The following is a 144179-nucleotide window of genomic DNA, read 5'->3' on the forward strand; positions in this document are numbered from 1 at the left end:
TTGAGACTTACTAAGTGAATCTACCTGATTAATAAATAAATGGAGTAAAGAATAAATGCCCACATTGTTTTTGGTTTTTTCCTCCCATTTTCCCCCTATGTAAAGTGGGAACTGGCAGATGAAGGTGTTTGCTCTGAAAGCCTAGAGTTTGGTCTCCAGAACCCACATCGAGGTGAATAGGGGAGAGAAAATGAATACCTACCCACCACCCACGCACATACACAGAGACACACATACATGCTCACCTCCACCCCCCACATGCACACACACACAGAGACACACATGCTCACCTCCCACTACACACACACACACACATGCTCACCCCCACACACAGACACACACACATGCTCACCCCCACACACAGACACATACACATGCTCACCCCCCACATGCACACACACATGCTTACACACACACAGACACACATGCTCACCCCTCCATAGACACATATGCTCACCATACACACACATGCTTACACACACACACACAGACACACATGCTTACCCACACACAGAGACACACATGCTCACCCACACACACATATGCTTACACACAGACACACACACATGCTCACCCCAGACACATACTTACACACATACATGCTCACCCCACCCACATGCACACACATGCACATACACACAGACACATGCTCACCCATTCCACAGACACATATGCTCACCCACACACACATGCTTACACACAGACACACACACATGCTCACCCCCACACACATACTTACACACATACATGCTCACCCCCACCCCCCACATGCACACACACATGCTTACATACACACAGACACACATGCTCACCCCTCCCACAGACACATATGATCACCACACACACACATGCTCACCCACACACACATGCACACACACATACATGCTTACACACAGACACATGTTCACCCCATACATGCTCACCCCATACACACATGCACATACATACTTGCACACACACGCTCACCCCCCACATACATGTTCACCACACACACACACATACATGCTCACCCACACACATGCTTACACATACACAGACACACATGCTCACCCCCCACATGCTCACACACATGCACACACACATGCTTACACACACATCTTACACATACACACAGACATACATGCTCACCCCCCACAGACCCACATGCTCACACACATGCACACACACAGACATACATGCTCACTCCCCCCACACATATGCTCACCCACACACACTTGCTTACACACACACACACACATGCTCACCCACATACACAGACATACAGGCAGAGACACACACACACACACACACACACCACCCCTGTTTTAGGGATGGAGACAGGGATGAACAGCACAGCTCAGTAAACTCACAGTCTTGATGCCAGGACCCAGGGCTACGGCACAGGCCATATTCCTTCATTTTTAGGGTTGCCCTTCTCCTCTCTGCCTTAACGGCCACCTGTGTGTGTCTGGTAGTCTCTCAAACCACTATGAGAAAGGTTTTGTAATTCTATTCTATTCAAATATGAGACAGCTAAATGAAGTGATTTGTAACTAATATTTGTTTAGTTGTTTACAGCTACACATCCTAGACCATTAAATTCTGGCCACACATTATTAGGGCTGTTATTTCCATGTCACACCTGAGGCACAGAGATGTTCAGAAATTTTCCCAAGGTCACACAGCTATCCAGTGGCAGAGACCAGAGTTCATGCTCTTAACAAACATGCCAGATTAATACAGATGTTTCTTGGTTAGGTTGTGGTTATGTCTCAATAAGCTGAAATTATAATCAATAGACAATGATGTCACAACTGCTGTGCCTTCTCTGCCAGCTTAGATCTTACATGTCCTCCAAAAGCTTCTATAGTGAAGGATTGGGCCCTGTTAGGATACAGACTTGCCCCTAAAAGACAGTGGTCCTTTTTAAAGGGCTGGAGTCCCAGATCCCATTGCATTAAGAGATCAGGGTGTGAGTTCCTACATCTCTCTTTGGAACAGAGACCTGAGAAGCAGGCTGTGACTGGAAGCTCTCAGTGGCAGTTCCTGGCTTCCTGGCTCCTCTGTTCCCTGTGCTACAAACACTAAGTTGAACTAACTCAGAAGATGTAGAACTTCCCGCTCCCCTCCCCCACTATTTATCAAAGTCACACTTTTCCTTTGTCCTGGGGATCAGCCTGGAGACTCCTGGCTGGAGGAGCCTGGTGTTCTGAAGGCTTCCTTCTGAAGAGGATGCTCTGGTCTCCAGCCACCCCTCTCCCTCTTGTGGTGGCTATTCTCTCCCCCCTCCCCATTTTGTTTTGGTTTGGTTTTGGTTTTCTTTTTCTTTTTTTGGGGGGGGGGTTTCGAGACAGGGTTTCTCTGTATTGTTTTGGACCATGTCCTGGAGGTTTTGGTTTTCGAGACAGGGTTTCTCTGTGTAGTCCTGGCTATCCTGGAACACCTCTGGAGACAAGGTTGGCCTCGAACTCACAAAGATCCACATGCCTCTGCCTCCTGAGTGCTGGGATTAAAGGTGTGTGACACCTTGCCCGGCTACTCTTTCCTCATTCTTAATAAAGTGCCTCTCCAGGCCTTTCCTTCCTTTAAGGCCCTATCATAGTTAAGTCACCAAATACTGTATTATTTCTGTCTAAAGTTGTTTTCCCCACTTTGAGGTCTGACTGTGGAGGGAGGGATGTTGGGACTGTGGGAGGAAGAACACAGTCTAACAGACAGCATTGCCACCATGCTGTGACTGGGCTCTGACACCAGGAAACTAATCTAGTCCTACAGTTTCTAGCTAAGTGTAGTGGCAGTGGCTCACCCCAGTGATCTCAGCATTCAGGAGGCCAAGAAAGGAAGATGGTGAGTTCAAGGCTAACCTGAACTAATTAGTGAGTCCCTGTCTCAACCATTCTACCTGCTCTGTGCAATGACGCACACCTTTGATCCTAGCACTTGGGAGGCAGAGGCGGATGGGTCTCTGAGCTCGAGCTCATCCTAGTCTACAGAGTGAGTTCCAGGACAGCCAGAGCTACATACACAGAGAAACCCTTTCTCAAAAATAAAATGAAATAAAATCCAACTCTCCAATGAAGACAGATTGGGTTTTAATGTCACCTCTACCACTCATTACCTCTTTATCATATGTCAAGACCTATGCTGATGAGTTTTTATATTATTTTTTAAAGATTTATTTATTTAGTACATATACAATGTTCTGCCTACATATCAGAAGAGGACACCAGATTGAATTGTAGATGGTTGTGAGCCACCATATGGTTGCTGGGAATTGAACTCAGGACCTCTGGAAGAGCAGTCAGTGCTCTTAACCTCTGAGCCATCTCTCCAGCCCCCGAGTTTTTATATTATTGTCTACTTGACATATCTACAGTTACCTGGGAAGAGGGAACCTCAACTGAGACATTCCCCAAGTCAGATTAGCTTGTGGACATACATGTCTGTGACAGATTGCCTTCACTGGTGATTGACGTGGGAGGGCCCACTGTGGGTGGCCCCATCCCTACACAGGTGGTCTAGGCTGTATAAGAAAGCTAACTGAGCATGAGACAGAGAGCAAGCCAGCGAGCAGCATTCCTCCACGGGTTATGCTTCAAAGTCCTGCTTTAGTTTCTACCCTGACTTCCCTCAGTGATGGAGCATGACTGGAAGTGTAAGGCATATAAACCTTTCCTCCACTGTGTTGCTTTCGGTCTGAGTGTTTATCATAGCAACAGAAGGACAACTAGAACAAGGCATTCCTTGTGTGTTGGTAAACTAGGAATCATGGGGTGTGGTGAGACACACTGGTAGGTAATCGTAGCACTTCAGAGGTACAGGCAAGAGGATCAAGAGTTCAGGGTCATCCTCAGATACACAGTGAGTTTAAGGCTCCCCGAGGCTATGTGGTTTCCTGCCTTAAAAGCAAAGCAAAACTGACAGACTGAACAAGAATTCAGCTAGTGAAGTGACCAGCCCCACCTCCTCTACTGTTTTAGCAGCCATGACAGGCTAGCATGTGCTCTCATGACCTTGCTGCTCCTGTCCTGGTCACTAGGAGGTCAGATGCCCTCCTCGTGGCAGGGAACCAATCAGAAGTTAGCTGAAGGCTGTGCGTTATGGCTCTGGGTGTGCTTTGCGGACAGTGTACATCAGTGACATGCAGAGCATAGCAACCACACTGGGAGGGCCTCTGGGCCATAACAACCAGTTGACCAATCAACACAGGACAGGTTGTCCAAGCCTGGAAATCGCACTGTTTCATACCTCTAGACACTCCCCTTACGCTGCCCTTTAAGATCCCTGTCTCGTGGTTTCTCGGGGTCTTTCTCCAGCCATTCATCCTGGTGAATGGATGAAAGGTCCAAGATAATGGGGTTAGCTCATTAAACAGCTACAATAAAAGACTCTGCTTTTGCATTGAAATGGTGATTTGGGGGTTCAGAATTTGGGCAAAACAGTAGATGTCATGATATTGGAGGCTTTGTGAGTTCGAGGCCAGCCTGATCTACAGAGTGAGTTCTAAGACAACTAGGACAGTTACACAGAGAAACCCTGTCTCAAACAAGCAAAAAAAAAAAAAAAAAGACTTTTTTTTTATTTAAACAAGTAAAAAGTGATCTCAGATGTAGTTCTGTGGTAGAGTACTGGTCTGGGCTGTTGGATGTCCTTGGTTCAATGCTCAGTACTGAAAAACAAATAGGCTCCTAGTTTTGGAGGTTTCAGTTTTCAGTTAGTCACCCTCATGTTTCCTGGGCTGTTGGCCAGGCAGACATCATGTGGGAACATGTCAGAGAGAAGCCAGTTCTATCTTGAAGCCAGCATCAAGGCCAGATGCAAAGCAGAAAGTCTGAGGTACAACAGACACCTTCTCAAAAACACAAAGATAAGCAAACTATCAGGGATCCAGACACCAAATGGGGCCCAGATATTATACTAAAATCCATACTATTTCCCTCCAGATACTATACTAAAATCCATACTATTTCCCTCAGATACTATACTAAAATCCATACTATTTCCCTCCAGATAAAAATACTAAAATCCATACTATTTCCCTCCAGGTCTGGATCACTTCCCATCCCGATCCCAAACCTTAGGAATCCAAATGCAGCTACATCTGAGTAGGAATGAAGGTCTTTGACCCTGAAAGTGATGGTGTTGTCATGACAGTCCCTGTAAAACTGTCACAGGACATCTCCTTGCTCTCAGGAAGTAGGATGGGTACGACACCCAGCATCACAGGAGGCACCCCATGAGAGATGGATGGTTCTCAGAGGTGCAGCAGGGGTTTCCCTGAAGCCGTTGTGTTGGCTGCTGCTGGAGTCTGGACTGTCCCCAAAGGCCCAACTTCCCAAGCTCAGCCCCCACTTGGCTCTAGTGAGGGGTAGTGGAAATCTTAAGAGATGGGGGTCTAGTGGGATTATTAGGTCTTTGGGATGTGTCAAATGTGAGACACTGGTCTCTTCATTTGCATCTGCTCTGAGATGTTTGCACTTCTCCCCACAAGTGTGCTACCTGGCCAACAGGCCTATTGACTTGAGTACGGATACCTTCAAAACTGTGAGCCTTTTGTGGTTTCTTTTGTTTTGTTTCGTTTCAGTACTGAGGACTGAGTCCAAGGCTTCCCACATACAAGGCAAATTCTTAGTCAAGGTGTTTGCTTCTTTGTTTTAAATAAAATGCTTTCACATTTATTCTTGTAAGTATGTGGAGCTCAGAGGACAGCTTGCTGGGGTCTGTTCTCTCCTCCCAAACGTGCTGGTCCTAGGCATCAAATCCAGGTGGTGAGGCCTTTTGACAAGCATCACCAAGCCTGTTTTTGAATTTTGTTTGTTTGTTTGTTTTGAGACAAGCAGTCCATAATCTAGACAAGCTTCAAATGTATTGTGTAGCAGAAGATGACCTGGAACTCCCGACCCTCCTGCCTCCACCTCTCAAGGGTCGGCAAGTGCCACCAAGCCTGTCTTCCAGCTGAACACTTGATGTATCCTATGATCTTTTCCTGATTCTCTCTACAGGTGGACAGTTACAATCATGGAGGTGCTGAACACCCCAGCCCATGCACATCTACGCTTTACCCTTCATTAGTGGTCTCCTGCGTCACTTTCTGTCCACCCCAGTGGCAAGCCCGGGCTGCGAAGAGTTCCAGAAGATGCAGCTCCAGGCCAAGAGCTCTGCCTCCACCTCCTTTCTCCCCTGTCTTGTTCCCTCTTAGCGGTCAAGTGAATGGAGCATCTCATGTTCAGTTTGGCTGACTTTTCAAATGTGTGTCATCTCCAGGCTCTGTTTGTAGGGGATACTACGCCACTGGGCCAGGCTGGCTTTAGTGGTGTCTTAGCATGTGGGGTGAAAAAATAAATAGCTCTCAGCCATCTCGAGTCAAAGTTAGACAATTTTTTGGATTCATTTAGACGTTCTTCAAGACTAAGCCCTCATTTGTTTATTTTGGGTTAAGGGTCACAGTAAAATTTGTTTAAGTAGAGTGTCAGGACTCTTTTCTTCGGCAAGAAAGCAACTGAGCAAATACACTGAGTATTTTGATAAGACATGCTCACAGCTCTCAGAATTCAAAGAACCCTTGGTGACTCAAGCTCTTGGCATTAAGCAGACGGCATCGCACCCTTCACCTTCACCTCTGTGGACTTAGACTCAGTGAAAGTCGGTTTGCACAGTCGATGCTGGAGTCTAATGTTCCCTCCCTTTCCTGTCAGGAGTTTGTAGATGACTTGGAGGCTTGTGATGTTTTTTCCTAGAGAGAACTTGAGAATGAGCAAATAGAGTCATGGGACTTGAGGGGAACCCCCAGAAGAACAGTGGGTCTGAAATCTCCATCCTCTACCACCTGCGATGCCGTCTTCTGGGGTGGTCAACCGTCACCTCTTGCTGAGCTTCCTCCCTGTAGTTGCTGCCTGCTCGCTCCACCTGCATTGGTTAGGACTGGCCTTTCTCCTGTGCCCATTCTGTACACACAGCAGCCAGGATGATTCCCAAAATGTATAGATTCCATCATGCCTCCCTTGAGTAATATGCATCGGCAACTTCCTCTATGCCTGGGGAATAGCCCCCATCCTTACCACAAAGTCCCTACTTGTCCCGTCAGCCTCAGTCCATTGTCCCAGAATTATATACAGGCTTTGTCCCACAGCTCCACAAGGTTTCCAAACTGTAAGAAAACTATGAAAATCTTATCATACTCTGATCTACTTAGAAATGTTCTCCATGCCCATCTCTTTTTACAGTGTCTCTCCTCTCTCAGCTTAAACATGGCTTCCTCGTGGAACACGTCCTGGTCGTCATACCTAACAAAACTGGTTTTGAAACAGAGTCTGCTATGTAGCTCAGGGTGGCCTTAGACAGACACTTCTTGTTATTCGTCTCCATTTTAGTCTTTTTTTGTTCTTCTTGTTTCATTGACAGAAGGTCTCTGATGACCTCAAACTACCTATGTAGCCAAAGATGAGCCTGAACTCCAGAACTGCCTGCCTACAGTGACCTTGAGTTCCTGATCCTCCTGCCTCCACTTCCCAAGTGATGGGATCACAGCATGCTGACTGGCTTTTACATTTTAATTATTTTAAAATGTTTATTCTCCCCCTGTGTGTGTGTGTGTGTGTGTGTGTGTGTGTGTGTGTGTGTTGTGGTACATGAACAGAGATCAGAGGACAACTTATTGGGAGTCAGTTATCTTCTTCCACCATATGGGTTGTGAAGCTCAAATTCAGGTCATTGGGTTTGGTGACAAGCACCTTTACCTACTGAGCAATCTTGGTTGTTCTCAAACTTTAATTTTATTAAGCTGTGTATGACATGCTGAAGTGTAAAAATCATCTAGATTGAGATTTATTTGCTTTTTTTCCCACCTCATTCTATTCCTTGTATCCATTTGGGATGGGGAATCAATTCTTCCTCATCTTTGTTGTCTCATGCATTATGAATTCCATGAACACAAATGCAAGCTTCATCTTATCTGTTCTGACACCGTGGACCACTGCTTGGCACATGGCAAATGTCACCTATGTATTAGATGCCATAGCAAATCTTCCCAGGTAGAAACTTCTAAACTGGATGAGTGCTATGGCTACAAAGCTACAGTGTAGTAGTTCTTACAGGGTCTGCAAAGTCTCAGGTTGTCAGTTCCAAGTGTCTCACATAATAACCTGGGTATGATTTGTCTTAAACCAATTTCTAGGATTTGAAGCTTAAAGACTTTGTATTAAAAAATTCCAGTGTCCACTTTTCTTGAGAAGTCGGAATCTAGCTGTGTCAAGGGCATGCTGCTGGTGGGCTGGGGCTCCAAGCAAGTCCTCCGTGTCCTCCCTGTTGGTTTTTGCTTTTGCTTTCCTTCTTCCTTCCCTCTCCCTCTCCCTGTCTGTTTCCCCCTTCCCTCTTTCTCTTCTTTTCTTCCTCTTTATTTCTTTTACTTTATTTTGATGCTGGAGATCAAATTCAGGACCTTGCATATCCTAAACAAGTGCTCCACCACTAAGCTACATCCCCAACTTCCACTTACTTCTAACACGTACTGCTGTGGGGTAACACCAGTCTACTAGAGTCATCATAAAAATTTTAGTGGGAAATATTGTTTGGAGAATGGGTCTTACTATGTATCCCTGACTGTCCTGGAACTCACTCTGTAGATCAGGATGACCTCGAATTCACAGAGACCCACCTGCCTCTGTCTCCCAAGTGCTGGGGTTAAAGGTTTGTTCCACCATACTCTTCAAGTGAGGGATTTTTAAAAGCTAGACAAGTAAAGAATTCTATTTAAAAGGATTTCATAAATGAAGAATGAACTTGAAAAATATTTGTACAAGACCGAGCTGGCTCCAGGCTGGAGAAATCCTTCAAAGGCTTGTTAAAAAGCTCTTTGTAAGTAAGTGGTGCCCTCAAGTAGTGGCAGCAATGAAATGACTAGCCCTTGATGTCTTCTATGTTGAAGTCTGGACATAGACTGAGACACTAAGTTGATTTCTTCCTCCCAGGACCAAGCTGATTCAGTTCATAGTTATTCAACAACATCACACTGTTATTTCCAAAGAAAAGTGTGAACAGTACAAAGGCAATGTTTAAATCTTACCCCAGACTGTATCCTTCAAAATTAGCAAGCAACTGGTGTCCGATGAAACACAGCTAACAACCGAGGAATGTTGGGGTATCGCCACAGCCTATGTGTCATCCCCATCATCATCTCAATCAAGTCCATCATCCACACTGTCATCTGCATCATCCCCCCACTATCATCTGATTGATCCCCACTATCATCATTATCCCTGCCACACCCATTCATCATCCCAACCATATCCATCATTCTCCTTCATCACCTATATCATTCCCATTATCGTCCTTACTGTCATCCCCATCACCACACATTCATCCCGTCTTCATCCTCATTCTCCCCATCATCATCACCCCTAATCCTTCCCAGCATATCTATAACCAGAACTTCATCACCCATCATTATCCCAATCAAGCCATCATCTGCATCACCCCCACCATCATCATCATGCCTGCCACACCCCCTCCATCATCTCCACCATCAGTCACATCATTCTTACTATCATCCTCCTCAACCCCCCAATATAAAAGCAAATTGTTTATGATTTCTAGAGAAGGGTTAGAGTTGTATTTCAACAGAACATGCTCTAGCTATGTGGATAACAGGGTGAAAAATCAGAAGAAATGAGTTTGCTCCCAAGCAAATCTGTATCCATTTCAAAATGATAATTAAGTTTATGATCAGCCTTTTGCCTTTTGCCTCTATTCATTTGTTTTGGTCACTGTGGGGGGAAAATAGACCTGACGAGGATAAAAGCATTCAGTGCTACTGAGTTTGATTTAGCTTAGCAATTAGATACATTTCTATAAGTACTAATTGTCCCTTAAAATAAACTGGAATGCTGTGGAAGTGGATGTCAGAGGCTAAAATTGCTCATCTATTTTGAAATCTAATTCATAGCTTCCACTTAAATGTTTACAAATTATAGTAAAAAAATGAGAACTATCAAAATTACAAAATGTTTAAGTATAATTTATGAGGAATTTGTCATTCATGATTTAATTAAGTAGTTCTTCACAGCTGTTCAGGTTCATGCCTGAATAAAAATATCTCATCCCCAGTTCTACTGAAAACCAGAAGTTTTACCTCAATAGAGTTTCACTATTTTTAATCTTCTATTTTTAAACTACATCTGTGTGTGTGTGCATGCGTGCGTGTGGTGTGTGTGTGTGTGTGTGTGTGTGTGTGTGTGTGTGACACATGCATGCATGCATGGGAGAGTGTGAAAGGGGAGCATATGTAGCATGGCATGCACATAGGGTCAGAGGACAACTTGCAGGAGTCAGTGCTCTTCTTTCACCCTGTCGGTCCCAGGGCTTGAACTCGGGTCAGTCATCAGGCTTGGCAGCAAGCACCTTTACCTATGCAGCCATCTCACTGACCCATATTTTTTTTCCTTTAAAAGTGTGAGAAACAAGGATATGGGAAATTTGAAATTTCTTCTTTTCTTGTTTTTTATTGTTGTTGTTGTTGTTTGTCTTAAAGACAGGGTCTCACTATAGAACTCTGGCAGGCAGGTCTAGAACTCAGTACATGGACCAGACTGGTTTCAAATTCATGGAGATCCAACTGCCTTTGACTTCCAAGTGCTGAGATTAAGGGTGTGTGCCTCCACCTGTGGATGTATGTATACCACGTTAGCCTTAAGTTTGTTATGTAGCCTAGGATGACTTTGAACTATTAATTTTCCTGCTTTCCCCTCTCAAGTGCTAGCATTACAGGCATACATCACTACCAGGCTCATATGGCATTAGGGATGAAATACAGGGCTTCCTGCGTGCTAAGAAAGCCCTCGACCAACTGAACTACATCCCCAGCCTATGGAAAATAATCACTTTTTGTTCTTCTGGAAACAGGGTCTCCCTAGGACAGCTCTGGCTGTCCTGGAACTCATTATGTAGACCAGATCGACCTCAAACACAGAGATCTGCCTGCCTCTGCCTCCCCAGTGTTGGGGTTAAAAGCATGTGCCACTGCTGCCCGGCTTAAGAATCACTTTTAAAAGACAGAAAACTTAACAAGTGGTTTCTTACTGGGACAGGAGCACAACTTGGATGAGGATTAATCTGGGATTTCCACATTTTCTTTCCAGCCTGGAGTGGTTAAGCTTCAATGTGACTTATAGGAATTTGTCAATTAGTTAATTAATTAATTTAGAAATGGGATCTTGCTGTGTTTCCTAAACTGGCCCTGACTGAACTGCTGTAAGCCTCTCAGGGAGCTGGAGCTACAGGTATCACCACCAAGCTATGCTGGCAAGAGGCCACTGAAACTATTGATGTCCTTGGTGCTTCTGGTTATTTGGTTCTCATTTGGATTCTAGACATCCAAATATTGTAAGACTCATTGGGTATATCTGATCAGTAAAATTAGGGAACTAATTGTCTAATTCTTGAACATTTTAGACACATGATATCTGCCTATAATGTATCTGTCATCTTGTTCTCACACTCAAGTGAGACTAGAATCCATGAATACCCTGAAAAGAGCCTCCCATCCCCAGGTTATTTGGTCCTTCTATTCCAATCATCTCAGACTTGGCACCTAATCTAAGGTGTGTGATCTTAAGAAGGAGAGGCAATCAGAAGACTTGGACTCCAAGTACCTTCTTGTAACTGGCTGAGTGAAATCAATTTCATCATTGTGCTGCGTCCGTAAAGTGGTAATGGTGAGACAAATAAAACAGCCCATACAAGAATTGCAAACTGCTGGCCCCAGGTCCCATCCAACATGCCAATTGATTTTACATGGTGTTTGAATGTGAATTATAATTAGGTTCAAAATAGGGTTATTTTCACTTTTGAAAATCCAGTTGTCTCATCTTCTCTCGGAAAGCTGTAAAGTCTTGCCAATACTTGGCCTCCCGTTCTTGCCTTGGGGAAAGCAGCATTCACTCCTTTAAAGAGGATCATGAGTGGGGTTCTTATATTGCAATGCCCACAAAGCCTGCTCAACCATCTATGTTTCGTGCTTGGTGTCTGAAGTTGTTGGAGCTGTTGACTCTTGTTCTAGGGTCATTTGCAGGACTACCATGTCTTGGTTCTCTGGGTTGTGTAGCGGGCTGAGATCTTTTTAAACAAGCTGGTACAAGGTGAGCATCCTCTGTGTGGCTTCAGTCCCTGCTTAATCTTTGATCAGAAAAACCAGTTCTGCTGGAGTAGACAGAAGGGGTACAGTGTCTGCTTCTTCAGAAAGGACCCAAAGCCCCGAAATCTCAATGTTTACAAATCCCTAATACAATAGTGGGTCATCGTGCATCTTTGTACAACTGGTTACATGCAGTTCCAGCAAGAGTAACAACATGACTAAATTGCCATGTTTGTGTAGATTATAATAAAAATTATATAGCACCAAGTCCAATATCTTTGTACTAATATAATAACTACTGTGTGGCTAGGGTTATGGAAATAAGTGACTTTTCAGGTAAAACAAAAAATAGGAAAATTTTCAAGAGCATCATAAACCTTGGGGGTGGGATGATTAGGGATGAGGGATTTGAGTTCCGGATGCCTCTGAACTGAGAGAGCTGTTTGTGAATGAACCCAGCCTCATGGCTATCAGAGGGATAGTTCCAGTTCCATTCTGTGATAAAACACTGTGTGAACTAAAGCAACTTGGGGAGGAAAGGGTTTATTTGGCTTACACTTCCAGGTCACAATTCATCATTGAAGAAGCAAGGGTAGGAAATCAAGGCAGGAACTTGGAGACAGGAAATGCAGAGAGATGTTGCTCAATGGCTTGCTCTCTGGCTCATCCTCGGGCTCATGCTTAGTGAGCTTTCTTATATGAATCAGAACTGCCTGCCATAGGAAGGTGGTGCGGACAATGGAATGGACCATCTTATATTAAATAATAGTCAAGATAATCTCTCTTAGATATGTCTACAGACTAACCTGATCTACACAGTTCCTCAACTGAAGCTTCTACTCTCAAATGGCTCTTGGCTGTACCTAGTTAACAATTAAGACTAACCAGAACACTGACCAGGTCAGAATGGATTTATCATACCACTTCAGTCTGAATTCCTTCAACGTATGCAACATACCAAGAGTGGCCAGTACAGAGTATTCTGAGCTTCCCAAGGTTAGTGTGTCAAACGCATATTCCCAGTGATCACTAAGTCAAACCAAAATGTTTGTGGATCTACAATTATGGGTATGATGTTGTTTTGGTTTGGCTTGGCTTTTTGAGACAGGGTTTCTCTGTGTAGTCCTTGCTGTCCTGGAAGTCACTTTGTAGAGAAGTCTGGCCTTGAACTTAGAGTTCTGCTTGCCTCTGCCTCCCAAGTGCTGGGATTAAAGGTATGTATCACTGATATGCTGATGTTATGTTTTTAAATCTTTATTTTATTTTATATGTCTGTGTACCACTGTGTGTCTAATGCTCATGGAGGCCAGAAGAAGGCATTGGATTCCCTGGAACTGGAGTTACAGATGCCATGTGGGTGCTGGGAATTGAATCCAGGTCCCCTGGAAGAGCAGTTCATATTTTTAACCACCAAGCCATCTCTCCAGCTTCTATTCTTTTAAAGATTCATTTATATTTATGTGAATATGTGTGTTTGTATGTATGTGTATGACATGCATGTGTAAGTGCCCATGGAGGCCTGAAAAGGTCATTGGATCACCTGGAACTGGAGTCACAGGAAGTTAGGAGCTGCCTGGTGTGGGAGCTGGGATCCCAACTCTGTCTTCTAGGAGAACAAGTATTCTTAATTGTTGATCTGTTTCTCCCACCCCATGATTATGTGTTTGAAAAGAGCCTATAAAATAGCAAAGGATATTTAAACATGTATGTGTGAGGAAAACATTCACTGTAATTTTGAAATGTATTTGTGTGTGTGCTGTGAATTGAACAAGTCACCATGCAAGTATGGTGACTTGAAAGAAAATCACCTCCAAAGGGAGTGGCACTACTAGGAGGTGTGGCCTTGTTAGGGTAGGTGTGGTCTTGTTGGAGGAAGTGTGCCATTGTGGAGGCAGGCTCTGAGGTCTCATGTGTGCTTAAGCCACACCCACTGAGACAGACCACTTCTTGCCTATGCAAGATGTAGAACTCTCAGCTAGCTCTCCAGCACCATGTCTGCCAGCGCACTGCCGTGTTCCACCATGATGATAATGGACTGAACCTCTGAACTGTAAACCACTCAATTAAATGTTTTCTTTTATAAGTGTTGCTGTGGTCATAGTGTCTCTTCCCAGCAATAGAAGCCCTAAGACGGTGTGTGTGTGTGTGTGTGTGTGTGTGTGTGTGTGTGTGTGTGTGTGTGTGTGTGTGTAAGCATACCACACGTGTGTGAAATCAGAAGACAGCTTTCTGGATGGGATGGTTCTCACTTCCATGCTGAGGCATGGTATCTCTTGTCTCTGCTGCTATGCTATGTACTCCTGTCTAAGTCTGATTATCCCTCCACTTCGAATCTCTCTGTAGATGAACTGGGATTACAGATGTGCATCATTGTGTCCAGCTGTTTATTTAGGTTCGAGGAGTCAAAGTCAGGTAGTCAGGCTAGAGGTATTAGCATGTTTACCCACTGAGTCATCTCCTGGACCACATCTGGATGTTTTCAAGTAAACTATTGTTGAAAGATAAGCAATGTCCTGTGGAACATTCTGTGTGGTATCATTGCGATTGGGGCTGGGACGTTGATTTAGTTAAGGGTGAAATAGTAAATTAAGAATATTTACGCAAAAGAGTTTGGCAATCAGCAACACATGATACAGGTCTGCTGGGATTGGAGTTAAAGCTTCATGGGAAAAGAGACAAAACAAAAGAAGCAAGAACTGGTAAGAAATGAGGCTAGAAAGCTGTGCCACAGCCAAATCAGAGTGATCCCAAGTGCCAAGGGCCCCAAGGCAGTCAGACATTATCTTTAGATAAGAGTAAACTGTTCAAGGCTTTTGATTGAGTCAGACATTATCTTTAGATAAGAGTAAACTGTTCAAGGCTTTTGATTGAGGCACAGAATTACCATATTTTTATTTCAGTCAGACAACTGTCACCACAGTGTCCAGAATTCACCATAGAGGTGAGAAAGATTAGGACAAGGAGAGAGGGAAGAATTGCTTATTTTGAGGTTTCTAACCTGGAGTTGTCCTTGTCTTTGATCTAACAAAATGCAAAATAGTAATTAATTTAAATTTTGTTTGACAGGCCGGGCGGTGGTGGCGCACGCCTTTAATCCCAGCACTCGGGAGGCAGAGGCAGGCAGATCTCTGTGAGTTCGAGGCCAGGCTGGACCGACAGCCTCCAAAACAATACAGAGAAACCCTGTCTCGTAAAACCAAAAAAAATTTTTTGTTTGATGGTAATCTTGAATGCTAGTTTCTGGTTAGGCTTGGACAATATACCTCCCAGTAAACTGATTTTTCTTTCTTCTTTAATTGAAGGGGTAGATAGTCTGTGTGGGGGAGATGTAAACTGATTTTTCTTTCTTCTTTAATGGAAGGGGTAGATAGTCTATGTGCACATCGATTGAACTTGGGGCCTGGGTCATGCTAGGTAGTACTTAGCCTCTCCGCTCTAATCCTAATCCTCAAATTATTATTATTTTCCAGTAGAATTTATAAAGTTGGGGCATGGCTCAGTTGGAGTAGACTTGCCTCTCTTCCATGCATAGGAGGTAAATGGAGGTAGATAAAAAGTCTAAAATAAATAAATAAATAAATAGATAAATAAATAGATAAATAAATAAATAAATAAATAAATAAATAAATAAATAAATAAATAAAAAGCCAGGCAATGGTAAAGCCTTTAATCCCAGCTCTCTGGAGGCAGGTGGATCTCTGTGAGTTCAAGGCCAGCCTGGTCTACAGAGTAAGTTCCAGGACAGCCAAGTCTACAGAGAGAAATCCTGTCTCAAAAAACAAAAAACAAACAACAAAATGTCTTAAGTATGCTGGGGCATTATGACTCAAGTCTTTAATTGCATCTGGAAGGCAGAGACAGATGAATGGCTGTGAGTTAGAGGCCAGCCAGGGCTACATAATGAGACCTTGTCTCAAAAAACAAAAACAAGAAAAGAAAAAGGTGTTCAAGGTCATTCTCAGCTACAAAAAAAGTTCAAGGACCCCTGGGTTGCACTGACCCTGTCTCAAAGAGAGATGGACCAGGCAGTGGTGGTGTGCCTTTGATCCTAGAGCTTGGGAGGCAGAGGCAGGTGAATCTCTTTGAGTTTGAGGCCAGGTTGGTCTACAGAGTGAGTTTCAGGACAGCCAGAGCAGAGAAACCCTGTCTTGAAAAACAAAAATGAAATGAAATGAGAGAAGAAAAAGAAATGTATTCTTTTACTTTAATATACTTCATTGTTAAACCACAAATCAAAACTAACCACATTTGTTTAAGTGGCTTGAGACAAGTAGGATAGAAAGTACTTTTTCTTTCTGTAGGATAGAAAGTACTCTTTCTTTCTTTCTTTCTTTCTTCCTTCCTTCCTTCCTTCCTTTTTTTTTTAAATTTAAATTTGAAACAAGGTCTCACTACATTGCTCTGACTGTCCTAGAAACTGCTGTGTGGACCAGGCTGGCTTCAAACTCACATAGATACATCTGCCTCTGTCTCTCCAATGCAGAATGGAAACTATTAAGGAAAATGTAGTACTAAGTAAGAAATTCGATTATGACAGGCCATGGGGAAGTAAATGAAGGATAACTCACCGAGATAATGACAGAGTGTGTTCACATCCTTATATATAGTCTCCATATTGCTCACGTTGATTGATTATATACGGAATCTGTTTTAGCCTAATGGAAAACAGGTGATTTTTGCGTAATGTCTACCAATGACTGTCCCTTGGGGCCTTTGAAGGGAAAAGAGAGCTCTTAAGTAGAAAATAAAATCACAATGGTGTGAAGTATCTTTTTGCTGGGTCTGGGGCTAGTACACTGATCAAGCAAAGACATCCCTTGGATGTCCAATTCCTGTGACAGCTGACCAGGGATATAGGATGCATTCTGCTACTAGTATGCACAGCTGGAGAAAAAGCAATGGAGTCTGGCAATGCTCAGGGACATTTTGAATTGTGATGTCTTGGAGAGAAGGGGGAATGGGGAAGAGATACACATATGAAGTGAGTGGGTTGGACCCATGGGCACTGCTCAACTTTCCACAAAACACAGGACAGCTACAAAACACCCACAGCAAAGGAAAGCCTGACTTGACACTTCATCATCTCGCTAATGCTTTTATTATTTTGGAAAACTACTCACAAACTCCTTTATGAATATTTTTATTAAATATTACTATTCCTAATTATAGATCAGTGTTACCTTAATAAAAATAATCCAGTGTCAGGATGCTTTCGTTGGGAAAGGTGACACAGAGTTGACATTTTCATTTTAAAGTCTAATTTCTAATTATTTGTTTTTCACAGGGGTGGAAAAACTGTATTTTGATCAAAAGAAGGTAGAGTTGCAATCATCTGCTTCCAGGTCCCTAAAAAGCAACTTTGGAGGACACGAAGAATGCTTGTGAACAGGTCTGTTGTTTAATGTGAAAAGCAGATGCTTGGTCAGAGGCTAGCCACTCGAGACCACTCATAGTCCATCCCGAAGATAAGGGCCCTGGAGCCAGACAGCTTTGGACTGGAAACTACTCTGCTGCTATGAGGTTCAGAGCAAGTTACTGGCCTCATGCCTCAGTTTCTATGCCTGCAAATGAAAACAATAGTCTTCAAGGCCTTTGTACATGTGCAGTGTGCGAGAGAGAGAGAGAGAGAGAGAGAGAGAGAGAGAGAGAGAGAGAGAGAGAGAGAGAGAGAGATGAGACAATTCGCCAACAGCAGGCTTCATCACCTTTGAAACTGATGGTGTTTGGTGGGCCCAGGCAATTCTTTGCATAGGTGGCTGTCCTATGCTTTGGGGAAAGTTGAGCACTGTCCCTGACTCACCCACTCAATGCCTGTGTCAGTTTTCAGTCCCCCTCTCTTAGTCCTGACAGTTTAAAGTGCCCCAGACGTATTTGCCAAAAGTCCAATCGTCACCCGATGGACAAAACCACCCCACTACCAAACCTCTGACTTTAAGAATTGATCCTGCGAGCCAGGCTGTGGTGGTACATGCCTTTAAATTCCAGCACTCAGGAAGCAGAGGCAGGCAATCTCTGTGAGTTCAAGGCTACAGACTGAGTTCCAGGACAGCCAAGGCTACAAAGAGAAACACTGCCTCAAAAAACCAACCCAAACAAACAAACAAAAGGGAATTGATCCAGTGCATAATAAGTGCTCAAAAAAGATTAGCCATTACTATCACCATCACCATCAACACTGGGACTACTTTCAGGCACAGCAATTTTGTACTCACAAAAACCTTTGTTCCTTTTGTTGGACCTCATAAGAATGTGCAAAAAAAAAAAATGGTCTAATACAAGAGGGAGAGAAAGAATGGCCTGAAAAGTGTAATCAGCTCCCGAACACTTTCTCTAAACACAGTGATTTTCTCTCCTTCTTTTGTGAGAAGTCAGTGATCCCATCAGCAACCTTTTGGATGCTGCTCAATATTTCCCAAATTTTACCGGTCCTGTTGCTGCCTGAGTAAGGGGAATGCTGTCCCCGTATCGAGCTTGCCATGTGAGGAAGAGGGAAAGACGGCAGACAGCCTGGTTAAATCACTGGCATGCTATTATCCAAGTTTCGCTCTGGTGAGCCAAGCCGTCGTCGAATGTAATTTCCGTGTATTTCTTCACCCCTCACCTTCCTCCACAGTTATTACTTAACCCACTGACCCAGATAGCTGCTTATTAACATTTAATACATGCCCAAGTGTTAGTGGGCTTTGAACAAAACACGAAGAAGTTTCTGGTTTGCTTTCAGCTCACTGCCCTTGAACCGTTACACGAGTACATCTGTAAAACTCTGCCAGGTCATGGCTCTAACCAGAGCGTGTATTATGAAGAAGAGCCAGGCCCTCCCCCACTCATGCAAGCTTTTGTTCATTTAACAGATAGTGATGAGCTTCTATTGTAATGGCCATGTGACAGAAAGGAGGTCACAGGGCAGAATCACAAGGCAGAACAGAGCTGATTCTCCTGTTGCTAGTAGTGGGGGAAGACAGGAGATTAGGAGACCAAATGAGCCAAAGATATATCCATCCAAACAGATCCTAGGAGCCCCTAATCCTGTCTTCAGGGCTCAGCAATATTTTTGTGATGGTTGGCTTTTGTGTTAACTTGACACAAACCTAGATATGTCTGGGAAGCAGGAATGTCAGCTGAGGAGCTGCCTCCATCGGATTGGCCTGTGGCCAAGTCCGTGGGGGCATTTTCTTGATTAATGGCTAATGTGGGAGGGGCCAGCTCACTGTGGGTGGTGCCACCATTAGACTTGTAGCTCAGGGTGGTATTAGAAAGCAGGTTGAGCCAGGTGGTGGTGGCGCACGCCTTTAATTCCAGCTCTCGGGAGGTAGAGGCAGGGGGATCTATGTGAATTTGAGGCCAGCCTGGTCTACAAAGTGAGTTCCAGGACAGCCTCCAAAGCTACACAGAGAAACCTTGTCTAAAAAGAAAAAGAAAAAAAGAAGAAGAATAGAGAAGAAAAGAAAAGAAAGCAGGTTGAGCTGGCCGCAGTAAGCAGTGATCTTTATGACCTCTGCTTCAGGTCTGCCTCCTGGTTCTGCCTTGAGTTCCTGCCCTGACTTTGCTCAAAGATAGACTATAATCTTGTATAATCTTTGAGGTAAAACAAACTCTTTCCTTCCCAAGTAGTTTATGACTATGGTGTTTATCATAGCAACAGAAACCCCAGCTAAGACCATTGCCTGCATTTAGAAATCAAATGAGAGGTGACCTTGGGGACGAACACCTGTAAACCCAGTAGCATTTGGGAGGCTGAGGCTGGAGGCTGGAGTACTGAGTCTAACCTGGTGATTTACATAGGAAGTTCAAGGCGAGGTACACATTAGAAATGAACTTCCCTAAGGGCTCTCCATTCCCCGGTTTCACCCTCTCAACCGAAAAGGAGCAATGACGGTTTGGTGCATGTCCTTTCAGTGACCACGGGATTCTTCCCATCTCTAGTCAAAGCCTGCTGACTCATCTACAGCTCCAGAGCACCCTGCTTAACTTCTGAGCCCATTTAAAACCCCCTCCACATACTCATGTGAACTCCTTTTTGCTTTTCACAACTCATGCTTAGTCTTCATAAACACAAACCTATCATCCCTATTCACCAGGCACAAACAATCTCTAAACATACTAATAAAATGAACCTTGAGAGGATGGATGAAAGCTACAGAGAAGAGATAGGGACAAAATTGCTCACCTTGAGATATGTTAAAAAAAAAAAAAGCAAACAAACAAAAAAACAGTGCCTGATCTCCTGATCTCCTGAGATCAGTACATTCAGAAGGTGCTCAGTTACAAAGCTTCTTGGAGGCATGCAAACAAAAGAACACCCTAGTCCCCTAGGCTGGGCGGGCTCTTGCTGGCTGGTGTAATTTACCTCCCAGTCACCCAGTGCTCTCTAACAGCTCTGGGTAGGGCTCCAGGCTGTCTGGGAGAGAGGGTGGCTGGCTCCACGAACCCTGGGACTGCAGTCTGCAATGCAGACTACGTTTTGTGTTAATAACAAACATTGACTTATTTTTTGGTGTTGTTGGACTCTTCGGGTGCTACCAGATCCTCCTAGGTCACTGCCTAGCTTAATCTGTCACCTTTTACTGCTTTCCATAACAATGCCCTCAGACAACAATTGGAGTGGATTTATGGTCAGAAACTTGTCTGCATAGCTGTTTATTAAAACAGATAGACTTTGGCCAAACCACTTATCTTTACTGAGCCACAATTAGTTTTCATAGCTATTAAATGGAGCTAGGAAAAGATGTCTGCCGTGGACCAGGTGGTTAGTGTAGGCTGGACACAGCTAGCTCTCTGCACTTTGTATGAATTATTTTACTCATGTGATTGCCATCATAGCCTTAGGAGGTGGTTAATGCCCTATTCTCACCCCATTTTACAGGGGAGAAAACTGAATGGTAGTAGGGGGGCTAAATAAGGGCCCAAAGTTATGTTGCTGTCAGAGCAAAGAAATGAAAGGCAGAGGTCTTAGTATGATAGACAGAGGCAGGTGCGGTTTCCACAGCTCTCCTTTCTAAAAATCACTTTGCTTCCTTCCTTTCTTTTTTCTTTTTCCTTCTTCTTTTGTCTTTTCTTTTTGGAAACAGGGTTTCTCTGTGTGACTGTCCTGGGACTATCTCTGACCAGGTTGGCCTCAAACTCAGGCTATCCCCCTGCCTCTGCCTCCTGAGTGCTGGGATTAAATGTGTGCACCATCGACGCCCAGTTAAAAAAAAATCTCTTTCTTAAGATGAACTCACAAGTAAAAACACCACACAGCGAACACACACTTGCCCAGCCCCAAGCTCTATGCATCTCAGTGAACTTCTGTGCACTTAGAACGACCACTCTGAAGCCATGGAGCTTTCCTAGGGTTTACGTGTTCACTATCAATTACATTTTTATAGAGTTATCCAACATACACAGCGGGAAAGGAAGGAAGGAGAGAAGGAAGGAAGAAAGGAAAGAAAGAAGGAAGGAAGGAAGGAAGAAAGGAAGGAAAAGAAAAAACCCACTAATGAACCACCTATTTTACTCCTGGGTATATATCCAGAGAACTCTATATCTGACCATAGAGATACTTGCACATCCCGGTTTATTGATGCTCTATTTATGACAGTAAGGAAATGCAATCAGCCTGGGTGTCTATCAACAGATGAATGGATCATGAAAACATGGTACATATAAAAATGGGGTATTATTCAGCTGTATAGAAAGATGAAGTCTGCAGGAAAATGGGTAGATTTAAAATGTGAGATTACCCAGAAATTCAGAAGAAGACAAAACATATTCTCTTCATATGAGGGTCCTCCACTATGACATATACATGTGTATATATAAATAATATGAAAGCATGGGTATATTCTAGCATTTAGGAAAGAGGCCAAAAAAAGGGTAATATTAGACAATGAGAAAGCACACAGCGTAGGTAGATAGGTGAATCATGAAGGAGGATATAACATTAATTGTTTTTCTAGTTTCAATTCTGTCATAATTTTTTCCTTTTTCTTTGCAGATAAAGGCTTATTTTATTTTAATGACTAGTTCATATGATCTGTTACAGAGGCCACTAAGTACAGACATGAGAGAGATACTTGGAACACTGCCAGGCGATGGTGGCACACGCCTTTAGTCCCAGCACTCAGGAGGCAGAGGCAGGCAGATCTCTGTGAGTTCGAGGCCAGCCTGGTCTACAGGTGTAGTGACCAGTCCCCCATTTCAGCAGCCTCTCCTTACCTGGTCACTAGGAGATTATATGCCCTCCTCATGGCAAGGAGCCAATCAGAAGTTAGCTGGTGGGGCTGTGCTTTGTGGCTCTGGGTGTGCTTTACAGACAAGTGCACAACAGTGACAGGCAGAGCATAGCAACCGCCCTGGGAGGGCCCATGGGCCATAACAACCAGTTGACCAATCAACACAGGGCAGGTCCCCAAACCTGGAAGTGCACCAATCCTGAGACTGTTGCTTACCCCTAGACACTCCCCTTACGCTGCCCTTTAAGATCCCTGCCTTGAGGTTGCTCCAGGTCTTTCTCCAGCCATCCACCATGGTGGCAGGGTGAAGGGCCCGAGCTAATGGATTTAGCTTGTTAAATAACCTCAATAAAAGACTCTTTGCTTTTGCATCAAAATGGGCCTCTTGGTGATTTTGGGGTGCAGAATTTGGGCACAACAGAGTGAGTTTCAGGACAACCTCCAAAGCAATACAGAGAAACCCTGTCTCGAAAAAAAAATTCGGAGCAATACATTTTCCTGCCATGCTTGCTCAGAGACCATGCTAACTTTCTCTATATTGTTCCAGTTGTAGTATATATGCTTTTGATGCCTCCCTCCCTCCCTCCCTCCCTCCCTCCCTCTTTTCCTTCCCTTCTCTCTTTCCTGTATGGGTAAACCCACCCTTCTCTCTTTCCTGTATGGATAAACTCACCCTTCTCTCTTTCCTGTATGGGTAAACCCACAATTCCTCTTAAGACAGAGCTGGCCAGTGAAGCGTTGGTTGATCAACACTTCTTCCCTTTATTTTCCCCTAGATGAAGACCACTAAAATTTTAGAGCTGGATGGAACCTCAGAGAGTGCCAAGGGCAAACTTCCCATTGTTAGGCAGGATGATTCTGGACCCAGAGCATCCAGGGGGGGGTTGAGTGCCAAGCATAGATTTAGCTGCCCACATCTGGTTGTTCCCATGATTTTCTCCATTTGGTCCAAAACCCACAATTTAAAGAGATCCCAAACCCATTTATTTTGGATAAAGGTAAACATCACAGTAATATAATGCCCCCAAGGCCTCCCACACAGCTTTGACAGCCACTCAGCTAATCTTGCTTCAGCCACAGTCCTCCCTTTCTGCATCTCCTTCTCCTGTCTTCCTCCCACTCCAGAATTAAGTGATTCTCAGGCATCAAAACGCTTTGTCATTAACACAGTATACGTCTTTAAACTGGAAGGTCTCTGGTTTTAATGTTAGTACCATACTATTATCGCACCAGGACAGCTAATCTTGACTTTAATCTCACAGGCTTTAAAATAACCTAGGAGACAAATCCCTGGGCAGGTATTTGAGAGTGTTTCCAGGGAGATTTAACGGATGTGGTCTGGGGTCCAGGAGCCAAAAAAAAAAAAAAAAAAAGGAGAAAGCACCAGCCTGCATCTCTCTGTGTTTCTTGACTGATGATGCAGCATGGCTAATATCCTGGAGTCCCTCTGCCCTGACATCCCATCTACGATGGACTGCACCTTCAAACTGTGAGCCAGCGTCAACCCTTTCTCCTTTATGATGATTTTTATCCATGATGCAACATCTTAAAAACAACAACAAAAGTTTTGGAGGCAGGAGATATGGTTCAAGGGTTGTTAAGAACACTTGTTGCTTTTGGAGAGGACCTGGGTTCCATTCCCAGGACACACATGGGAGGTGGGGGGGTCATAGCCATCTGTAATTTCAATTCCAGGAGCTCTGACACCTTCTTCTGACCTCCTGGGGCATCTGGCACACCACATGTGGTATTCAGACATACATTTAAGCAAAACATTCACATACATAAAATTATAATCTAAAACAGAAACTAAATATAAGGAACTGGGGTGGCCTATGCCTTTTTAACCTCAGCAGTAGGAGGCAAAGGCCTATGGATCTCTGTGAGTTTGAGGCCAGACTGTTCTAGATAGTGAGTTTCAGGATAGCCTTAGCTACATAGTCAGACCATGTTTTGAAACAAACAGATCATTTACAACTTTGTTCAAAATCATCAAACATGATTTCAAGGTTCAAATTGTTTCATTTGTCACAGATTTATAAAAATAGTTTTGGAGTAAGCTAAGCTTCTCCTCCAGTGTTTGATACTGTGGGAGATGGGGGGGGGATGCTTCCAAGTGGTCCTGCCCTCTGGTTCTAAGCAGTTACATGTGCAGCTGGAAACAAAACCATAGTGCAACATGGTACAGAGCCAGGCAGCCCATCTAGAGGCTGTTTAGGCTGTCAGGGTCCCAAGACTGCTCTGAATGAGTGTCCTCCTTCCCTTGTTGACTACAGGTCAACTCACACACCTGCCTGAGAGGGCTATTTGAAGGAGAACTCTTGTAGTACCGGTGGTCGATCCACAGATGGAACTTCATAATTACTCAGCAAACATCAGCAGGGTTATATGCATAACAGGTCCTGTGGGTAGTTGTAATAGGTGAGCCTCTCTGGTGATTATGTCAGAAAGAATAACCATTACTATAAGGTATTATTATAATGATGATGATTTGGATTAGGAATTGATTGTTTTTTGTAAATTTTCTTTCTTTCTTTTCTTTCTTTCTTTCTTTCTTTCTTTCTTTCTTTCTTTCTTTCTTTCTTTCTTTCTTTCTTTCTTTTTTTGGAAACAGTTTTCCTATGAAATCCAGCCTGGTATTTCCTATGTATACCAGGCTGGCTTTGAACATCCAGCAATTCTCCCGCTGACAATAGTGATAAGGGCCCATTAAGGGAAAACTGCTTCCTTCTGGTCTGGAGAATGAACTCTGGCCTAGGTGGTGACCCTGTATTCTAGTTGGGTAGGTCAATGATCTGCCTAAAGGAAGACCTTCCCTCAGGGAAGCAGGGGCATCCCTAGGAAGGTGTATTCATCTCAGGTCAATCTGAAGAGATGGGAGGAATGTTGAATTAGCCTGTTAAATGAGACAGTGTTCTTTTCCTTCCCAGAATTCCCTTAGGGCCACAGTAACACCGCTTTGTAAGTGGGCTGTAACCTTTTCTTCCCTTCCTTCTCCTTCCTTGTACATTGGTGTTTCCTGCAGGTATGTCTGTATGAGGGCATCAGATCACCTGGAACAAAGTTACAGCTTGCTTTCTCTGAGGTGTTTCTTGTTTCTAAGCTAGAATAAGATTGTCCTCGACTTTCCACTGGAATTTGTCCTGCAATTCTTTTATTAATGAGTCTAAGAACCCAAGAGGGAACCCTGATTTCCCCAGTGACACTGTCTCAGCCACCCTAGTGCTGGGATTACAGACCTCTTTCACTGTGCTTTGCTGGGGATCCTCCTCCCCACTTTTCTTTTCCCTTTTTTTTCTTTTGGACATGGTTTCATGTTTTCCCAGATGGCCTTGAACTTGCTAGCAAAGAATGACCTTGAGCTTCTTATTCTCCTTTTCTTTCAGAAGACAATTTTGTGGAGTTGGTTCTCTCCTCTCACCTTTAAACAAGTCCCAAAGATCAAACCCAGGTTGCCAGGTTTTGGGGCCAAATGTCTCTGGCCGCTGAGCCATCTTTCAGGTTCTGAAATTGCTTTTCTTGCACAAGCCAATGCTATTGGTGTCTCTGGAGAGGCAGGTGGAGCTTTTGGGGGTACTCTCCCTCCTCACAGCCTCCTCCAGGCAGAGGTCAGAAGCAGTCAGCCTGTTCATCCACAATTTCGAGGTATTTGTTCCCACAGAGGCTCAAATTTCAGAAGAGAGCTCACCATTGACCTGGGAACTCCAGGGGGTTGTATCTGCCTGCAATGCCAATACTCAGGAGGCTGAGGCAGGGGGATCTTGAGGTATAAAGCAACCTGGACTGGAAAGTGAGTTCAAGACTACTTAGTAAGATCCTGTCTCAAGATAAAAGAGAATAGATAAACAGTTCCAGTAATGGAAAGCATTACTTTAAGAGGTTGCTTTACTCAGGACAGGGGGAACACCCCCAGAAATGTCCCAGGATGGATGATAAATTATGCAACCACCCCACCCACAGCCAATGCAAATCAGACTTGCTTTGAAAGAGAAAGAAGTTTATTCATCTTTCCCCCATTTATCGCTACTCTCTTGCCTCTCTTCCCTGGGGCCATAAATAACCCCACTCCCCAGTCACTTTAGCCTCCAAAGCCTGGGGACAAGCCATGAGCAGAGTGGCTGCATCTGGGAATGGTCTATGCTATGCTACAGTAGCCAGTCTTTTCCTTGGTAGAAATGGTGTCTACTGATTAAGAATTAGAGGTAGACCCTAGTGCGAGTTGTTCAATTGCAAGTTTTAGGAACTGCTCCAAGTTTGCAGACATCTGTGCCTCTCTGTCTCCCACCAATAAGGAAGCCTGGTTGATCTGTACTCTTTCTTAGTTAAATATATATTTACATCTTGTATTTACTCCGCCATTCAAGATTTTCAGACTTAAAGTGTTTCTAACTCCTGTAGCAGCAGTGTGACTTCTTTATTGGATGAGGAAAATACAAAATGATGAAAAGGTTATGATATTTATTGTGCAATTAACATAGATTTAGATTGCAACATTTATCAAAATAATGATGGTGATGACACCGGACCTTTTGGATACAAAGAAAACCTTAATGAAATGTTTGAAACTAATAGAAAATGCACTAAGATGCATTGTCAGTAATTCAGTTTTGCAAACACGCAGTGTCTATTAGGTACATAGACTTTGAGTAAGCCTTCTTGTGAGACCCACAGTTGAATTACAGTGCAGTTTCCTCAAAGACCTGTTATTTAGTGGAGAGACTATGACAAGGTTACAGATAATTCTCATACAAGTCAAAGAAAAATGTATGACTTCAGCAGTGTCCCAACCATGAGAGGATTTATGAAATCTGAATGTGTCTCTCTGCAGGAGACAACAGGATTTAGATAAGAGGCCCTGCTGTTGTTTATTTACTTTTCTCCAGTGCTCTGGATCAAATCCAGGCCATATACACAGCAGACAAGAGCTCTATCACTAAATAAGTCCCCAGCCTCATTATTACTTTTAAAAAATATGTAAGACAGCATTTCACTAAATTGTTCAGGCTGTAACACAAACCAGCCTTTGTGGTCTTCCTGACTCAGTTTCCTAAGGAGCTAGGATCATAAGCTTACACTACAAGGTCTAGCTTTTTAAAGAAAAAAGACAAAAACAAACAAATCTGTTTGAGTAGTAAGTGGGATTTGATGGTGTGCACCTTTAATCCCAACACTAGGGGAGCAGAGGCAGGCAGATCTCTGTTGAGTTTGAGCTAGTATAGTCTACATAGGGAGGTCCAGTTCCAGGCCAGCCAGGGTTGTGGGTTTTTTTTGTTGTTGTTGTTGTTTTTTTCTTTGAGACAGGGTTGGTTTCTCTGTAGCTGTGGATGTCCTGGAACTCACTCTGTAGACCAGGCTGGCCTCAAACTCAGAGATTTGCCTGCCTCTGTCTCAAAAGTTGTGGGATTAAAGGTGTGCTCGACCATTGCCGCCTGGCTTAAAAGTTATTTTTATTTTAGAATGCTTGGATGTATGAGAGTGTATGATTTGTGTGTGTGTGTGTGTGTGTGTGTGAGAGAGAGAGAGAGAGAGAGAGAGAGAGAGAGAGAGAGAGAGAGAGAGAGAGAGAGAGAGAGAGAGAGAGATGTTGATTATACACAGGCACAGTGCACATACAGAAGTCAGAGGACAACTTTGGGGAGTTCTCTCTTTCCTCATTTTTGAGGCAAGGTCTCTTTGTTTCCACTGTGGCTCCTTTTCCAGGCCAGCTGACCCATGAGCTTTGGAGGATTCTCTGTCTCCCCCTTTTGTCTCACTTTTAGGAGTCCTGGGAGGCCAGCTTTCTTCTGTGGTTTCTGTCAGGCTCTGTGGAAATGCTTTGCCTGCTCAGGCATCTTGCTGGCCCTATTTTTATTTTTATTTTTGGCTGGGGATTGAATGTGAGAGTATAGAGGTTTTCACTGACTTCACTTTCGATGCTAGAATGGGGGGGGGCAACATAGAGGTCCATAAAAATCAAATAAGTATTCCGAAGAGTTAAACCAAGCTTTTGTTTTCTAGACAGAAAAGGACTGAAGAAAGTAAGAAATAAAAATCAGGTTTGTCATTCCAGTGTTACTGTTCTTGCAAGGAAAGGACAGGAAGTCAGAATGGTAGAAAACATGGAGAATGGTAGGTTGTTTAAGCTTATCTTTGTATGAGAGGAGTAGAGGGTATTTTGCTATCATGGCTGAAGTGACCCATGTGGAACTTAGACAGTCACCTATGTTTTTCCTAAGGGTCACCCCAACAGCTAGTTTCAGTCTGGTAGTACTGGATTTTAGCATGAGTGACTCCATTTTGATTTTTTAGTCTTGCCTTTCCTTGGAGTCTGGTCCAAAACATTGGCTTCCTGTAGTTTTCATTTAATATGCCTGTCCTTTCCATGTGGGTAACTCCCTAAGGAGACAACATCTGCCCTCTGCTTTCCTTGTCATGCTCTCCCAGTGGAGTGAGCTCAGCCAGATCCAGGCTGCAGCTGTTTCTCTCTGTCTGTTCCCGTGCTGAGCCCCAGGCCTGCATGTCTGGCTGGCTGCACTACACTTCTCACTGCGTTCTTCCCACTGAGTTTGACATCTTTTGACTCATCCTTCCCTGAGCTTCCTCACTCCCTTTCCAAAATCTTAGCCCATCTGGCCACTTTAGAGTCCTTTAGTGACTGTTTGACCTCTGCAGGAGGAGGGTCCTATCTCTTGCCTTCTGAAGACTCTTGAGTACGTGTGGCCCAGAGTTTCACCTGCAGGCTCCATTTCCCCTTGTGCCTCTTGTTCTTCACATCCCACAGGCTGTTTCTTGTGTCGAGCCCTTTGCTGAGGTGCTTCCCTCTGTTGGTCTAGTCGGTCTCTGTCCTCTCTTCCCCCCCTTGTCGCCCTCCCGGTCTGCAGAATCGCGTGGCCACCTCTTCGAGGAAGTCTCTTGAGACCACTGCATGTTTGATGTAGGTGCTCCTTTGTCTTCAAAGAGCATCCAGCGAGTCACTATTAGAAGACGTGGTTGGTTCTTGCCACTCCCATGTGGCTCTCCCCTCCCACTGGTGGTTTCATGAGGTGGACATTTATGTTTCCTCTAACTTCGTTTTCCATATACCTAACACAGTATATCTGGCACGTCAAAGTTGTCCTACAGAGTGGAAGCTGTAGCAGAGACCATCTCACTAACCATGAGGTGTCTTGTTAACAGGGTGTCTCACAGCGAGGGTCATAGATGCATGTCCTTATTGTCAAGGACAGAAGACTTTCAGATGATGAGCGACAAAGCAAGGACTATTAAGTAACGAGATTGAAAAGGCTTATACTGTCAGTGTAAATGGCACAACAGTGTTCAAGGTCCCTTGGGGGAAAAGTTCCGGTCTTGAAGATGACATCTCTGGCCTGGGTAGAGAGACCTGACATCTAGTTGGGCATGGTCAATGACCTGGCTAAGGAGCCACCACACAGAAAGATGAAATTGTCCTTAGGAGGGCAGGGCCATCTCCAGGAAGTCGGGACCATCTTCAAGAAGGTAGGATCATCCCCAGGAAGGAAGGATCGCCCCTAGGAAGGTGGGTTCTCCTCGAGCCATGCTAAAGAAATGGGGGGTGGGGGAGATAACTATCCCTTTAGTGAGATAATGCACATTTTCTTCCCAGAATTCTCAACCCTAGCTCAGTCCGTATAAGGGTCACAGGCATGGAGCTTCAGAAGTCTGCCAGAAAAGCACTGTTTTTTGTTTCTCTTCTTAGTTCTACCTCTGTTCTGTAAGTGTTTTCCCCAATACTTCAGACTTCACTCCTTTTCTCTATCCCCACTCCCTACCTTGCTGCCACATGCCTGGTCCCAAGCTGACTTAACTCTTTCTGGTCCTTGTCCCTTTGACAGATGCCAAGATTTACAGCTTGCTTCCCCCAGGGTGTAGGGGTGGGAGGGATTCTTTTAAATCCTAATAAAAGTATCCCCAAACTCCCCTCTGAGTCTTTTCTTAAATTATTTTCTAATTTTAATTAATTAATTAATTAATTACTTTGGTTTTTCAGGACAGGGTTTCTCTGTGTGGTTTTGGAGCCTATCCTGGCACTCGCTCTGTAGACCAGGTTGACCTCGAACTCACAGAAATTCACCTGCCTCTGCCTCCCAAGTGCTGGAATTAAAGGCTTGAGCCACCAGTGCCCGGCCTTTTCTTAAATTCTTTTACCAACGAAACTAAGCACTCCTAGAAGGTATCACAATTTCCCTGGTATCAGCTGGTGGATTCCCCAAAACTTTCTGGTAGCATAACCCTTCACTTTGAGGACTCATTCTATGAAAATACTCAGAGGCAGGCAAACTTTACCAGAATGTTCATCAGTGAGTAATTCATGGCAGTTAAAAACGCCAGCAAGCTCAGTGATTAGAAGCACTGGCTGTCCTTCTAGAGGACTGACGGTTCTTCCCTGCACACATAGCAGTTCACAAAGGTCTATAACTTCACTTCCAGGCGATCCTCCTCTGGCCTCCACATGCTCTTGGCACACAAGCAATACATAGACATAGAAATAGGCAAAACATCCATATGCACACAATGAAATTTATTTTAAAAAATATAATTGAGTATCCAGAATTGCAGTATAGCCATATATATAATTGTACATTGTACTGCCATTGTGGGTTATGTTTCATAGAGTCCTACGTGATATGGAATAACATTCATATCACTTATGAGAAACATGGATTGAAAAATTAACAAATACAGTAAGATCTTAAATTATGCAGAGGAAAAAACACACATGTTCAGGGAAAATGTTAGGGGGAAACATTAAATGAACTGTTTGATGTTGACACCTTGATTGATTTTCAGTTTGTTCTTCCTGATTGTTGGTATTTCCTGAATCAACTACACTAAATGTGTACTTTTAGAAGCAGAACTATTAAAAGCAGAAAGCTGGGCATGGCACATGCCTGTAATCCCAGCACTTGTAAGGCAGCTGCAGAGGGATCAAAGCCATCCTGAACTACATTGTGAAGTTAATTTAGAAATTTTGGTTGTGAGTTCTATAGAAAACTTTTTTTCCGAGACAGGGTTTCTCTGTGGCTTTGGAGGCTGTCCTGGAACTCACTCTGTAGACCAGGCTGGCCTCGAACTCACAGAGATCTGCCTGCCTCTGCCTCCTGAGTGCTGGGATTAAAGATGTGTACCACCACCTCCCAGCCAAACATTTTTTTTAAAGATAGCTTCTCACTGTGTAGCCCAGACTGGCCTATAACTGCAATATAGACCAGACTGACCTCGAACTGGCAGATTGGCCTGCCTCTGCCTTCAGTGTTCTGGGATTAAAGGCGTGTGCTACCATGCTGGGCTATAATACCTTTTGATCTATCTGTGTAGCATTTGTCCTTCCAGTGAAATGCCTGCATTTTTCTTTGGAATCATATCCTTCACTATTTTAGTTTATAGGATATGGGTTAAGTAGACCACTGACCCCAGCTCCACTGGGGGGTGGGCATATGAAACAGACCTAGCCAATCATTGTCTCCTTTTTTCTTTCTGACTTCCTTCCTTCCTTCCTTCCTTCCTTCCTTCCTTCCTTCCTTCCTTCCTTCCTCCCTTTTTGAGACACGGTTTTCCTACATAGCTCTGTCTGTCTATCCTGAAACTCACTATGTAGACCAGCCTGGCCTTGAATTTACAAAAATCTGCCTTCCTCTGCCTCCTGAGTGCTGCCACCACACCCAGTCTCAATTGTTGTCTTCTATCTCCCTGGCTTCAGGGATGAGCAAGAGGCTTAAGACTGGACAGTGAGATGCTGTGCAATATTAGTTAAAGATGTGTTACATTCTTTTATGCTGTGGAATATAAATATTGATGCAAAGATGTGTTGTATTCTTTTATGTTGCCTTTCCTTACCCCTGTGAAGTTGTGTTACTTTGTCTGCCTAAAACACCTGATTGGTCTAATAAATAGCTGAATGGCCAATAGCTGGGCAGGAGAGGGATAGGTGGGGCTGCCAGACAGAGAGAATAGATAGGAGGAGAAGAACAAAGAGCAAGAAAAGGAGAGGAGGATCCAAGCACAGCCAGACATGGAATAAGAAGGAAAGAAAAGATATACAGAAATAGAAAAAGGTAAAATCCCAGAGGCAAAAGGTAGACAGGATAATTTAAGAAAAGCTGCTAAAACCAAGCCAAGCTAAGGTCGGGCAATTACAAGTAAGAATAAGTCTCAGTGTGATTATTTGGGAGCCGGGTAGAGGGACCCGAAGAGCAAAGAGTAAAAACCACCTGCTAAAGTGAGACTCAGTCACTATTTTTATTTTTATTACTTATTTATGGTTTTTGTTTTGTTTTGTTTCAAGACAGGGTCTCACTAGGTAGCTCTGGCTGTTCAGGAACTCACTCTGTAGACCAAGCTGGCCTCAAACTCACAGATCCAGTTGCCTCTATCTCTCTAGTACTGGGATTAAAGGCATTTGCCACCCCCTCCCCACCCCAGTCATTACTTTTATAGAAGAGGCTGATGGGGCAGAAAAACTGTGCCTCCATTGAAGTAGGAAACTGTAAACCTAGCTGCCTCTGTACACAGGACACCAATAGAACAACACAGCAAAGTATGTGTGAAGGATGTGGGTGGAGGGGGAAAACCATCTTCATCAACACCACACACACACACACACACAGACACACACACAGACACACACACAGACACACACACAGACACACACACAGACACACACACACAGACACACACAGACACACACACAGACACACACACACAAACACACACCACTATCAATACCACCTTTCAAATTCTGACAACTTTGAGTCCTTGGATGATGCAAGGAAGTCTAAATTGCCAGCACCCCCGAGCCTTTTATGTCTAAGCACCAATACTCTGTTTCTTTGTTGGCTTGTTTAAGTCAGTTTGAAATGAATTCCCTCAAGCTGCAGTCAATAGCCCCTCACTAAAATAATGACAAAGACAGTAAAATACATAAAACACAATCATGATAGCATCTAGGGCTATCACAAAATACAGTGTAGAACTGACCTATCTATTCTGCCTGAGCAATAAAACAGTTCCACCTTTGAAAATGTTCAGTTGGACAGTGCTCATCTATAACACGGTTCATTCCCATAGCTCTGCACTAATAGCACCTTATACATGTCTTCTTGCAGTCCAAAGCAGGCAGGGGGTACTATTGAAAATAGCTAACAACCCTAAAAGCACAGGAACTGTAGGCTCTCCCCTGTGCTCAGCATTCAACCTGTAATTGCTGGATCTAAGGAGATGTGAGGTGTCTCAGGAGTGGGTTGGAATGGGGGGGCACTTAGAATGTGTTTGGGGGATGGCTTTAAAAAAACAAAACAGTAGAGTAAGATCTCAATATTCTACCGCCAGTCAGCATGGTCTTGTTGGAGTGTACTGGCTCAACACGAGTGCTGTTTTCAGGTATTATTGTTTCTTATTTGAGAGGCTGTTTTCCACTGTGCACTGAATTCCTGTAGGCAGGGATTTTGTCTTATTAATTCGTGTATAGGTCTTAGTGCCTACAGGCAAGTCCTGGACATCCAATAATGCCTGCTGAGTGATAAATTTGAACGTCAATTCAGAATTGTATAATTCTCCATTCTGCTTTTATTTTTTTCCTGATAGAAATTTCTTGTCTAGAATTAAATTGCAATATGTTTTCTTTTCACCACACTTCTGAAGATGTTATCCTCTCTAATGTCAGTTGATTGAAGAAGAAAATTCTAATTTTTCTCTGTCAGGCATAATGTTGATATTTTAACTCATAGTGGCTTAACACAAGATGGATTTTAGAAATAAATCAAGATCCCAGAAATTTAGGATTTTTTGAGCGGTATCACTTACCGCTGCCATCCTAAAAATAAAGTGTAGCTTGATACCTCTCTGCAAATGTATGGCCTGAAGTATCCACTAGGACACTGGGCATAGGCTTCCACCTTGGACCTAAGGATTGTGAGAATGAGGCCACCATCTGCTAACAGTGCCTAGTTCTTCCTTGCTGCCCAGCAGGCACTCCAGAAATGGCTTTGAATGAAGGGACAAATATGTAGTTTCAGGAGAGACAGATATACCTGGATCATTTGATCATCCTCTAGTACTGATAAGTTTTAAGTGAACAGCTTTAAAATATATTTTCTTAAGTCGGCATAGGTCCTGTCAATATCCAAAAGGACAGTTTCAATATTAAATGCAGTCAGAGAGCTAGGAAGGGATACATCACTCTTGATAATACACAAATAGGCCATGTGTGCATTTAAATTGTTATTTTTCCTGATGTTATCTCTCTTTTATTTTCCATTCTTTTTATGTTTTGTTTTTCAAGACAGGGTTTTATCGGTAGCTTTGAAGGCTGTCTTGGAACTTGCTCTGAAGACCAGGCTGGTCTCAGACTCACAGAGATCTGCCTCCATCTTCCAAGTGCTGGGACTAAAAGCATGTGCCATCACCACCCAGCTTATTTTCCATTCTTAAAATAATATGTTTATATAATCTATCTATCTATCATCTATCTACCTATCTATCAATCAATTACATGTTTGTGGGTGTGTGTCTGTCCTATTTTACCTTCTTAAGTGCTCTGTAGGGGTGTTTTATCCATTAATCAGAATGGCAATAAGAACACTCAGAGCACTTGCCATCAAGCTAGATCACTTGAGTTTAACTCCCAGGATCTACAACAGTGAAAAGAGAGAACACACTCTCAAAAGCTGTTCTCTGACATACACATAAAATTATAAAAGTAAACGAATATAAAGGGAAAAACACAATACCATGAGGCTTCAAACTCTGTCTCCCCACTATTAGGTGTGTAGTCTTGGGTCACTTTAAGAGCTAAAATAATAAACGTTTATTCTTCACAAAGTAAGCCTGAATAATGGGATACAGAACTATAAAAACCCTATACAGGGGGATTGTTACAGTCCACCCACGGAGAGCCACAGAGACCATAAAATGCTGCTAAGTAGATGTCTTAACAATTACTTTTGGAGCTAAGAACAAGAAGAGTTCAGAGCAGCTGGGCTCCCAGCATCCACAAGGTGATTCACAACCATCGGAACTCTAGTTTCAGGCATCTGCAGCCTTCTTCTGGGACTTCTGACCTCCCTGGGCACTAGTCACACACGCGGTGTGCAGACATACAAGTTGCCAAGACACACACATTAAAAAAAAGTCTTTAAAAGATAATTGTTTTAATTTTATCTTTCTCCTAAGGCTGCCCAGAGCAGGAGGAAGGTAGGGGGAGCGTGTGAGTGTGTTGGGGGGGCGGGAAGGCGGGGGTTAGATAAAAAAAAACCCACAAGAGAAAAGACACCCAAATGAGAGTGTTTCCAAACCAACTACCTCACAAAGAGTCTCTCCACACTCCACTGGCCCAGTTTCCACAAGTCTCAGCAGGAGCTGGGTTGGGCGGAGGTCCACACTGGCCAATAGAAATCAGCTGTGGTCTTACAGGTTTCGCAGCAGGTGGAGAAACTGAGCAAGAAAAATTACTTTAACGTGTGCTCAGCCTTGCGCCGTGGTGTGAGGCGCTACAATTGGTCCCTCTCTACTAGCAGGAACCAGAACAACGTTGGGGACCCAATTTCCTAATCCTTTCGCCCAGCAATCCCGACTCGTAGCACTTCCTCTGCCCGCCGAGTATAGCCTCCCCCCGCCGGCGTGTGCTGCAGGGTGGGGTGGGGGAACCCCCGCGGTTGTCCTTTATTGTCTAGGGAGCACCTGTCAGGTGGCTGGCCGGTGCCTAAAGCGCGCGTGGCTCCAGGCTTCACAAAGCGCGGGCAGCACCTGCGTGGCCAGCAAGTCGCCTGGGGCAGGAGGACCACCGATGGAGGGAGAGTGACGGGAGGAAGAGGATCCGGGATGGATGGCCTATGGGTGCTCGAGGTGTCAGAGGGCACGGCGCCCCCGGGATCAGCAAATCCCGAGAGTCCCGGGCACCAGGCAGCGGGAGGGAGCGCGACCCGGGAGGGAGGAGGGAGGGGCGTGGCCGCGCGCTGGGGGAGGGCTGGAGGAGGGGCTGTCGCGCGCCGCTAGTGGCTCTGGGGGCTCGGCTTTGCCGCGCTCCGTGCACTTGGGCGAGAGCTGTAGCCGAAAGAGGAGCTCAGAGTCTAGCGCAGCCACCGCGATGAGAGGCGCTCGCGGCGCCTGGGATCTGCTCTGCGTCCTGTTTGTCCTGCTCCGTGGCCAGACAGGTGGGAGAGCGCGGCCGACAAGAGGATTGCACCCTCCACCCGGTGGGCGCAATCCTGGGTCCGGGAGGGGTGTCACCAGCCGGGGTGCCTCCAGAGTGGTGGCTGTTGGCTTTTCCTCTGGCTGTGTGCTACAGCCAGTGCGAAGGTGGCGGGCGGCCGCGGGACTCTGTTGGCCCGCCTCGCTCACCTGCGCCAGGAGCGGGCAGCGGCGGGCGGTGGAGACCCTGAGCCGAGAGTCTTCCGGGAGCCGGGACCTCGGGACTGCTGGCTGCGGGCGAGTTTGACGATGCTTTTGTGCCGACTGAGCCCGGGTGGCAGTAGCTAGCGGCCTGGGGCTTCTCACCGAGAGCGTCCTCTGCCCGTGCGAGGCGCGGCCGCGGCTTCCTTTTGTTAAAAGTTGCGTGTGGGTGACCGGCGCCCCCCGAGGATGAGCCCGCGGGTCCCCGGAGGCGCGCGGGGCAAAGTTGAGAGCCTTTTTAATTTTTTTTTGCTCTGCAGCCGCTGCTTCCCCACCGCGGGCAGTCTTTGTGTACAGGGCTGGGAACCCAGCCGCAGTCGCTCTGGTCGTCACCCGCGGAGACGAATCTCGGTCTTGCTTGTCTCCCCCTTTTTTTTTGCACGGAGAACACGCGGCGAGCGGCTCTGGGGCGGGACCCCGCGAGCCTGTAGGTGGCGGTTACGGGGACAACTTGAGCCAGGCGTGTGGCGAGCAGCCGCTAGGTTGCAGACTTTTTCCTTTTGTAAATCTCGTGCTAAAGGCTCGCCCCTCTCTGCAGCCGCACGGTGTACATTGCTGCCACGCGCCGGGGAGCTGCTGCAGCCTACGTTGGCCGCCAGCTCCTGGGAGGCAGGGACCTCGTGCGGGGACGCAGCTGTTCCATGCCACCTCGTGCGCACAGTATGAGGGACGAGCCAGCTCGCCCTAGCTTTGGAAACCCCTGGTCTCAGCGTATGAGACTTGTAGTCGCAGGTGGCCGTTTTCTTTTGGAATCCCGAAATCTAGACTCCCCGTCTCACATGATAGCCATCCTCTGGCCTCATGGGGTGGGATGGGAGACAAGGGGTGAACTTCATGCAAATTCCATTTGTTTCTTCAAGCTATTAGGAAAACCAAGGTACCTCTGCAAGGGGACGTGGGTCTCTAGGTGATGTGTAGGCTCCTGGAGCTCCTTAGCCCTGCCCCTTTTTGCCAGGTGTCGCTGGTGCGCTGCCTGTGCGGGTTGCCTGGCTCTAGTCATGAATCTCTGGTCTCTCCCAGGTCGTTTTCAAAACAAAACCCAGAAACCCTTTAAGGTTACCTTGACGCTATAGGCTAGAGAGAATCTGCGCTCTGGAACGAAGCGCCCAAAGGCCAGCGACGCTGTGTGACCTGTTTGGAGCCCACCGCTGGCTGCATTTCTCAGATCACACTCTCCCGATGCGTTTGAAAGGCGGCTTTCGTGTGTGTGTGTGTGTGTGTGTGTGTGTGTGTGTGTGTGTGTGTGTGTGTACGTACATTTAGATCCCTGTGCCAGAGGAGGGGTCACCAGGGAACCAGCTTCCTAGGCGTATTTGACTGCTTGGCTGAAAATGATCCCAGCGATCTTTGTGTTTTCCACCTTGTCCTACTTTAGACCAAGGTGGAACACCGGGAAGATCATAGTTCCCACTTAAAAACTGAAATGTAACAATGGTTTGCATCTTCCTCCTGATTACTGTATTCTGACCAATAACTTTGGCAAAGAGAATTTGAAGGTCTGTTGCCTAATGACAAACCCTTGCTCTGCCCCTCTAGTTTCAGGACCTCCTTTTAAACCTACAACCTCCTTGGTAATGTACCCTTGGGAGGGTCAATTAAATTCGGAGGGGGTGGTGTCTTCAGTTTTCCTCTTGGGGTGTGTGTGTGTGTGTGTGTGTGTGTGTGTGTGTGTGTTGTGTTACTGTTCTGCTCCTGGCTTAGCAGGAAGCAGTTTTGTGTTTTTGTTTACATTGTGATCTCTTTGGAGGCTAGCAAGTGCCTGCTCTGTAGTAACCCCTCCTCCTTCCTGGGCATTTGCAGCTTTTACAGCTCAACAGGATGGTCCTGAAACAGTGAATCAGATCTTACCCCTTCCTGCAGGTGCAAGACACTATTCACTCATGCACCTGGCATCCTGGCTTATGATCCTACTGGAAATAATCTGATAGTTCTGTAATAAAGAGATCCCGATAATTTCACTTCCCCCACCCATCCACGGATTTCTTTTTTCTTATGACGTTTTAAATCATGCATGCCACGCTTTCGCAACACACTTTCTAATGTGCCTTAAATATCGTATCATGGGCGTGCTTTGTGCATACGTGGGGCTTTATAATCAGCAAATGTCTGCCAGGCCCCGTGCTGAGGGCTTTCCCTGCTGTTTCTCTACTCAGGGAACCTGGGAGGTCGGACCACTACAGCCTATACTATTTTCCTATTGGAGAACAAGTCACTTGCCCAAAATAATCAGTGAAGGAGCCTGAGCTCAGCTCCATATGCCTACTGTGTATCCATTTATACAACTTGCCAGAGTCTGATGTAAAGTAAGATGCATACAAAAATATTTAATGAGTGCTTACTATAAGCCCAGTCCTGTTCTGAGCCCCCGAGGCTACAGAACTGCTGATTTTGGTACAAGGGCTTCAGGCTACCTGTCTTGGAATGTTTGGGTTAGTCTTTTCAATTTAAGTGGGTTAATTTTCCAGGAGGAGTCACTGTATAGCTTGGACAGGGGCATGTGAGAGGGTTTTGAGGGGTTAGCTGGTTCCATCTAGTTAGAGTTCCTCAGAAGGGAAGATAAGATATCTTTAAAATGATTTTGAAAGCCATTCCCAGCCCCCTCAAATAAAAATGATTACAGCATTATAAATTTGTCCCTGATAACTGGTAGATCCCAGCAGTTGTTTACTCTGGCCGAGCATGGTGAAATACAGTGACCATTTACCTCACTCCCAGAAGACATTCTCATCAGAAATGTGTCAGGTATTCTGTGGGCTTCCCTGTAGTGCCCCGAGGTTGCAGATGTTGTTTTGGTGATGGATTTTACCACTGTTGTTGACAGACCTTAGAAGTAGCTCCTAGGATTTTGACTCACTTCCTCCAGCTGATTGAAGGACATTAAAGGAAATGAGGCAAACCAGCTGCGGTGTCCAGAACACAAGTCTTAGCTGGATCTAGGTGTAGGGTTACCCCTTAGGAGCAGCGGGGCATAGTCTCATTTCTCCAGAATGAATTAGGTTCAAGTGTTGGCAGACGGGGGTGTGGGAAGTGCTGTAGTCATGTGTGATAACTTTTCCAAAAGTGGGATTAAAAGACATTTGTAGGGATCCAAATATGCAAAATTTCATATGCAGCTTCAGCAGCATCAGTCGATATTTTCACGGCTGCAACTCTGGGGCGAGCATAGCTTGGAAGGGAGTCAGTGGTAGGGAAACAGTTTGAATCAAGGACAAATCCAGTATGGCTTTTGTTGAAAGTAGGAGGGACCTGGGGACAAGCCTGGCCTCCTGGCTCAGATTGCTGCCTTTATGGGGGCATGCATGGTTGTGTGGTTTATCCTCGGACTTCAGTCTCCGATAAACGAAGAGTAGCTTTAAGCCAGTAGCTAGTTTGTAGGCATGCTTGTTTGGCTGACTGCTTCTAAAAATGCGGAAGATGTTTCCAACCAAATGCACCAGCCTGATCATCTCCCATCCGTCTTCTGCTTTGGCTTCCATCCAGTCAAGGTGTGTTCCCAGTCAAGGTGTGTTCCCATGCACTCCTTGACAGAATGTAACATTAAAGTTTAGTTATTACTATTATTTTAAGTTTTTTTCTTTTTTGACACAGGGTTTCTCTGGTAGCCCTGGAACTTGCTCTGTAGACTGGGCTGGTCTCGAACTCACAGAGATCCACCTGCCTCTGCCTCCCAAGTGCTGGGATTAAAGGTGTGTGCCATCACTGCCTGGCTAAGTTCAGTTATTATTGAGGGTAGATGGCATGGCAGGCCATTCTGCCACTTACCTGCTGTGTGATCGGGTACCAGATGCTTACCCTCTCTGTATGCTGGGAGGGGTCACGGGTCAAGGTGCAAAAGCCTTGCAGGAGGTTCCGTATGAGGTGTGCTAGTCCATAGCCCCTCTCAAGAAGTGGGTGGTTTCCACTGTGCTGGGATTTTATAGCCCCCTTTCAGTTTAGTCTCTTAGGCGAAAATGCAACTATGCACCTTGTGTAAAACCAGATTGTACTTGTTGCTGATGCATGCTGCTTTTCCTGGCTCTGTAGTTGTCCTCACCTCCTTTGACTTGCTACCAAAGGGCATACACGGTTTGGGATAAAACTTTAAGGAATGAGAATCCAGGTGAATAAGTCCCTCCTCTGGTCCCAGGAGCCCTTTTCTCTACATGAAGTGGCTGTGCAAATACAGAACCATAGGAGCTTTCTGAAGGGACTTTCCTGGACTACTTCCCCAGGAGTACAGGGATCTTGTGAACTTACCCTTGGCTGGGTTTTGACCCACAGCAGGCTGGAAACCACGGCTTTAACGGCTCTGCCATTCACCAGACCGTGCTTTGAACACAGGCAAGGCTAGTGAACACTAGACCAGTTTAACAAAGTTTATCAATCCCCCGCTGCGTCCTCACAGAGAGAGAAGATAGGAGCTCTGGTGGGAGGGACATGCTCAGAGAAAAACTGGGGGTGCAGATGACGGTGGGCAGGCGGGCAGTGTTTTCAAAGAGAGGCCCCTCAAGTCTAGTTAGGCCAGTGTTAGCAGAGACTAGGGGACTGTGGACCTCCACATTGGAGATCTTACTTTGAGATAAGGCTGAATCCTGCAGAAGGGGGCAGAGTATTCGCAGTTGTGTTAGTTAGAAGAGTCAAGAGAAACATGGAGCAAGACTTTCAGATCCTACTGGAGGATCATCCATGAGGGTAGAAAGGTGTGCCCCACTAGATTATCCTCAAGGAACCAGGGGAGGGGGAAAGGAGGGAATGCATTTAGTGTTGAGCTTGGTGCAGATTTCGAAGAAGGCCTTGAAAGCCAGGCCAAGGTGGACTTCACTGGGAACAAGGTCACCAGTCCAGGGCCACCTGCTTTGCCTTCTGTCCAATTAAGCAAAGCATGGAAAACAGTGCCCCATCCTGCCCGCAAACTTGGGACCTTACTATATAGGTGGTGAAGAAGGAAGAACTTTCATCCATCCATCCATCTATTTATCTATCTATCATCTTTTATTACCTTTAAAGTAAAATTGTATATCCTAAAATTGACCACTTCAACACTTTGGAATGTACAGTCCAGGGGTATTAAGTACATTTACATGGTTATGAAAACAGTCTTCTCTCTTCATCTTGCAAAACTGAAACCCTGTACCCATTAGAGAACTCCTCCCCACCCATCCCCTGGCTATTACTGTCTCTGGACCGTTCCCTGAGTCTGGTATGGGTAGACCGCACAGTATTTGCCTTCTTTTGTCGCCTTCTGTTGGCTTATTTTAGTTACCATAATGTCCCCAGGGGTCTTCTGTGTTGTGTTGTGTAAGGCCAGAATTCCATGCTTGTTTGTATTTTTAAGACAGGTCTTGCCATGGTGACCAAACTGGCCTCTTAACTCCTGGTCACCTTGCCTCTGTCTCTCTGGTGTCGGGAGCACGTGTGCTGTCACCATACCTGTCAGAGTGTCCTTCTCCTAAGGCTGACTAATATTTCTCCTATTGCATGCATACATACTCCGTGTGTTGTTTCTCCATTCACAGCTGATGGGAACTTGGATTGCTTCTTCCTTCTGGAAATTGTGGATGATCCTTTGGGGTGGCTCTGGAGGAAGGAGATTCTCTTTTCTTTTTTCTTTCCTTTTCCTTTCTTTTCTTAAGGGTATCTCATCTCAGAATGAGAGCCCTGTACCAGTGGAGAGCTATAGAGAAGGACATCTAAGCTCTTCAGTGGTACTGGACACAGGGGGTTAGGTATGCTCTAGTAGAAACAAGGGAGGGTCCCCAAGAGAAGGAGGTGGATAAAGATGGCATCCAGTTGGCACCACTGCCAGGCACCAAGCCTTGGGAAGGGGAGCTGGCGTTCTGCTGGTGTCAGTGCCTGGGAGTAATGGTGAATGTGGGGCTCACAGGACGGTCAGAGAGCGGGCTCACTGGGAAAGAGCATGGCGTCAGGCTTGTTCATTCGTCACCTCTGGGTTGCATTTACGGAAACTCAATTTCACAGACTCAAAGCTAGATATCAATGAAATTCTTTTTTTTGGGTCAGGTCCCTGTAAGAAGTAAAATGAAACCCTAAAGTCTCAAACTCTGGCTCAACACTATTATGAAAGGATTTGGGGGATTATAAAGAATTCTGTGTTAAGTGCACACCAGTCATATGATGAAAAAAAAGATGCTATGACAGGAACTTCCCAGTAGGAATGTGAATAAAATGGATGTATTGGGTGAAGATGTAGACACAGAGCTGATGAACACTTGGGGAAACAAGGACTTTGAAGGCAACTTAAAGAAATTGGATTTATTAAACCTGGAGGACATAAGGTGAGGGAGGTTTGGTAAATGGCTTGCATTGCCCCGGAAGGAAACTGGGATTTTTTTTTTTTGGAAAAAATTCTTTAATTGTGGGCTGAAAAAGATGACCACAGCTGGTTATGGATCTCTGCAGGAGATAGGAGGAAAAGCCAAATGTCACTGTGATACGGTCCCATCCCACCCAGCTCAGTTGGCTTGATGTCTTTTATGGTCTGCAACCCTTGTTATGTAATTTGGAAATGAGAAAATAACTGGCCATGTTTGTTTCCTAACTCCATTGGTGTGGGTGGACTATTTCTCATATGAACTGTGTGGACTCATAGGTTCGGCGCTATGGAATACAGCCAGGGAGGAAGCCACAGCCTAAAAATAGGTTATTGATCTGTTGGGGTAGGTCATCTAACCACAGAGCAAATTGTGCTGTGCAGTGAGTGACTGGAGTGCCAAGATAAGAGAACTAAGGAAGTCTGAGGTCCATCCTCACCTAAGGGTAGTGTGCTGTGGGGTCGCATGTGCTGTGGGGTCACCCTGCACCGTGGGTAGCAGCTTCTTTGGGTCAGTAACATTGCGTAAGAATGAATGATGAGTAAAGGGGGGAATTCCTGGCTCCAGGGAGCTGCAATCTATAGGGAGATCAGTGCTTGGCAGACCCCCTGGGATGCCATGTGTCATAAGCTTTAGTTGACAGTCTGGCCTTGTGCCTTACAATTGGGTTGGAAGACTCAAGGCATCACTCCTTAAGTAGAATGGTGCCTTCAAAGGCATCTCAGGGACCTGAAATAAATCTTGAAGAATGGGCTGTGATGCAGTCAAGGTTTGAACAGCAAAAGTAAAATGTTGAGTGAGCCAAAAGGCCCCCATACAGAGGCTCTGAGAGTGATTTACAGGGTGATGTGGGCTAATCTTTGGGGCACCTGGATTCTTCAGAATGCTTGGGAAATGGAAGCATTTCCCACAATGCCACATGTGATGAGATTTTTGTAAATAAAATTTGGCCAAGTAATCGCCTATTCAGAGAAGCTTTAAAAATGGGGAAGTGCGCATCTCACTTTTGCATGTGATTATGTCGGCATGTGTATCATACAAGTCCGGTTCAGGTATGGACTGTTTGGAAGTCCAGGGTTAGTTACACTACTCCTCTTCCCTCCCTGCCATCCTCTGCAAGCCACTCCCAGCCATGATTCCAAATAACTGAGCATCTGACAGTGACAAGAGCTGACTTCCCGCTCTTCGCTCATTGACAGCCTAAATCTTGAGTGAAATGTGAAACGGGGCACTCGACAGGCTTCAAAAGCCTTTTTTGTTTGCTTTTAATGTGAATTCTTGTGATCTACAAAACTAGGGATGAGCAAGACCTTGGTATTCTGCTTGGGCTGGGACACACAGGTTCTTTCTAGATTCCACGGCCACTGCTGCACTAGAAGGCTCTTAGATCTACTGATGGGCCCCATCCCAAACAATATTGGAAGGGAGTGTTCGGCCTCCAGCAGTCTGTATACCCAGGAATAAGCTCATCTCTGGATATGCTCACTATGCTTTGGAGCTCGGGAAATTAGGGTTTTCTTTGGACCTACCTGACAAAGATCAGGTGGCTGTTTGTGTGGGCAGAGTACTGTCACCTAAGGAAGGCATAGTGTATGTCCTTGACACTTGCCTGGTGTCCTTGACCTAGTGAGGAAAAGATAAGTAGAAAAAACGAACAGAGGAGAGACTGGCCTCCTTTGTCTGAGTCTTTAAATTGTGAGGCGAAATTTCCAGCCTGCCTCAAGTGACTTGGGGTGTTTCAAAGGATTAGGAAGGGGGGACTCCCAAACGTTCTGAAACTACCAGTAATTTGAAAATAACAGTCTACACACTTAAGCCGGGAGGTTTCTCTCTGTGCTGAGAACAAAGGAACGGTGGTCACAATGGATTTGGCCGTGACTATGTTTCTACTGGGAGGAGGTACTCACAGAATGGGGTCCAATTCGTGTATGATTCAGGGGAAAAACTGTACTGGGGATATTAGAAGTATTCAGGGTTGGTGGCATTGACTGTCGTTCTACAAGGCCAGTGTATGCTTAGAAAGGGAACAGAACTGCATTTTAAAAGCAGAGAAATCAGACAGGTGTTTTAAAGGTGATCATTAGGCCACTGAATATTTTAAATGCATTTCCATTTCCAATCTAATTGTCACAGTGTAGAGCTCCTTCATTGTTTGAATCCACAATTTCTCATTATGTAGCCCAGGCTAGCCTGATCTTTACTATGCCACCCAGGTGGACCTCAAACTATTGATCTTCCTGCCTCACCCTCCCAAGTGCTGGGGTTACAGGGATGTATGTGCACATAGCCACCTTTGGTTTTCTTAATTATGAAGGCATTAGAATAGCTAGGAACAAATTTGTCCTTGAATGTTCTTGGATATAATATGTCTCTTTAATGCAGGGAAATAGGTTCATTTTCAGCTGCGCCAGAACCAGAAAGCACCCTTTTGATAGAAAAGGGGACCCCCCCATTCCCCCATCCCTGCCCCAGTTTTAAAATAAGCTAGCATATGTAGAAGGGGTTGTGAGTTTTTTCTTCAGATCTGAATGTGTTGCCTAATTTACATTTCGGCATTTCCAAGGGACATTACTTAAAATGATCATCCAGTTTAGAACCACTGTCTTCTAAAGGGGCTGGGCGAGTGAGGTGAGAGGCATCTCCTGACGCAGGGAGTGCATGACAGCAGCTGTGTCATCCGCTGACCAGCACGGCTTCATTCTGTTGTATTCTTTTGTTCGGTTTTCTGAGACAAGGTTTCTCTATATAACAAACAGTTCTGGCTGTCCAAGAACTCACTCCATAGACCTGGCTGGCCTTGAATGAACTCACAAAGATCCGCCTGCCTCTGCTTCCCAGGAGGCATGTGTCACTCCTCCTCCCGTTGTTTTGTTCTTTTTGTTGTTGTTTGTTTTCCCGAGAGAGGGTTTTTCTGCATATCTTTGGCTGTCCTGAAACTAGTTTTGTAGACCAGCCTGGCCTTGAAAGGATTCACCGAGGTCTGGGATTAAAGGTGACCACCTCCTGGCCACCTGTTGTATTGTTCTTAAATTGAGCCTCTGTGAGTAGCTGTTAAAGTGTTGGGTGGGAGGTTAGCAGTGAACATCCTTGGCCTGGGGCTCATGTGCGAGTGGATCCTTTTCCTCTCAAGAGCCCAGAAAAGCAGGGAGGGAAAAAGTAGAGAGGAAGAAATTTGAAGGCCTGATTTACAAAAGTCTATGGAATTTATACTTCATGATCAGTGGCTTCTTGCCAATGAAGAGACAGAGAAAAAAGGTCAGAGAAGGTAACCGGGAGGCAAGAAAAGGAAATGGAGTGGAGGGGACAGAGCAGGGACCAGGTCAGTGGGACTTGTTGGGTAACTGGGGGCCATTGCTTTCTGGGAAGGGCTGACCATTGGCTGCTGTCCCGGTGGTTTGCTGTTCTTGATTCAGCCGGTGCTCATTTGACAGGGACCGAGTTAGAACCGAAATGCTGGGTCAGCCCCCACCTTCAGGATTTTGGGGCATCATTAGTGTGGCAGGGTGAAGATTTGGAGCCCTTTGTTCTGGAACATTTCAGCATGTTCTTCCATTGCAGAGGGAGGTGTTTCAGGGATCTGAACACTAGAGCTCTCAGGATCGGGGGGTGTGTGACTGGTTCTGTCCCACAGTTAAAAAATGTTCTGTCATCTTTTTCTCATTAAGAGCTTGGGCATGACCATATTAAAACCTACAAGCTTAGCCATTGACAGCCCAGTCCACCCCTGTGGCTGTGTTCGGTCTCGATGAAGTTACCTGCAGACAAGTGACTCATTTATTTATTTTGCATCTTAGCCTTTAGAGTGTCCTTTCAGATATCCAGAAAGCAATAATTTCTGAGCTCTTCAGCTTTAAAAATGGGATTCAATGACTGGGTGGTGGTGGCACACGCCTTTAATCCCAGCACTTGGGAGGCAGAGGCAGGCGGATCTCTACAGAGTGAGTTCCAGAGCAGGCTTCAAAGCTACACAGAGAAACCCTGTCTCGGAAAACCAGAAACAACAACAACAAAAAGCCTACAGACAATATCCACAGACCAATCTGATCAAGACAATTCCTCTGTCTAGCCTTGCTCGCCCCAGGTGACCCTAGGTTGTGTCAAGTTGATAATAAAAACTAGCCAGCATCACCATGTTTATGTTTATTGTCACTTGGCTGGGAAAGGGCAAACACATTTAAAAGAGCAGCGGGGGAGCCTCTGATTTGTCTTATTCCCTGGCCTGTTTGAAAAACCTTTTGGCAGCCATTTTTGTTTCAACACGGAGGAGCAGACGCTACCTTTATGGGAGGAGCAGACGCCACCTTTATGGGAGGAGCAGACGCTACCTTTATGGTTGCCTTTTTGCTTTAAGGCATTGTTTTGTGTAACCCAGGCTGGTTTCAAACATAGTGTGTGGCTAAGGATACCTCAAACTGGTGAGCTTCCTGCCCCGACCTCTCAAGCGACCTCTCAGCGACCTCTCAAGCGCTGGGGTTACAGGTGTGTGTCACACCTGGCTAACATTTTTTTTAAAGTGACGTTTCAGGGACAACATAGAACGGTGAGCTCTCAGATCCACAAGACCAGTCTTTCGCCTTTGTCCCTTCCCGGTTCATCCACTCATTCCTATGGAACTTGATTTCATCTATGAATATTTTCAGTATGCAGCTCTAAAATACTGATTCCCTTTTCTGAACAGTAATAGTGCTGTTTCTGAGCGGCCCTGCCCCCCCCCAGCCTTCCACACGTGGGGGAAGGGACACTTTATTCAAACTGGAACACGAATCGTATTCTACCCTGCCATGGAGTATTCAGTTCTCACCTTTCGCCTGTTGAAAATAAGTAATATAGAAGTAGGAACAAGTTTGTAAATGTTTGACCAACCTGAAGAGCGAGCCTGGGTTGGGAGGTTCACCCTGCCATTGCTTCTTGGGTGACTTCAGCTTTGTGCTCCTGTGGAAGGGGTCGTGTGTTTGCCCAGTCGTGGGTGTGTGAGAATTTTGCTGATTGCGTTCCCGAAACAATTAGCTTGTTTCAGTGCCCGAGTTTCCTGTAAATTGTTGATTGAGCGGTTCAAGCATGGTCAAATTTTGTTTTTAAAGAGAATGCTGGATAGACAGTGTGTTAGTATTTTCCAGGACAATGATGTTCTTCTAATAGGCACCTTTAGACGGATACCTTTGGTAGCGCTCTTGTCTGCTTCTTCTGAGGGCTGTTTTCTATTCGTTTCCTACCATGAGTGACATTTAAATTAGCAGCTAGTCTGCTCTCTGTCCCTTTTGAGCCAGAGCTGGGGATTTTGAAGGAGTAAGTACCCGTTTGGCCCGCCGCTAATATCTGTTTGCAGAACTTGCTCTCTCCCGTTTTCCAGTCAACTCTGTCAGTGAGAAGGACTCACCTCTCCTCCGCCATCACTTCCTTTGGTTCTGCTGCACAGTGTGGACCTAGTGGAGATGTTGCCGAGCTCCTCTTTCTGAAGGGCTGCCCTGGCAGCCATCCCAGTGATGTGTTCATGGCAGTTTGTCGTAGTCTTTATTCTCAAGGTTAGATGTCTGACAGGAAGCCTCGGCCATCCCGTCTTTGCTCAGGTATCTTTAGTACTTTTGCTGTGTTGTCTGTTTTGGCCATGAAGTGCTGTGAAAGTCAGCCACGCTAATCTGATTTGCATTGCCTGTGCTTTGGCCCTCCTTTGCCTGGACACCCACAGGAATGTTTCACCCCTTGCAGCATAGCAGCTTCAGGTGTTGGCTGCTCAGATTGGCCTTTCCCAAGATGTGATTGCTGCCCTGATGCATAATCCTGAGCAAGGCTTTTGTTTTTTTCTCTCACTGAGGAGTTGTTGAAGATCACAAGTTTTTATTAGTTCTATTCTCCATTGGCTTGCGAGCCACTAGCAAGTACATGTTGGATCTTCTTTGTCTTCTAGACCTACCATTTTCTTGGAAATCCATTTAGTTCCTTTTCGTTTGTTTCGATCTAAGTCATCTAGTTTGTCTGAGGTACCCTACCATCTCTCCCCACTTCCTCAATCTGTCTCTGTCTGTCTGTCTCTCTGTGTCCCCCACCCCAACATTGCCCTCTGTCACTACTATTGCTGCCTGCATCACCAACAACAAACAAAAGAAAACCCCAGAGTTTTTCTCTATAGTCTAGGATAGCCTTAAATTCTGGATCTTTTGCCTTAGCCTCCCAAATTCTGTGGTTACAAGAAGGGCTACACTGTACTCCATGACACATTCACTTTTTTGTTCTTTTTTTGGTTTTTCGAGACAGGGTCTCTCTATGGCTTTGGAGGCTGTCCTAGAACTAGCTCTTGTAGACCAGGCTGGTCTAGAACTCACAGAGATCTGCCTGCCTCTGCCTCTCGAGTGCTGGGATTAAAGGCGTGCGCCACCAACGCCCGGCGTCACTTTTTTTGTTCTTGTGCTCTGTATTTTGATTGTTTTTAGTCCTTTCATGACCACTTTTTAAATCTTCATTTTTCTCAACACACTTCCAAGTCTCAAAATTATTTGCTTGTGGGTATCTGTGAGTATACGCACACCTACATGTGTACACATGCACATGTATGCTTTTGCATTCAAGTGTATATGAGATCAGAAGAGGGCACTGGTGTTCTCTATTGTTCTCCACCTACTTTTTCCTGTGAGGCAGGGTCTCTCCCTACATCTGTAGCTTGGGTTTTCTCAGCTAGACTGCAGTAAGCATCAGCGATCCCCCTATCTTCTCCCATCCCCAGGGGTTGGGACTACTGGTGTGTGCTGGGTGTCAACTGTTACCTCTCTAGAGGGGGTGGGGCCTGAGAAAATGGAGCTGATAAATGAGGAAGGCTATAGTCTCTTGCAATAGCCAACTTGATTCAGAGCCTCAGGCAGTTCGTACTCTGAGGACTAAGAAGGTCACATGGGTAGTGTTCTCATGAGTTTGAGCTGTATCAATCACAAGGACAGGAGCTGGCTGTCTTCACCTCCTGAGTGCTAGGATTAAAACTGAGTATTGGATTCTGCTCTCTTATTTGCCCAGTTTTGTGACTGAGATTCGGCCGCTCTAATTACCACCCCTGAAGCCAAAGCAGCCCTCAGACTCTAGAGCCCCCCTCCCCACCCCTTACCACACACTTTGTTAATTTATGGATTTACCAAGCCTGGACCAGAAATGAAATATTAAAAGACTGGCTGCTGCCTTTGAAAATACAATCTTCTTTTAAAGAAACAATTTAAAAACATTTGTCGTGGAGACAAGTTGTGTTTGTAAACTATCTGAAAACAGATTAGTGTGGAAACAAATACTTCCTGGCCTCCCGACATCAGCTGTCTAAGCTTATTGTTCACAACAAAGCGTAATGGTGGAAACCATCAAGGAGCGAGCAGGAAGCTCGTTACTGAGCTGTTGTCTTTGAGGAACGTTTGTAAGAACCGGGCACTCTGTACCTGCCCTGGGTCTGTCTGGGAGTCCTGCAGGAGAGGGAGTACAGTTTCCAGAGCATTAAAGTTACACCTGTACTGTTTGTTTGTTAGTTTGTTGTTACTGCTGTTTTTGTGACAGGGTTTCTCTGTGTAGCCCTGGCTGGCCTGGAACTCGCTCTGTAGACCAGGCTGGTCTCGAACTCACAGAGAGCTGCCTGCCTCTGCTTCCTGAGTGCTGGGATTAAACGTGTGCACCAACACTGCCCAACTACACATCTATACTTTTAATGCCATCTAATAAAGGTATCATTGCTACCTAACTGGGTGCATTTCCCTCTGTTTGTATATTTCTAATTATAGTCATTTGAAAAAAAATTGTTGCCAGGGCTTGAAATATTAGATTTCCAAAAATTACCAGTTTTTCTTCCTCCAATTTGAGTTTCTTCCAATTGGTGATGGATTTCAGTCACCATTTTAAACAAGTTACTAGCCAGGCATGGGGTACCCAAGCATGGGGATGCACACACCCCTTGTACACCTTTAACCCCAGCACTTAGGAGGCAGAACCAGGAGCATCGCTGTGAGTTGGCCAAGCCTGGTCATAGGAAGCAGCAGGACTAAAGAGAGAGACTCTGTCTCAAACAAACAAATGAGAGCTTAGAATTTTAGACTTGGCCTCCCTTCTCCACACTCAGGGATGGCCACATTCTAAAGCTGTTTAGGAAGTGAAACTTTCTCAATGGACATACTGGAAGGTTTTGTTGTTGTTTATTGCTGTTTTTCTCAATTCTGGAAAGCAGTAAGATCAGTTTCAGGCATTTTCTCTTGTTTTCTACAGGCACTGAGATCATTTTACACAAGGGGCCACTCATTAAAAATGGGAAGCTGGCTTAATGTGTTGCTCCGAGTGAATGTAACCCCAGAAAATTTAAGAGAAAAGTGAATGCTCATTAAGCAAATTGACCAGCAAGCATCCTGATGAATGTTGAATCGAATTTGAATACACCAATTTTGTCCATTAGTGTGCTTTTAAACCTATGCGATTGTTTGGGCCTAATTATTTTCTATTTTGTGTATTTGAATGTGGAATGACTGTAGGATTAACTGTTGCAGGGCAATTATCTGATTAGCAATTGAGGAAAATGGTGACTGGTATCTGATTAACCCAGAAATGCTTGGTAGGTGATGAAAGGTTTTGGGAGTGGAGCTCTAAATGGACACTGAGACAGATTGTTGCGGGCAAGAAGTTCATTAGAAGGGTTAGTGGTGCTATGGACTGACAGACAACAGCTTGGCAAGGGCTCTGAGGAACGTTCAGGCCCCTGTGTTACAGACCAGCATGATGGGGCTCTGAAAGAAAGTTCCACAGGGCAGCTGGGGTCCCTTAGAGTTCTCTGCCTGCAGCTTAGGTCCTGCTTCTCCAACAGGGACCTGTTTGCAAGAGCTAATAGTCCCGTCCAGAGGCATGGCTCCTTCATGCACCAGAATGGGCTCTGAGGCCCCCAGAGTGTGTGGGAGGGGCATGGGAGGGTTGAGTGCCAAGCCCTCTGACTCACTGAGCCAGATTGAGGTCTGATACGTTTGCAGAAGTTGTCTTCATCACCAGTGTCACTGTTCTGGAGTCCTGTAACTGTGACTGGTGCATTCTGCAACATTTCCCACTTGAAAGCTTGGGGATTTGAGAAATCTGTGCACGACTGGCTGCCAAGGCTTGTCAGGGGGACCCAGTGCGAGGCCGATTTCTAGGTGTAAAAGCCAGGCAGATTCGCTCACTCAAGAAAATCTGTTTCTGCAGGTTCGACTTGAGTTCCAAGATAGAGAGATCCTGGTACAGTTTCTTGCTACGCTAATGTCCCGAGTCTGGGTTTCTTCTGCTAACTGTCTGACTACCTTGTAGGGCAGGGGGCTACCAGTTCTCCAGTTGTGGACAGGACAAGCCACATCAGCAGTCCCTGGCTGGCACCAGGGAAAGATGCCAGCACTGCTCCCCCCAACCAAACCTGCTGTGTTGGAAATGGTGGGAGCATGGCTCACCAGTCCCTTTAGTAGGGCCATCAGGGGAAGCTGTTGCGGGCTTGAAGGCTGAGGACCACTGACTAAGGGTGTCAGAATGGCTGGACTTCATCCCAGCACAAAGCTCATGGCCTCTTGAGTCCCTTCGAGTTCAGACAGGGTGCAACTCTCAGTTCTCCTTCTGTCAGCCTAAGAAAGATAGATAGGGGTTTCAGTTAGTCCAGACAGGAAAGCAGAAAACCGTAGCCCTGAGGGACTGTGCAGAGGTCTCCAGAAGCATGCATGTGTGCTGCAGGAGGAGAAGCAAACACCTTTCTAGAGGCGATATTTTCAAAGGATAAATAAGATTGACACCTGCCTCGATTCCAAGATTTCAGAGGCTACCCACCCAGAATTGCTCACCTACATGGGGGACTACAGATACCCTCTGGGGGGATTGGTACTATACTGCCCCCACCTCCCAGTTTTGCACTAAGCGTTCTCTTGGCTCGAGTAAAGGTATGTGGCTTGCTGCCGTCTGCTCACTGCCTGGGGCACAGAGGGGACAGTGCTTCTCCCTGGCCTCCTGGTGTACCCCACTTTCTATCTCCTGCATCTTCCCTTCTTCCTGGGTCAGGTCAGCTTGCTTGTGCTGCCTGATCCTTCCCACTTATCACAGGGTAATTATATAAACGTATAATTATTGGTCTGTTATTACTCGACCAGGAGCTAAGTATAAACCACATGTGTAGGAGCAGGGGGAGGTCTTGTGCACTGTTGCTCCAAGGATCCTCCTAGCACATAGTAAGACTTCATTGTGGTAGTTTTGGGTGAATGAATGATGAGGGTGGTGCAGGCTTCACCCTTATTTCAAGGACATCTGAGTTTAAGGCTACATGATAACGATTTGATTTTGCTGAGTTTTAGGAAGGCTGGTCTAGCTTAGCAGGCAGCTGGCCCTGTTGCAGTAGCATCTACTTGCTTGGTTTTAGTCTCATTCTGGCTGTAGGGTACCCAAGAAAACAGGTCTTTGAGTGTCAGTCTTCCAGGGAGGTGGCAGAAGGAGAAGCTACCCTTGGGGACTTCATGATACAGGGTCAGAGGTCAACAGTCTGCACCGGAAAGGTGCTGAGAAGGTTTTCATGGAAATAAGTGTTGTCTCGTGTCTCAGGGCGTCTGAGCACCACTTCCTCCTTTGTGCTCAGAAGTGGGGTGTTGGAGTGTCCTGTTCATCCCACACAGTAATAGAAGAGACGTGCAGGGGCTGGAGAGATGACTCAACAGTTACAAGTGCGTTCTGCTTTTCCAGAGGCATCACTTGGGTCCCAGCAACCAGCTCCCTTGCTCACAACCACCCTAACTTCGGGGATCCACTGCCCTCTTCTGGCTTTGGAGGGTGCCTGCACACAGACTGACACACGTGCGCACTCACACACAGACACCACAGAGACACACACATCAAAGACACACACACACACCCTGGAGACAGACAGACACACAAGCACACACCAGAGACACACACATCAAAGACACACACACACACCCTGGAGACAGACAGACACACACACAAGCACACACCAGAGACACACACAGACACACACACTGGAGACACACACAGACACACACACACACACCCTGGAGACAGACACACACACAAGCACACACCAGAGACACACACAGACACACACACTGGAGACACACACACCGGAGACACACACACACAGACAGACACACAAATACATAGATGCACAGACAGACACACATAAACAAGCAAAAATGAAAAGAAGAAAGAGACACTTCCTGACCTTTGTTTTGCCCTGGCTAAAGCTTTGTATTTCCTTCCTAGACGTGTGAGCTACAGCCCAGCAACAGCAGCAGCTTGAGATGAGCATTTGTCTAAAAGAAGAGACTCAGCCTCATTGGTCTTTATGCAAAGAATTGTAGTAACATTCACACAAAACCGGCAGAGCCCTAAGCCTGGTTTTTGATGATGGTATTTCAAGACCTACAGAGTAAAAATGCTCATGTGCTTATGGCAGTCTTGCTTTTGGGTAGAGAAACTGTTTACTATTTGAAAATTATCAGGGTGTGCGTGTTCATGTGCATTTTACACGGAATGTTCTACATACTCTACTTACTCTGTTTTTACAATGCCAAGGATTGAACCAAGGGCCATTTGAGTGGTCGTCAAGCATTCTGCCACTGAGCTACATATCATAGGCCCCTCAGCATACTTTCTTATACCTGTTGTAAACTTCTGCTTGATTGAGTTTTTAAGAATTGTGTGAGAATAACTTTAGTGTACCTAGCTGACTAGGAGGGGACATTGTTGCCCCAGAGGCATATGATTTGGGTTCCCGTGTCCTTTGTTTTAGTGACTTTATCAGGTACCGTTTCCTCCCTAACCTCAGTGCACTCTGTACCCCCCCTTCTTCCTGCTTGTCCTGGGCTCAGAGAGTGGTTTTCTTGGTGCTTTTTCTGGTACTTCAAGTGCTCTTAGGTCCTTATTCTCCTGTTGTCACACCAGTGGGTGATCACAACAGCATCACAGTGGGGGAGCTTTATCAAGCATAGGTTCTTAAAGGAATAAGAGATGATGTGAGGATCCTGAACAACTCCATGCATGACTTCCAGACATTGCCACTGAGGCCTGGAGAGGCCAGTGGACTTCCCCAAAGTTTCCTTGCCTTGGTTTGGAATCCCTGTGCCTGGCTCTAAAACTCTATATTCCTGTGGTGTCACCTGCTATCCCAAGCTTAGGGCAGCACCGTCACTTATACTGGTACGGCCTCTGGTCTAGACTTTAAAAAGTGCAGAATAAAGTTACATAGTTGGACCTCCCCAACCCCTAGTTCTGTATTTGGGTAGGGTGAGGTGGATAATTGCAAATGTACAGAAAAGCTGAAAGACCAGTGCAGAGAACTCCAGACCAGAGCAGAGAATTCCAGACCAGTGCAGAGAACTCCAGACCAGTGCAGAGAACTCCAGGCTACAACTGCTTACGTTTGCTTTTTTTCCGGGGAAGAATCTCTGAAAAACCTCTCACCTATTGCCTTTGAGCACATGCAGGCCACCCACGCTGGTCCTCAGCCCCCCGACTAGAGGGTTGTTTTTGTTCCTTCCAGGAAGCTTAGGGAGCCTCTTCATTTCTGTAAGTTCTGCTCGGGTTCACTGTCTTCCTAGAAATCTCTCCAGCACCAACAAAACAGATTCTCTTCTTTGGCAAGATAACAGGAAGGCGAGTAGAGACGCGCTACCCAATTGGTTCCCGGGGGATTCGCCCCAGCCTCTGAGCCAGCCCTGCTGTGCACCGTTGCCCCTCGAGGAATTGAAGTCTGGTGGCAGAACAGTTGCCTCTGCCCTTTTCTCCAGCAACCGCCTCAGATAAAATTTCTTGTCGAAAACATTACTGCTTTAGTCCCTACTTCTGTAAGATGACATCCTGACAGTAGAAATAGAAGGAAAATTTCCTGTTTGCTCTCGTGTGTGGGAAAAGGGAAGGTACAATTTTCTTTTTCTGACAGGTCCCTTAAAAGTAGATTTTAAGAGTATATTTATGAGTAAAATGTATTGACTTACCCATTATGAAGGAAATTAGCATATTCATCTAGTTAAGTCAAGTATAATTAATTCCTAGTATCTTTCAAAGCTAGAAAATCAGAGAGGCGCCTCCAAAGTGTTGATCATAGTTGAAAATGCCTCAGGGAAACCATCCAAATGTCAGGATGAGTAGGAAAAAAAAAAGGTGTGACACGTATGTGGAATGGAACATTATTCAGCCTCGAACAGGGATAGAGTTCTGACATGCTGCGGTGTCACTGGGTCTCGGTGACACCACAAGGACAGATAGTGTATGAGTACTCTTATTCAAGGAACCTGGAGTGCCAGATTCATGGAGATGGGAAGGGGGCTCTTGAGACTGGGGGAGGAAGGAGTGGAGAGTTACTAGCTAGTGTTTCTGTTTGAGAAGATGAAAATTCATAAAAATGCATGATGCTGATAACTGCCCAATAATATGAATGTTCTTAATGCCACTCAACCTCACACTTACAAATAGTTAAAATGTAATTAAATATTATGCATATTTTATCTAATAAATTTCTGAAATGCCCCAGTTGCCATATGCATGTACATATGTATATGTGTGCACACACATACACACGGATGTGTGAGAATGTTAATCATTTCTTATCTAGCATCTCATTTGATACCATTAGAACTTGATGGTGTAGGATTGGAACTACAGACTAGCCTAGGGTCTCCAGCGCTTTAGTTGCGGAAGTTTTTGTCACCGATGCCCCCTTACTGTCCCTCCTGGGCCTGCAGAGTTGGCGTTTAGCAGAATTCTAGACTCGCAACAGAGCACAGCATGCAGGGAGCATCCGAGCTCTTCTGTCTCCTTGTACACAGGCCTCTCCTGCCACAGTGAAGACCCAGCACTCCTGACCCGGATCTCTGGCAGCGCCTACATAGACCCCTGCAGGCATGGCTGTGCTGAGCTGTTGGTGGCTTGGAGTCCCACTGTCCCTCTCTGACCCTTGCCTCTCTTCTTGACCTGTCTCCTGCATTGTTCTTTAAGTTAAGGAAGTTAATGTTGAAAGAAGTGCGTGGCCCCCGGACGCCATCCCCAGCTCTGGCTGAACAGATGGCTGGGTCCCCTTTTCTGGTGTTTATTTGAGACCACACCTAGCGCTTCTTATCTGGTTCATATTTCAATAAGTGCTTTCCAGAAATCAAAACATGGAAAGCTACATATTTACAACACGAGCTGTGCTGGCTGATGGGGAAAACCCAGTGGAAATGAGAAAGTTCCTCCCTCCCTTAGCTCTGCGATATAGCCACATATGCCGCCCTTGTCAGACCCAGGGCTTATCTAACTCCCCAAAGGCCATGTTCATAATGACTAAGGAGAGCTTCCTCTCTCTGAGTCCTTGAGTGTCTTTGAGATGGAGGTGGGGGCTGCGATGGAAGTGGGGGGGGGACTGCAGGGGGTGGGGGTGGGGAGTCCTGCTTCCTCAGACATTCAGTTGATTTGTCTTGGGATGAGTGAGCAGGGACTATTTTAAAGGAAAATATTTTCCTAGGAAAAGCCTGTGCTTCTGGTAACTGTATATCTGGGAGAAGTTCTGGAAAACAATTAAGAATCTTTGTTGGAGTGTGGGTGTGGACCAGGAGTTACTGACCTGTGACCTTTAGCTGAGCCACAGGCATCTGAGGACCTTTGTGTCCAGCCCCTAAGACTTTAAGGAATATTCTTTATCTTTAGCTCATAGGTTCTAAGTGTTTGATTATGGGTCCTGGGTGGTCCAAAAAGTTACATTTATCTTTAATTTTTATTTATTTATTTACTTGGCGTGTGCCTGTAAGGCACGTGTGTGCCACAGCACAGATGTCTGGAGGTCAGAAGAAAACTCCAGACTCCATTCCTTCCTTCTATTGTGTGCATCCTAGGGTTGAGTTCAGCAGGCTTCCCGAAAAGTTCTTTACCTGCTGAGCTGTCTGGCTAGACCCTGGAAATTTAGGTAGGCGCCTTAAGAGCAACGATGATCTGAGTTTCCTGTCGTGGTGGGAGTTTTGGGACAAAGCCCAGGGTGGACTAGGAGCTGGTTGAGGTCAGGGATGACCTTGAACTCCTGACTATCTTGCTCAGCCTCTTGGAGGGGCTGGGATTGCAGACCTGTATGCCCCACTCCAGTATAATTGGTAGTTAGGAGTTGAACCCAGAACCTCTGGTGTAGTAGGCAGGCTTTGCCCACTGAGCCGCATCCCCAGCAGGCCCTGGACTCTTCGTGCTCTTGGGACTTTCGAATGAGTAGAGTTCAGAATGCCTGTGCTTCTCCACCTGGTCTCTTCCCCTTTACCCTTCTCTAGTTGCTTGAAAACGAACAGAGGCAGTTAGGTGTTTTATTTAAAATGTACAAATATTAAATCACGGAGGAACCGAACACTGCACAGTTTTGCCCATGTCCTTCAGTCAGTGCAAAGCTGTGCTGAATGCCACGATTGTAAAAACCTCATCGTCCTTGTCAGTCCCTCAGTAGCAGCAGAACATGTGACATCTCTTTGATCTCCGGTTTTGCTTTTCACAAGGCACAGGCAGCCTGAGGGCATCTTCTTTGCCACCGATAGCTTGCTTAGGATTTTGGGGTGGGGCACGTCCCACTAAGACAAGCGGCCCAGCAGAGGGATCTGAGTGGAGAAATACTTAACAGCAGAGTAGGAGGTCTGCCTGGGGATCAGGAATGTAATAGCCTAGCCGGGAGCTGGGCACAGGGGTGTCCGCCTGTGAGTCCCTATTGCTCAAGAGACAGAGATGGGGGGTTGGGGGAGCAGTCACCTCAGCTCTGGCATTGGAGATCAGCCTGAGCAATATAGTGAGATTTCATCTCAAAAGATTAAAACAACAACAAAAGCAAAGCCCCAAACCCCAAAAGAAGGGTGCAAGGATACATGAACATTACAGCAAAGGTGATTTGTTAGCCCTGGCTTGTCTGTGTGGCTAAGGCAGAAACTTGGAGCTGCTGAAATGAGTTTCTGCTCTCAGCAGCAGAGGCAGGAGGGCCCAAGCTGCAAGTGAACCCACCTGACTCAAGTCCCCATGCAGCAGGGCAGGTTGGAGGGAGGGTGGAGGGGGCAACCTGGCCCTGCCTCCCTAGAGCAAGGGTGCTCCTGTTTGTCGGGGTTTCCTTCTCTAGTGTTGGGGAACTGTGCTTCTTCCAAGGTCCATGGGATCCCCCCATCTAGCCTCTTGAGCAATGGGACCACAGGCTGAACCCTCTGTGCCCAGCTCCACTGTTTTATGAAATCTGGGCACATTGGCCAGGCCTCATTCTCCACTGCTATTTCTCTGCTTAGACACCTCTGTAGGATGCAGCAGAGAGCCTCATCTCCCTTGTACCACAGATGTTCTCCTGAAAAGAATGGGTCCCAAATATGAGAGGCTTAATGTAGTGTCTTACCCTGACTTTGGTGCCCTTGATCCACATGGGCCTCGTGCGGCAGCCCAGGAACCACTTTTCCCAGCTGCCCCTAGTGTGTCTCTTCCATTTGCACTGTCTACAGGAAATGCCCGATTGACAGTCTCCCCGCTCCTTGGTAATCCACTCCCCACCGCAGTGATTTCCCAGATGTCGCTATTTGGGCCAGTAAGAATGAGTGTGTCTCTGACTCTCACCTCTCCTGTCTCCCAGTCTCTGGGGCCTACACACACTGGTTCAAATGTTCCTAAGTCTGCCTTCTGTTTCTCTCCCAATCACTTGGCATCACCATCATCCCATCTCAGAGACCTAAAACATGAGTGTTGCCATCTCAACTGGCTGTCCTCCTACAGATTGCTCATTTGTCACCAGATGCTGGCTAAGCTGACTTTGTTCTAGTCCTGTTCCTCAAATGGCCTCCAGGGTAGGCTTCCCACCCTCCTATGGAGAAGCATATCTGGGTTGGTCCTCTCCACCTTAACCTCTAGCTGAAGCTCTGTTCTTCTAGAGGCTTGCACTGGAGCCCAATTGTTGCCTCTCTCTAGGAACCCCGTTCATTTCTCAGATTAATTCACTTTAATGTAGAGATTCCTCAAATTACAATAGTGTCATCACTGAACAAAAACCATTAGAAGTTATAAATGTGTTTAATGTGCTCAACCTATCGGACATCTAGCCTAACCTATCTGAGACTAAAGAATGCTGTGAGTCCACAGTCGGGCAAAATAATCTAATACAAAGCCTGCTTGATTGTAAACAATAACAAAATATGGTTGTCTGTCTCAGGTGACTGAGTACCCTGCTTAGAATCCAAAGCCCAGTCTCCACTGAGGATTGCTTCTGAGCCCTTGCAAGGTGAAAAGCCAACCACGCACGGATAGCCCTTTTGCCAATACTAGCTTCAGAGTATGGAAGTGATCTCTGGCTCTGAGTCTTCCTCCTGCTGCATGGGGTGTGGGCGGTGTGTTCTCGGCTCTCAGCATACCCTAGTTAAATAGAGGGGCTGAGTTACTGTTCGTCCGCGGAGACACAGCTCACACCTGTTGCGTTAATTACTGACATGCCCACTTTATTATGTTTGGTTTCTCCCTCCTCCTCCAGCGCTCTTCTACAGACAGGCTCATCTTTAGGCCAACCCTGACGTGCACTGCCGAAGGAGCTGCTTTGAAAAGCCTCCTGCCAAGATGCCTTGTTGTTTCGTGGGTTTTAAACCGACTTGTGAGTGGCTGCATTTCTATTACTTGAAACATCAACTTGGCTCATATATCCGACAGACTTTGTACAAGCTCTAAATATCCCACCTCTAAAAGCTAAACAGAAGTTTTTCTTAAACAAAGGGGCTGTCTTCAAAGCCTGGGCCTGAAGAGATGTCTAAGTGTATTTATAGTATTGTCCAAACCTATGCGACCTTAATGACGAATTCCACCAGTACTGTTGTCTTTGTATTGTTGGATTAAATATTGCCCAGGAAGTCCTTTAGAGATCTTGCAGTGGTGTGTCCGTGCATACTGCGTGCATGAGTGTGCTCAAACTTGACCTGGAAGATAACTTTGAAAGGTGGCTAGTCCTAGTAATTTGGGCATAAAGTAGTTTGATTTCTTTCAAAGTGCATGCTCTCCCACAAGTACATTTGATGTTATCTTTTATTGCACACTATGTAAAACAATACAAAAGGATAAAGTTATTTGCCACCAAGTGGAGCTGACCTTCAATAAAACCCATGAGCAAACAGGCTCACTGTGACGTGGTACTGGATGGTGCTCCCAGTTAATGGCCCCTCCTCTCCATGCCCCTCCTTACTCCCTTCCCCTCCTTGCATTTATTGAGCACCTGCTGTGTCCCTGGTCTCCAAGAAACTGAGGCCACAGAGACATGCAGGCAGCATTGGAGGCTGAGCTCACTGCTGAGGGGCACTGCTTGTTCAGCCCCTCATAGGCGGAGCTAACCTCGAATTCCTGATAACATCTGCTTGGAGAAGCTGCTCTCTTCCTCAAACACACATGCTGGTTCCCCAGACTCAGGTATCCTGGCTCTTTCTCCCGGAGCCTTTCTTGGTCTGTCTGGGTGGGGGAGGGGCAGCATAATAGTCTTCATTCAGTCTGTAACATGTTGCTCCCTCTCCTGATACTGCCTTTATTTGGTTCATATTGTCTGTCTCCTGTACAAGGCTCTGGGGTCCCCATCAACACACGGTTTTAGTTATGCAACAGATTTGTGCTGCAGGAGTTGGCCTCTGCAGATAGTTCTAGGCTCTGCTTGGCCTGGGTTCCCCTAGTGTGTGGGTGACCCAGAGTCCCCCACCCATGGGAGTGGTTTGAGGGCCCATATGGCATTTACCGAGCCCTTCTCACTGCCCCCAGTAACATCTTTGTAAGGTCTCCAGGGTATTGTGGGCAATTACTGAGATCCTTCCTTCTTGGTTCTTACCCATTATATTCCTGTGGGGCTGCAAAAGTATGTCAGAAACGATACGACACACATCATTAGTGTTTCTTTTTATTATAAATCGTAACTAAACAGTACAGAAACTGAGGACAGCTGAACTACAAGGTAGAGGCTCTGCCTTCTCCTGGCCTACTTCCCCAAAACCAGCCAAGGCCCCTCTGTGTGGGTTTCCTTCCCAGCCATCTTTTTACCTGGTTCCTTATATTCACCGCCAAAGGTGGCAAGGCTTTGAGATGACTTCCCCACTTTTAACCCTGGCTAGAAATCCAGGCTTTGCAGGAATGATCCTTTGTTCAAGAATAAGACCCTAGAAGTCAAGATTAATAGGAGTCAACCACTACTGCAGGGGCCGGGCACCAGCAGGCTCAGCCAGTCTGCGGGGACAATCTGACACATTGTAAGAAATACAGGTATGCCTTAGACATTTTATTTTTCTTTAAAAAAAAAAGAAAGTTGGTATACAACATATTTTCAATAGAGGATCAAAGTCTTTGAAGTTTGGTTACTTTTGAGTTTCCAAGGCGTTCTCAGCATTCTGAGTGACCATCCCCAAATGCAAGCTCTGTGGGTTTCATTTCATTCCCTCCCAAGTCCTCCTCAGACATACCAGAGTGCAGGCTGCAAACTGGAGGCCCCCTCTAATCTTAATCTAATCTAAACGTTTCACCCACATTAAATCCAACAGTAGATCTCACACTAGAGGCCTTCTTACAGTTTCTGTTAATCATGGGCCTTCAGCTGTTTCCCTTTACACTCATACATACGTGTGTGTGTGTGTGTGTGTGTGTGTGTGTGTGTGTGTGTGTGTGTGGTGTGTATGTGGTGTGTGTGTGTTCGCTCTCATAGCATGTTCTTCATATATGTAATTGATACATTATCAATGCACATCCTAAGCAGGTTTGGGGATAAAGGCGGGCGACTCAGGCAGTGGGAGTAGCAGCAGTTGGCTACCCTGGGGCACAAAAGTCTTGGGCTCCTGTCTGTTATGGGGTCAGCGTGAGCTTCTGGGTCCTCAGCTCAGAGTGAAAAGAACTCTGTTCAACACTTGCCGCTTCCTGGAAGGAGCAGCATGGACATGACCGGGTGGAACAGCAGACAATGGGGAATTCAGTCACACTGGGATCCTTGACAGACTCCACCAGAGGTGGGAGTATTATCTAGGAAGGAGCCAGGGCCAATGGAGAAGGCTTAAGCAGTCCTTGTTGAAGGTGTTTGCTTGTTTTATTTTAATTTTACACTTTTGCTTGTTTTTTTCAAGACAGGGTTTCTCTGTGTCCTGGAATTCATTCTGTAGACCAGGCTGGCCTCAGACTCAGAGATCCACCTGCCTCTGCCTCCCGTGTGCTGGGATTATAGATGTGCACCACCACTGCCTGGCCTAATTTTAGGGTTTTAAAAACATCAGAACAATGTACGCGACAACAGAGGGTGCTGCTTTAAATTATCTAGTTGAGCAGTGATGAGAGCAAGCACAGTGTGGGCCAGCCAACTTTCTTCTCTCAGCTCTGATGAGAGCCAGTACACAGTGGGGGACGCTCACCATTCCTTCTCATTTCCAGGGCCTTGCCATCCTCCCAGGCACAGCTGCATCTGTTCAATGGTCTCTTCCTTCCTCCCCCAGCTCCAGCCCTCATAACCTCTATACTGCTTGTCTCTGAATTGCCCAGCTCCACATTCTTCATGCGAGGAAGGCCAGGCATCCGTGTCCTCCCATATTGTAGCATGTGTTAGGGCTCTACTCATTTTTACAGCTTGCTAATATTTCGCTGTACTAACACCCAACATTTTAGCTGTTGGGAGACAACTAAGTTCTTTCTGCCATTTGGCTCCACTGAATGATGGTAAGAATGTTGCCGTCAGGTATGCTTGAGCCCCTGCCTTCAGCTGTCTTGATTTTGGGCAAATTTTACACAGATGCTAGGGAAGACACTGCAAGTACTTGAAGAGGCTACGAGTGTAGGATGTGTCGACATTTCTTTTGCACCGGTGTCTTTTCATTCTTCTCTGTCAGTCCCCAGGGTGGTGAGTGTCATCATATGTCACTTTCTTTTGGGTCATTAACATGTTCAGGGACAAGAAAACAACTCTTAGTACTACCCACAGCAACATATAATTAAGGAAGTATCACATTTGGTGATATAACAATCTGGTGTAAATAAAAGATTTATTTTATTAAATCTGATAATAAAAAATCAGCATTGTTGGAAGCTTGCTGAATTTCAGGTATACAGTTCAAAATATCTATCTGAGTTGTTTCACAGCTCAGTTGAAATATGGTGTGCATATGTGTGTGTGTGTGTGGTATGTGTGTATGCATGTATATGTATGTTTGTGGGGTATGTGTGTGTATGCATGTTTGTGGCGTGTGTGTATGAGTTTGTGTGTGGTATGTATGTATGCATGTGTATGTATGTTTGTAGTGTGTGTGTGTGGTGTGTACAGGCACTTGCACCCCTTTGCACAGAGGTCACAGGAGAACCTTGTGTTAATTAATCAACCTTGCTGTTAACCACCCACTCCCCTGAGACAGGCACTCTCACTGACTTGGAGCCTGCTGTGTGGGCTAGGCCAGCCAGAGAGTGAGCTCCTGGGCTCTGCCTGCCAGGCTGGAGCTGTGGGCACTATTTTATACCTGGCTTTTTATGTTGTGTTGAGTACCCAGACCCAGTTTCTGAGGCCTGTTCCACAAGCCACCTTACCCCCGAGTGTCCCTCTAGCCCTGGAGTGTCTGATTGAAGATGCTACTTCAATGTGAATCTCTATTTTTCTAAACCTGAATCGCTGTTACTGTTGTTGTTATTATTTTTAGAGAGGCCATGATAGCAGCATTGAAGACAGTTAGGAAACAAGGCAATAAAGTTTACTTTCACTCGCACCCAATAAAACTGTTTTTATTTTATATTGTTTATGAAGGTTGTATTTACAAGTCATTTTTGAAAATAAAACCCTGAATACTTCTAGTGGCAATTATTTTAAAATTTCACAAAATGATGTAAGATGTCAACTAAATTTTTGGATTAAATTTGCTGTCAGTGTCCAAAGTGTACATATCCCATTCCCTGGAACCAGCCTCCCCCCTCCCCTCCCCTCCCCTCCCCTCCCCTCCCTCCCTCCCTCCCACCCTCCCTCCCTCCCACAAGAGGCTACATAATTGGAATATAAGTAACTGAAGCATTAGCACCTCCATTTGTTGCTACCTCCACTTTTGTTTCTGAATGCTCTGTAGGCCTCTGAAAACAGCCCCCCCCCCTTAAGCTGAGTGCACCATTGAGACCTGAAACCTGGTGGCCCAGGTAGGCCCTATAACATCTCTTTGGCCGCTGGTGCATAGTGACATTGGATGGCTATAATCCCTGTCATTGTTATCCTGGGCAGTGTCTTTGGCTCTGGGGTGACACTTTGAGGACACAATGGAACCACAGTTGCGCTTCCGGTGAACCATTGACCTGGATTGAAACAGGGACTGGAACTGATCATGCACACATAAGCCTGTCGAGGACAATTTGGGCCTTTCTCCACAGTGCCTCCTCCTGTCTCGTTCTCCAGACTCTACACCTCCTGTCTGCACATGTGCGCAGCTCTCCTGCGTGCCGTACTTCGCAGACTTCTTTGCCTGTGCATTTATTTTTTCTCCATCTCTTGCCATAAGGAGAGCCCTACACTTGAAGCTGCCTTCCCTGGAATAGGCAGAAATTCCCACTCCACTGAAATTGTGTCCTTGAATTCCAGGGGTCTCTTAGGTTGTGTGTGGGTGTGGTGTTGTTTTGTTGTGTGAGGCAGGGCCCTACTTGGTAGATCAGGCAGGCCTTGGTTTACAAACATCTGATTGTTCTTGCCCCTTATTTGCTGGCCACCTCAGAGGACTGGTTTCTTGTATGGGATCTCACCATATGGCATTTCCTCAGCCCCACCATTTTTTCTGGCACTTTCTAAAGCAGGGCCTTGCCTTGGCTTCCTTCCCTCCTCAACCTCCCTCCTTTCACCTCTCCCCATCCTTGGTGATTTAAAAACAACTACAACACAACCAGCCCTTCATGACTTTCCCACCTGTTTTTGTCTGGTAGAACCCTTGTTTTTACGGGTTCCATCCTGAAGTCATTCCTGTCCAGTGCTCGTCCTGCAGATTGGACCAGGCTTACGCCAAAGGTATGGGGGCTCCTGGTGGCCTGCCAAGCCTTCAGCTTTACTTACCACGGCCCCACGATGACTGTTTCTCAGCTGGTGCCTCATATGTGGTAACTGTCTCAGGGTATAATTTGGAAGGTGCGGTCATTTTTACCTTGACATTTGGAGATATGTAGATATCTGTTTTTGTGAGCCTTGTCATGATAGAAACAGGTGAATTTCAACACTTGAAGAAAAACAGAGGTCCTCCTGTCATGCATGCTCTTACTTTTAATGTACCTTTTCTCTCTCACACACACACACACACACAATGGATGTGTTTATCATACCTGCCTACTGCTATATATATAAACATACGTACACACACACATATTTCTCTTACCTGCCTGTTGCTCCTCTCTCCCAGTTCATCAACTTCCTCGTTCCTAGCCCCCTCCTACTTACACAAAGTCTTATTTGTTTTGTCCTTGGTGACCACTGGCTGGAATGAGGACTGCCTGCATGAGTAGGGCTCATGGCTCATTTCCTTGACCAGAGGCAACTTACCAGTGGCTACACCACTGAGGAATAAGTCATGTCCATGCTGCCCTAAAGGTGGACAGCAGGTCATCTTTTGGTTTCTGGTTTCCATTGTGTAAGATGCCACTGTGGTTTTTAAAGTGCACATTAGTGTAGCAGCACTGTGAGGACAGACTAGCATCAGCGTAAGCCCTGCGCATGATTGAGCCAAAGAAAGCCGCACGTCCATCTCGGCAGCCTGTACGCCAGATATGACCCATAGGACTAATTGACGGTTGCAGAAAATAACTTTACAGATGAATTTAAACTTTAGACAGAATTCCCTTTTCAGTTGCAAATAGCAGGGCTATTTTTACTGTAAGAGTACACAGAAGATGGAACTCAATATTAGAAGAAATGCTTTATTTTGCCAAGACAGCTCACACTCAACACAGTCCTTGTTTTTCTTGGCAGGAATTTCCCAGCCATCTGTGAGTCCAGGGGAGCTGTCTCCACCATCCATTGAGCCAGCGCAATCGGAGTTAATAGTTGAAGCTGGCGACACAGTCAGGCTGATGTGTGTTGATCCTGCCTTCGTCAAATGGACTTTCGAGAACGTCAATGCAAATTATGAGAATAAGCACCGCGAATGGATTCAGGAACAAGTCAAGGCCACCAACACGGGCAAATACACGTGTATCAACAGGGCTGGCCTCAGGAGCTCTATTTATGTGTTTGTTAGAGGTAAATGCTGGGCCTTCTGTGTTGCTCTGTCGTACATTATCCAGTACCTTGTTTTAACTTTTAGGTGACAGGCAGAGTTTTGCTGGCTGGTTCTAGAATGCCTAACACAAACGTTTCCTTTGCTGGCTTCCCCTATCTATCTTTTGATTCACAGTGACTTTGAGTGTGACCCCAGCTGGGGGTTTGAAAGGCCATAACTGGATTACAATCTGGTTAGCCCATTTGTCCTGGTGCTTGGAGTCAACCCTAAGAATAAATTAGGCCCTTTGGGAAAACTGCATTTTAATACTTTGAGATACTAAATATTCCCACTTAGTAGAAACACTTCAGGGAACCAAAGGCCTCCAAAGGCCTAAGCAGACTAGCACTTCAAAAGACTTGGCCCACTCTTAAGGGAGTAAATTCCAGAGAAACAGCTCAGATAACTAAGCATCCCTTACCAGGCATACATTATTTTGGAGTTGTTCTCTTCAACACTTACAACCTCTTGCAAACAAAAGACAACAGAGATGTGGCAGTTATATTCCTATACCTTGTTTCCTCAACAAATTCAGCAGTTTGTGTGTGTGTGTGTGTGTGTGTGTGTGTGTGTGTGTGTGTGTGTGTGCGTGCACTTTTGCTATGATGTCAAGAGCCCACAGGGCAATATCTTTTGCGTGATGTAGAAAACAAAACTAATGACAGTTTTAAGAGACAAATGAGAGGCCAGGAAATGAAAGTCCTGGTCCTAGCACTGGTTGTATTGGGACCAGGCCTGCCATTTATAAGGTGTTCGCGGTTCTGCGAGTATGTAGTAGATATATTTCTTGTGCTGGGGAGATGTGCTGCCTAGCGCCTCCGTTTCTCACTGTGGTCTCTAGATAAGATGAGCAGTCTCCCTTAGGGGACTGTTAAGGAGACACAATTATACAAATCTTAGTGTGCTCAAACAGGGGTTAATGAAAGCTGCCTCGCAAGACTGCTGTGGAATTGGCTGTGCCTCTGCCTGCTTTATCGGTTGTCCTTCTTAAGTGTGCAGCGGAGGGGACATGCTCCACTGATAAGCCACAGTTTAGCTTCAGGGTTCCGCTCGGAATCGTTAAGCCCATCCCCAACCTGCCCGTGACATTGGAGAAGGTGGTCTCTAATTTCCAGGTGGTAATGAAAGTGCCATTAGGCTTAATGATGGGCCGCTTAGACACCAAGTTAGCCAGAGCAGTCCAAGTTCACACCCTTAACTGGTCTATGCCTTGGCAAGGAAAGAAATTGGTACCTTGTTGGAGGCTCTCCACTCTGGTGACAGAGAAAGTATAGGCAGAAAACCAGCTGTGGCTTCTGATCATAATCTAATCATGAAGGTCTGATTTCCCCCCTTAATTAAATTAAACACGTATATTTCAGTGGCAACAGATTCTGTGTGTGTGTTGGTAACATTTGATTTCCAGGTGGAGAGGATCATTTTAAAACAGAACCTCAGGGGGCTGGGAGGATAGCTTGCTTAGTCTAATGAGTGCTTGCCATACAAGCTTGAGGACCTGCGTTTGACTCATAGGACCCACATAAAGGCCAATGTGTTGGAGGCTGGAGAGGGAGCTCCATCTTTAAGAGTAGACGCTGGTTTTGCTGGGGACCCATTTTGGTTCCCAGTACCCACACACAGCTCACAACTACCTACAACCCCAGCTCTAGGAGATCTGACACCCCCAGTCTTCAGTATGTATGTACATGGTCCACATACAGACAAGGTGCTACATATTCATACATGTAAATTAAATGAAAACACTGAAAGCCGTCATGCTATGCATGCTTGTAATGGTTTAAGTCTTTTAAAAATGTTCTCATATGATGGTGCACATCTTTAATCCCAGCTGAGGCAGATGGATCTCTGTGAGCTCAAAGCCACCCAGGCTGGGTCTACATACAAGTTCCAGGCTGGCATGGTAAGACCCTATCTAAACAAATAGTGTCCACACCCATCCATGCGACACGCTGACTTTTTGTTCTGTTTCATAGATCCTGGCATGCTTTTCCTGGTTAACCTTCCTTTGTATGGGAAAGAAGACAATGACACGCTGGTCCGCTGCCCTCTGACAGACCCGCAGGTTTCCGATTATTCCCTCAGGGAGTGTGATGGGAAATCTCTCCCCAAGGACCTGACATTTGTCCCAAACCCCAAGGCTGGCATTACCATCAAAAACGTGAAGCGCGCCTACCACCGGCTCTGTCTCCGCTGTGCTGCCAAGCGAGAAGGCAAATGGGTGGTGTCAGACAAATTCACCCTGAAAGTGAGGGCAGGTATGACACCCTGTCGGGGATGGAGACCCTGTTCACCGGGCCAACTTTTCTCTTCCCGCTTAGCCTAGGGCTTCAGGACACAAGCTGCTAGTAAGAGCACCAGCTTCCAAAGCAATGCCACACATTGAATTCCTCCAGAGTGACAGGTTCATGACTGTTGCTGGCTAAAATGGTCATTAAAGTAGCTGGCTGAGGGCATCCCAAAGTGACATCCTTGCCACAAGTGTTCCTACTCAACGGGAAGATTTAATTTGAGAAGATTAGTCTATAAGGGGTTTATTCTTTAATTTGTTGTGGACAAGTGACTTGATTTTTTTTCTTTCTTTCTTTAGCTGAGTGTAATGCATTCCCAAGCTATTCTAGCTCTGGGAAAGAAAGTACCCACAACCTGTTGTACTTAACTACTGTGGTGCCACATCGAACCTCTCAGTAACTGGAAGATAAACTAGGCTTTAGATTTGAGGTTATCTAACTCGGTATCACTTTGGGATTCAACTGATGAGGAGAATTTTTAAGCCGGAGTTTTTCAGAAATAAGCAAGGTGTGAATTGTTAGGTGGGAAAGATACCCATTGGCTAAGAGAATATTTTTAGTCGTAGGCTAGGTCCTCAAGAAATCATCAAGTGTGCCCCAGGTAAAGATGAAATCTGCTTCACTATGCTAACTTCTTCCACCTGGTTGAAAAAAAAAAGCCAGAAGCATTTATGATCTCCCAGTGGACAGACATTGCTGTCTTTTTCACTCAACATGAATGAATATACTTGTGGGATGAATGACTCAATTGGTGGAATATTTAGATATGCAAGCAATACAGCTAGGTTCGAATGTATTAATGATAGAATGCAAGCTGTGCAGTCAAGAAAAAGCAAGTTTGGGCCTAGAGAGGTGGCCCAGAAATTACAAGTGCTTGCTGCTCCTCGGAAAGATCAGTCCAGATCCCCACCTTGACCTTGAGGACTTCAAGTGGCTTACACCTTTATATCTGCCTATAACTCCAGCTCCAGGGATTCAACACCTTTGGCTTTCTCAGACACCCACACATGACATACACTCACACAGACACATGCATACACACATAAATGAAACTAAGAATAATTAAAAAGAAAAAAAGTACGTTAAACCAAGAGAAGTTAAAAATCACGCTGTAATGGAGCAGCTGACTTCAGGTACATATCTCTTTTAATTCTAGCCATCAAAGCTATCCCTGTTGTGTCTGTGCCCAAAGCAAGTCATCTTCTTAGGGAAGGAGACACGTTTACAGTGACATGCACCATAAAAGATGTGTCTAGTTCCGTGGGCTCGATGTGGATAAAGGGGAACACTCAGGTAAGGAATTCTGTCCATTCTGTTGGTTTGTGGCTGTCCCTGTGTGGGAGATTGTACAGGTTGTCTACAGAACTGGCCTGTGGGTGACTCTGCTGGTAGACATGGCTATTAGTAACTGACGGGGAATGTGTGTTCACATGCTGTTTGCCTGTATGTATTACAACATGCATTTACTGGTAGTGGCAAGTAACTGCCACACTCTCACTATATTTTGAGAGAAGAGTAGGCACTAGCCTCAGGTTATTACTTAACACTTTCTTTTTTTAAATTTAGCTTTAATAAAGAAAATTTAAAAACAACAAAACAAATGAATAACTATATGGCCTTCAGGTAAATATCTGCTTAGGCCAGATGATAGCAAGAGTTGTCAGCAGCCCTCTTCTTGCAAAGAATAAATGGTATCATTTGTGACCCACAAAGCTCTTCCGGTCCCCGAAGAATGGCTGGGGATGGGGTTCTCTCTGTGCAGCTGGGATCTCCCCTTTTGAGGCAGGTGATCTGAGATTAGTTTACTAATGGTTTTCTGTTTGTTTCAGTTGCTATTAATAAGATGGTTATCTTTAATGTGAAATATTTAGACACGTTTATGTTCTCATTCATTTGACAAATACATATTGAATGCCTACTATATGTCAGATGCTGAGTTGGGCATATCTTAAATAAATTTTAGCCAGATACTCCACTTCCCCCATCTTTTTCTTTTGGTGCTAAGGCTTGATCCCAGAGGCATTATGCCAAGGGTACTACTATCTAACCAATTTTTGAGTTTTATTTGATCTTCCTTCCTTCCTTCCTTCCTTCCTTCCTTCCTTCCTTCCTTCCTTCCTTCCTTTCTGGTCTCAAGTAACTTAACAACAATGCTTAATTTTCCTAATAGTGTACATTAAAATTCCCATTAACTGAGTTTCCTTTTTATTTTTAAGTAATTTTAGTGACATGATTACTTAGCCACCAGTAATTCCTCTTCATTGCACATGTGGGAATGTGAAACGGAAAAAAAGAAATACATTTTTTCCACTTCCTCCTCCTCTTTGCCAATGTTCAACATGGGCAATTCATGCCTGCATGAAGAGTTCTGTGCTAAATGCATAACCATGGTGATCCGCATAAGGATGGGATTTGTTCAGACCTTGATGGATGATATCTTGCTTCAGCCATGAAGCCTGCCACTGGCCTGTAGAATAGATTGTACTGGAGATGGATTCTTTTAAACCATGACTCAGAGAAACAACTTGTAGTTTTTAGACCTTCTAATATAATAAAAATAATAGCTTCTGTATGGATTTTGGTCTAACCTTACAGAGCATAATCCCATATTAATTGGCTTTCTATAATCCTTGATTTCAGATGGGAGAACAATTTAGACTGTGTGTGTATGTGTATGTGTATTTGAGCCTGTGTGTACTTGAAAATTAGCCCTTTTAAGATGAGAAATTCAATTGCCCCAGGTGGTTTTGTTCTGAACCATGGTTCCCAGGAGCCCTGCATGCCATTCCCAATTAACCCACTGGCGATGGTAGCTAAGTCTTTAGTGTTAGGAACTCTTCGGGGAGATCCCAGTGTGTGCCTCCAAGGGTTAAAGAAAACCAAATCATGTGCAGACAGCATGTAATGTGTGACTTGCAGATGGGACTCTTGGCTCTACGCCAGGGTTCACCATGAATCTTTTATTGATCCTTTGGCATAATTTGGAATGCTGTTAGCACTATCAGATTATTTAAAAAATCCACAATGTTTGATCCTGACCATTTTGAGGAAGTTTCATTCATGAGGAATTGAGACTACAATGAGATCTTAAGATAGTGTGATTATTTGTTCAAGCATATGTCTTGGGGTTTCGATGATGGTTGCTCATCCCAGCTAGCTTTCCCAGTGCTTCCAAATTTTGCCAACGTTTCTATCGACTTTCACTTCTTAGTCTGGTGGTGGTATGTTAAATTATGATCTTTGACTTGAGAGGGTTGCTAGAACATCATCTTTGACCAAGCTGTTTTGTTCTGCACTGAGCATCTCAGAGTTTGTGCTGAGTGGCCTTTGGGGGACTCTCTAGCCCTAGTAGGACGTGGTGTTCCATCTGTTGTTATCACAGTGGCTTTGGAGAGAAGTCAGAAAGAGTGACCTGAAGGCCATCATAGGGTAGTTCATTTTGTTTTGATAGTGATCCTAGGCAGGGAAATGACAGATTTCTACTACTAAAAACCATCTAGAAGGGATGGCCCGGGATCTGCAGGGTCCATATGGGAAAGGCCTTTAAAGCCCTACTGTTAGCTCACACCTTTTAGAAATAGGCCAAGGCCAGCTGCAGCTGTCTTTGACTTGATCAAGAGCTCATAGCCAGAGAATGACCATATAGATTCTCTTAGTTTTATTAAGCCTTGTGCCGTCAACTTTTATGTATGGTTATTTTAGTGTAACAGGATTCTAAACATTGTGGTCTGAGCATTAGCTCTGTCACAGAGCACTTGCTTTGCCTCTGTAAGGTCTTCAGTTCCCAGCCTGTAGAAAAATTCTTGAACTATAATTATACAAGGGCAAAAAAAGAAAAAAAGAAAAAAGAAAGACATTGTCTGTGTTTGTAGCTAGCAATGCTGTATATATAATAGAAATATAATGTGACCTTCATAGAACATTTAAAATTTTCCAGTAGGCACATTCCAAAAATGAGTGATTTTAATGTCACATTTGACCCAGTAATATGAAATGCTATCATTTCTTACTAGCATTAACATAGAAGTTATTAATAATGTATTCTGCATCTTAGATAATTCTAAATAACCAGAATCTAGCAAATATTTTATGTGGACTCACAACTGCCATATTTGAAGTACTCCATCGTCACAAGTGGCCAGTCCTTGTTAATGCCAGGCACATGTTTTCCATGTTTGTTTCTCTTGCCATTTCCCCACATGCATGTCTTTCCACTTGGCTGCAGTTTCAAGATTGATGCTTTGTGATAGCTTCAAAGCTGGCCAAGCTGGCCTTGAACCTATAGCCATCGGCCTGACTCAGCTCCCAAGTGTTGGCACTACAGATGTGAGCAGCCTTGTCCCCTCCTATGCTGTCTAAGTAATAAAAGCATTTCTGCTACTTTCTACACAGTCATCATAATCTTTATTGTGACATTTACCTGATATGTATTCATGTTGCTTCAAGTGTCACCGAAGTCACCTCGTGGAACTTTTGTCCTGTTAGGTCCCTTTAACACCGCTGATCTGAGGGCCTGCCTGTCCTGTCCAGCTCCTTTCTAGCATCGTTTCCATTACTAGCCTGATGGGCTAGCACCGCTGGCCATCACCCTTGTCCTACCCGCTCTGGCTTGTTTTCTTTAGGTGATGTTGCTTCCCCATTGTAACGGGAATATGTGTACACTGCAGCAAGTTTGGAGTAGCATAGGCCACCTATATTAATGTTTTCCCATGCTATTTCCTCTGCAAGCATATTTCCATGTGTGGCTGCAGACGGATCACAAGAGCCATGTCACAAGGACAGCCTGCTCAAATGCTTTGTGGTGTGGTCCTGTATGTGTCATGTGCCTCATCCCTTCAAGTAGTTAAGAGCATGTGACTGCGTTGGTATCTGTGACGGTGAACCGCCAAGTCAGCTGTACATACTCTGGTTCTCATTTTATTTCTGAAGATACCAAATGTTGATTAAAAAGAGTGTTTTTACTCTCAGTCACCAGATGCACACATGGAAAAAGTAATGGGAGGGAGTGGAGATGGAACAGGTCAGCTGTTTGCCTAGCATGCATGGAGCCCTGGGTTCAAAGTGCAGCTCAACATAAACTGGGCTTGCTGATGGCTTCTGCCTGTGATCCCAGCGCTCAGGTGGAGGAAGGCAAGTGGCTCGGAAGTTCAAGGTCATTCTTGGCTATGCAGGGAGTTAGAAGCTATCCTGGGCTACACGGAGATCCTGTCTCAAAGTGGGTGGGGCAGGAAGTGTTAATATGACATAAGTGTGCTGACTCATTTTGAAATATCAGTATTCTGTAATCCTTCTTCCATGGTGACTACTCAGATCTAATACTGCAGCGGACTTGGAATGAATTTTCTCATCCCCCCCCCCAATCATTCATAATGACTATCTTTCAATATAATCCTGTGATATGAAGGGTTCTAGTGACAGGCTTGTCACGATGCCTTATTATTCCTTCTCAGTAGTGTATAATGAATGCTAATATGGAGAAGTTAATTGCTGCTATTTTTAATTTAGGAAAGATCCTGAATATAAATTATATGGTAATCCTGATTTTTTTTTCTCCTCCCCTTCTGAAAACTGTAGGCTAAAGCACAGGTAAAACGCAGTAGCTGGCATCTGGGTGACTTCGACTATGAACGCCAGGAGACACTGACTATCGGCTCAGCAAGAGTTAAAGATTCTGGAGTGTTCATGTGTTATGCCAATAATACTTTTGGATCAGCAAATGTCACAACAACCTTGAAAGTAGTAGGTAAATATCTCTATGGGGATGTATAAATTACTGGCAATAGTAGAAGAGAAATTACTAGATAGTTTCCTTTTTATGCAAATGGGACTCTTAAGAACCGATTCGTAGAATTTATTGTTAACGAACGAATGAATGAATGAATGAGTGAATATTATCCCTGGAGCTTCTTGCTGAAGAACACCAAACCAGATCCTACCAGTTTACTCCAAAAAACTGGAGAACAGTCCCTGAAGTTCAGATCTGTCACTCTGTGCTCCCACCCTCCCCTCCCCCAGCAAGCAAAGCATATACTGTGTTTCCCATCAGAGTTTAGCCCTCGCTGAGTGATTTGAGCTTGGCGTTATGACTGTAGATGTTCTCTGTCAGGCATCAGAGATGTGTCGAGCCTGGAGTATTTCTCTGTCTTCCGGTACGCTGTTTTTGTCGGTTGTTGGCTTTAGTCCCTTTGTGGTCTGTGCTGAGTTGGGCTTCTCCAGCCTTTTGTACTTCCCCCTCTCTGCTCTGTGGCTACAAAGTTCATCGTTCACATCGTCGTGACGGTGGTGTTGGCCCTCGAGAGCCTCAGTTAGAGCCCGGTCCTGAGGGTCCTCTCTGCCCCCAGGTTCTCCACATGTACTCCGCACAGGTTTAGCTTTGGTCTTCCCAATGCTAGAAATTCCACAAATGTTTATGTCTCAGGCAGCTTCTTAAGGAGAGGCAGCACATAGTAGGTTCCTTGTTATTTTTGCTTTACCTAGACCAAAAAGAATTATCTCAAAATTACTTTATTCATAGGGTTTTCTGATTTTTTTGTTCTTGTGTCTTGTTAATTAAAAAAACACCTTTCCATCTTTACTTAGTATATAAAATTATATATATACATATATATGTATATAGAACCATGCCTTTTAATGCAGCCATTTTCTTGTTGCTTACTTTCGAGAACACACATTAGCGAGGTGAAACAGGTCTTCGTGAGCAGTAATAAAGCAATGCGGTGTGTGCTTTTGTCTCTCCTTTTCCCCTACCCCGGATTTCAGCAATTTATGGAACAGAGCTCTGTGATTGCCCCCCCAATCCCTTAGAACATCACAAAAATGTGGTGTTTCTGCCCAAGTTCTAATGGAAAGTCTCTCAACTGATGAACACAGAGAAGACACCCCGCTATAATTATAGAGTCATCACATGAAAAGTGTGCTCCTCTGTCCCCAAATGTGATCGTGAGCCATTTATTAATTTGAATAGAGGGCTATGCTTTTAAAATATTAAACTCCATAAGCACTAATTTGCTAAGTTGATTAGGGAGCGTGTTGATATATCCTCTTCAGCTCCAGAAAGCAATTAGTAAAGATGTTTTGAGCGTATTGTTGTATGTAATCGGATTTTAAAAATCCATTCATCAGTTTCCAAGAATCAGAAATGTGTGACTGGAAAGCCAGCCCCATGGCTGTGAAATCCGAATCTGGTTTTGCCGTGGGTTAGGAGTGGGTTGTGGTAGGACAGGAACAGGAAAAGTCAATGAGACTTCTGTCCGGGGCTAGGTGTGGGGTACGGATCCAGAATGGGATGGGCCTTAGAGAAGACTTTGGGATTCTGCTGAGTTATTTTTTTTTAATATTTAGAATTATGTACAGTGAAGGTCCACAGCATGATGCTGCAGGTCTGCGTACAGATCATAAAAAGTTTACTATCATTACTATCGTTGAAGCAAATGAACACACCACTGTCTCCCGCAGTTACCTTTTGGTTGTTGGTTTTGTAGCAAGAGCAGATGGAATCTGACCTGGTTTGGGGTTAGGGACTCTGCTACTTAGCTTTCTTATGCACCCCATTTTTTTCTCTGCATTTCCTCTCAGAAGAAACAGCCTCCAGCTCCCACAGCATTGGAGATGAGGAGAGGCAGAGTTTTATGGGAGTGTCAGACACAGTGTTTGAACCTAATTAAAAATTAATGTTACCACTAATTTCTTAATGCAGAAGTACTTGAAAAAAAATTAAACATAAAAAATTTGTTTAGAGTTCCTTTTTCATGTCATAGTACCTAAGGTAGAGTCTTAATAATTATTACATTATAGAAATATAAAGCTCCATCCCAGCACATGACCAAAACACATCCTATTGTGTTAGGCCAGCCTTTTGTTACTATGACAAAACACCCAACACAAGCAGTTCAAAGGAAGACAGGTTCATCTGGCTCATAATTCCAGGTCTGGAGACTTGAGGCAAATCTGGACCATCATGGTGGGAGCAGGGGGCAGAAGAAAGATGCTCATCTTGTGGCAGCCAAGAAGTAGAGCTCCCCCCACCCCCAACCATTCCATTCAGCAGTAGAGTTAACAATGGATACCTGTTGATGAATTTGGAACCCTGATGATCCAGTGACTTCCCACAAAGCCCATTTGATAGCAGCCAGGCCTTTAACACATAGGCCTTTGTGGGGGCAGGGTGTTCTTTACAGTCAAATCGTAGCAACTATATTGAGCAAGGTAGACTGCAGAAAACCCAGGACCACTTACATATTAGTTCTATGGTAACCGTGACATTGTATCTTATCGTGCTGTATCTGGATATATGACCTTGTGATGCAATGTTTGTTCTTTTACTATAGCAAGATCTGATGAACAGTAAAACCCTTGCTTGTTAACAAAGAGTGGTAGGGGTTATGTTGTTCCTGATGCTGGTGTTAGGACAGGACCAGCTCCAACTCCAGTCTTTTTATTTTGGGTGATTTGTTTTCATTCCACTTGAAAAATAATCCCTTTCAAATTGGTTCAGGAGCCACAGAACACTGGGTTGTGTTTCTGACCCAACCTATAGGCAACCAGAGAACATTAAAATCTGTGGTGACAAGTTCTTGTGTATCTGTAGGTAACTGCAGGGTTAGTGAAAGTTTACAATTTTAAGCATTTGAAAATGAGACAGAATAAAATTTAAACTTTAACTTGGTGTAACTGTTTCTAAAGATTTGAGTATTTTGCTTATTTTTGTATATAAGGGTTTTCATTATACATACAATTTTATTCATGTTCTTATTCTCTCTCACTTAAAATGTATGGAAACTCTAAAAAAAGAGGCCATTCTTGGCTTCTCTTAGACCCATGTTCAAAGCTAGACTTTGCTATATGACTTGGAATCCAAATATAAATCATCAGTTTCATCTATAAATTAGAGATTACAAGTATTACCTATAAATTAGAGTTATCACTAAATCTCTAACCTGGGCCTAAGGAGATGACTAAGTAGATACGAGCACTTGTTCTGCAAACCTCAGGAGCTGAGTTCAAATCCTCAGCACCTCCATAAAAAAAAGAAAAGAAAAGAAAACAAAAAGACAGGCCCGGTGTTGGTGGCACTGGCCTTTAATCCCAGCACTCTGGAGGCAGAGGCAGGTGAATCTCTGTGAATTTGAGGTCAGCCTAGTCTACCAAGCAAGTTACAGGCTGGGCTCCAAAACAATACAGAGAAACCCTGTCACGAAAAACAAACAAACAGACAACAAAAAAACCCCCAAAAACCGAGCATGGCATGGCTGTTCATGACTGTAGCCTGGATTCTGGGGGACACCAGATCCTGGGAGCTCCCAGACCAGCCAGTCTTGCTGAGATGAATGGTGGGTCTCTGACCCGGTGGGAGGACCTATCTCATGGTAGCCGGTGACGAGGGAGACACCGGGAGTGCTGCCCTGGTGTGCCGGGCACCCCCATGTTCTATATGCGCATGTAGCATAGCCATAGGCACCAAACACAACACGCATGCATGCACAGAAAGCCCGTAACCTGCTTTTCATCTATAAATTAGACTCTACAACTCTGTTTCAGAATGATTGTAAGCATAAATGCCATAATTATTATATAAAATGTGTGCTAAAGTGCCTGGGGCAGTTCTTGGCACATAGTAAACATCCCCTAAAAATGGTGGCTATAAAAGTAACATCGGGCAATTAGTTTATTGCTTTTTTCATCAGGCTTGCTCCTGGATTATTATATAACCATTTCTAAGGCTTGCACTATTTACTGTCATCTCAAGAGTTATTGTAACCTGTACGCATAGCACTTTGTGAATCTCTAACCCATTTTAAGAAGAGTTCTCAAATGGAAATTATAGGATTTAGACTTAAAAATAGATGATTTAAAAAAAGAAACTCTCGATTGCTAACTGGTTCTGAGAAGAAGCGTGCCAGTTTGCCGTGTGTGGCTCTCCGTGCTGCTTTGAACACACTTGAGATTCTTGGGTTTATTTTAAATTAGTTTTGCTATTTTTAATAAATGGAAAGTGCTATCCATATTTTAATTACTGATTTAGCTAAACACGCCCCCCCCCCATAGTGGCAGTTTTATGTTCTCTTTCCCATTACTTTAATCCAAAGTTGCCCTTTATGATATTTTCCTTTTGCTGCTTCCAAAACCCACCCACCCCCTCCCTCTCCCATAAGGATTAAACGTCCGGTTTTCATGTTAAAGTGCTGTCTGATTGGTCCATGTTGTGAAAACACGTGGTATGTGGTATGAAAAGGGCCCACTCTTACTTTCTTCAGCTACACAATGATATTTTCTGTAGCATTTTTTATCACATATTAGAGCTCGTACCAGCCTTGGCTCAATGGTACTTTCTTACTACGTTTGTAACTCTTCTGGGTATAGGTGGGGGCTATTTTACTAAAACACCCTTGAACTTGAACCGCACAAGCGTGGAGACAGGTGGATGGAGAGGACCTTTGAGGGAATTGCAGTCTGCGAGGCAGGGACCTTGGTGCGTGGCTCGTCTCACCCAAGGCTGCTGTGAAGAGCAAAGGGAGCTGGTGCACAGCCCGCTCATGTCTTCTCACTTGTCGGTAGTCAACGCTGGAACTCAGTCACCGTTGTGATCCTAAGGTGACGTTGCGTGTTCTTGTCAGTTGTCAATGTTGATTGCCTTCTCATTCTGTTACAATTAGATAAAGGGTTCATCAACATCTTCCCCGTGAAGAACACTACAGTTTTCGTAAACAATGGAGAGAATGTAGATTTGGTTGTTGAGTATGAAGCCTACCCCAAACCTGAATATCACCAGTGGATATATATGAACAGGACCGCCACTAACAAGGGGGAAGAGTATCTCAAATCCGATAACCAAAGTAACATCAGGTAAGAAATGGACGTGTGCCCTTCTCTCCCAGCCACCTTCCCAGCAATGCATGGATTGACGTCAGATGGCAAAGCCTACCTAGAGCTCCCTCTGTGTCCTCAGCTGAGAACTCATTTTATTGTGGGTTTAGAATAGTCACACTTCACAGGAGTATGCCCACTCAGTTTCTCATTTGCAAAGTGGGGGTTGGTTACTCTTCTCTTCGTTTTAAGGGTAACCCAAAACAATGACAGGCATATCTTCAGGGCACAATAACTTTCCTTACGAAGGAAAAGAAGTTATAGTATTGTTACTACTTTATTAAAACTCTTGAGGGTAACTATGAATTATTATGCTTTGGGCCAGGTGATCAATTATTTTTCTTTATTATTAGATCTCTTATTAGAGCTGCAAAACATCGTAATTCCAATAGCAGTAATACTACCTTGTTCATTCATTTTGTCATAAACATCTGACATATATCATCACAAACCTTAGATGTGGCACTTAAAAATCCTTTAAAATTTATTTGTTATTGTGTGCATGTCACAGTGCAGGGACACAATGTGTCCCACAGCACCTGTAAAGGTCAGGGACCATCTTTAGGAGTCCGTTCTCTCCTTCCCCCTCTTACGTGGGTTCCAGGGATCAAACGCAGGTGCTTGTGGTGAAAGCGTCTTCACCCCCTCACTGGCTCCGCAGCACTCTTAACTTCCAGCATTCTCGTGCATGAGGAAGCCAAGACACAGAAGGGATGTGACCAAGATCAGAGGACTAATAAGGGGCAGGTGACTGTGGATGAGCTAACACAAGTGACAACCGATAGGTTAACCTGGGCTATTGATTGAGGGTTGGGCTGAAGAGGGCAGGGCTGGGAAGTACCCAGGTAGGAGAGGAGAGGTCAAGGTGAAGTGCTCTTAGGTTGGGATCGTGCATGCCTTTGTTACAAAAAGGAATTACCAGTTCCCTGCAAACTGAGCCCGAGACAGGAGTCAGTGGCATGGGATTTATGCAGAGGGAGAACTGTGAGAGAACAGGAAAGTTGCTTGGGGAACTCTGCCCTGAGCTTCTGTGCCTGGCCGTTCAAGGTGACCCTTGGGTGAAGGTTACAGACTCGAGGTGTGCTGAACTGCACCCACAACAGGGGTCCATGGGGACATGGGAATAGGCCCATAGATGAGGCACAGGACAGAGAGACGCCTGCATAAAAGGTTGAGATCAGAAAGCTGGGTCTAGTAGCAGTCTGCCTACTGAGTGGTGAGAGAAGAGTGAGCCAGGCCACTGAGCATGGTAAGTCGCTCATGGTCTTGCTCAGCTGATCTGTCCGTCTAGGGCTCACACTAGCTCAGGGGCCATATGGTGTTCCGTCTCCACAGCCATCCTCTAGGTCCCCGAGTAGATATTTGAATAGCAAATATTGCAGGGGAGGCTGGGAAGAGAAGTCGAGGAGTAGAAAGAACACTAAGAGATAACATTATTGACAGAAGCAAGGTAGGGTGACAGTGGGGGAAGGAGGTCATGGTTGTGTGGATCCCAAGGGCCTCAGGAATTGCCATGAAAATGGAGGGTGTGTGCAGACTGTTGAGCCAGGGTTTCCCAGGGCAGAATTCAAGTTACTGCTACAGTGTGGGCAAAATAGGAAGTGGCCACAAGGGTAGTCTGGGACTGTGGCCCCAAAGGCTTGGCCAGCCTATTTCTGTGTCTTCACATGCAGGTTTTTGTTTCAAATAGAGTGACGTGCGTGACTGTGTGTATCTTGTTAACACCGAACTAAACGATTCATTGATATCCCCCCCCCCCATGAGGCATTTCTTTCCAAGTAGAAACAGAGACTTGTGCTTTAGGACAGACTGTCCTCGGGGTGCTGATGTATCGTCCTTCCTTTGTAGATATGTGAACGAGCTCCACCTGACCAGGTTAAAAGGCACAGAAGGAGGCACTTACACCTTTCTGGTGTCCAACTCTGATGTCAGCGCTTCCGTGACATTTAACGTTTATGTGAACAGTAAGTAAACTGCAGGACTCCTTATCTTTTTATTTTGTGTGATTGCACACTGCAGCTCGTGTGTAGAACAGCTGCAGAGCTGCGTCTCTTGTGTACTATGTAAATAGTGTTTCATGATAATTTTGACCTTAACAAAGACCTCGTGGTTTGGTGGTTGGAAGAGAAACCGATTCCCCGGCCTACATTTCACTGACCACATGACCTTGTAGAAGTGGTGTGAATTTCTGAGGGCTGCCTCTGAAGTAAACAGAGGAGCCCGGGGAGGCTGACATTAGGAGCTAAGAGAAAGTGTATTATTATTGATTGTTGGACTGAAAAGCCAGATGTTGAATGGGAGCTGGGGTGAGGGAGAGATACTGTCAAGCCCTGCCATGGATTTTCTCTTCCCAGAGCTTTCTCTCTTCAGGCTGTGATATACCGTTTATGTTTAGATTGTTCTCCCTCTAAGATCAATGTGCTATTGACCCAGCTCAATGGGTCACCGCTGAGTACATGGGAGTACTGAGGGAGCAGACAGCAAGTGGTTGGGGGGGGCAATTGTCTGTAGTCATGGGAACCTCAACACCAAAGTCCTGCACTACTGTGGTTTTCAGAGAAACTTCTAAGAGGAGGTGGAGGCCAAGCAGACAGGCGTCTGTCCTTGCTGCAACTTCTGCCAAGTGAAACGCTTCTCCTTGGCTCTGTTCTGGGTCCAGCAAGAATAACCAGAATGTTCCAGAAGACATCTCAAACAACAAGTGACTGTTAGAATTATCCACCCTGGGTGTGTAGGGTCTGGAGGAACAATGAGGACACTTTTCCGTTACTTGCTTGTTGCAAGAGAATAGAGAACAAGCAGCTTGAGGGAAGGGGTTGTGGTGTATGCTTGCAGGGAATGTAGTCCATCTAGGCAGGGAGGCCACGGCTCTGGGTTAGGTCTGTGGCAGGAGGAGCTTGCAGCTTGCCTTGTTCACCTTATGACTAATCAGCAAGTAGAGAACCGAGGCTGGAAGCCAGTCTACAACCCTCAGTGGCCTCCTCTGCCAGCCATGCCTCCTGCCCCGAAGGTTCCAGTCTCTGAAACAGCATCACCGGGGGGGGGGAGAGGGATCAACCATTCAAATATGTGAGACTGTCAGGGATGTTTCAGATCAAACCAGAATATTTCCCCACAAAAGCAACTTGGGAACTGGACAGCATGCTGTACTATAGGGGATTGTACATGGTGGCAGGGGCGGGATGAGGGGAGCTTCTCTCTCCTGCAGCAGCTTACCTGTTATGGTTCCACATGTATTTATCCCATTTGCCCCTGCCTTGCTATGATAGCAGGTTGGGTGGGGTTGGATGCATTTGTTATTGAAGAAGAGAAATAACAATAAAGCTTTACTGTGGACTGCTTTTTTAAAAAATTGCAATCTAGAGTTGCTTGACTGTATCAGTATTTCTAGAATTGTGCTTCCTGATTAAGATGTTGTATCAGTCAGGTTGCTCTAAAGGAACAGACCTGCTAGAACACAGACCACACACACACACACACACACACACACACACAGTACACGCATGCATACACACGCACATACACATACACATACAGACTCACACACGCATGCACACATACACATACAGACTCACACACACACACACACACACACGCATGCACACATACACATACAGACTCACACACACACAGATACACACACAGAGTTACTGGATTGGCTTACAGAATGTCGTCAGTGTAGTCCAACAATGGCTGTCTCATCCAGTCCACCAGGCTGAAAGTCTCAGCAGTCCTAGTCTGGTGCTGAGAGCCAGGAGGATTCCTGAAGAGTCCTGATCTTTGGTCTACATTAGAATCCTGAAGAAGACCCAGATTTGGGGTGAATCTTCCTGCTTCAAATAATCTGTTCAAGAAAAATCTCTCTCAGGATTGCCCAGCAGCTTGGGTTTTAGTTGACTCCAGAAGCAGTCAGACTGGTAACCAAGATTAGGCACCACAGGTATCGGTGTGCCATATTTGAGCTGGGTGTCACGGTGCCTGCCTTTGATCTCAGCATCCTGGGAGGTTGAGGGCTGGCCTGGTTTAGACACTGAGACCTTGTCTCTAGGGGGGGAAGTGTCACGTGCTTAATAATATTCAGTGCTTTTACATTGCTGATCTTCCCAGGGTCCTAATCTGTTGATGTGTGCTATATACCTCCTTCAGGGGAGGGGCAGGGGTGGTTTGTGGGATGGAGCAATGATCCCAGATTCTGGACCACAGAGCTCCTGCTTTCCAAAGGAAATGATAATTAATATTTCTCTTCCTCAGAACAGTTTTGATTATTTGGTATCTCATTGGCCCTCAATTCAAATATTTCTAGATTAATTCAGATGTTAATCAAGGGAACTTAATATATTACACACAGGCAAAATTACCTACTTCTGAAAACCTTAATATTCAACTAATTTAAGAGACGGCAGTAGGTGAATCAGTGTCTTTGCCAGCATAATGTGCAAATTGTTCATGCAAAACTTGATTCCAAGTGTAGTAGGCCCCTTCCACCTACCTGCTGCAAGACGTCCAATCCATCGTAGATCAGTGCTCCCAGAAAACACAGTACACGTCAGTTAGTAGAGAAGCAAACTAAGGTGGACAGCACCTAAGGCTTCGTCAGGCTTCTCGGGTGTAAGAACCATTCTGCCAGATTGCGCCTTCCGAGGACCACTTGTGTGTTCCTGCGCCTTTCCCCAATGGCCCAGTGACAGTGGATCACAGGGGAGCATGCTCCATGGAGCCCATTGCGAAGCTCATCGTGTTATTATTCTCTGCCTTAGCCTCTCAGCCAGAGGAGCATGTAGATGTCTCTTTCCCAGCGTGTCATCTGCCACTTGGGCATGAGACACTGACCCGGTACATTTCCGGCTTTTCTCTCTGGTGGCAGACTTGCCCCACTAGTCAGGGTCAGTTACAATCACATCTGCTGGGGAGCAGCAGTAACCTCCAACATGATCTCCCCCTGTCGGGAGAGGTCTTGTCTAGGGCTGGGCTCTCCAGCAAGCACCTGGCCGTTGATGGAATGTCTGCCTCTTCACTCTGGGTGTGTGGAGGATGATGCGGTGGGCTCTGCCTTCTGAGGTTAAACTCTTCAGGAAGCCTTTGCAGTCACGTTGGTTTCTTGCAAATGCTGTTAACAAAAGCCATTCATTTTACTCACAAGTCACATTGGATTTACAAATGGCTTTGACAGTGAGCATATTTGTTCAAACTGTCCATCCACCTTTTGTGAGGCATGACACAATTGCTCTGTACTTGACAGTATTATGGGTTAGGTTTCCTTTTTTATTTTTTTTGTGGTACAGTTAAATCAAAAGCTAAAATCGATGGCTGGGGATGTCATTCAGTTGGTAAAATGTTTCCTGTTCATATTCCAGTGCCTAGTATTACATAAAACCAAGCCTAAGCCTAAGCATGGTGGTATTTGCTTATACCTCCAGGCAGAAGGGTCAGAAGTTCAAGGTCATTCTGAGCTATGTGGTGAGTTGATGCAGCCTGAGCTGTGTTTGAACCCGTCTCCAACAATCAACCAAACAAAACTATTTTAAAATCAAGACCCCGGGAATCATTTGTGTCCATCTTTACATCCCAGAATGTAATGATGGCAGTTACGAGTAATTCTATGCATGGTTTATTCTGTAAATAAGCTCAGCCTCCAGGGGGAAAGGAATTATGTACTGCAAAAATTAGAATTAATAAAAGTCAAGATAATAAACGCACCGGGTTAGCACAGAAATTCAGGCTACTTAGTGACATTGATGCATAATTGCTTACAAGATTCAGCGCTAAGAAATGCTAATGCAAGTCCTTGATTTGTAGTGGCCTACCTTCTTGAAAAGTCCATTTATTCTGATATTTTCTCATGTAGATTTCAGTATAGTTAGTGTGGGGGGTAGGGGTCTAGTCCCTTATGGATTAGGAGTTTGGAGTCTTCATAAAAACAAAACAAAAGCCACACCTCTCCCCCCATTGAATTTGCATTATTATAATTCCTCTTTGGAGTGCTTACCCGAGGTGTATATAGAAGTCAAATTCTTAGTTCTGAAACGTTTGATGCCCTTTGGGGAAAATGGTGATGCATTTCCCTTGCAAATGAAAATGGGGTGGGGAAGCATATAATTGTAAATACTCCAAGCTTTACTCCAAAGTGCTTTCTCCATTAGACAATACTCTTTCCCAGAATTCTCTGGATGCTGGGAAAAACTTCTGTTGATCAGATGTGTGGGCAGCCTGCGTTGCTTATTGGGAACCTCTGGCCAAGGTTGCCACACAGGTCAGACACTTGGGTGTTGGCCAGGTGAAAGGAAAATGAAAGGCCAGATGCATATAGTAAGTTGCACTAATTTACTTGGTTTTGGGGTAATTTTTGAATAAAGGACAGACTTTCTAGTGGATTCCAAAGGGCAATCAGCCAAGCAAATCTTTTTATAAATTTATTTTGACTTTTAATCTCAAATATCCTTGTGAATCCTGGAGTTGTTCATATAGCTATTGGAGAAAACGATGCTTGTTATAATGATCATTATCTTTCGAGTCTCTGAACTGTCCTAAAAATTCAGACATCCTCCTCTGATAGCTACCTCAGTAGTATAGAAGGGTCACGGATAGCTCTTTCTGCAGTCTTAAAGGTGTTTCCTTCAGTGACAGACCTCAGCCACGGAGGAGGGCTGCGTGGCAAGGGTTCACCTTCCTCAGGGTGCTTGCAGAGAGCCGTCTTGTGTTAAACTGGACTGGAATCCACAGTGATGGCTGGACCACACCACACCAACTCTCAGTGCCACCAGCAGCTTCATGCCATTTACGGAAGGCTGCTAACCGGGCACCAGAAACAATTTAAGAAAATGCTCAATAATGGATTATTTCTAAATCACTGCATCAAATAATTAATGTCCTGCTTGGCACTCATGGTTATTTATAGACCCCGCAGTATACCAAAATCAGCCAAAGTGATAAATCACCCATAATGAAGCTTCCTGATGAGAAAGTTCCCCTTTGACCACATTTGCAAAGTCCAGACTGCTTCTGATGTATTTTGGGTTATCAGTAGATGAATCCGGTTACAGATGGCTAGAGCCTCACTATGTAGAAGCATCTATACGTGGCGCAACCTGAAAGTCAATCACACGGCAAGCCCGTTTGCCAACCACGAATGTGGACCTGTCAAGCCAGCCGTGTAGATGGCTTTAGACCGCCTGCCAGCCATCTGGGTCCACCTGGCTGGCATCTGAGGGTCTTCTACCAGTGTGAAAAGGAGAATGGCTGTCTGCCTTCAGGGACTGCTCAACTTAGGGGCTTGGAGCGAGTCTGCCCTTGAAGAAGTCCCTCATGGAACAGGAGAGCAAAGCTAGGAGCAGTCTTTCCATAACTGGAGATAGCTTCCCACCTCCTACCTCTTAGACTCTGAGTCTACCTCCGTCTTCCTCTTCCTCCTCATCTCTGGTTTTGGATACTGGGATTGAAGCCTAACGCTCCTGCATGCCCCCTGCCTGGGTTGCACTCCCAGCACCCCTGTTTTCTATTAAAAAGGGTGAGGGTGTAAGATTTTCCAAACAAGTGTGTGTCTAACCATCATGCATTTCTCTGTGGGGTTTTGTTTTAAAAAGCTTTTGCCTTTTAGTGTTGCTATGGGGCCTGGTCCTGGAGTCAGTAGCTGGGACTCTGAAACAGTAAGTAGAGAGGTCTATAGTAAGTAGACTTCAGTAAATAAACTTCCTTCGTGAAAGTTCTTAATGTTTGCTTGCTTCTTGGAAGCTATGGGACTCCCAAGGTGACTCGAGTGGAGTTGATGCCTGGATCTTGGCTTTCCTTCTTCTGCAAGGACAGACTCCAAGCCCCCAAACTGAGCTGTCCCTGAAGTCAGGGACTTCCTGTTCTCACACTGGTAAAGACCCTGAGATTCCAGCCAGGTGGGAGACCAGATGGCTGGCAGGTGGTCTGGAGTGGTCTCCATGGCTGGCGTGACAGGTCCACCTTCACTGCTGGCAAGTGGCCTTGTCATGTGATTTACATGCAGGCTGTCCCACATTATAGTCGAATATATCTGCTTATGGGTTTTCAATTCAAGTTTTTCTTACCTCAAAAGTTAGGCTTGGTAAGCCCAGAAAATGTATCAAGAAGCAGAAATGAAAAACAAATTTTATATTTACCATTTAAGAGTTTTATTTTTAATATTTCAATGTTTCCCATTATTAATATCCCTTGTGTTGTATCTTCTTCCAGACCACGTGTGTGTGTGTGTGCGTGCGTGCATGTGCATACACATGTATTTGTCTGTCTGTGTTCTACATGAGGCTGTCAGCTGGATGCCCTTGTGTGCGTGTATGTGTACGCGCAAGCGTGTGTGTGCGCATGTGTGTGGGTGCGCGCGTGCACATGCGCACACGCATGTGTCTGTCTGTGTTCTATATGAGGCTGTCAGCTGGATGCCCTTGTGTGCATATGTGTGTGCGATGCGCACACACATGTGTCTGCCTGTCTGTCTGTGTTCTATATGAGGCTGTCAGCTGGACGCCCTTGAGGAACACTCACACAGTGACTCACAACTGTCCATTACTCCAGTTCCAGGGGTCAGTTGCCCTCTTCTGACCTGCACAGTCACATACTTGATACACATAACATACATGTAGGCAGAACAGTCACACATATGAAATAATGCATTGATCTTAACAAAAGTGAGGTTGTGTTATTTCCTGGCTCTTTAGTGTTGAGTACAGATGTATTGAGAATGTCTTTTCAAGTCATAAAACATTCTCCCACAGCCTTCCTTTGGTATCTCTTTGTACAGATCTTTCATAATTCCTTTAAGCCCACATCTGATACAATTTTGAGACATTACAGAGTAAGACAGTTCTAAAATGATGAGACCGAGTTTTAAAAGGAACCTGTCAGGAGTTTATAATCGCCTTGTTTAATCTTGAATGAGTGACCTTGCCCGAGTGCCTGGAAGTTATGAAGTCGCCATCTGTCATTATGTTTCATCCTCTTCTGTCTTCCACACACTGTCGGTTCTCAGGGCCATTCTAAATTAAGGACTGACTCTCAGGTTGTTTTTAGTGTGGTAGTTAATCTATATAAAAATAGGTTCCACATTAGTCTATTTGTAGACGTTATATGTATTTGGGATCTGGCAGTTCTTGTATCTGGTTTTATTGAATCCTAGTATTGTTTTGGCGTGTCAGTTTTGAACACTTGTTTTCATTGTGCCCAGGCACGGGCACACACCCATCCATGGCAGTGTGAATGAGAAGCTCGGAGGACAGTTTAAGGGTGTCGGTTCTCTCCTTCCACCATGTGGATCCCAGGGACTGGAACTCAGGTTGCCAGGCTTGGAGGCAAGTGCCTGTGCCCACTGAGCCATCCTACTGGCCCCTTGATTGGACATTATAAAGTCTCTTCAGAGAAAGAGAATCTCTAGATACTAGAATGGCTATAGATGTTGAAATTGGAGGGAACAGATATGGAATCTCTTTTACTCTGGAAAAGACAGCAGTAGATGCACTTCTAAACCTGGTTCTCGGCTCCAATGTTACCACCATCATTACTTTCTTTCATATCTCATAAGATAATTGGTCTTGGGGAAGGGGTTGTGTGACACTAATGGGAGTCTCTATGTGAATGCCAAACCTCTTAGAGAATGCAGTCACCTTCCTGGCCCTGTGCTACTTATATGGCTCCTGCGGTCTAACCATTTTTTTTTAATTAAATGGTGGAAAAGCAGAGAAATGAGCTCAGTGTGTGACTGTAAACTTTGATGACGCTGCCCCCGACTCTTCCTGACAGTGGCATGAGTAGTCCTTTTATATTGTGAACCCTCTGCTGTGTGGAAATTTCCTTTTCAGTTGAGCCAGGTGTGTTTTTACATCAAATTAGCCTTGTTCCCTTTTAAATGTATGCAGGGTGGCCTCTAATTCAGTGGGAATTTAAATTAATCCAAGAATAGGTACATAATTTTTCTGTGGGCATTATGTCAATATCTTCTAAATTATGTGGCAAAATGAATTACCTACTTTGCAGAGTAGAAAAATGACATTTCAGCCTGTGCCTGTGCATCTTGGCAGCCCGCATAGCTCTGTGTTAGGTGTTCAGGCCCCTGGCTCACATCTGGACTACTGAGGATCCATGAATTGAGCATTAACGAGTCTGACTAAAGCAAGCTTTCTCCAAGAAGAGACATTATTTGGGAATTCCATTTTGAAACTAGGAGGGTTTTTATGTTTGTTTGAATTGTATATGAGGCATCACGCATGTGTGTTTACATGTTTCCGTGTGTTTGCTCATGCCAGTGGACAAGTGTGTGTAGAGGGAAGACGTTAAACACTTATTTATTAAATCAAGGTCTCTCACTTGAACCTTGAACTTGCTGATTCAGCTAGCCTAGATAACCAGCAAGTCCTGTCCTGGCTTCCAAGTACTGAGATTATACATGGGCCACCTGTAGGTGCCAGGGTCCCAATAACAGTCATCACATTTTCCTCACTGCTACACATCACTTTTCTCACTGAGCTGTCTCCCCAGCCCTCAAGGACTCTTTCTGAGGGCTTTCTAGAACTGGGATTCAGAAAACTACATGCATGGTCCCTGGGTTTGAGCAGCCAAGGGATTAAGAAAACAATTTTAAGTAGTTAAAAAGGCCAGAAGAATGTTGAATACAATGAAGAATAAACCTCAATCTAGTTGGGATACCACTTCATTAAAGTGGCATTTTGTTGTTAAAATGGGCTCTGTGTTTAAAATATATGGGTATGGGAGACTATGGTTGAAGCTTTTGTTTTTGTTTGTTGGACAAGTTTTTTTAAATGCCTATTTGGGGACTGTTGGAGTGTGTAGACCAGTTTATAGAGCTTGCTTAGCATGCATGGAGGTGCTCTGAGTTTGATCCCCAATATACATGATGGTGGTGGTGTACCCCTGTAATTTCAGCATTCTGAAGGCAGAGGCAGGAGGATTAGAAGTTCAAGGTCATCCTTGGCTGCACAGGGAGTTTGAAGTCAGCTGGGCTAGATGAGACCGGGCCACAATACTCATTTGCCACTTATAGATATCCTTAAGAAGGGACAAGATGCAATATATTTCCAAAATATCTATCCTAAGGATTTTTGTAATTTCTTTTAGTTTATTTAAAAAATCAGCTACAGTTATTTTATACTTCTGTTTGAGCTGGTTTACATTCCCTCTCATTATAACAATATTATGACAGGAATGTAGCTTCTATTGAGACCCAACTAGAATGGTAACAGATTGTTAAAAATGACCACTGCAACACCATTCTGCCCCAGCAAACCCAGGGTTACAAAAACAGAAATCCATCCTTCTGACCACACCCCATTTGGTGTTTTTATTTGGAGACTCTAGTCTGTCCCCTGTCTGTCTGACTATAGATTACTGGCAGATTGATTGCATTGGGCACCGGGTGGGGGGGGCTGGTTAAGGTGGGCGGGGCCAGAGAAGAACTCCACACAGAACCACTTCCCTGCAGGAGATGAATGGAAGGTGAGTCTCCCTAGCTTCCTTCTGTGTGCCTGGAGCCTCACAGTGCTTGCTGCCAGCTCTTGTTATATGTACCGCATTCTTAAAATTAATTTTGTTCTTGCTTTCCACATGGGCCTGATGGTGGTGAGAAGAATATTTTTCAAAATCACCAATCTGCGGGGTAAATCAGTGTTTAGGATTTTAATTGCATGAGCAACAAATTCTCATATCACATTAACAAATGACTGCTTACAAGCTGGTCATTGTTGTTGGGATGCCGGATGGCTTAAGCCTATAGTGCTTTTCAAATGGAAAAGTCTATTTTAAAAAAATCTGTGCAGGAACCATAAAACTTAGACACGTCTTAGGCTTATCAAAAACCCCAACTTGGGAGGAATTAGGGAATGTGTCATTTGATATCCTACTTTCAGAATGTCTAAGAAACCACAGCTCTGGCTTAACCTGGAGAATTGCAGAGTTATGTATCTTTAGCAGTGAAATGCGTATTTAATTCCATACATGGTGTATTGAGCCACTTATAAAATGCAGATAAGCTCAGATTTTCATTTTAGGAATCAGTTCTACCTAGCTCATTCTTTATGCATTAAACATTTTCCTAATACAACCTGCCATGGACTGCCCACGCTGGACCAGTGTGACTTAGCCTTCTCAGAATGAGGTGTCATATATATCTCCAGTATTGAGGACAGGACTGGGACTAAGATTAAGTGAGAGAACAAAATTCAAAACTCTGGGAGACACTCACTCATAGGTCCCCACATGTACCTTAAGGGTTAGTGATTCTGAACTGTGGCACGCGGGGCTGCTTCTCTGGCCCCTTCTAATTCTGGCCTTCCTTGAGTTCCTTTAAGGTACTTTGTTAAAAAAACCAAAACAACAACAATAACAAAACCACATAAAACACTGGGTCAGATCTTTAGTTTACAGAAGCTAGGGTTTGGAGCAGGAGTATTCTCAGAAAATATAAGAATTAGGACCCTCTGAGGCCCAACAGGGCAAAAGTAAGTCAGCTAGCCTCAGTTAATGACCACCTGGGATAGTAGCTTTCAAAAAGAAACAACAACAAAAAAAAACCCTACTCAGTTAACCAACACAAGAGCAAGTAGGCCAGCCAGACCACAACATCTCTAGCCTGGGCCAGCCATTATGTAACTGCTACCAGGTGTCACGCTAGAAGGCTTGGATCTTAGAGAACACTTGTCACTGAAGCAAAGAATAATTGATGGTGCGTGTTTGAGCTGTTCCAGTTTTTTAATTAAAAAGGTTTTATACATTCATTTTTGGCTCCATGCTCACTGTATGATGAAAAAGGTTAGAAGAGAAAAGTAGAAACAATCCATAACCCTGATAGCATTGAGGAATTCTTTCTCTATGGTGCCAACCCAAGAAAAGCCCATCTTAGGACATGATGGATCCAAGTGGCAAAAAGAGGTGCAGTCAATGAACTTGAGATGTTCGGATCCCGCTATCTCTACCTCCTCTTTGTGGACTTCCCTCCTCACTTGTTAGTGCCAGATTTTTAAACTTCATGTGTGTAGGCATGCATGTAGTTTTCCTGTCTGTTGCTTCTATGTCTTGAGAATAAGGGTACTAGTTCTCCTGGTCAGAAAAGCCACAGTTTGACTATTCTCCCCACTTATCTCCTTGTGACTAGTTCCCTTGGATGGTCCCATATTCATTCACCAGCTCTTATTGGGTGTCTGCTGCCACCAGACCTACACCATTAGTATGACATGCAGCTCTTGCCATCGAGAGTCTGATGGAGGAGGCAAAGCATGAGCTTGAATAACAAAGTCGGGTGCTCCTTAGGGCCCCAGGATCAAGGGTAGAGACCAACCAACTTGACTTGGGAGAAGTATGGGGTTCCTTAGAAGAGGCGGTGACTTCTTGAGCTGAGTCCAGAGAGACCCTCCATATGGCTACTGTAGTCTCCAGCAAAACAGCATTCTCCTTAGAGTTCACTGTTGTTTTGTGTCCTATTTTTCAGCCTGACCCTACAGTTGCCCATGATAATTAAATGAAACTTGCCAGATGGATGCTTTTGTAAGACGATGGCTCGCCTTCTTGCTCTATTTGTGAAAGCTGGCATTAGATCCAAATTCTCAAGGGTGCCTCTACCTTGAGGATGGCTTTGAAGGGTAGTGGCTCTTTTTGTGGTGTTTGCCAAATGGCCTGCCATCAGCAGGAACAGGTTGAGTGACAGGTGGGTGTGTCATGCGTGTGGACACCGATCCCTGCCAACCCATCTTGCCTCCAAGGAGGTGGTGTGCTGAGCGGTGACTCTCAGAGATGTCATTCAACATTGCTACTTGCCTTTGGGAAAATGAAGTCCTTCAGCTTCTGATCCGCCAGTCTTTTCTGTCTCTCATCTATTGTTCTTATTAGTTCTTTGCCTGTGATGATGTTGAAATTCCAGTGTGTCTGGTTAAAATATGCATGTATACACACACACACACACACACACACACACACACACACAGTCGTAAAGCAGCAATTTTCAGAGATTTTATTAAAGGGAGAATGAAGAATGGTAAATATTGTCCACTTAATCTGTAGCCAACTTGCTTAATTGGGGAGCATAGTATTCCAATAGAAAGCAACCAAATCAATAATAATAATAATGATAGCAATATAATAATAATAAATGCATCATTACCCATCTGCGGGTCATTCTTGGTTCTTTAAAAGAGGTTTATGACATTTGCATATGTGTGTTGGGGGGCAGTATGTGCCACAGCGTGCTTGTGAAGTTAAGATTGTTAGTACTACAGCATGCTTGTGAAGTTAAGACTGTGAGTACTACAGCATGCTTGTGAAGGTAAGACTGTGAGTACCACAGCGTGCTTGTGAAGGTAAGACTGTGAGTACCACAGCGTGCTTGTGAAGGTAAGACTGTGAGTACCACAGCGTGCTTGTGAAGGTAAGACTGTGAGTACCACAGCGTGCTTGTGAAGTTAAGACTGTGAGTACCACAGCATGCTTGTGAAGTTAAGACTGTGAGTACCATAGCGTGCTTGTGAAGTTAAGACTTTGAGTACCACAGCATGTGCATGGAGGTCAGTGGGAGTCCTTCCTTGCACTGCGTGGGTCCCAGGAACCAAGCTCAGATAGTCAGGGTCGGTGGCAATCTTCTTGACTTGCTGGGACATCACAAGAGCCTTCATTTTAGTTCTTTGCATGCTCCATCATGTTTACTCAACACCCTGCAAGATAGTCACCATTATTCCCCTTCTATAAATGAAGAAATCGGTTCAGAGGGGGATTCAGAAGCTTAATCAGTTTGCACTGTCCACTACATTCCTGCCTGGCTGGTTCTTATGGCCTGGGAATGTCTCCAGTGGTGCAGGTGACCATCTCTACCTGCATGGCGTTGACTGTTAACTGGTTCACCCACAAAGGGCTGGGAGCCTTCGAGTATGTTGCTATCAGGGCTGTGCAGTACAAGTTCATCTTCCTTTCACTCGAAAAATGATTTCAAGAATTTGAAATTGTTGAATATCAATTGATTATTGTAGTTACACAGGACTGTTAAATTAGTCTTCCTGCTGGTATAATTTATGTTTTTGCTGATTACTCTCAGGCTGTAGATAATATGTATGAACAAAACTCTGTGGCTGGTTCTTGTTTTCTGTCCCAAGTTTTATATGAAATGAAGGTTTAGACGCTCATACTGTCATTCACTATCAAGTTTTAGCTTTCCTGTAAGTATAGCAATCCAACTCTTATCAGCACCACCTTTTGCACTTCCTTAAAAGAGAACATAGCTTCTGTTTTTCTGCTACACTCCTGATGTCAGCCATTCCAGTGCTCATAATTTAACATGACATGTCTGGGCAGGTAGAGTGACTTGAACTCCTATTGTCAAGGAGTCTAAGTTGAGAATGCTGATTTTTGACCTGAAGCCGAAACCAACCAGGTTGGTCTTGGCAGCCTGTGCTATGTAGAGTTCCTCGGCATAGGCCTGTGCTATGTAGAGTTCCTCGGCATAGGCCTTCAGGTGGATGGGGAGGGTCCATGCAGGGCTGGACAGCATACCCACTGAGCCCTCCAACCACCTTTGAATGTCTCCCATCCCTGGTTTGGGTGAGCAGCAAGTCAGGTTCCTCAGTGGCCTCTGGAAGGATCTAGGGATGGGATAAGAAAGAATGAGACAAATATCAGGGTTATTTAGAAGACTGACACAGCTATCTCTCTTCCTGCAGCAAAGCCAGAGATCCTGACGTCTGAGAGGCTCACAAATGGCATGCTCCAGTGTGTGGCAGTGGGATTCCCAGAGCCCACAATAGATTGGTATTTCTGTACGGGAGCAGAGCAAAGGTGAGACGATTATTTTTGGCACTGCTTAAAATTCAGAAGGGAAGGGCTATAATTCAGTTGCATTTCAAATGTGTTTTCAGACTTACTATTTATTTTTTTAGAATAAAAAGCTGTGTTTTGATAATTTCTTTTTCTCCTATATCTTTGTGGCTTTTTAAGAAGGGATAATGGCTATATTTCTCCTAGTCGACATTAATTTTGTTTGCTGAAAAATGATTACTGAGTGCCTTCTCTATTTTGGTAGTTATCTTTTTGGGTTTATCATGCAATTTCTAGCCTGCAGGTAGATAAAGCAATTTCCCAGGACAGAGTAATTAGATTTCCATTCTATACACAGGAGGTAACGTGTGTGGGAAATGTGGCTGCAGTTATCATGAAAAAAATTACCTCAGAAGTTAATTGCCAAGTAACCAAAAAGTAATGATCGCACAATTACAACATACATATGGCGTTTGTGAGCAATGGGTTTGAAAAAGTGTTTCTCCTTGATTGGGTGCCCAGCCCCTGAAACAAGGAACATCTGCCATTGTGTGGCTTTCCCTCGACGTCCACACTTAAGCCTTAAATTGTCCTCTCGAGTTACCTGAAGATGAAAACGGGGTCAGTGTGCCATTTTTACACATCAAACACCCTGTTATACTCCAGCTTCAAAAGCTTAGTTGGGTCTCATGAATAATCAGAATGGCGGTGGAAATTTTCTTTTTCACGGAAGACGTTTTATGACAACACGTTAGGACTAGCCATGTTGGCTTGTTGTTTTGGTGTGGGTTTCACCAGAATGTTTTGTTTGGGGAGGGGTTGCATAAAACCTCTGAACATTGTACTTTCCATGACATGGCCTGAGTAGATATCTTGTGCTCAACAAAATGTTTACATGGAAGTTAGCTGTGTGAGGAACGTGCTCTAGCATACACCATGCTCAGCTGTATCCCTGTCTCTGCCTGGGTGTATCTGAATTCTAGTGGGTGGAGAGAGACAAGATGGGCAATGGATTGATTTAGAAGGCAATGGAAAAGGTGTTCAGGGGCTGTTTCCTGAAGATCCGTACAGCCAGAGTGGTCATCGCACATGTGGCATGGGCTCCCATCTCTGGACCTCACTTTCTGAGTCCTTCTTGCTTTCATGCTTGTTGATTTTCTGCAATTTCCTTTTCTATACACTTTATCTTCAACCGTCACACACCCTTTCCAGATTTGTTTCTAAGAGTCTGTGGTACTGTGGGGTTTAATGCCAGAAGCCATTTGAGTCCATTCCTTTCAGCCAACCTTGAGATGGTACAGCCATCTAACAGTACAGTTAATAGGAAAACCTAACAGTACAGTTAGTGGAACCTGGCAAAAGTCACCAGGTCGGGCACTTGGAGCCAGGACACAGGTCCATGTCTGACCTCTAAACCATCACTCCCTCTTTCTCGTTCCCCACAGTACTTTCCTCATTCATAGGGCCCCAAGGGGCTCATTCTCCTTGGGCCATCCTGACCTGATGGCTGGCAAAGGGAGTTTTTATTGAGCCTGAGTTTCCAGTCATACACGTGTGCCAGATCAAAGTGTCACATGCCTTCACTTGGTTTCGTGGTGTAAGCCCACACTGTCATTCTCTTGTAGGTGTACCGTTTCTGTCCCACCAGTGGATGTACAGATCCAGAACGCTTCCGTGTCTCCATTTGGAAGACTGGTGGTTCAGAGTTCCATAGACTCCAGTGTCTTCCGGCACAATGGCACAGTGGAGTGTAAGGCCTACAACAATGTGGGCAAGAGTTCTGCCTTCTTTAACTTTGCATTTAAAGGTAACAACAAAGGTATATTTCCTTTTGATCCAATTTAAGGGGATATTTAGGCTCTGTGTACCATACCATGATCTTAACTCCATTCCAATATTGGCCATACCATTTCTGGTTAATGCCTACATCCCACTGGTCTGTCATCAATCTCACAGACGCATTCCATGCTAGTCTGCTGATTAAGTTATGCTTGTATCAATGCAATCCTAACTGTTTTGCTTTCCTTGTTGTCTTTGTGTTGTTATGAGCTTCTCGACAAGTTACATGTGTGCAGTTATAGTTGAGAAGGGGAACCAACCTTTGTTCTGCACAAGTATAATTAGGACACTTTAAAAAGTTTAAATTCACTGGATGTGGTGGCATACAACCTTTAAGCTCAACACTCGGGAGGCCTGTGGATCTCCATGAGTTTGAGGCCAGCCTGGTCTGTAGAGCGAGTTCCAGGACAGCCAGGGTTAGCCAGAGAAACTCTGTTTCGAAAAACATAAATAAAAACAAATAAATTCTATCTATGATTTTAGACATTTTGTTAAGTATCTGTATCAAAATATTAACAGTATCCTTTATCTGATCTTGTCAGCCAGTAGTTTTTCCCCAATTTTATTTGTGTGTGTGCATATATATGTGTGCCCATCTGCACTGTCAGAATCGTACAGATCATATGCATGCTGCTTGAACAGCTTTCTGTGAGCTACACTCCTTGTCCAGCCAGTCCTTTAGGCTGTACTTCCTGAGTGACTAGTAGGCCACATGACCCTTGAAGGCACTGATGATTGGGCACATATGAGACAAGGAACCTGAGTTTTCTTTTAGTGCCCAGTTTCTGTGGTGTCCAGCATTGGCCATAGGGCTCACGCCAAAAAGCCGCATGTCCTCAGCGTTTGGACAAGGAGAGGCAGAGTCCTAACACTGCTCTCTGTATTGTTACTTTTCCCAGACAGAGCGTTGAAAAGGACACTTTGCAAATGCCTTTCCTCTTTGTTGAGTGTAGAAAACATAGGAGAGCAGGAAGAAGAAAACGCAAAGCTCCCAGAAAGGAAGTCCGTTCAGATGTTGCTTTTCACTGAAGCAGCATAGCATTGTGTGTGTGCTCCCGAAAGTTCATTTTCTTTGTAATCTGGTTCTAACTTACATCTTTGGAGAGGCCCGCGCGTCTAGTGAGGTGGGGGGGGTGCAGTGTCAGTGCACTTAGCCAGGTTCCATCCCTAGCACATAATAAAATTAATAGTAATAGTCGTGCTAAATGAGAAAGAGAGGAAGGGATGATTGTGCTTGGATACCAAGAGTAAGATGTGTTCCCTGCATGCTCCATGAGAGAAGTCCCGTTTGGGGCAGGTGGTGGTAGCCAGGCTGCTGCCCTGCCAAGGGCTCCCAGTCACAATTCTCTTCTCTTGCAGAGCAAATCCAGCCCCACACGCTGTTCACACCGCTGCTTGTTGGCTTTGTGGCCACAGCTGGTATAATGGGCATCATTGTGATGGTTCTTGCCTACAAATATTTACAGGTGACCGTTGCTTTGCTCTCTCACTCCCCGTCCCCCCCCCCATGCCGCAAGGACCCGGGCATTGATTGTTAAACGGTGACACGTCTTTTCCTTTCTCCTCCAGAAACCCATGTATGAAGTACAATGGAAGGTTGTCGAGGAGATAAATGGAAACAATTATGTTTACATAGACCCGACACAACTTCCTTATGATCACAAATGGGAGTTTCCCAGAAATAGGCTGAGTTTTGGTCAGTATGAAGCTGGGGCTTTCCGCGTAGCTCTGTGTGTGTGTGTGTGTGTGTGTGTGTGTGTGTGTGTGTGTGTGTGTGTGTGTGCGCGCACGTGTGTGTACACATAACAATGATTTTAAGGAACCTGCAGCAGCTTCCTTCGTCTTGTTTCACCTGAAACAAGAAGTGTCTTCTGTCAAACAGTGCAGAAGTTGGCTGGGTTAGCAAAAGAAGACTATGGGGAAGTGTCTCCCGACACATTCGCCTTGAATTGCCTTGTTGATTTTGGAACCCTCACAATTGTCCACCCGTCCTCCCGCTGACCTTGTCTTCCTTCCTAAAGGGAAGACGCTGGGTGCCGGTGCCTTCGGGAAGGTTGTTGAGGCCACTGCATACGGCTTGATTAAGTCAGATGCTGCCATGACGGTCGCGGTGAAGATGCTCAAACGTAAGTGTCCAGAGTGTCCACTACCTGCCGCCACCACCAGTGTGGCCTCGTGGGTTTGTTTTTCTTTTCATCCTTTTTGCTAAAATACAGTGTGTTCCATTTCAGCAAGTGCCCATTTAACGGAAAGAGAGGCCCTCATGTCAGAACTGAAGGTCCTGAGCTACCTGGGCAATCACATGAATATCGTGAATCTCCTTGGAGCCTGCACTGTGGGAGGTGAGTCTTGGGACCACAGTGCCTGTTGCTGCTGTTGGGCCATCAAAATATGATTTGGACAGTGCTTAATTAGAAGCTGATTGGAGTTGTTGTTGTTTTTCTAGCATTTTGCTCTGTTTTGCTTTCCTCAGCGTTCCTGAGAATGTAGGATTTTTGTTTTTTATTTATTTCTGTGTGTTGGGAGATTCCTGTCCTCTTGTTATTTTGAGACACAGGCTGTGTTGTCACGCTGTGTTGTAGCGCATTGGAATTACTCCCCACAAGCGTGTTTTGGTGACCATTACCTCCCATCCCCCTCCCTCTCGACAGTCCTAAGGACCTCTATCCAGCTCTCTGCAGATCAACATTTTAACTCCCGCAAGTGTGTGAGAACACACCACAGGATGTTTCTTTGTGTAGAGCCATTCACCCCTTCCTTCGCATTATACATTGCATGCATGTATTGAATTATAATACCCTCCCCCTTAAACAGGTACAGGGATGTAGCTTTTGGTTGTGTCATCCCAAGGGTTAGGGGGACATCCAGGATATATGCAACTTACTCTTGCACCACATCACTATGGGCTCTTGGCTGGCTTGGCTCACTCAGAAGACTTTCCTGGTCTTAAAGCTTTAGATATTGCTGGGTCATAATTAATCACTCAGGAGTTAATGTTCATTTGCTTCTATAGCAGAAAGTAGCCCCAAGCTTCCCACTTCTCAAATGTACACCAAATACAGCAAGCGCTTCACTTCGCTAAAAAAGAAGCTTTCAGTTTGAACCCTTAGTCAGTGCTCCCATCAAGGGTGTCTTGATGTTTGCAGGAGGCATTTCGTTCTAAAGGAACAAAGGTGTGTAGATTGAGCTGTTGCTGTCTCTCCAGAGAGGGCCACGAGACAGTAGACAGGTTTTAGACAGTGTCTCAAAACAGCCCCCCTAGCTGGTGCTTCATCAGGCCATGAATTGTTCATGAGGCAGTTTCTACCCACGGCAATTAGTTGCCTGTTAACTTGGAACTGTGCTTTTAAGCATTCAGAGCACCAGCTCTCTTTTCAACTAGTAATGTCAGCAAAACGGGTCGTTTCAGGTTCTTCGCCCACTTCCAGACTGGGCTTAGCTGACTGTTCCATGTGGTTGATTCCCTACTAGGAGACAGTTCGGGCTCTTCATTTTCATAATAACGTTACAGCAAGGACTCAGAAACCTGCCGAACACAGAAGTGCATCAAAGGGTCCCTGTAGGAAGCTTGATCATGGTAGAACCTTTGAAAGCACTCACTTGTGGCTGCAAAGCCAGCAGTCATTTCAGGCTCCTAATGTTCATGTCACTTAGACATCCAGGTAGAAAGGGGGGCTGGCTTGTTTTATTTCACTCAGCACAATGCTGCTTCCCTTGATAAGTGATGTTAATAGAAACATGTTGGGACTAAGAAGGCTTAGCCACTGAAGCAGAATGTTAATAGCCACAATCACCCTTGGGTATTTCTACAGGAGGCAGGATTATCTATAGTGTATCTTGTATCTTCCTAACATTTTATTATGTCCTCACAGGGCCCACCCTGGTCATTACAGAATATTGTTGCTATGGTGATCTCTTGAATTTTTTGAGAAGAAAACGTGATTCATTTATTTTCTCGAAGCAAGAAGATCAGGCAGAAGCGGCACTTTATAAGAACCTCCTGCATTCAAAGGAGACTTCCTGGTAAGGCTGATTTACATAAATAGTCAGCTGTTGACAGGCAGTTTGTGGGGTCATAAGGGTTTGCAATCAAGGCTGATTCTTTAAAGAAATGAACTGAGGTACTCTGAGGTGTGAAATCAGATTATTAAATTATTTAAATGTGATTCACTATTTCAAAAGTTTAGATAGTACCCTTGAAGATCCAAATTGAGATTGTTGCTGATTTCTTTTAATGCGTGTTTCTGTTCTTCCTAAGCCCTGGTTCTGTGGAACCAAATGTGTTTCCTACCTGTTTCTTTTCCATTCTTGTGTTTCCATGTATGCTCTTGAGCTTGGGCCTGTAGGCATCTTCATAGTGGAATTATTTATCAGGAAGAGGCTAAATGCTGTCATGAGGTCATAGTTAAGTCTTGGGGACCAAGCGGAGTGGCTAAGAACACTGAGCATATTTTCATACGTGTAGACTTCTTTCATCAGCATTGTTTGCGTGTCCCTGTCAAGCCCCTTCACTTTATTGTGTTATAAAGACATCACTATTAAAGGACAATGTTTGAATTCTGTACCTCTTTGACACTGTTCTTGAAGGATGATGATGCAAAGAATGATGTATATGCAGCATCAAGTTCCTTGGAGAAAAACTAGTTTGATGTACAAACATAATAGAAATCTCTGCCTTGGCTTGTGTCTCCTTTCTGCTCAAATGTGGTTGAGATCCACCATGGAAAAAGCCTCCCAAGATCTTCCAGGCCCAGTGGAAATCATATTTGCTCTGTAGCCCTCATATTTTATACCGCTGCAGTTGTGTGGGAGATCTTACCCCTTTTTATGTTTACTCTAAGTCCTGGGTTAGAATCCCACCAGAAGCTAAAATAATGAAATTCCATAGGAACTGTACTCCGTTTTTAGATGGCAGGATTTTGTCCTCTGAAGTCTTTAATTCCAGACTTTTAAAGGACACCCCCGGTAAATGCTGATGGACAATTACCTTGTAAAACCTTTTCTTGCCACTAAAGTGCCAAGTAAAGCCATGTAGTTTCATTTTAGTCCTGTAAACTTGAGTCCTTTAACATGGTAGTAAAATGCCACAAAACCCGCCTTTTGATAGTTTTTCTTGAACACAAACTCTTCATAAAGAGGCAGGAGCCACTTTGCCTGAAGTCTGGAGCCTGGGCCCTGCATGTGGGTTTTTAACTTTCTGAGATAAGAATGACTTGAATTGTTCTGTCCTGTGTGATGTTCTTTGCGCTTTGGGATCCCATATGGGTTTGGAGCCACCAGCACGCTCTGAAGGAGGTTGTTGTCATGGTGTTTCTATGCTAATCAGAGGCAGGAAGTACTAGAAATCTTGAAGAGTCTCCAGCCAAATGTTGCAGATTCAAGAGGTCCAGATGGTCTAGAAAACCATCCAAATTATTGGTGTTTATCTGAACCAAACTTGGTTTTTTAAAACCTTCTTCCCTTAGTCGCTGTATGCTTAACCATCTCCCCCCTCACATGTCTTGGAAGTATTTTGTTAACTTCCCACTTGTCTGAGTAAGGGCTAATTTAGAGTCTGAAGTAATGTGAGGTAACAGTTTTTGGCTCTTTAACCCCCATTAAATCCACTATAGCTGGAGATGGGACTCCTCTAACCTGATCCCCACAAAAAAAGATGCTCCTGAGGATTGGACCTTAAGTGTGAATGGTAAAATCAGACCTTGATGTTGAATGGTAAATACTCATCTCTCCCAGAACCTAGTTTTGAAACTCTTCATTCAATGGTTGCGTTACTTGTCTTGACATAAAGCCAGTCTACTGTATGTCATAGTGGGTGAACTGTAGCCTGGCCGGTCATTGCCAGTGCTGTGTCCCCTTTCCAGTTCTGTTTAGTTCTGACTTAGGTGTTTCCTCTCTCCAGCAGTGACAGTACAAATGAGTACATGGACATGAAGCCTGGAGTTTCCTATGTTGTACCAACCAAGGCAGACAAAAGAAGATCCGCAAGAATAGGTGGGAACAACCCGGCAAGCAGGGGCTGCAGTCAAACCCTGTTCCTTATTTTCATCTTGTCTCAGGGACAGGGTCTGGAGGTCACGTGCTGAGTTTGAAGAAATGTGGGGCAAGGATTTTGCCTCTTTTCCACTAACTGCAATGGCTACATCATTCCTAGAAAGAACCTACTGTGGCCTAGAAAGAACCTACTGTGGCCAAGCAAGTGGTCAGTGGCAGTTAGGGCTCGCAAGTAGATGTTTCCAGCAAATGCATGTGTTTATATCTAATGTCTTACTGTGATAGGTGTGAGATTTTGAAAACGGAGCCCCCTTTGTCCTAAGGATTCTGAAACCCTATCAGGGATTATTGGATAGCTCTGGTGACTTTGTGATACTGGTGCTGTGACTGCTTCTGTCTTCTCTCCACCTCTGAGGTTTGTATTGCTAAGAAGTCCTGTCTTCCTAATAGACTCGTATATAGAAAGAGATGTGACTCCTGCCATCATGGAAGATGATGAGCTGGCTCTGGACCTGGAAGATTTGTTGAGCTTCTCCTACCAAGTGGCCAAGGGCATGGCGTTCCTTGCCTCCAAGAATGTGAGTGACAGTGAGTCTTGCAAGAGGCACAGAGTCCTTTTCTTCCTCTCTCTCTCTCTCTCTCTCTCTTTCTCTCTCTCTCTCTTTCTCTCTCTCTCTCTCTCTCTCTCTTTCAATGTTTCATAGTCCTTGTTAGAATGCAGAGTGTCATTTTGAAAGTGTGGTAACCAAAAGCAGAGGAAATTTCGTTTCTTCACGTTCCAACTGCTGTCTCTTTGGAATTCCTGCTCTAATTTATAAGCTTGAAAGTGCAAACCTGTCTAAATGAGCTTCCATGAATATTCTTTTATATGCAGTGAATTCATTTCAAACTTTGGCTTTAACATGTGGGATATGCTTCTAGAAAATATAACGATAATGGTTTTTATCAGTAAATGCGGAGTCAGGAATGTGCCTCACTGTTACTAGGGCACATAGCTGGTCTCCCGTGGGGTGAACCCCTCAGATCGTACGTATCAGGTAGTAAGAGGTCAGAGAGAGCATAAACAGTTAAGGATGGTGGTGGGAAGAGACGGAAGGAACATGATTCTGGAATAAGTGTCCTCAGCAGAAAGGAATCACCCCTGAGTGAGGTCACAGCAACTGCTCTAGTAACATTTCCAGACAATTACCGAACTAAGAGATGGGTTGAAATTAAGACCCCTACTTTGTGTCCTTGGGAGATGTCAAGTTGAAGCTGTGAAATGTTTTTTTAGGAGGAGACATTCAAAGGGATGCATACGAAATGAACTTTCAGTTTAGAAATGCAATTTTCCTATTTATAATGCCTTTTCCTATGAATGAAAGCAGCCGTAGGGGGAGAAAGACGTTTATTAGAATTGGGGTGGGAAGCAATTATAGTAATTAGAGTCCTGATCGTGTGAAACACAGAATGTGAATATCATTTGCGGCATACTTCTTATTTTTGATGTACTAAATACTTTAAAACAAAAGTTTTTTTTTAAATGTAAACAGCATTGTAGTATTAAAAATAGTTTTCTCTTTGAGAACGGAAGTAAATGGCTGTCACTTTCTTTTCTACCCCAATAGTGTATTCACAGAGACTTGGCAGCCAGGAACATCCTTCTCACTCATGGTCGGATCACAAAGATTTGTGACTTTGGTCTAGCCAGAGACATCAGGAATGATTCGAATTATGTGGTTAAGGGAAACGTAAGTACCTTTCTCTGTCCTACCATTTTGGTACCCTGATATCCAGTTTTGATGCAAAATTGTTTTCTATGATTGCCATAATCCAATCCCTACCTTGCAGTGCCCAGCGTTTTAGCAAAATTTGCATGGCGTGTTGAACGTTCCTACCACTAACATTTGATAATAGAATTCTTAGTTATAATTGTGTAATTATGGGGCATGCTAAGGAAACAGAAATAGCCTTAATTTTCATTATAGCCTGAGAATGAGAATAGCCATGAATTTGATTTTGCTTTGAAGGTTACATACAGTAAGCAGTTTGTTGTTGTTGTCATTTTATTAGTTTGGTTTTTGAGATTGAACTACCATGTGAAAAAGGCTACAGACTAAGATGGTGTCAGAATTAGCTGTGTGGAATGCTGGGTCTCGTAGTCAATATAAGGCTATTAAGTAGACTCATAAATAATGGTTGGTTTGTGGAACATAGTGAATTTTTCGAAGGGCTGTATTTCACCACCAGCCTTTTCTGTAATCTCAAAACAAACTCATGCCTTAGAACACATTGCCTTCCAATTTTTATAGCAGGAGAAACTAAGGTGTACTATATTTTAGTGATTTATATCTGAGATAGCTTAGTCGGTAGGGGCCAATGGGTATGGAAGGCCATAACCTTCTAGATATATATTCTTAGGTGTCTGTTTTTCCTGGGCCCATTTGAACAGTCCATATTTATTTCTGGAGGTCAATTTTTGTATCTGTCATGATGATGCAATGCCTTGTCTTTCATCGCCATGGCTCCTCTGTTGGCAGGCTGTGCACAGCTTGGTTTTGTAAAGGTATTGCTGACTTTATATCCTGTCCCAATCATACAGTTCTGAAAAGGCTACATCAAGGTCAGATTTTTTTTTTTTCTAAAACAGGAGAATCGATGAAACCAACTTCTACCCATCCTGGCTTAGCACTTAGTAGAAGATGGAAAATGCTTTACTATGTTATATTTTAGGCTCTGAATATTGATATTCCTAGGCCCAGGCTAGCTGAGTTCTGCTTTGGTCCCATTAGCAGATGTATAACTGACAAGAGATAGTTACTCAGTACTTATAGGAGTTCATACTTGGCAGAGGTCTCAGAACAGAGTCAGGCCCATTCTTATTCTACTTTGTGGTTTTGAATTCCAAACCATCAGGATAGAGCTTGTGCCCCAGCGTCTCCCTAGGTAATTCTGTGGTTGACAGGTCAAGTCAGTTGAACTAACCAATTATTTGAGAAAGTTTAAAACACAAAAATGTACATGACATGGTGCTGCATGGAAGTTTAAGTGTAGTCATTGTGAAGTCTCTTTGCTCCCTGAAAATTCTTTCAGTTCTTGTGAATTCTTAATTATTTTCCCACCCTGGGCTCTGAGTCCAGGATAGCCTATGGGCCCCTTGTCAGAATACCATTTCAAATGAGTGGAATACTTAGATTTAACCAAGGAAAGCAGATATGGTGAATAATAATTTTCAGATTTTGAAAAGAGAACTTATGGTAGACGGCATACCCACTTCTTTATTGCATGAAGTAACACATCATAAAAACTATTCTAATTTCAAAGTGATCGTGAATGGAAGTTTTGTTTTGCGATTCCTGTAAACAATGAGATCAGACATGAAGGTGTCTGGTGACTACAGAGGACAAGTTATGAATCATTTTTACTACTTTTATAGGTTTAGAAAATGCTAGACTTCACTTAGAAGTTAATTTTTTAGATACCTAGTCCCCTTGGATTCAAGACACTAATTCATCCTAGGTTAACAGTTCAGAATTGCAGCATAATATCTGGAGCTAAAAAGTAAATGGTTTTATAGTTTGTATGTGTGTCATTTCCTACCCCAACCCCACACAACAATAACTTAACCCTAGAAGAGGCTCTCTCCCTAGTGTTCAGCTCTAAACTGATTTTAGATGATTGATTTAGCTTCATGTGGCAGATTAAAATCCAGAAACCCTGACAGACTCTTAAGAGGCATGGTCATGGTAAGTTCGGTTTGACCTAGTGAAAGGCTCCTGAATGTCCCCTGGTGTAAGCACGGGATTGTCCACTTCCCACCTCAGAACAGCCACCGCTCTTTTCGGTGCTTGTTAGTCTGGGTGGATGGTAGTGAGCTGGACACTGTTAGGCATTTTTACCTGCATTACCTCATTTAGCATCCCGTGAAACAACCCCTGGTATCTGAGGGGTTATTTTTGTTTTTCAAGGTGAGGTGAATCTGAGGCTGGCTTATCTGTATTTGGGTAACTTCTCCAGTAGGTGAGTGAGGGGTAGTACAGATTGCAGATGGCAGAAGCCCAAGAGCCACAAACGGGGAAGGGAATCGAGGCCCAGGGTTGGCAGAGAAGTTCTACAACAATAAGCTCAGCACCAAATCCTTCTACATGTCTGTTTTGTCATTCATGTGCATAGCCCTCCTCATCCTGGTCAAAGATGACCAGACAGATAACTAGCAATCATGTCTATGAGGCAGATGCATGACGGGGTGCCACAGGAAAGAATGGGGACCCAAGTGCATAAACGCTACAGCATCTTAAGTTGTTTTTCCTCATGCCACTGCATGAAAACTGGATCTTAGCTGCTAAAACTAAGTGGTCTGGCTATAGCTAGCTATAGAGGAAGCTTGGAAATGTAGTTCAAATTGGGAGAGGTCATATGTTTTGTTGACGAAGAGGGGGAGTGAAACAGAAAGTGCCTTCATTGTCAGAGGCTTCTGCTGGGAGGAAGGTTAGAACCCATGGACTTCTGTGTCTAGTCTGCTATACTGACTCAACACTATTAGAACCACAAGTCATAAGTGGAAGGTGACTGGGGGGGGGTCATGAAGTTTCAAGGTCCTAGGTGGCATTCTTCTCTACTTTCCAGCCAGATTTGCACCAGCAGGACAGTTTTCCATTTTGTCATTTGAGTCTGGTCTCCTGTGTTTCCTCCTAGGCCCGACTGCCTGTGAAGTGGATGGCACCAGAAAGCATTTTCAACTGCGTGTACACATTTGAGAGTGACGTCTGGTCCTATGGGATTTTCCTGTGGGAGCTGTTCTCTTTAGGTAAAACATTCCTTGCCAAAGATTGCCTCATTGGCCAATGGTTTCTGGAGGTTTCCTTTGTATTCTACTCACTGGTGATTGATGCTGATTTGCGCCCTGTCTGTGCTCTAGGAAGCAGCCCCTACCCAGGGATGCCAGTCGATTCCAAGTTTTACAAGATGATCAAGGAAGGCTTCCGGATGCTGAGTCCGGAACATGCCCCTGCAGAAATGTAAGGGCTCACAGACCTTTTCTTAGAATTTCCTTCTTAAAGGCAGAAAACCCAGATGTTGATGGCCTCTGCTAGCACAGTTTGAAATGTCACTTGATTCCTTTTGGTGGCTACTGTGGCTCAAATGTCACAGTTGTGGTTCTCTTCATAATCTCTTGTCAACCAATAGTACAGACACGTTTGACAGTACCTCACACACACAGGGTTTTATTCTGTGTATACATGTCACTTGGCACATCCCGGTGCCTAGCCCAGATTTGTTACTGAAGTTCCTGGGTGGTGGACAGCAGACGGCAGGTTAAAGGCATCAGAGAGTGATGGACGTCGGCCCCCATTTTGCAGGTATGATGTAATGAAGACTTGCTGGGATGCCGACCCCCTGAAAAGGCCGACCTTCAAGCAGGTTGTGCAGCTCATCGAGAAGCAGATCTCAGAGAGCACCAAGCATGTGAGTGGTGGGCCCAGAATGCTCCTCTTCCTCGTTCTAGGGTCATGGTCCTCAGGCTCCCAGGACAAAGACCAACCTTCCCCCATCTCCCTGGCTTGGATTATATACAGGCCTTCTTTAGAGGGTGAAACAAAACAATGGAAGGCCCGCTCTTGCTGCTCACACCCTCCCCGGCTTCCGCTTCCTTTCTAATCCAGAGAGATGTGAGATGGGGAGGCAGGCCTTGTGTTCAGATGTGTGGGATTAGATGTTATCACAAGGCTGCCCGTGCTCCCTCCCTGTCCTGGAATGTTGATCATGGGACTGTCTGGTCTCCTCACGTGGCAGGGTCATTCATCCTGCCTGGGTTGGAGGGAGTTAGAATGACAGCATGGAAGAAGGCAGCCTGTTACCACAGTCAAGTGAGCTTTAGACAGCCAGAACCAGCCAGTGGCAATGGCTTTGATGCCCACAACCGTGTAGAGGGCTGTTTGAAGTCAGGACATCCCTCCCAAGTGTTTGGAGGAGTGTGGAATGAAATAAATCCATTGTTTCCTGTTGGGCTTTTAAGGAAGAATTGGCCGTCTTTACTGGGACTAGACTTGTGCTTTAGCTACTCCTGCTCTCCTGAGCTAGGAACTATCCTTCCTAATAGCACAGCGCTGATCCTCTGGGTTAATGCTTGCTCTGCGGGGCATCAAAGCACATTTCAGGTGAAACATCGTTTTCCACCTAAGTGCTTTGATTCCTGACAAATGACCCCTGGAAGAGTCATAGGTGTCACTTCAAATTACACCAGCCATTGGGTTGTAGTTGGCGCTAGGGATCCATAAGCCTCCTTCATAGGCTAGCCAGTGCTTGTTCTTAGATGCGTCCCATGAGAGGAGAAACATTGCAAGCACTGTCCTCTTTTGGTGTAAAATGATTTCCTTGTGTTGGGAACTGAAGTGTAAATGCCATCCGGGTTTCTGCCGCTGCTTCCTGCCAAACCCTTGTCTTTCGGCACTCTGCAGCTGGGTTCGTCAGAGGCCGTGCTGCATTTGACGGTGGCCTCTTTCTCTACAGATTTACTCCAACTTAGCAAACTGCAATCCCAACCCGGAGAACCCCGTGGTGGTGGACCATTCTGTGAGGGTCAATTCCGTCGGCAGCAGCGCTTCTTCAACCCAGCCCTTGCTCGTGCACGAAGATGCCTGAGCACAAGTCACGGCCAGCAGGCTTCCCTGGCGTCTCCATCCCCATTCTTTTGGCTTCCATGATGGTTGTTTCGTTCTCCTTTGACTTGTGTCCTACTTCGGGGTAGTTGGTTCCCACATCCCCACCGCCACCCCACTGTGATCCTGTCTTTATGAGCACACTTTAGTGGCTGATGATCCCCTTTTTGCCATCAGCCACCATCCCACTGAGACGGTCCGAACTGTATGTATATATATGTTCCCATAGCAAAGTAGCTCCTACTGTAAACAGAATCCTGCTTTAGAGGGAGGGTGGGGTGAAGGTAGGTGCCCAGAGTGTTTTGCAATGCTCCTCTGAGTCTGTCTGAGAAGTATGGCCAGTAGTCCACTGGAAGAATAGAAGTCGTCCCATTTGGCCTAGAGAGCCCCCCAAGATGATGGGGAAGATGTAGCGAGACTAGAAAGTGAAACCCAAGCCCTTTGTGTGGAAAAGTAGACCATTATTAGAGCAGAGGACATGTGAAAACATCGGGGCTTAAGAAATCTAGTAGTTCATGCTGAGAAGGAGACCTAGGCTGTGAAAGGAAATGCCCCAGAAGCGTGAACAAAGATGCTTTGCTGCCACACAGGCTTTTGTACAACTGACCTGGTTTTTAAATAGAGTTGGCTGTTAGGGAGTAGAATCGGAGGCAAGGCCTCCCTAGCCAGCATTTGTATATACTCATCTATATGTAGTATGTGTTCATACACCGGAGGGGGGAACCCCACGAGCTCTAGTTTCTGTGTACAACCCTGGCATTAGGTCTGCCGTGTGTAAGAATAGATTAAGAGCCATACAGATTTGAAGGAAACAGTTAGTGCATTTTTTAAAGGAAAAATGTTGACTGCTAAGCACAATCTTTATAAAACCTCTTAGCCAGTGTACTTGCTCTGTAGATTGCCGAGAACAAGCCTCCCAGCTTCAGAGTGGCATTGCAGCCAAGGGAACTGACGCTGTTTTGAAAGGGTTACCATTTTACCCCATGATTTCTGCAGGAGTGAGGAAACAGTGCAGTCCTGGCTTGGATTCCCACATAGCAGGGAGCGAAAGTTAGATTCAGCCTTTTTTATAGGCACATCCTGGACTTCGGGCCAGTATCTATTTAAGTGTGTGTGTGTGTGTGTGTGTGTGTGTGTGTGTGTGTGTGTGTGTGTGTGTGTGTGTGTGCGTGCGCGTGCGTGCATGCATGCATGCGTGTGTATATGCGTGTGGGTGAGATGTTTTGGGGACCTCGTTGCCCTGAATCCTGGAGGTCCTCCAGTACCCAAGAAGTGACAGCTTGCTCCACCACTCCTGTCTTTCTTCTGCCCCCCTACACATCGCCCACCGTCCAGAGGAGATTACCCAAAGCCACCCCAGAGGCTTACAGTGTGGAGCGCTTAAGGATCTATTTATTTGAAATCCGCCTGCACTTCTGACACTCTTATCTGTACTCTACATACTGTACCCATTCCTTAGACCTTATATAATGCTATCATTCCAGGAAAATGTAGACTGGGACCTTGGATGTTACCTTATAGTTGCCATTCCCCCCACTCCCCATCATCACTGTCCAGTATAAACGATAAGTGTGTACATGGCAAGATTTACGCGTTGTCTTGCAGGATTCAGGTATGTTGCCTTCACGGTTTCCCCCAATTCTTTACCCCTTAGACCACAGTTAGAGACGTGTGGCCATTAACCTGGAAGTGACCATTTGCACTGGAGTTCTACACTCTCGCACCTTTCCAAAGTTGACTGATTTGGAGGCTGTGTTGTCATGTACGAGATTGTCACTGTTCGCCATACTTTGTCTGAAACATTCTTTGCATTCCTATTAACTTTGATTATAGTAAGGAAAGTAGCTGTTAATTATGGATGTCTAGGTACTTCAGGGGCGCACCATTGAGAATTTGTCTTGGATATTCTTGAAAGTTTATATTTTTATAATTTTTTTTTACATCAGATGTCAGATGTTTCTTTCAGTTGCTTGATGTTTGGAATTATTTTGTGGCTTTTTTTGTAAATATTGAAATGTAGCAATAATGTCTTTTGAATATTCCCAAGCCCCATGAGTCCCTGAAAATATTTTTTATATATACAGTAACTTTATGTGTAAATATATAAGCTGTGCAAGTTTAAACATGTTATGGTTCATGTGTTTTTTTTTCTGATATGTTGTCCAATTGTTGACAGTTCTGAAGAATTCTAATAAAAATGTAAATATATAAATCAAATATATTTTTCTGTTTTTTTCAAAGTACATCCACCCAGTCAGAAAGTTTTGTGCACGATTTGCATAAAATACATGTATGATTCACATTTCACTAGGAATTATAACTTGAAAATTCAATGAATGTTTATAAGTAATTTTAGTGTGTGCTATTTTCTTTATCCTTACAACCCAAGGTCTCTATTTAATTTGAGAAATGTAGAAAATATTTTTGATAGTTTTCCACATAGCTATGATTAACATTAGGTTGATTCATGGGAAGTGACTATTTGTTGGCAAAATAACAGTAAATAACAGCAATTTCAAGTGGTCCATGAGACGAAGAGCTTTCTGTACCATATTATCTGTTTGGAATGGGTTGTGGAGGCATAGCTCAGTTATCAGTCAGTGAAGGCACATGTACCTGAGTTCCACCCCCAGAACTAATTTTTAAAACAGGAAAAAGCCTTGGTGTGGTAGCATGCACTTATAAATCTGTTACACACCTGTAAATCCCCATGCTGGAGAGGTGGAAAAGGGACTATGGGGCTTACTAGCCAACCAATCTATTCCCCTAGTAGTCAAGTCCTATCCAGTGAGACATGTCTCAATAAAACCATGGACAGAACCTAAGGAATGAAACCTGAAGTAGTCCTCTGACCTCCACAAACATGTGACTGCACACATACATGAACCTACTATAAACATGCTAAAATAAGTTTTGACCTGCTGTATAAACTTGTCATGTACACCTGCTGAAGTGTGTCCCCAGAGAGAAAGGAAAAGGGTAGACAGATGAACTGCAATGAAGACAAATGCCTCCAAATCAGGAGGGAATTTTGTGGCTAGGAAGGCATTAGCATCAATAATCAGGAAGACAGATCGACAGACATTTTAGTCAGGCGATGGCCACTATCTTATTACAAACAGGAATGGGTGTTAATTGACCACAGAACAAAGAGGCCTTTTCTTTCCAAATGCTTTCACTGTCACTTACCCTTTTTATGTTTGAAATCTTGAGTTGGAAGCGATTGAGGAGCTCATGTTATTAGTCTGTAGTTCTTTCTCCCACTGGCCCAGGCCTTTATTGTCCAAGCTCAAATTGAGTTCAAATCTTGGCTTAACCCTGTCTTATCAGCTGCCTCTGTGACTTTGAGCTGACTGGCTGTTGAAATGTAAGTTTCATAGTACTACAAGTACCATGGTGCACTAGTAGGAAACCTTTAGAGCACCTCCCCTGTATGCCTAAATATACATAGGCATTCAGCATGGTAAATTTGGCTTAGTAAATAGTAAAAGGAAATGCTGTATACTCTGGTGATGGCATATGTCAGAGACTGAACAATTGCTTCCAATTATATTACCTCCCTCCTAAATGCATGCAATCTTGTCCTAGTTCGAGGCAACTTTGCAGCTGGGATTTGTATGCTTCCGTCAAAATTCCAACACCTTGGCCAGCAATTCAAGACTACTTCACCTTATGCACGCCACTCCATGTCCACTAGCCCATACATATTCCCTACTCTCCTTTTCTGCCTCCAATCGCACACCTCATGCCTCCTGTCTCCTAACAAGCCCCCATCTTTCAAGACCAACAAAATATCATCTCAGCTGGAAGTTGCCTCTCAATTCTCACAACATTCCATGCTTCTGGAGCCTCTTACCAGGAGTTCTGTCTTGAACTACAGTTATTCTGGCTCTTATCTCTCCCATTTCCTCCCCTTTATCTAGTCTCAAAATTAACGAACAGAATACCTATATGCTCACTGGTGTGTACTTGCCTAGTATTGAATCATGCAGGCATTTGGATATTGTGTAGCATGGTTCTCCATGCTGTGGTATAATATAATGACCAAAATTGACTTGGGGAAGAGTTTATTCCAGTTTACAGTTGCCCATCATGAGGGGAAGTCTAGGCAGGAACCTGGAGTCAGGAACTGAATCAGAGACCATGGAGGAGTACTGCTCTAGTGTTGCTCCCCACTGGCTTGCTCAGCTTGCTTCCTAATACCGCCCCCCCAGGCTCACCTGCCCAGATGGGGCACTGCCCATAATAAGTTGGGTCCTTTTGTGTCAGTCATCAACCAAGAAAATGTCCCACAAACTTGCCTACAGAATAATTTGATGGGGGCATTTTCTCAGTTGAGGTTCCCTCTTCCCAGATGACTCTTGCTTGTGTCAAGCTGACCAAAAACAAACAAACAATCAAACAAAAAACCCAAAAACAACAAAAACCCAAACAAACCTAGCCAGCACAGAGATTAAATTGCCCAGAAGGTTCTGTGGAATTATAATCTGCATCCAGATCTGAATCTTCACTTGAGTCACACAGATGACCAGTATTACCATGCTGACATCTCCTCCATCCCAGCCCTTCTCTGGTCCAGCCAAGGTGCCTTGGGAACTCTGGCCATAACCAGGTAGACTGTTATCTGTCCTCAGGGAGACTGGGCTGTCTCTCCCTGACCCGCACCCCATCCCAAAATGGTCAGCAAGATCTATGTTCTTGCAGCATGTATCTGAAGTACAAGCCCCCCTTGCAGACCCCAAAGCTGTAAGTACAATGTGTTAACTAACAGTTCTCAAATAAATAATTAAACATCCCATCAGTTGGGAATGACGGCGAGCCATCAGGGAGGAAATGATGCCAGGAAAACCAAGACGAAACTGGCTAGCTCGGGACCTGAGGAAGCAGTGTCTGCACACACAGTGGGCAGGGAGGAGGAAATGCTGAGGACTCTGGTGACTCCACCAAGGGGGGAGGGCTTGCAGGGATGGTAAGGGTAGAAAGGGAAGGAGTGTGGCCTGGGGAGGAGAAGCAGACAGGAAGGCAAGGGGCACAAATTCTCCTGACTTTGGTAGAAGGAAGCTGGAAAGTTCAGGACCAGGGTGTGGCAAGATCTGAGAGGGTCTGCTGTGCTCTCTTCTATCTTCTGACAGATTATTGGAGATTTTTGATTTATGTACCTCTGCCTCTCTCACCACCCACCCCGTGTGTGTGTGTGTGTGTGTGTGTGTGTGTGTGTGTGTGTGTGTGTGTGTGTGTCCGTCCATCCCAAATCCCTTCTTTCTATAAGGATACTATTTCACTATTTCAGTGCTATCTCACATCATCTTTCTGTTACTATTTATTGTTCATATCTGAAATTCACATTTAACCTGGTGCCCTTTCCTTTGTATGCTAAATCGGATAGTCCTTGTCTGGGTGTTGAATGTCTACATTTTGATTTGGGTACTGCATTCAGTTAACCATTGGACGTTTAAGATTCAGCACACAGGAGAAACTCCTTAGTCTAATTACTTTACCTTCAGTCTTACCATTCTCTTGATACTGAACTCAAGGGTAGAGCTTGCACTTTATAGACATTTGCTTCTACTCTCTTCCAGTTTTCATCATTACTATTGGGAAGTCAGCTCATGGGGCTGGGATGATCACTCTGGACTAAGAAGTGTTTGCAGCATAAGCATGGAGATCTGAGTTCAATCCCCAGCACCTGCATAAAAACCAGGTGAGGCATTGTATGCCTGTAATCTCAACACTGGGGAGGCAGAGACGGAATGGTAGTGGCTAGTCAATTTGGCTGAATTTGTGAGCTTCAGGTTCAGTGGCAGACACGGTAAAAAATGGGGTAGATACTGACAGAAAAACACCAACATCAACCTTGGGCCCCCACACTCATGTGTGCACACATACATGTGCATTAAGTGTACACACACACACACACACACACATACAGAGAGAGAGGGGGAGGGAGGGGAAAGAGAGAGAGAGAGAGAATATCAGCTCAGTCTTTTCTGAGGCCACCTCCATTTTTATTTTTATGCTTGTCTTTGGATTTTAATACTTTATTATGGTATATCTAACCATGATATTTTCATACAGAAGACTTCTTGATCTATAAACTCTTCTTTGGCTTGCTTTTAATTAGCACTGGGAAATTATCAGTTCTTTTTAAACTGTCTGTGCCCCATCCTGCCTCTCTTTTTCTGGGACTCTAATATTTTAGATATTCTCACTCTAAGCACCATGTCACTGAACTCTTAAAGTTTTTTTCACACTTACTTTCTTCATGGTATTCTATGCTGAATACATCATGTTACCTATTCTTATTTTCTGAATCTTCTTTCAGCTCCTGGCCTTTGGACAATATTTTTAATTCTTTCATTGAGAAATAACTAATAAACCATAAACTCTAACCAGTACCAAGTGTATTTTTAATGGTTTTATCGGGCATCTATCCCTGTGACCCTAGTTCTAAATTACTGTCGTTCCAAAGATTTCCATGGTAGTGAGTAGGGGCTGAAGTAATTTTAATCAGTTAATTTTCAGTTATTCTTGCCTTCTGAAATGAAGCCACACCCTTGGTTCTCACATCAGGAATCCACTCACCAACTGTCTTTGGGTTCTTTCTAGATCTGTTGGTCATTCAAATAGTAATGACAAGTGACAGTCATAATTTGTGTAGTGTACTGCAATCTGTGATATGTTTTTTATTCATTCCCTGAACTTAAGAGATCCTGGAAAAGAAGCCGGGCATTGGTGGCGTATGCCTTTAATCCCAGCACTCGGGAGGCAGAGGCAGGCAGATCTCTGTGAGTTCCAGGCCATCCTGGTCTACAGAGCGAGTTCCAGGACAGCCTCCAAAACAATACAGAGAAACCCTGTCTCGAAAAACAAAAAAAAAAGAAAAAGAAGTCCTGGAAAAGAAGTATTACTCATTTCTAAGGCACAAAGATTTTGTTTCTAATAGTTTTTACCTTAAACTTGATGGTTATGGTAATGTAGTTAGTTGGAAAGAATGTTCTAATGTTCTACCCTTAAATCCTAGAAAAATACTTATTAACTTTATGGTTGTTACTATGTATTTGCCATGCTAGACCCAGGCCCCCACACATGCTAGGCAAGCTCTGTAGCACTGAGCTAGGCTTCTACCTCATGCTAAGATTATTGGCAGCATCAGTCCTGCTTGGCACACGAGCAAGCCCTCTGTTGTCTTTTTCTCAGCTACAGGTGACCATTTTCCATTTCATTTTACCTCTAAGAACATAAAAGAAAAACGGTGAAGAAATCATAACGGCTGCTTTGCTATCTACTGCTACCTCATCTAAGAAAATGGTGAGCATGCAGTTGAACTGGAATGTTCACATGGAGGAGGTCCTGGGATTATCTTCTTTTCGCTCTCTCATGTGGCTTATGAATGTCTCATGTCCTACAGGAACCGCTCTTCCTGTGTTTCAAAAAACTGTTTTGTTCATTCGAGCCTCATGAGAAAATAAATGTGCTGGATTCACCAAGGGATGTGGGACTGACAGAGAGGACGAGGCAGGAATCTCAGCTTCCATGCCTGATGTAAAAGCATCGTGTTCCCCTGAAAATAGCAGCCGTTTCTGTTGTCACAGATCAACATGCTGCCCCCCCCATATGTCTCCTCCACTGTTGATCATACCCTTGTTGGTTGAATACAGCTTTTATGGTGTGGATTTTTCTCTGAAGGGTTTGACCTCACAGGGGCTGGGTCCTCGGCGGAGATACTCCTGGGTGAAATGAGTGTTCTTGAGTGGTGGCTCATCGGCGTGTCTCCCTCCATGGCTGGCTTTGAAGTGTGCGTGCTTTTCTGAGGGCTTCAGCGGGACTGTGGTGTCTTTTATGAGAATGACCTTTTTCTTTGTGGTTTGTGGCTTAGCAGTTGCTCTTGTTCTGTAGCAGACAGAGAATGAGGACAGGCAAAGGACTTTCCTCATGGCTGCTTGTTTTTGTATGAATAGGCATTCTGGGGCAGCTGAAAACCCAGTGTCTACCCAACAAGATGCCTGGTCTGAGTGCCAAACTTGCCATTAAAGCATTGTTGCTTCTCCTACAGAGTGTTTGGTATAGAAAATGGGTATGAAGGAAATTACTTTCTTTGTTACTTCAACCAGATTTTCTAGTGGACCCAAAATGACATAAAAATAGTTTCCATTTGGTGAGCCAATTAATTAGCTACATAAAGTAGCTTTGTTAAGAGTACAGATTTCCCACAGATTCTGGAGAAGGATGCTGTAGATGATTGGTTATGTCTGTCAAGAATTGGGTATGGGAATTGCATTAAGTGTGCTAACTTTTACCCAACGTTCCTTTCACATTCTAAGCGTTTTCACTATGTCAGTTGGTCCATTCTTTTCAACAACCAGATACAATAGTTATTTCTTAGGTGAGGAAACTCACATGTAGAGAGTGTGGTGGCTATTCTTGGTTGTCAACTTGACTACATCTAAAATGAACTAAGACTCATTTTGTCCTACAAATAACCTAATGTCTTACAAAATGAGATGGCTTTTTTCTCAGCAATAGAAGAGGAACTTTTTTCTCAAATCATTTAAAGTGGGAAGGCCCAGCTTTAATCCAGACCCTCTGAGGTGGGAAGATCCACCTTTAATGTGGGCCACACCCGCTGGCAGCCTATGTAAAGGAGACGGAAGAAGGAAGCTTGCCCTCTTTGCCTGCGGGCTCTTGCTCCTGCTGGCAAGTCCATTCCTTCACTGGCATTGGAGCTGCTTCTTCAGGATTCTGACGTATACTGACGACCAGCTGAGATATCCAGCCTTGTGGACTTAACAACTACTGGATTCTTGAAACTTTCCTTAGCAGACAGCTATTGTTGGACTAGCTGGATCACAACCTGTAAGCCATTTAACAAATCCACTTTCTATTTCCTATACAGCTATAGATAAATAGATATAGATACATTGACAAGTTCTGTTCCTCTAGAGAACCCTGGCTAATGCAGAGAAGTTCAGACAGCTCACTTAGGCTCACAAAACTAGTATGTGGCAGAGGCAGAATTTGAGTCCAAAGAGACCAGCTACAGTGTGTGTTCTGAACGCTATGCCAAACTGTCTCTGTGCATTTTTCCATTCCAACTGATGACAACAGGGGACAGAAACTGGCTAAGCACTTTCAGGATAAACGATAAACAGTTGTTTAATCTTGGCCAAAATCTGGAAATGTCCTTAGGCCTATTGGCAGCCTTGTCTTTGTTGTAAGCCAGAGATGCCACACATGTTAAAAATAGTTTTGATTCTGCCCTGACCACAGATCAGGGATGTCAGAATGGGATCTTGTATACCTCTATTTCTTTTCCCCTGTAGGAGTATACCTTTGCTGAAAACCATCCTGAGGATGTGACTGAAATCGCAAAGCACCTGACACCTGGAATGTGACTGGACTGGCAGGTTCGTTGCCTGCTCTATTCCTCTATCTAGCAAAGCCTTATTGACTCCAAGGTGTGACTCTCAATCGTGTCCCAGTTCCAGGTGTCGCACCCCTGTGCAGGAATGCTCCCTTCTTTCTTTCTCTTAAACTCCCCGTGTGGCTTGAATGAAAATGGCACCAAAATGGCTCATATATTTGAGTGTTTAATTCCCAGTTGACGAACTCTTGGGCAAGGATTAGGAGCTGTGGCCTTGCTGGAGGAGGAGGTGTGTCACTGGGAGTGGACTTTACTCAGTCTCAATTCTCTCTCTGCCTGTGGGTCACGATGTAAAGTTCTCAACCATGCCTGTTTGCAATCCACCATGATGAAGGTGGACTAATCCTCTGAAATTGTAAACTGTAAGCAAGCTCCCAATTAAATGCTTCCTTTTATAAGATACCTTGGTCATGGTGTCTCTTCACAGCAATAGACAGTAACTAAGACATTCACTATAATAAAATACTTCTCTCTAAAACTCACCTGCTGTGGTCCATGAATTTCTTTGTTCAGATTCACTAGACAAAAACACAAAAGCTACAGGCTCAGGGTGGCTTTTGTGGCCCTCCAGTGAGTTTTTGGGACCCTGAGTTCCCAAACATAAGAGCCTAGACAGGCTCTGTTGCTCACAGAGACACCCCAGTATTCCCATATCTCAGTCAATCCAGACAAACAATGTTAACCTGGTTCAAAAGAGTTTTTGCCTTACATTTTTCATTATGTGAGATACAAGAAAGAAGCTCTTCTGCCACGCTGCTTACCTGACATGAGCTTCATGGAACTCTCTTGTACTTCCTTCCTCCAAGGTCAACAAGAACTTAGTCCTAATCTTACATTCAGAGAAAGATGAATGGATGGATGGGTAGATGACAAGAATGGATAAGTGTGCAGAATACATAGCAGTGACAGTATAGAGGAGGTCTCTATCTTGAGTGTTCAGCCCTCCATTGGACATCTTTTTCAATCCCTACCACCACTATCACTAAGGCTCAGAGAACGCTATGGAAGAGGAGGTGGAAAGAGTTTAAGAGACTGATGATGGGGAGGGAGGTCTATGAAATAAATTCTGGACTTGACATGGACTCACACCAACTGTGGTTACCTGTACAAGGTCAACACAGCCATACACTCATACACATATGAACAGCACTAAGTGGATTTAGTAGATTATCAAACAATCAAAAAGAAAGAACATGAAGTTGGGAGGGGACCACATTGGGAGTACTTGGCGTGCGCGTGCAGTGTGTATGTGTGTGTGGGATGGCTATAGTCATGTTTCATTGTATACATGTATGACATTCTCAAGAGCAAGGAAAAATTCATATAAAAACCCATCAGGTCTCTGAAATGCTTGACAGAAAAGTTTCAAGACAGTGGTATAGCCAGGGACTTCAGAGCCTGCCATCTTGCCTCTTGTCACTACTTCCCTTGAAGGCATTCCTTCAGATGCCTTTCTTAAAGGGTCTATTAGCATTTCAAGTACATTTTAGTATTAACCCTCACAACAACCCTAGGAGATAGGAATTATGTGCACTACAAAGATGAGGAAACTAAGGTTAAGTGAATTTTACCAGACTTCCAAGTCTACCTCAGTAGAATCAGACAATGTGAGCTTCAAGCTGTTTCTGTGGCTGATGAATCCCAGGCTCCTGTCCCTTCCCACAGTGACCCTCACTCAGACTCTGGTCTTCTGTAGGTAACCGCTGGGAGACTGCTGCTGTCCCCTGAAGTTTAACATCCCATCCTCCCACTGCGTGCTTGGCTGTGAGTGACTAACCTCCCTGTTATAAGACTTCCTGTCTTTGGGGTATTTGGGGGATAGTCCCTAGCTACTAAAACACAGACTGCTGAACTGACTCAGACCGGAACATACAGAAGGATGTCACCTGTGTCTACCCACTTTTCAGATATCTTTAGCACAAAGACACTTATCTCCAAGTTTCTATTTACGTTTTTATTAAATATACATTTGTTTCTTCATGACTGCAGGGAGTTAATTCTACGACCCCCTTCAAGAAGGAAAGTCAGAGGATGTGCAAGCCCCTTATTTAAAATGGGTTATCTGTGTACATTACATGCACACCCTCCTGTATGCTGTAAATCGTTTCTGCATTACTTATAATCCCTAATACAATGTAAATGCTATGCAAATGGTTGATGTGCTGTATTGTTTAGGGAATGACAAGGAGGGAAGTCTGTACAAACTCAGTACAGGAACTGTATGTGTGTGTGAGAGCGTGCGCGCACGCGTGCTGTTTGGACTCTCATAAACTTGTATATATTTATGCAGGTATGTGTGCAGCAATGCATGTCTCTGTGTGCACATGTGGAGCCCAGAGGTAAACCTCATGCTTCCCACCTTGTTTTTTGAGACAGACTCACTCATTGAACCTGGTCTAGCTGTCCAGCAATCTCTGGGAATTCTCCTGTCTCCACCTCCCTGTAATCTCTCCCCATATACTAGCATTCTTGACTGTTTTTATGTGGAATCTGGGAATCCAAACTCAGCTTTTCATGCTTATTCAGTAAACACTTTACACTCTAAGTCACCCTCCCAGACTGAGAGGTACGATTTAAAAATCTCTCTGTCCTTGTTGACTGGATTCATAGACATGGAACCTACAAACTTAGAGGTTTGCAATATTTGCTCAACTCACTTTCCCCTGTAGGCATCAATGAACACTTTGATATGGTTTCTCTTTTCCTGGTTTTTCTTTTTCTTTTTTGGTTTTACGAGACAGGGTCTCTCTGTATTGTTTTGGAGGCTGTTGGTCCAGCCTGGCCTCGAACTCACAGAGATCCGCCTGCCTCTGCCTCCCGAGTGCTGGGATTAAAGGCGTGCACCACCAATGCCTGGCCCTTTCCTGTTTTTATGCGTGTACTATGTAAAAAAATAGAATCATCAACTTACATTTTTAAGCTTATTTTCATTTTATGTGCATTGGTGTTTTGCCCACATGTAAGAGTGCAGGATCCCCTGGAACTGTAACTGTAACTGGGGATTGAACTGGAGTCCTCTGGAAAAGCAGTCAGTTCTCTCAACATCTAAGCCAATTTTCCAGTCCCACAGATTATATTTTTAATTTACAATGGCTTTTAGTATCACCATATATCACTGTAATTTTCCATACTATGCTCACATAGAAAAATCCAATATTTTCAGGTAAGAACTTGCTAATTGACTATGGGAAATCTAAGACCCATTTTTTAGCTCACTTCTACCCAATACAGAGGCTGGCACATATCTGGGTTAAAAGCTACATGAGGGGATGTAAGTAAAATTTGACTTTAGTTGGTTTATTAAATAAAGATAATCCACATGAGAGAGCCTAGCGCTGTGCTGGGAAAAGTGTGTGTGCTCATTAAAAGTTAATTAAATCTGGAAATATAATCTACTTTAGGAAGTAAAATTGTCCTGAGAAAATAGTAGGGATATTGGTGTTTCTGGGTTGATTTTTATTGAATGTATTTTAAAAGAAAATTGCTAGGCTTTTTGGGGTGTCTAAAACACTGGAAGAAAAGGAGTCATTTTCCAATCACACGCATACTTCTACAGTTCAGCTGCCTGTGATTAAAATACCTGTAAACCACACAGGGTAGCATTAGGTGTTCACCCTTCTTATCACAATGGGCTGTATCTTTTCCTTTAAATTGCTGTCCAATGCACACACACACATACATACCCCATGCCAATCAATCTCTCCTTGCTCCTGTTCTTGATGGACAATGAAAATAGCTGCCGTCCAAGCCAAATAACCTCTAACTCCTTGGTACTTAGAGTCCTTCAAATGCCTCCTTGATAAAAACAATGCTTAGGTACAGTTATCCAAAGAACCGCCATCCATCTGACCACACCTTTGAAATCCGAGTTCTGTCTACAAACATAATAAACTGTGTGTGTGATTAGGCTGTGTGATACTATCATAGCACAAGTACTTCACCAGATTATACTTGGGATAATCTACCAACTTTCACCTTAGATTAAGGAAACATTAAGAAAGGAATTACTATGGTCAATGGTCAGTAAATGGAGACAAGACATCTTTAGTTTTCACTCTACTCTGCAGTGGGGACTTGAGGAGAGCCTTTTACAGTTTCTGAGCCCAGGCTGTTTCTTGCTCAGAGGCTGGCTGTAGAACTCACAGAGATTCTGTGTTAAGGATGGGCAGTTTAGTCTTTAGTACATGTCACCTTCCCAGAGTCACCATTGACTTAATCAGTGCCTTCTAGTTCTCCTGCCTATCCTAAAGAGTCATGTTCAAACTCATGGGAAGTTCTGGGTCGACTTATTCTCTAGTTTGCCCGCCCACCAGCAAAGCTGTATACTTACCAAAGTCTATTGTGTTCTCAAACATATTTATTCCAGTTGTCATAATATATTCTTTGAATTAAAGTATTCCAAAAATAAGATTGACTTCCTTAGTTCGATAAAATTCAAGGGGGATATTTGGAAAGAGTTCATGAAGGTGAGCATGAGGGACATGTAGACATAGATATGACTAGAACAACTATACTGTAGATGTGTTGTGTAGATGTGGCCATACATTTTTAAAAATTCTAGAAAAAAATGCACCCAGAATTTTCCTTGTCAGATTTTGTGTCCCAGTTTAAACAAACTGAAAGCTCTATATCACAGGTGATGTATTGTGGATATAATTTGTATAGGAAAGACGGCACCATAATTCAAATCAGAGGACTCTTAATCAGAGAGAGAAAGCTTTACCCTGCTCTGAGAGACTGAGGGATTAATGCATATTCATGGATTAATTTAAATAAATGTTTTCAGGTATGCCTGTACCATGATGCTGTTTGCAAATGCCTCACTTCATCCAGCATTTCGTTTTTTCATTAAAAACAAACAACAACCCAGGTTTCTTCTATTGACTTAGCCCAAAGAGTGCTTTCCAGATTTATAAGGGAGTCTTTTTCTCATCCCAGAACAAATGGTACTTTTCCATGAATGAAATGTTTTTTGACCCAGATTGCGTGAATCAGACAATTGCTTCTTCTCTTTGTAAAAGTCACCCCTGGAAAGCTTACAGTCTAGCTCAATAACATATGTTTTATCTAATCTTGTGCTCATTTTTCTGCTTGTTTCAGTTTCCTTTTGTTGTTGTTTAAGGTCTGCACTGTTTCATGTAAGTCTTACATATCATTCAGAGTATACATGCGAAGTCCAGTGACCTCACTGACTCTTCAGGCAGAGAAGGATCAATACGGGGAACTGCATGCATTGTTGGAGGAGCTGGGTGGTCCAGCATGGGCTACCTCCTCATCGCTGAGGAGCTTAAGGAACAAATGGGATATTTTGGCCCAGACATCATGGCGGAGGATGGTGAAGTGGCTGCTCACATTCAGGATCAATCTTCCTTGCTCAGCTGAAGCTCTCCCGACACACCCTCCAGATGCTCATAGAGGCAGTCTCCCAGGTAATTTCTAAATGCAGTCAAGTTGATCATCTTGACTAACCATCTATCACAGGTGGGCTCTAGACTGGTACCCAGGAATCTGTCCTGAGAAACACTGCCAAACAGACTCCGAAGGGGCTACCAGGAAGTGAAAGCCAACAGGTGCCCACTGGGAGCTGTTGACCTCTCGAGCTCCTCTCTGAGCTGCAGCTCGAAATGAGGAAGCTGCTCTCCTGAGGTTTTGCTGTCACTGCTGTTTTGTTCCCTTGAAACTAGGGCTGGCAGTGCAGTGCAGGAGCACACATCCACGCCCATGGGTGCTGACAGCAGCTGAAACAGGAGAGAAAAGATGGCCTCCCTTGTGAGCATCATGAAGTTCTCCTGATGCATGGACTCAAATACACAACAAGAAGCTAGTTACTCCCTGAGAGCCCAGGGAACACTTCCCAGACAAGCATTATGCAGTGCTGCACTCAAAGTCGAAGACTGCAATGAACATTAAGGGTTACTTAAACTGTCTCTGTGTTCACGAGTTCCCATAAGTCCTTTCTCATCCAAGGCATGAAGAATCTGATTAGAACCACCCACACCCCGACCCTTTGCTATGAAAAAGCTCTGGGACCATAGCTCAGTCAGTAAAGTTAAGGTTTCCATTTGGTGCTAACAAGCACAGGATTTGGGTTGGAGACCTCTGACATTGCCACAAAATTATGTACAATGGAGAGGAATCAATGGTTCTAAGTTAATTGCCATGATTAGCAGGCGTGTTTATCAGAAAGGAAGCAGAGGGGCATCTGGAGGCAAATCTCCTTTAGGTGTCTCATGCCATCAATACTCTGAGCTAAGCAGCCTGCAACTGTGCAGGGTGTGGAAGCTCTGTGGAGCTGAATTCACCTTTGAAATGAGGTAGTTGTGGCACACGGATGGTTTTCAATACACTCAGTGGGCGTGAGGAGGGAGGTCGATGAGACCCCAGTTCTCCAATTTAGTTTTAACCATTACACCCTGGTACTTACATAGTTTATATATCTAGTTAAAAGAAAAGAGTTGTAGCCGGGCGGTGGTGGTGCACGCCTTTAATCCCAGCACTTGGGAGGCAGAGGCAGGCGGATCTCTGTGAGTTCGAGGCCAGGCTGGACCGACAGCCTCCAAAACAATATAGAGAAACCCTGTCTCGAAAAACCAAAAAAAAAAAAAAAAAAAAAAAAAAGAAAGAAAGAAAGAAAAGAGTTGTACTATTTAAGTCAAGAAGACAGGGTACCAGACGGTGGTGGTGCACACCTTTAATTCCAGCACTTGGGAGGCAGAGGCAGGAGGATCTCTGTGAGTTCGAGGCCAGCCTGATCTACAAAGTTACACAGAGAAACCCTGTCTCAAAACAAACAAACCAAGTGTTTGAAATCTTCTGACCTGGTGTATTCAGAGGGTCTGAGATGCATGTGTGCTGCTAGATCTGCTGAGAAGGGGTGGTAGCCCCTTTCTAGTGTGTTGTCCAATGAGAGCTCCCCTCTTAGAAACAAACGAAAGAAGGGGTGGTAGCCTCTTTCTAGTGTGTTGTCCAATGAGCGCTCCCCTCTTAGAAACAAATGAAAGAAGGGGTGGTAGCCCCTTTCTAGTGTGTTGTCCAATGAGAGCTCCCCTCTTAGAAACAAACGAAAGATGGTCGCGAGGGGCTATGGCTATTAGACCATAACCCAGAGAAGGAACAACAGAAAGACCCCTCCCCCCAGACTGGGAAACCATAGTTGTGAGTACTAGGCCCTCTTCCATTCATCCCTCTGCCTTGCTTTTAAAAATGTTTACAACACCCTCCCCCTCATCTTTTGCCTTGAGCTATGTAAGTTTGAGGTGGATGGATCAGGATCCTAATAGGCAATCTTACAATCTCTCTACCGGCTGCCATAATTGCTGCTTGGGTACAGGCACTGTCTGCATTAGTTGAGTGAAGTCCTGGAAGCCAAGGCATTGTCTCTGAAGTCAGAGCAGATGGTAGGAAACAATCATTGAATCCCTATAGTCTTCCGTCCAACACTTCTCTGAGCACCTGCTCTGTGTGAGGCATACAAGTAGGTGCCAGGCACAGTGACAAATAAGGCATACATAGACAGTGTCCTTAAGGAGCATATGGTCTCAGGGGACAGACAGATCATGAATATACAACTTATTTTGATGGAATCTGGTGTACATACATGCCTTGGGAGCACAGAGAGGAGTCCAATTGGCTTTGATGCAAAGAGATTTCAAGGTACTTGGGATACAGAAGCTATTTAGTAAAGTGATGGTTGAGATGATAGACTTTAGAGGTAGACTATATAGAACTGAATGTAGGCCACCACTCTCTTATCAAATGAGTGACTATGGGCAAAAAACTTCTGTCTCAGATAGGTTTTCTATCTGAATATGGGGCTGCCCATTCTGACTTCAAAGTTGTCCACTGACTCTTCACACACATGCTATGGCATTTGTATGTCCTCCCAGGTGCACCACATACACACAATAATAGTAGATTTAAGAAAACAAAAACCTTACTCACAGGAGATGACTATCAGGGCCATGACCGAGAAAGAACATAGGTGTGACGACCATGACTACAGCGAGGGCTATGAGAGATGAGGCTACTCTTTTGCAAAGATGGATACCAAGCTGGAACACCTACCTGCATCAATCTACACACGCCTGCAACAATCTACACACGCCTGCATAAATCTACACACGTCTACACCAATCTACACACGTCTACACCAATCTACACATGTCTACACCAATCTACACATGTCTACACCAATCTACACATGTCTACACCAATCTACACATGCCAGCACCAATCCACACATGCCTACACCAATCTACACATGTCTACACCAATCCACACATGTCTACACCAATCTACACACGCCTACACCTATCTACACATGTCTACACCAATCCACACATGTCTACACCAATCTACACACGCCTACACCTATCTACACATGTCTACACCAATCTACACATGTCTACACCAATCTACACACGCCTACACCAATCTACACATGCCTGCACAAATGTACACATGCCTGTACCAATCTACACATGTCTACACCAATCTACACACGCCTACACCAATCCACACACGTCTACACCAATCTACACATGTCTACACCAATCTACACATGCCAGCACCAATCTACACATGTATACACCTATCTACACATGCCTGCACCAATCTACACATGTCTACACCAATCCACACATGTCTACACCAATCTACACATGCCAGCACCAATCTACAAATGTCTACACCAATCCACACATGTCTACACCAATCCACACATGTCTACACCAATCTACACATGCCAGCACCAATCTACAAATGTCTACACCAATCCACACATGTCTACACCAATCTACACATGCCAGCACCAATCTACACATGTCTACACCAATCTACACATGCCAGCACCAATCTACACACATCTACACCAATCTACACACGTCTACACCAATCTACACATGCCAGCACCAATCTACACACGTCTACACCAATCTACACATGTCTACACCAATCCACACATGTCTACACCAATCTACACATGTCTACACCAATCTACACATGCCTACACCAATCTACACATGTCTACACCAATCTACACACGCCTGCACAAATCTACACATGTCTACACCAATCTACACATGCCTACACCAATCTACACATGCACTTATCTCCAAACAAAGCAACTGATCACTTCTCCCCAGCATTCCCTTTAGTGACCTAACACATCTTTGGGACCGGAGATACTGTGTTCATCCAATCAGAACTGGCTTTAGGTGCATGTGTAACAAAGCAAACTCTGTCCTATGAGGGAAAGTCTCTATAGTACAGTTATACAAGGTTAGATGTGCATATGATTAAAACGGGTGCATCATGGGAAAGGATGTGCACAGCTAACAAAGCTGTATATAGTTCAAGCCTGTCAGTCAAAACAGAACATCACCTATAGCCTGCCTCTAGCGACCAACCTCACCACCACTTGCATAAGGAACCCCCAGGCAGTTACCAGGGCTCCTGAGAGCAAATCTTCCTGAGAGACTGCTGCCATCCTGCAGTATATCCAGTGTGTACTTTCACTCTGCCTTTGGATAACACCTTTTGCTACTTTGCTATTGGCTGGTGCCTTCCATTCTTTGAACAAGTCTCCCAACACCTGGAAAAACCCGTGGTTCAGAGGGTCAGTACAGTAACAGTCAGGGTTTACTTGGAGGTGTAACTAACGGGATTTGCTAATGGATTAAGGCAGTTTAGCGGGTGGGGGCAATCAAGGTGACTTCTAATACTTTCAATTAAAATTTTTGGTGGGTGGCAACATGTGTTACAGGGATGAGACAGGGACTCTGGGGGAAAGAAGGAACACTCGACTGTTGGCTTTTGACATGTGAATTTCAACATGCGAAAAATGCCTATTAGTGATTCAAGTAACAGTATAAACGAGACCTTCAGTTATGAGTGTGACTCAGAAGGAAGACCAGGATCAGAGACTAGCAAAGCGGACTGTGATCCAGGTAGCTTTTCTTTGACCTTGGCTTCCGAGGACTTAGGGTTTTTGTTTGTTTGTTTGTTTTTGCTATTTGAGACAGGCTGAACTGGAACTATGTAGTCTAGGTTGGCTTCAAATTCAGAGATCTGCCTGCCCTTGCCTCCTGAATATGAGAATTAAAGGCATGTGCCACCATACTCTGCGGTTCACAAGTCTTGGAGGCAAAAACCAAGTCGTCTCCAAGGTCAGGATCCCACTGTAGGGTCAAAGCAGGGACCTATCCTGCCTTACCCCATATTCTGGCAACTGCTGGCAATGACTGGCTACCAGCAACCTACATCCCTAGTCTCCTTCACGGATTCTTTCCTCACTCTTTGTATTTGTTTGTATACATATTTTTTTTGTCTAGAACGGGGGTAGCAGCGTGGGGGGGCAGTCTTCTAGTTTCTCTGAACACACTGGACAAAAAAAGATTCAGGCCATGTTTTCATGACTCCTCCTTGATTTTTTTCTTTGTTCACCTCTCTTTGTTGTTATTTATTTGTTTTACTTTTTTTTCCCTTCTCAGAGTCTCACTCTGTAACCCCCATCTCTCTTTCATGCTGGGTTTACAAACATGAGTCACCATGCATGCACTGCCATGCTTGAAGGCTATGATTTTCCTTTCCCATTTCTAGGAGATAGTTCCTCTGGTGAGGTTTGAGTGGTGTTTCACCCATGATCAAACTCAAGAGTTTTCATTGGGCTCTGGAAGGAGGCGCTGTCCAGAAACAATGTGAGCTCCTCTCACACTTGTAGAATGCCAGCCATCTGTGCCAGCCCTGCACAGTGGTTTCTATTATGCATTTTCACAAAAGTACAGTATATGTACAGAAAATTGCACAATTGACACTTGGGCAGCTGTGTTAGTTACCACAGAAAGCTTTCTCCACAGCCTCGCCACTCAGATCTGCACAGAACATCAGCTGTGAGCTCTCAGTTTCTCCTTGCTACTGCTCTTCACTCCTGTTTCCCTGAAGTGTCAGTGGTCTGGCCTCTAACATCATGGGTTAATGTTGCCTGTCTCAAAACTTGGTGTCGCATTCTCTGTGAGACTCACTGATATGAATGCTTACATAACATTCATCCTCACTGCTATAGAATATTCCATTTTAAATTATTATTAATGTTATTATTAGCTGGGTGTGGTGGTTCATGTCTTTAATCCCAACACTTGGGAGGCAGAAGCAGGCAAATCTCTGTGAGTTTGAGGCCAGCTTGGTCTACAGAGCTAATTTCAGAACAGCCAGGGCAATGCAGAAAAACCCTGTCTTAAAACATCAAAATTTATTTATTACTATTCTTATTATTTATTAGCAGGGTGAGGCATTGAAACCAAGTCTCACTGTATAGCCCAAGCTATCCTCGAACACACTCCTTTCCTGTCTCTACCTCCCAAATCTAGGATTGTAAGCATATGACAATCTATTCTTTTTTTTTAAGATTATCACTGATTGTTCATTTTATAACCAAATGATATTATAGCTGATGGTTTGGAGCCACTAAGAATATTTGTTTTGAACTACATCATAATTCACATGCTGAAACCTCAACCCCTCATGGGCTGGTATTAGGTGCTGAGGCCTTTGGACAAGGTTATGAGGGTGGCGCCCTTGAGACTAGAATAGATTCTTGGCTATAACAGATGCATTAGGAGGGGAAGCCTTTCCACTTTCTTGGGGGTAGGCCGAGAGATTTATAGTCTGACCTCACTTCCTGTTCACATTCTGCTTCCTGATTGCTGGCGTTATGTGGTCAGCTGGTTTTCTGTTCCCAGGCCTTCCCTGCCATGGTGGAACATTTCCCCTCAGACTGTAAACACTAAATCCTTCTTCCTGGAAGGAAGTAAATGAGTGAAGAGGAGGAGCCTGGCACGCTCGTTCCTTCATGTGAAGACATACCATGGAAAAGTGTCCTTCCTAGGATCTCAGGGTTAAGAACGAAACTTCACAGTAATGGTGGTCTACCTGTGGGGTCAGGCAGCAATAAACAGTGAGCACCTCCAGCTCGGGGCTCCAGTGATCTCAAGGCAGTCTCTCCAGTTGCTCTACTCTGCCACTTTCACTGTCACTAGGTGTGACATCATAAAGTATTTTACTGTCACTAAACATAGGTGTATATCCACTTTCAGGCTTTCAATGATGTTTCTTTAGTTTGGGTTCATGCCTGTGCAAATACAGTGTTTTTATTGCCAGGGGTGGCTGTCTGGCAAAATGGCTCTCTAAGGTGGACTGTATGACTTGCTGGGAGAGGAAATTATTGTTGATTTCTTTGTAATTTACATAAAAACCTAAAGTTGTCAGGTTTTAAAACAAAATATCTACTGGGATCCTAATTCTTGTTCCATTTGAGGATTGACACCCTCATCATATTGATCTTTTGCTCATGAAGACGGACCTATCCATGACCATGCTTAAGATCTCTTCACTCTCTCTGCATTTCACGCTCTCCATTCTGTAGCTATTGAAGAACTTTTATTAAATGTAGTCTTAGGTATTTGATTGAGATTACTGTAAATGATCTGTTTGATTTTAAAATGTATCTGCTAGCTGCATGCTTTGCAGATAAAGATACAAATGACCTTTGACCATTTTTCATTTAGATATCTTATTAAATTAACTGGTTATCTATAAAATATGGAGATTTCTTGGGTAGGTGCACAATCATGCCACCTGTAAATAATGACAACTTCATGCTTCCCAGTTCTTTCACTGTTTATTCCTTTTGAGTACTTTGTTACAGCAATCTTATCCAGTGGATAGGACCTCTGGCACATCCTTGACTGTAAGATCATTGCCTTGTGCCAGATCACATGATCATTGTTTTGCAGGATTTCTGTCAGTACTCTCTACCAAATTAAGAACTTGTCCCCTTTCTAGGTCCCTAAGAGTTTTTACCCTGTGTGGATGCTAAAGATGCTAAATTACTTGAAGTGCTTTATTTTCTGCCTGTGCTAAGATGATTCTGTGATTTTCCCCCTTTGTTCTGTTGGCATGCCAAATCATATCTATTGATTGTCAAATGCTAAATCAACTTTGAATCTTTGAATATGGATGGATCTCAATCTCCAGGACAGACAGAACTGAATTGTTACACAAAGAAACACCATTTTGAAAAACAAAACAACACAACAACAACAAAAACAATTTAGTTTCGTTTCTGTTGGTCAAATAAATAAACAAAAATAACAATACCATAAAACAGTTGAGAAGTGTTTTTTCTTTTTCTTCAGGAAGAATTTGATAGCTTTTTCTTTTTCTTTTTCCTTAAATAGCTTAGATATGCAGGAAGAAAAGTCCCTGATGGTGCCGTTTGTGTCTGAGTTTTCTCTGCCAGGAGGGTAGAACAGATTCACGTACTGTGGCAGATTCAGGGCTGTTCGGATCCTTTGTTTACTCTGTGGGTATTGTTGGTAAGTTTATTTTCTACCTATTTACCTAAGTGATGGGGTGGGGAATCAAGTATGGTGGTGCACACTTTTAATCCCAGCACCCAACTCAGCACTCAGGATGCAGAGGCAGGGGGATCTCTATAAAAGAGGTCAACCTATTCTATATAGTGAGTTCCAGGCCAACCAAGGCTATATAACAACAACAACCCCCCCCCTCAGGCAGGATCTCACTATATAACTGAGGCTGGATTTGAACTTGCAATCCTGTTATAGCCTCCAGACAAATGGATTACAAGCATGTGCCACTATGCCTGGCTTCTGTTCATCTCAACTGCAAACTTTAATTGGCAAAACAATATTCCGACATCTTTTCATATATTTTAAATGTCAGTAAGATTCCCAATGAGAGTAACATTTTCACTACCCCCCAAGGTTTTTTTCTTCTTTTAAAATCTTGAGTTAGCATAAAAATTAATGCAATTATATCATGGTAAACACAATCAATCAACAAGCAATAAAACAAATGAAAAAATAGCAGGTCAGTTTGTATCTATTTATATTACTATTTATGTTTATAAATTATCAGCCTTAGTAGTAATATTCAAATCTTTTATGTCTGCATTCATATTTTTGTCTGGTTGTTTTATCAAAACTAAGATAGATACATTAAATCCTGTCTGTGTGTTTTCTTTTGTTTCCTCTTTTAGGTGGGTGGATATATATTTTATTTTGAATTTATTGAAGGTTTACTTTTTCTTCCTCAGGTCATTTGAGTGGTATTAAGCTATCTCAGTCTAATGAGCTGTTTCAAAGCTGACTCTTCATGAGGATTGCTCTGTCCCCACGCATTTGTGGTAGGGCAGCCACCAGAAAAGACTGCTTGGACATAGATTTAAGCCAATAGAAAGTCTTTATTAGCCACTGGTGACTACACTGGGTGTTCATGAATCCAGTGTTGCCCCCAAGCCTTTCTCAGGGTGAGTTTTAAGCACAAAAACCAAGTCCTGGGTTGGCATACTTCAGTTAACAAGAACAGTTAGCCATTAACAGAACCACAGAAGCCAAAAAGCAAGGTTAGTACATTTAGAGACTTCCCCAGAACCATGGACTTTGATGGCTCAGGTCTTTGTTTTTGTTTTGACAGATTATGTGCAGAGTTTTACAGCCTGAATGGTACTTTCATCGTGGAGTCAGTTGTGCTAAGAGCTTGGGCCCCGTTACAGCACCCTCCGTGTTACTCTTCTGAAATATTTTAGGTTGCTCATATATTAGTTCATTTGACAACAAGTCTTGCCTGCTTGACGTGTGCTGGTCACTAGGATTGGTGGTGAGCCTTGGGTAGTCTTGTAGTGCAGTGTCTTCAGGATGGACCGAGCAGAACCAAGGAGGATATTTATTCTGTCTCCTAGTATCCCAGGCTTGTCCTCTCTGACCCATCCCGCATTCCATTGTCAGGTGGATTTCTGTGAAGCATTTCTCTGTCTCCTTATTTCTCACATTCTTGTCTTTGCTCCTGGCTTTGAAAGAGTAGAACAGAGTTTTTCTGTTTCTTATTGTTTGATTCAATGGAGAGTGTGTGAGAGGCACTACACACTTTGCTGAAGGCTTTAACTAGTCTTTCAACCTTGTGGCCATTTTTACCTAGTAGCAAGGGTCCTGTCTTTGACCATTCCTTTTTTTTAAATTTAAATTTAAATTAGAAACAAGGTTGCTTCACATATCAATTCCAGGTCCCTCTCCCTTTCCCTCCCCTCCTCCTGTGCCCTCCCACCAACTCCCCCAATGTCCCCTCATTTCCCCAGGGAGGGTGAGGCCCTCCATGGGGATGTCCATAGTCTGTCATTTCATCCAGGGCAGGGCCTAGACCCTTCCCCAAGAGTTCAGGGTGAGAAAGCATCTCTCACTGTTGGATGGGCACCCAAAGTTCATTTGTATACCCGAGATAAATACCAATCTACTACCCAAGTCCCAATAGATTACCTAGGCCTCCTCACTGACACCCCCATTCAGGGGGTCTTGATCAGTCCCATGCTGGACTCCCAGCCATCAGTCTGGGATTCAAGAGCTAACCCTTGTCAGGTCAGCTGTTTCTGGGGGTTAAACCAGCCCAGTCTTAACCCCTTTGCTCATCAGTCCTCCCTCTCTGTCACTGGATTCCTTGAGTTCAGCTCAGTGTTTAGCTGTGGGAGTCTGCCTCTGCTTCCATCAGCCATTGAATGAAGGTTCTGTTTCCCAGACTCTCTGGTCATGGTATTGTAGGTTGGCATTCCCCAGATCTATGTCTAAAATCCATGTATGTTTGACCATTCTTGAAGAACATTGCTCAATTTAAAATTTTGTTTGGATTTTCCCCCCTACCCTCGTGTGTGTGTGTGTGTGTGTGTGTGTGTGTGTGTGTGTGTGTGCGCGTGTGTGTACATATTCATGTTGATGTGTATAAACACGTATGTGTGGAGACCTGAGGTCAACATCAGGTGTTTCTTCATTCTCTTGCTGAACTGGGAGCTCATCGATTCAGCTAGACTGACTATCAGGCCAGTGAGCTCCAGGGAACCTCCAATCCTTGTCTCTCCAGTCAGCCCAGGTTAGCATGCTTAGGTCACTATGCCCAGCTTTTTAAGTGCATTCTGGGGCATAGAACACACATCTCTTTGCTTACAAGGAAAGCGCTTTTACTGACTGAGCCATTGCCCAACCTCCCTGTTTTGAGATCTCTATATTTCCTTTAAATTTCTGCTTGAAAACCGAATCATTATTTCTTTAGTAAATCTCTTTTCATATGTCACAGAAAGCTACAGAGAACAAACTAGACATGCTGAACATCCTCTCTTGAGATTTCCCCAGCCATTCCACTAACTAATTAAATACTCTATGCGTTCCTATAACTAGAGGTGACAGCTTAGGAAACTTTCTACAACTCCACAGCACAGGTGGCCTTTTCCTTATATTCCAATGAATGATTTTTCAAGCATTGTTCCAGCTGTTCACACAGTCTTGTATAGACCCCCTACCAGCCATTTGGTCCCAGAGCCACAGATTTTATTTTTATTATTGAAACATCCCATTCCTTGCAGCAATTGCTACTTTGATTGTTCGTTGCTGCATAACAAATTACTCCACCAGTTTGAGGTTTAAAAACAACACTTTCTTACGTCTCATGGCTCCGTGGGCTGACTTGGCGTGTTCCCTGCTTTACATTCAGTGTCAGCTGGGCCTCTAGGGTGGAAGGAGTGGAGTCTCCAACATTGGTTCTCTCACATGCCCTGTGCCTGGGTGGGGGTGGCAGAAGGTCTGGAGTCTGCTGGGTTGTTGGCATGCTTGGCCATTCTCCCCTCTGCAGGAAGTCGCAGGGCCACCTCCTTCCCACAAGGTCTTCCCATCAGGGTGGCAAGACTTCTTTCAACTGGTTCAAGTGCAGATGGCGCTTTCATTCCCATGGCCCGCTGATTCCTGTGAGGCTTTATTGGGCCCTGTGTCTCTTGGCCACCAATGAAAGAAGCAACCAGCAAAGAATAGCAGCCTCGGCCTTTCTAGTGTTTGCTTTAGATGACCTCTATAGTGTTTTGTGAAAATGGCTTGAGTCTTTCTTTGGTGGCTGCTGTTGGAGACGTTTTCAGCAGCCTTCCCTTCCTCAGAGGAGCAGAGGAGGCAGGAGAGAAATGGAATATGTGGAGGTGAATTTGTTTGGCATGTCAAGAAAAGCTTTGAGGGCATGGTTATAACTACCAACTAGATGCTGTTTTTTTTTTATCCCTCTGGATTTAGAAATGTCGAGTATTTAAATGTTTTACTTTTAAACTGATAAATTACTTTATCTTTAATGTGCCCTAAAGATTGAGAAGATATTTTCTTTCACTTTAATAAATAATATTCCCCAAATGATCTAGGTGATATACTGTTCATCTATCTCTTCTGTTATGTGCATATCTGTGTGTCTCTGTGTGGGTATGAGCATGAGCGCTGGTGCCCATGGAGACCAGAAGGGCATTAGGTCTCCTGGAGCTGGAGTTACCGTGGTCCACATGGATGTGCTCTAAAAGAGTAGCCTGTGCTCTTAGCCACTTGTCCAGCCTACCTGTCTCTGTTTTTAAGTACATGGGTTCATTCAGTACTATGATGGCTGGTCTTGATTGTCCATTTGACTACATCTGGAATTAACTAACACCCAAGCATCTGGGTACACCTCTGAAGATTGTTCATTTGTTTTGTTTTTGTCTTAGTTAAATAATTTGAAGTGGGAAGACCACATTCACTTCAGATCTCGTGATGTGGAAAAATCCACCTTTACCCTGGGTTTCTCCATCTAATGGAAGATGGTATGAAGGATACGGAGGAAGGAAGCTTGCTCTCTTTGCTTGGCTGCCTTCAGTCTCATTAGCAGTTCATTCTCTCACTGGCATTAGAGCCTGCTTCTTTGGGCTATGCATGCTGAAGACCAGATGAGACATCCGGCCTCATGGACTGAACAATTACTGGATTCTTGGGGCTTCACTTGGAAGACGGACAGCCATTGTTGAACAAGCTGGACCACAGCCCATAAGCCGCTCATCCTATCAGTTGTTTCTTTAAAGACCCCTAATACAGATATATATTTACTGATTGCCACTATTTATGAATCACTGGTATCAAAATTCATGTCCTGATTACCCAGGTACTGGGGTGGTACACAGTAGCAAAAGATCATTTGTGAAGCTTTAATTATGGTTTGTGAATAAGCAGGAACTAATAAATCATAGTCTTCAAATCTGATCATGACACATAACACAGGAAGGAACCATGAGCACAGGCCTCAGAGACACACAGAGCTGTGGTCCCATCAGTGTCCTCCACAAGATTCATGTGTTAGAGTCATGCCACCAGACTGTGGAGTTGTGGGGTGTGGCAGAATCGAAAGGAAATGAGCGGGCCTGGTTGGAAGTAGGCGTGTCCTATAAGGGAATATTGGGGTCCTAGTCCCTCCCTCCCTCATTGAAAGGAGATGAGCAGGCCTGGTTGGAAGTAGGCATGTCCTATAAGGGAACAGTGGGGTCCCAGTCCCTCCCAGTCCTCTGTTGCTGCCTCACCACAGGTCCCAAGGCAATGGTCCAGTTGTAGACTGAAACCTCCACAACTGTGAGTTAAAAGAAATGTCCCCTTTTAAGGTAAATATCTCAGGCATTTTGTTATAGTAATGGGAAGTCAACTAACATACATGTTCTACCTCAGGGATTCATAACAAGCTTTCATGGGAAGTTGTAAATGACAAATATAGAAATCCAAGATATCATCTAGGTGGAGGCTAAATTGTGCGTGAGGCTCTGAGGCAGACTCTGAATCCTTGAGGAGTAGAGAGTGGGTGGGGTTGGAAAGGGAACAACACAGGTCCAGGAGTGGTGGGTGAGGGGGAAGACAGATTATATGATGGGAGCCCTCAGCGCTCACATTCAAGCTGTGTGAAGCTCAACATTCCACATTTCTAAACTTCAGCTTTCTTCAAGAGGGGAGAATTTTCCATATGCTGAGATTCTAACCTTGCCTCCTCGTCCAAGCTCTGGGTCCTCCCGGGTCTTATTCATTCTTTCATTCATATCCAGCAGGCACATTGAACTAACGTGCAAAGCTGAGTTTTTGGTTCTGGCTACTCCATTCTCTCCCTCATCTTCCTCCACTTCATCTTGTGCCTCCCTTATCTACCCAGCTCAAATGTTAGGAGCCATCCCCCATTTCCTCATTTCTGCAGGAAGGAGGGCTTGCTGCCTCAGATGCCACTCACACCCTACATCCAGTCACCGCTGACCTTCTCCACTGTCCAGACGACATCTTTCCCATCTCTTCCAGCATCCCTAGGTCTACACTTGCTCCCTGCCTCCCACTATGTACACGGCAGCTAGAATGCTTTGTCCGTTGTCGTGCCTCTCCTCTGCTTGAAATTTCATAAGAAATTTCCTGCTGTACTTAAAATGAAATGTGGACTCTTTACATATCAAAAGTCCCTAGATGACCCAGTCTCCATCCACTTCTCTGTGGCTATCTTGTACCTGGTCATATTGCAGACATGCTAGCCTTCCATGTGTGCCAAACCTGGTAAGGTTATTGTCAGTCTTCATGGTATTGGACCCTTCTGATAAAGCACATCTTCAGCTATTTTTTTTTTAAAAAGGAATCACATTCTTAGAGAAATCTTCTGTGGCCATTTGTCCAAATGAGTCCATCTCTGGAGGCACTGTCTGGACCAAAACCGCTATTTAGTAGTAGTTTTCAGTAGCAATCTCCATTCTCTGGGAGAGTAGGTCTATGGATATCTTTCCCACCGCCACAGGAGCAAGCCTGCCATTCCAGTCCTTCTTGCTTATCAGAGTGTCTGCCTGGTTTGGATGGCAACTCAAATATCATTTTGCTAAGTAATGGACATGTGAATGAAACCACCTCATGGGGGACCCTCTCTGCTCAAGAGCCAGAACCTGTTCCTATGGATGGCACATTCTGGCTTCATGCGCGAGACACACTGAAAACTATCAGTGAATTGTGACTAGCAATTTATGAGCATAGATTCAAATTCAGATTTTAAGACCCTAATTCATTGTCTTTGCTACAACCTGGGAACTATTCTCAATATCATTGTCCATGTCAACAAACTCACATAGTTTCTGTATTTCACCTTAATGTAAGTTCTGCAACAACTGGAAGTTCATTACACACACACACACACACACACACACACACACACACACACACACGTTTCAGTTTAAAAACATTATGTCCTAGAAGCACATAAACTTTCAGATAATGGTTTTAAGCAACTATGGATTGCCCAACAGATGATAAGTAATTACAGATTACACACTTGGAAAGTAGGTCTTTGTGGGTGCTTTGAAACTTGTTTTATTGGACTAACAGATAATTAAGGCCCTTTATGCAGATACACCACAATGGCTCCTTAGGAGCAATTCCAGTCTGCAGAATGGCTCCCCAGTTCTGCTCTTGTTTTGATGCTGCACTGTATCTTCTATTAGCACCAAGAAGAGCAGGGCAGAGGCTCAGACTACAGTGTGGCAAGCAAGCAAGCTGGTTTGCATTTAAGGTGGTGGGATCCCACAGCAGCAGTCTGTGCCATCCTGGGGAAGGGAAGATAGCAGCCTCCCTGGAGACGCACGGGCTGCTTCTAGGCAGTCCTGGGTACAGTGTCAATTGCTGCAGCTTTCCCACCAGGTGTGGACCACCAGCCTGCCCTGTGTCAGTCTCAACACTTTCTTCTCTGGGCAGGATGCACCGTTTCTCAGATTTCGGTTCCGAGTATCTGTTCTCGACTGACGCCGTGGCAACATGTCCCCTTCTTTGCTTTCTGACCCCTACCTTGAGAAACAGTTTCAAAAGTTTCTTTCCTTCACTGTTCAGATCCATTGTTCAGGTTTAGAGGCTGGGTTCTCAGGTGTGACAGGCTTGAGTTTGAATTTAGGCTCTTGTATTCCCTAACTATGTGATCTTGGCGGAATTACCTACCTTTCTGCAAGCCAGTAAGAATGTCAGTAGTGGTCAATTTAAAGAACATTACTTTATTGTAAGGAACTGGAATTGGCCAGTTTTTAATGGATGCTTGCTAAGCACCAGGCACCATTCTAGGTATTTATATTTCCTTTTTAAGAAAGCATCAGAATTACCAGCTTTGACGTTGGATATGGAGGCAAACACCTGCAGTGCCAGCACTCCGGAGGTGGGGGCTGGAGGATCCAAAGTTCAAAGCTTGCTTGGGATACATGAGACACCATTTCGACACAAAACATCACATGAGAAAGAAATATTGATTTAGAAGTATTTACTATCTTGACTTTGAAGAAATTGGTTGGGCCTCTGGAGTTAAACAACTTGCCTAAGGCTGGAAAGTCTGTAATCAGCAGTGAAGGGTAGAGCCGAGTGCATGGGTTCCACACCACCCTCCCCTCTGCTGGCAGTGGTTAGCAACCTTCCTAATGTTGTGAGCCTTTTATACAGTTCCTCGGGTTGTGGCGACCCCCAACCATGAAATTATTTTATTGCTATTTCATAACTGCAATGTTGCTATTGTTGTGAATATCTGATGCAATGCGAATGTCTGATATGTGTTCCTCCAAAGGGATCACAACCCCCAGATTGGAAATTGCTTCCCTGAGTATGTGAAGACTGGGTATGGATGGCACATTTCTGTAGTCTTAGCACTTGGGAGGTAGACAGAAGGATACTGGAAATATAACAATAACCTAATTTATATTGTGAGTTTCAGGTAAGTAAAGACTACATAACATTATTCTATCTTTATAAAAATTGGTGCACACTTTTAATCTCAGCATCCAGAAGGCAGAGGCAGGCAGATCTCTGAGCTCAAGGTCAGCCTGGTCTACAGAGTGAGTTCCAGGATACACAGGCTACATAGAGAAAGTCTGTCTTGTGATACAACAACAACAATAACAACAAAAGCACCTGGCATAGAGCCAAGGAAATGTTCAACATGAACTGTTGCTGCCACTAATCTCCCCCATCTGATGAGTCCTCTCTTGACTCAGCACTGGCCATTCTATCATGTATGTACATTTTCTTCTGTCCATCTTTGAACTGTATTTGCCTGCTCGTCTTCTTACCTCCCTGCAAGGGTGAGCTCCTCAAAGTAGGGGGTCACTTACTTATCACCAGGTTCAATGTGAGGCCTGGTAGTGAGGCTGGAGAGGGGAATGGAGAACCAAGGCCCAAATTAGCATATAGAAGAAATCAATGGCAGAAAGACTAGGCAAGCAATAAAGGGTGTGCCAAAGATGTATGGAAGTTACAGTGTGTGTGTGTGTGTGTGTGTGTGTGTGTGTGTGTGAGAGAGAGAGAGAGAGAGAGAGAGAGAGAGAGAGAGAGAGAGAGAGAGAGAGAGAGAGACCACATTATGTGTATGTACGGTGTGTTGAGGGAAGGGATAGTGCCATTGAACTTTGGACATTTTTCTCTTACATCTGGCTCACTTTCATCTTGGAAGTGTATTTTCCCCCTTTTCTTCTTTTCTGTTTTCTTATTGAGTTATCTCCACCTCTACCACAGAACCTTATCTAATTTTGTTTGTTTGTTTGTTTGTTTTGGGACATATGAACCTGGAAATCTCAGTAGGTGCTGACTGGACCCTATAGTGTCTGTTACACTAAGATTAAAGGAAAACACATTGAATCTGTGTCACAGAGCAAGTCAAATATTCATGGGCATGATAAACCTGCAGGAACCCCAGGACAATGTAGCCCCTTGGGACCTGTTAGAGAAGTGGTGTGGCTGCATAGTAAGGGGCGGGCAGGGATGAGTGGTGAGAAAATGGGATGATTGGCCACATGACACCGAGGGCACCACACAGGAATTGCAGGGCAGTTTTAAGCCATTCTGGGCTAAATGCAGAGAACAGGCTGGGGATGGTGTAAGGACAGCACCAGATAGGAGCAGAGAGGGACTCTCAAGAGTCTGTGGCAGTGGTCCAAGCAAAGGGTGGCTGTGGACTGTGGTGTCACATTTACAGAGAAGAGAAAGGAGCTACCCAGTGCCAGACAAAACCTGGAGCTCTGGACCAACTTAAAGAAGCTTTTTCCATGCCTTCAGTATCAGAACCCCAAGCTGAGGTTTTTGGAAGACCAGTTGGAATGTGAGCTGTTTTCTCATTTATATCAGAGCCCAACCCATGTAACAGCAAAGGGCCGTGAATCTGTCTGCTTTGAAGTGCCCTGTCTACCTCAACATTCTGGAGGTGATTAGAGAATTTCTAGACGGTTCTAAGAAAGCTAATATTCAGGATACCACTTATTCACAGGTACCTAAAGGAAGTAAAAAGGAAACATCTATGCTAGACGTTGTACCCACAGGTGACCTTTCTCCTTACTAACCTTTTGTCATTCGAGTGACCTTTGTCCATTCTGTCCCTTCCCCTGGAAGTGACAGATATTATTGCTTTTGCAAATCCTGGTAAAGAAGATGAAAGAGAGGCATTACCCAAAGTTCTGGGGAAAGTTCTAGGCAGAATCAGAAACATCTCTTTCTTCCAAACATCTGCATCAGTTAAGAAGCCAAGGCTCACGGTGGGACAGATGAGTCATGGGGTAAGTGCCTGCAGACCTTTTCTTCCTTTAAAATGGCCAGGAGTCCTTGCAATCCTCCAAGGACATGTGCTCCATTGGTCCTTAACAAGCCTGGGGCTTTCCCTTTGGCCCGGTGCTTTGGAGGAGAAGTTCGTTAATTAGGGAAGAGGGCAAGGAGTTTATGAATTGTAAGTAAGCAAGGCAAGGACCCAGGCTCAGCAGAGGAACTGATGAAAGCCTTAGGGACTCTTTCATTCCTAGTGAGCTCAAGTGTCCTGGGCCTGAAGCCCACTGGAAACTGTGCAAATTTCCAGCAGGCTGTGGAAAGCGTGCTCCTCCGAGAGTGAAACCCGGGAGACTAGACATGCCCTTCCCTTCAGGAAGATTTGGGCACATTGACCACTTGAAAACTTGTAATCTGAGGTTTCATGGCCCAGGAGGCATTTATTGATTTTGTCATATATTTTCTCCAGGTAGACTTCTGTCATGGTTCCTTACTTAGGTTCCATAAGCACCATTTAACAGACTGAAGGATTTGGATGTGTAGACGTTGAATAGTTTCCTAAAGGTTGTAGACAGCCAGGAAGCAGATAAAGATTTAAACTGGGAGTCTCCTCAGTGCTTTGCCCTGGCACCTGATGGAGTCAGTCAGGATCTCAGGTGCTGGGGACACACACAATAGTGGGACTAAGAGAGGATCGTCACTGGTGAGAAATTCTCACAGTCAAATTCTGCGTTCCTCAACCTATGGGTTGTGGCCCCTTTGGCAAACCTGTGA

General features: G+C 44.5%; 1 protein-coding gene and 1 pseudogene across 2 annotated transcripts; one reads left to right on the forward strand and one right to left on the reverse strand.

Annotated features, from left to right (window-relative positions):
• Positions 1 to 22794: 22794 nt before the first annotated feature.
• Positions 22795 to 22893, reverse strand: LOC121141008 (annotated as a pseudogene).
• A 13423-nt stretch (positions 22894 to 36316) lies between these two features.
• Kit (KIT proto-oncogene, receptor tyrosine kinase) lies at positions 36317 to 112799 on the forward strand. Of its 2 annotated transcripts, none has more exons than XM_013121055.3 (21): positions 36317 to 36467; positions 66913 to 67182; positions 69175 to 69456; positions 70646 to 70782; positions 75064 to 75232; positions 80142 to 80331; positions 82201 to 82316; positions 96021 to 96135; positions 97740 to 97933; positions 99313 to 99419; positions 99523 to 99649; positions 99975 to 100079; positions 100185 to 100295; positions 101826 to 101976; positions 103853 to 103944; positions 104395 to 104522; positions 105552 to 105674; positions 108619 to 108730; positions 108842 to 108941; positions 109284 to 109389; positions 110434 to 112799. In XM_013121055.3, exons 1-21 carry the CDS (start codon positions 36401 to 36403, stop codon positions 110563 to 110565), a joined length of 2934 nt encoding a protein of 977 aa, XP_012976509.2. In that variant the 5' UTR covers positions 36317 to 36400; the 3' UTR covers positions 110566 to 112799. The 2 variants fall into 2 exon arrangements, with proteins under 2 accessions (XP_012976509.2, XP_012976510.2); XM_013121056.3 differs by having other exon boundaries at positions 97740 to 97921.
• Positions 112800 to 144179: the final 31380 nt, after the last annotated feature.

Source organism: Mesocricetus auratus, unplaced genomic scaffold, assembly GCF_017639785.1.
Source record: "Mesocricetus auratus isolate SY011 unplaced genomic scaffold, BCM_Maur_2.0 Super-Scaffold_100006, whole genome shotgun sequence".
In the NCBI taxonomy this organism is placed as follows: domain Eukaryota; kingdom Metazoa; phylum Chordata; class Mammalia; order Rodentia; family Cricetidae; genus Mesocricetus; species Mesocricetus auratus.

Bases quoted from the DNA above. Each gene is read 5' to 3' on its own strand.
- Kit (XM_013121055.3), top strand. From the start codon at position 36,401: ATGAGAGGCGCTCGCGGCGCCTGGGATCTGCTCTGCGTCCTGTTTGTC. The intron at 96,136-97,739 runs GTGAGACGATTA...ATTCTCTTGTAG, and splicing joins TGTACGGGAGCAGAGCAAAG to GTGTACCGTTTCTGTCCCAC. The intron at 108,731-108,841 runs GTAAAACATTCC...TCTGTGCTCTAG, and splicing joins GTGGGAGCTGTTCTCTTTAG to GAAGCAGCCCCTACCCAGGG.